General features: G+C 42.1%; 1 protein-coding gene across 5 annotated transcripts; it reads right to left on the minus strand.

Moving 5' to 3' along the window:
• Window positions 1–2,020: 2,020 nt before the first annotated feature.
• On the minus strand, window positions 2,021–97,659 carry LOC139537473 (polypeptide N-acetylgalactosaminyltransferase 10-like). Of its 5 annotated transcripts, XR_011667547.1 has the most exons (14): window positions 97,405–97,658; window positions 68,571–68,676; window positions 68,008–68,146; window positions 56,594–56,760; window positions 24,690–24,875; window positions 24,285–24,468; window positions 18,464–18,581; window positions 13,640–13,747; window positions 8,345–8,566; window positions 7,864–7,980; window positions 6,974–7,123; window positions 6,057–6,232; window positions 5,423–5,469; window positions 2,021–5,245 (listed from the first exon to the last, which is right to left on the minus strand). XR_011667547.1 is itself a non-coding variant. In XM_071338823.1 (13 exons), exons 1-12 carry the CDS (start codon window positions 97,561–97,563, stop codon window positions 6,068–6,070), a joined length of 1,821 nt encoding a protein of 606 aa, XP_071194924.1. In that variant the 5' UTR covers window positions 97,564–97,658; the 3' UTR covers window positions 2,021–5,469; window positions 6,057–6,067. The 5 variants fall into 5 exon arrangements, 3 of the variants coding, with proteins under 3 accessions (XP_071194924.1, XP_071194923.1, XP_071194925.1); XR_011667546.1 differs by having other exon boundaries at window positions 5,423–6,232; XM_071338823.1 differs by having other exon boundaries at window positions 2,021–5,469.
• Window positions 97,660–135,798: the final 38,139 nt, after the last annotated feature.

The following is a 135,798-nucleotide window of genomic DNA, read 5'->3' on the forward strand; positions in this document are numbered from 1 at the left end:
GAGAGGTAGTTAGCTAACCAGGCCAAAGACCCTTCAGAGACACCAATACTCCTTAGCCGGCCCACAAGAATGGAATGGTCTACCGTATCAAAAGCTTTGGCCAAGTCCAATTGGCCAAGAAAAAATTGCGGCACAACATTGCTTAGAATCAAGGGCAATTGTGACATCATTTAGGACCTTTAAGGTTGCAGTGACACATCCATAACCTTAGAGTAAACCAGATTGCATACCAGAGAGAATAGTATAGACATCAAGAAAACTTGGCAATAATCAACTGACTGGCTTTTACCAAAAGTGTTGGAAACAGGTCAAAATAGAAATTGGCCTATAACAATTAGGATCAGCTTGATCTCCCCTTTAAATAAAGGACACACCGTGGCTGCCTTCCAAGTAAGGGGAATCTCCCCAGAAAGGAGAGACAGGTTAAAAAGGTCAGAGATAGGCTCAGCGATGATAGGGGCTGCAACCTTAAATCAAATCAAATCAAATTTATTTTATATAGCCCTTCGTACATCAGCTAATATCTCGAAGTGCTGTACAGAAACCCAGCCTAAAACCCCAAACAGCAAGCAATGCAGGTGTAGAAACACGGTGAAAGAAAGGATCTTAACCATAAGACCCAGATATTGTTTTGGGGTCAAGTTTAAGGAGCTCCTTTAGCACCTCAGACTCAGTGACTGCCTGCAGGGAGAAACTTTTTAGTGGGGCAGGAGAAAAAGAGGGAGGAGCATCAGGGCTAGTCACATTAGAAGGGCTGGGAGATGAGGAAATGTTGGACGGGCAAGGAGGCATGGCTGAGTCAAATAGGAATCCTGACTTAATGAAGTGGTGATTAAATCAATCAATCAAATTCATTTATAAAGCCCTTTTTACATCAGCCCATGTCACAAAGTGCTGTACAGAAACCCAGCCTAAAACCTCAAACAGCAAGCAATGCAGATGTAGAAGCACAGTGGCTAGGAAAAACTCCCTAGAAAGGCCAGAACTTAGGAAGAAACCTAGAGAGGAACCAGGCTCTGAGGGGTGGCCAGTCCTCTTCTGGCTGTGCCGGGTGGAGATTATAACAGAACATGGCCAAGATGTTCAAACGTTCATTGATGACCAGCAGGGTCAGATAATAATAATCAGTGGTTGTAGAGGGTGCAACAGGGACACACTGATATCTTTCTGACAGATAAGATCTAAACCAGGCCAGAACTTGTCCGTGTAGACCAGCCATGCGCTCCTTGTCAGTAACAACACCATCAACAACATTAAGGGACATGGGCAGCTGTGAGAAGGGTTTATTCTCCATTTTCCAGAACTTCTTAGGGTTAGACCCAGAGAGAGAACTGCTCCTTAAAATAACTAACTTTGGCCTTCCGGGTAGCCTGAGTGCACTTATTTCTCATTTGCCTGAACGAAAGCCATTCAGCCGAAGAATGTGTGTGCGGAGCCTTTCGCCAAATGGAATTCTTGAGGTGGCGTAACTCTGCCAGATCACAGTCGAACCTGGGGCTGAAACTGTTTTTAATTCTAATTTTCTTTATTGGGGTGTTTGTTAACAATACCACTGAAAATATCAAAAAAGAAGGTCCAACGACTTCCTGAGATGTGGATATTCTACACGCAACAGAATGGAAGGAAGCTCACAGCCTTCAGTCTCCCAGAAGAGGACCTAGGATGGGAATCAGCCAGCGGCCCGGGAAACTCAATCTGCAGAGACACAGCGTCCAGTGAGGACAGAGACTGGTCTCAACTATAGTCAACCAATCTCAACTAAACTTGTGCATTAGTTTTGTTTATGGTTGCATTTATTGTTAGTGGTTCCAAATAATACCAACCATGGGCCACATATGGTGAATTTATTGCAGTATTATTTTACTTATCTCAATTGGAGTAAAAATATATATTTTCATGATCGGCATGTCCTTGTGTTACATAATTCTAGATGGGATTTGATTGCTACATATACAAATGACTTATTTAATTAAAGTATTCTCTCTGTTTAAGCCCCCCCCAAAAACAATACAACCCATAATTCAAATATATATTTTTTTATTTTCAGCAAAAAATATACAATTCCAGTTTAGTTGTACACGGTGTGTTAAATACCTTTACAGTCATTGTCAGTAGAAAAAAAATATTGGATATTTATGACAAAATGTACACATCAAAATTGCACAAACATGTACACAGCATTTTGTGAATGACCAACAATGGTCTTAAAGTTGCACTATGCAGGTTGCTAAAATTCTAATAGTTCGCCTAATTTCAGTATGTGTGACAAAATAAGCTAGTATAGTGTAGAATCATTGTACAATCTAAACCGCTGTGAAATATATTTTCCAAAACTAAACATGTTGTCGTTTCAGCTGTTTGAAGATGGTGTACAAAACCAAACGTAAAAGACGAAAAACAAACTTAACGGGAAGCATAGAAATAGCGCACATAGAACAGATCTACCGCTTCTTAGACTTGCTTTCAAGTACAATGATAGAAATGTGAGTTATAGATCTATGTGAATTTGGTCTGGTTGCCCAAAAAGCTACATATTGCAACTTTAAAAAAGGTCCAATGCAGCCATTTTTTATCTCAATATCAAATAATTTCTGGGTAACAATTGAGTAGCTTACCAATTTGTAAGTCGCTCTGGATAAGAGCGTCTGCTAAATGACTTAAATGTAAATGTAAATGTAATTAAAATGGTGAAAAATTGTAATAAAAAATATCTTCTAAGCAAAGAGCAATTTCCCCGAGCAAGAATTTTGCTAGGACTGTCTGGGAGTGGTCAGAGTGAGGGCCCAATTGGACTAACCTAATGTAACCTGAAAACTAGCTGTTATTGGCAGAGGTTTGAAACTCTGTTATCGATCTATTAACTTATACCGCCTGATGATGTTGCCAGGCAGGGCAAAAACCCATCCCTTCAAAACAGGCTGAAATTTCAAGCAGTCTTTCCAAACAGCTCTTACGCTAAATGGGCATGATCATTTCACAGTATTATTCCAATCTCAGTCTGGAAATATATTTAAAACACAGGAAAATCACATTTAACTGCACTGGGCATTAAGACATTAAATAAAAAATAAAAAGTATTGTCTTCACATTTTTTGCTGAATATTTAATTCAAACAAGATCATGAAAAGAAATTGCACTGTATAAAATATTTAAAACCACAATTTAAAAAAGGTTTCACCACCTCCATCCCAAGTTATAAATCATATGACAATCAAATGCCTTTTACATGTGCAATTGACAGGGTCAATGTACTGCAAATATCCTTGTTCCAAACTAAACAATAAAATGCCATGGATTTGGGGGATTCTTACCACCTTTGCAAGATGATTATATGTCCACAGGTCAAACAACCCTGTTTATATTCCCTCAGACACAAACATAACTTTACTGCATAAACTTCATTGCTTGAACATAAACATGTTTCGACCCATCATTCTAGCATCGGGAGAGCAGTGAGCACATTGGGAGTCATGGACCAACCGGTGGAGCATTTGAAAGAAAATATCAAACAATGCATCAAGAGAAAAAGCAGGACTAAATCAAAATCGGGTTTGATTTTTCACCCAATGGAAATTGTAAAATTGACCATACAGTTTTCCGCAGTCCTGGTTTGATTGAATTCCAGTCTTAGTTCTATGATGGTAATTTAAACTGTGTTAAGGATTTTACCATTTACACTTACAATATTAGTGCAAAAGATGAGACAATTAATCAGCTTAAATTACAACTCTGGTACAGATATAATAATTCTGTAAGCATAATTGTGAAATGTATTCAGCTGGAATAATTGGAAAATTAATATTTTGTCTTGGAAAAAGTTACACAACTTAGATTCGGCCATTTTTATCATAATATTTAAAAGCTTTGGTCTTCCATACATGCTGCTTACTTGCCCGGACAAAACTAAACATTTTTGGAAAGGGAAACCAATGGAAGTAACCAACTTTGGATTCCCCAGCCAGTCCTAGCTACATTTCAGTTTGATAAGGAGAAAGAACATACAGTGTTACATGACTGGGCAACAAAGATGCTTCACAACTAAAGCATCAATGTGCAGCATCTCATACTAATGTGCCACATGAATCTCGTTGAATTTCCATACATTTTCTCCACAATGCATGGGAGAATGCCGTTGTTTGAGTCTAAACTATTTGATGATTCACTTGGCCAGTCAAAATCTACAACACATACGCTACAGGCTAGTAGTGTACTCAAATTAGTTCCATCAAACAACAAAAAGCTAGTTTTTTATGCTAATTTGATTTATATTAATTTCTGAAAGGGGTAGGATGAGTTTGACTGATGAAGGGTGTGATCATTGCATCATGCATATCATATCCCGCTTTGCCTTAAGGTGACAATGTTTTGCCCTAATAACTTTTTTTGTAGCAGACAAACACCTAAGGCTAAACAAGCACCCTACCTTGGAATTATTTCAGAGAAAAAGAGGGGAACAAAAAACACACACAAAGAATGGAACATAACTACACAGCAGGCAATGTAAGCAGTCTTTCTAAACAACATCCAGGTCTAAACTGAATTGCATTTGATATACAAACAACTCATTGGCTAAGCCAAGACAAAAAACTGAAAGAAAGCAAATGCTGAGTAAGTAGTCATAACGCTACAAAATCTAAACACACAACAAGAACAGGAAATCAATACTAATCAATGCTTGAATGTCCATTATAGATCTTGACAAACTATTGGGTCTGTTGATCATAACAACAAATTGGCATGTTGGAGACATGCCATGAACATAAAGAGGGTCTTTTCAGAGAAGCTGTTAACTTTTAAAGGCAGGAGAACACATAGTGAATAGCTGAAGAGACTAGCAAAAAACTAATATTACAAATACATTACTGTTGTAGAACTCCATCCATTAAGAGCCAGTGTCACCTCAGATTGCCTCTCTCTCTCCAACATCTGTCAGTCAGTCTGAGACAGTGTAGGAGGAGGACGACTGGAATAGGGCACCAGGCCAGACCGAGTCAGACCAGGCCGTATTTACTTCTGCTCTCATCCAGCAAGGCACTACGATTTTCATTCAAGTTTATCATTGCAAGTGCTTAATGCATCTAAACCCCCCCCCCCCCCCCCGGCAAACCAGTCTAGAGTCACTCCTGATGCGTTTGAGAAGCCAGCATGGTATGTCTACTGTCTCAGTGCTGCTGACCTCCATGTGTTTCATGATGAGGTCATTCCAGAGAGTGCTGGGGTTCATCCCAGAAGGCAGCGGGAGCCTCTGTTCAGGTGATGGGACAAAAAGAAACTGATGATAGTAGTCCTTACAGTTCCCTCTATGGACAAATCAATGGCATCAAATCACAGTCCTTCGAATAGATAAGAGTGCTGCTACTAAAGTATTATTCATTCAGATCTAAAACAAAATACACATCCTAAAAGATTAGGCTTTTCTTACCCCTCTTCATTTGGACAGATGTTGCGCAACTCCACTTTCGATCAACGCTATAGAGTGGAAACCAAGAAAAAGAAAACGCTAGCCAAGTGAGCATAACAAGAAAACAAAAACAAGAATCATCACAAGGTGCTTTTCAGAGTGGTTGGGTCTGGCTGGCTTCACAGTGTGTCAGTTTGGGCTTGGCTCAGCGGGAGTCAGAGGGGGGGCTGTCAGAGCAGGGGCGGCACATGAGGGGAATGGAGGGAAAATGACTGAGCAAGAGACACACCCACGCAGGGTGATGGAGATGGACGTATGGGCAGAGTCGTCTGGGAGAGGCACAGAGAAGCAGAAATGAGATGGACCACCGCCAGAATGACCGTGCTGTGACAGACCTAATCCCCCTGACGCAGGAAGACACCATCACCGCATCGAGAGACCAGTCTTTCAACCACAGAGAGAGCCTCTCAGGCGCCAACTCTTCTCCATCGCCCAATAACTGATGCATCTAGACTGGCTTGCCCATGCTAATGCTAGCCCCTGACCCCCCTTCACTTCCTTCCACCCTTGACCCCTTTAGAGTAACAACATCCCACTTCTGTCTTAGTGAAAGAACACAGTTCCAGAGTGAGTGGTATTCAGGTTCAGTGCTGACCCCTACAGGTGTCAGTTGCTATTGCGGTTGAACGTCTCCAGGATGGTGGTGTTAGTCTTCTCAAACACCCACTGCTGGCTGGGGACGCTGGGGTCACACGTGTTCATGAACACCTTCCTCTCTGTGGGGTTGCTGTCGATACAGCTGTTACTGATGGGGTGGTATAAACTTTTATCCTACAGAGATGGAGGGAGAGAAAAGAGGAGAGACATGGTAATGATATATTTAGTTACAGTACATTTAACTGAAAATATTTTCCAAAGAGGTCATTTAATATCAAAATATTGAATAGCCTGCATGGAAAACGAGGATTTTTTTTCTTTCTAACTGGCTTTAAGAGATACTTTGGGATTTTGGCAATGAGCCCTTTATTTATTCCCCAGAGTCAGATGAACTCGTGGATACAATGTTAATGTCTATGCTTCCAGTATGAAGGACGTTAGAGGTAGTGTCGCGAGCCAATGCTAACTTGCGTTAGCTCAATGACTGGAAGTCTATGGTAACAACTAGCACGCTAGCTGTTACCATAGACTTCCAGTCATTGCACCAACTCTAGTTAGCAATTGCGCAAACGACAGTTGGCAAACTTCCTTCAAACTACACGGAAAGACATACAAATGGTATCCACAAGTTCATCTGACTCAAGGGAAGTAGATAAAGGGCCTCATTGCCAAAATACCAAAGTATCCCTTTAAAAGCTGAATGTTATTTTACTTTTTTTTTTATCTAGGAAGAAACTGCCTTAGCAAGCAGCCTGTGGCATTTTATCACAAGGAAAAGGAAATACAAAGGATCAAAAATACATCTTGAAGACTGCTGCTTGGCTGGAGCAAAGAAGTGCATCACAACCAACTCACAAACTTGTCTTTTTCATACATGAAAAAATAATGTGTGTGTGTGAGAAAGAGAGACCTTACCTTCCTGTAGCGCCACAGCTGGTTACCCTTCAAGCCGTGGCAGTCGTACAGGGTGACAGGGCTGTTGTGGGAGATGGCATCGAAGCAGACCTTTTTAGTGTGCATGGGGCCCCCCACCCGGATGTCCTCCCGCCAGCCAAACGTGAACACCTGGACAGGGCAGAGACAACCTGGATCAGATCACCTCCAAAGATGGGCCTCCACCTCTCCTCTTGGAGCCAGTGTCATTCCTGGTCCTGGAGAACCACAGAGCAAGCTTTTGTTCTAGCCCAGTAATAACACCTGATTTAATTCATTATCAAAACTCCGAGGTGTGTTAGTAATAAGCTGGAACAAAAGCCTGCACAACCTGTGAGTCTTCAGAACCAGGGTTGAAGAGAACCTTCCTTGTTCGTAAAGGGTTCGTAAAGGGGCTCCTCTGCTGTTACATTCAAAAGGCCCTGACTTGGACTGCAGCCATGCTGTTTGTCATCCCAGCTTTGAATACAAATTGCAACCATGACAGAGATTAAACAACAACAGCTCTTTAAATGACTTTAATTATACTGTCAAAGCAGTGTCAGAGCAGGCAACCTAGAAAATAATAAGAAAACATCAACGTTTGGTTATGAGCTCTGCTAAAACATATTTTGGATAACAAGGGGAATAAATGGGGCTCCATTAGAACAGTAGCGATTATAAAGTTGTGTGTGTGTAAATTAGAGTATGCACCAGCTTGTGTGTGTGTGTGTGTGTGTGCCAGTGTGTGTGTGCACGTGTAGTGCTTATGAAGGCAGAGCGCTGTCTGTACACAGTACAAAATTAAGTTCTGTATGCAAAACTACAGGAAAACTAGCGCTTTTCACGGCAGACAGATGTCTGTATTCAGTGGTGTCTACTAAGCTCCACACCTGTCCATGGCTCCACCCGGCCTCACCCCGCCCCTTCAGACATGTCTCCAGGCGGACAGGCGACCCAGACGAAAAGTGTTTGCTCTCCATGCACATGCCACTGCCTGTGTTGCGCAGCTAGAACACACACAGGGTCAGACAAACAGGTTAACAGAGAAAGACAGAAATGAACAGACATCATTCAATACTAGTCAATACTATTAACCACTGTCTAGAGCTGTCTGGATCTCTCAGAACTCTCCTCTTTAGTGAAAAAGTGATTGATGATGAGTAATGACAAAGAGGATACTGTGGCAGGAGCATGGCCTTCTGATGGCTGAAGTGACAGTGACACCCGGCTGTCATAGTCCAGACAGTCTATCTGTCTTTCTTGCTCTCTTTCCAATCTAACCTTCTCTCCATATGTCGTCTCTCACTCTTAACTTTCTCTCCTTCTAGCTGTTGGCATGCCTCTCCGAAGACACTAATAGATGTGTTGTACCTCTCCCCAGGCGGCAGCAGGGGGCTCCACAGGTGGGTAGTGCTTGGGTAGGTCCCAGGCCACCTCTGTCATGAACCACTTGAAGCTCTTACAGTTGAGGCTGTTCCTCAGGTCCTTCTGCACTGTCATGTCTCCTGCTGACAGGTGCCTGTACTCTGGCCTCCGCTGGTAGATGTACTCTGCATATTCATCCATCCATACCTCGGCCACTCGCTTCAGGTTCTGTACAGAGACCAAGGGAGAACAGAAAAAGCACTGTTGCTCCACAATGTCTATAGGGGAGGGATGGATGCAGGGTACCAGTCCTTTGGGGCCTTGTTGACTGCTAGATGGCCTCGTATCTTATAATACATACAAGGACAGTCTGAGGAGAGGTTTCGTTTTACATAACCATTACCCTTCTAATAGAAGTGGATAAAACAAACTTACGACCAGCAGAGAGTAAAGCCAATGATAACTGCTATTAGGAATCCAGACAGTCACAGCCAGACTAAGGTTTGGATGGGAGTTACAGTTAGTGAGCACATCCTCCTGCTATAGGGCATACATATACCGAGCAGCACAGAAAGCACAGCTCTAAGCCAAACTCTGTTGGCTAACTCCTCTCCAGGTGAGGAGAAGTTCACTGGCACCATCTGCTTGCATGGCGGATGGGGGTTTGGGAGGGATGGGCGAGCTGGTTAATCAGCACACCTGGAAGAATGCCAGTGGCGATGAGGAGCTGTGTGGGAGGGGGTGTGGGTGCTGTGCCTCTGGGGTGGTGCTGATGGGGGGGGGGGCGGGGTCTAGAAGAGGCAGCTGCAGGGAAGTTTTGGGGGAGGCGAGAGCAAAAAGGCGACGTGTGCACAAAAAAGAAGCAGCGCCACAGGCCAGCAATAATTCATGCCTCCTCTGTGACTCTGAATTCCACCCTTTTCTCTGAGCTCCACTTCAAAAAGGAACACAGCGAAACCAGGATGATGCTGAACACACAGAGCTGTGCTTAATTGGCACTTTCTATTTTAGGTACAATATTCACCATTTTCATTCTTTCGGCACCATGTTACAGAAAATCTATCAATATGAATGCAGGTATTATGTATGCATTTGAACCAGGGTTTCCGTTAGGAAAATATGGTGCAGGACATTTGACCGGCAGCCTTTTCATTTGACATTTGAGATATTAACCAGACCCATATGCATTGGGTGCATAAATGACAGAAAATCACATTTAGATTGTTCTTATTAATCTTAACATGCAACTTGAGGACGCAACAGGCGTGCGTCCTTCTTACCAAATTCCGATGCGCACTTTGAAGATGTTAAAATAACTGTCCACATTTACTTTTCCTCAGCCAACAAGACGAGTAACGAACAGCAAAATCACTAGCCTATGTCAATCTAATATCCCCATTGTAGAAAAGTTACCTATTCTATTGGTCAGCTTGTCATTCTGTGCGAGAAATAAATAATCTGTATGCTGTGCCGATAAATAAAAAACTGGCACCAGCTAATTGTCCAGTAGAAGAAAAAAAATCCCATTGCAAAATAATGCTTTTTAGCCTATTCATTGATTAACATACCAGTCGATGTAAATACATTTGGCAGGCCACGCTTATTGGTCTATAGGTTAATTTGCATAACGTTGTGGAATTAAATTGGCGGTGATTTAACTTTAAAAAAGTATGCAAATTAACAAATAGGCAGATAAACATGGAGAGTCAAATGTATTGACATCAACTGTTATGTCCATAAATGAATAGGCTAAAATGCATTATTTTGTAATGGGATTTTTTTCTTCTTCTCCTGGACAATTAGCCGGTGGCAGTTTTATTTATTGGCTTTTCATTATTATTATTATTTTTGACCAAAAGCTGGCTATTACCGACTAATCAGAACCCCTGATTTGAACGATTGTAGACTGAACTGGAGGCCTTTTCTAAGAAAAGGTTCTTGTGTCTTTGTTGGTGCATCTTCTTTCTGAAGAAATACATTATTAACAACTGACCCCAATCCACAGTCATTAACATTTCTCCCTCATAGACAGAACAGACATTCTTCATCTGAGAGACTATTCCCCCACGCTGGATGAATACAAGCCAAAAAGTAAGCCAACGAACAGGCCAATAGGTTTCACTTACACAGCCGACCAAGCCAAAACAGGGTTTGGTCAGGGATCAGCATACATAATGGACGGTTTCAGCTGCATTCCAAAAGGTTTCGGAAGAATGTGAAAATATACTGAACAAAAATATAAAACGCAACATGTAGAGCGTTGGTCCCATGTTTCATCAGCTGGAGGGAAAAAAAATCCCTGAAATTTTCCGTAAGCAGAAAAAGCTTATTTCACTCAAATTTTGGGCACAAATTTGTTTACATCCCTGTTAGTGAACATTTCCCCTTTGCCAAGATAATCCATCCACCTGACAGGTGTGGCATATCAAGAAGCTGATTAAACAGCATGATCATTATGCAGGTGCACCTTTTGCTGGGGACAATAAAAAAAGGCCACTTTAAAATGTGTAGTTGTGTCACACAACACAATGCCACAGATGTCTCAAGTTTTGAGGGAGCATGCAATTGGCATGCGGACTGGAGGAATGTCCACCGAGCTGTTGCCAGAGAATTGAATGTTAATTTCTCGAACATAAACTGCATCCAACGTAATTTTAGAGAATTTGGCAGTAGATTCAAGCGGCCTCACAACCACAGACCACGTGTAACCACGCCAGCCCAGGACCTCCACATCCGGTTTCGTCACCTGCTGAGGAGTATTTCTGTCTGTAATAAAGCCCTTTTGTGGGGAAAAACTACTGATTGGCTGGGCTTGGCTCCCAAGTGAGTGGGCCTGGCTGCCAAGTGGGTGGGCCTATGCCCTCCAAGGCCCACCCATGGCTGCACCCCTGCCCAGTCCATAGATTAGGGCCTAATGATTTTTTCTCTCTCAATTGAACGATTTCCTTATATGAACTGTAACTCAGTAAAATTGTTGCATGTTGCATTTATATTTTTGTTCAGTGTAGTTCTCATTCAGTGCAGAAGCATCAAAAGATATCATAGAACTTGTTTTTCAAATCTAAAGATTCCGTACTTGCAGACCTCTTAAGCTTCTTTACAGTGCATTCCTAATCAAGGTCACTTATCTAGCCTTGTGCATTTTGGGGACAAAAAACGACAGGGGGCCATATCACAAGAACAAAGCACGACAGACACCTTGGTGGAGAAAAGCAGGGAAAAACAGAAAAGCTGAGCGTTTATTATTCTGAGTCTCGTTTTTTTCTGAATGCTCAAGCTGTTAAAACACAGCGCCAGACGAGGCATGAGCATGAGGAGGTTAAATCAGTTCACCACCAGAAAGAAGAGCACTTTCTTAAATCGTTCATACCCACTGCACTGCTGACTGTGGAACACACTCAACATTCACGTCAAACTCTCCTCACCTTCCCACAGCGGGACACCTATCGATTCAGTCACAGCATTCATGATGGGTGTGATGAGTGGGTGTGGGGCTGCAATATAAAGGTGTGTGTGTGTGTGTATCATTGAGGATCCAACTACTGCAGAGAAACTCAGCAGAGGAGATGAATGCTCTCTTTACTAGACAACTCGGAGAACAAATTCTGCAATAAATGTTCCATATACAAACCTGCCAACCTTGAAGAATCTATATGAGTACCACTTCAGCGCTGCGGCGGCACTCGCGGACCACACGACGGCACGTGACACCCACACCGATCAAATAATAGGCAAATGCTCATTTTTTTTGACCCAATAATGATTTTGTCAGAAGACTGGATCTGTAGGAATAATAGGCTATAGACCAGGGTGCCCCAACTGGCGGCCCTGTGGGTGGTTTTATTTGACCCCCCCAAGTTCCCTGAGAAAAATATTTTTTTTATTACATTTTTTTACGACAAAAAAAAGCACTTGTTGGACATAAGACCGTAAAAACAGCAGAAAATTATCTCCAGGTGATTTTAATTTAGGAAATCTGTTCAAGTATTCCGACACATAATAGAGAGACACGTGATCATATACAAACGTAAACAAGGTTAGAAATAATTATGTTTTAGTCAAATATTATATCTGTTTGGGATTCTTGCGGTCAATTTACATTCTACAAATTCTTTGTATTTATGTTCCGGCCCCCCGGCTGAAACTAGTTGATGATCCCTGCTATAGACGTTTATGGGTGCTTTTCAGTAACTAACTAGAAATAAGTTTAAATGTAAAATCAGGGTTCCCCCTATGATTTTCTGACACGGTGGTGCTTATGTAGGCCTAAGGTCAGGTAGGGGGCAGGTAGTTGAAGCATTTTGCATGTTTGAAAAACCTGTAACTGCCATTTCCTGACACCTCAAGTCTTAAATTATATCAAACAATGTAGCCAACACATTTGGCCTGAATTAATTTTGAGACGGTCTCAATGACTCCTTCACATTGTCCTAAGTTAAAATATGGGTAATGCTTATTATAATAGGTGTCTTTAATAGGTGTCTTTATGTGGATAGTCTTGTGAAAATGTGAACTGGCTTCTCAATTTTGCTTGGGAAAAATTCTGAATCATTCAATTACTGGATGCAATGTAGCAGTCTACTGTATTTGGAATATAAAACTGAATTAGGCCTAAATATATGAGCTTGTTTCAGATCTCCATACCTGATCTAGTTCATCAAATCTTCCTTCTCAGTTAGGTCTACAATGAATTTAATATGCCTTGTTGTCATTGGTGAACTGACTAGGCTATTATCACATCATTAGCAGCCTACTGTTGACATACAGTAATATAAGGAGGACAGATCAAATACTGATTAATTAAATCTAACATAACTTTCTGTGAAGGACGGTATTAGCGGAAAAGCTCTCACTTCTATCCACGCACAGCGCACACTGAACTACCGCAACACTGCACGCTTCCTTGCTAGTCAATGTGCTCGCAGATATCAAAGCATGTGCCAACCACTAAATAGGCTACACATATACACACACGTTCAGGAGCAGAGATGTTGTTGGTCAGGCTATTTAACGAGTGGGGGAAAAAATGCAAGAACCGGCAGAATCCTGCACATATTAGGGCAAGTGCACATAAAAGCAGGGCAGTAAGCTTAATAAAAAAAATCTAAAAAACTTGCCTCAACTTAGCAAAGTAGCAAGATTGATATCGTACCAGCGTACATGAACCTCAAATTGCGTGCATGGTACACAAAATGCATACAGGTTAGCAGGTCTGCATGATATACTGTAGTATGTTTTTCTTTGTAAATCCTTTTCTAGAGGAGAAAAGAGGAAAAGATGGGTCTAGGAACCAACACTCACCCTAGCCAGGCTGACCCCGCCGGGGACCTTGTAGGGAACGTACTTCCTGTAGATGTGACCCACCCTGGAGCACGGGATGTCCTCCATACGCCCGCCACACATCCACACCTGTGGAGAGAGACAGCGAGAGAGGGCGGAAGAGGTAGAAGGAGAGAGGTTTAACACAGCCAGCTGTGTGGGGGTCAGGGCATCACTGCAGTGTTAGTGTGTGTATCCTGTGTCAGTGTATGCCTGTGGTGTGCAGCTGTAAACAGTATGAGGACATGAGAGGCTGACAGGTACTAGGAAAGCAGGGAGGGAGAAAGAGAGTGGTTCCAGAGGGAGGGATGGAGGGATTAGAGAAAGACCAATATGGTCTTTCTCTAATCGATGACGATTTTTGGGGTCAAGGAGGTTGATGGCCAATATTTTAGGGCGATATTCAATATCATAATATTTCAAAAACAATACATTTCACTTCGTTTTTTTACCAATCTAAGTACATAACATAATGTTAATACTTTTATTTGAATTGTAAATATCTTGATAAACTGGGTAAATTAAGATGGCATAGGCCTACACACAATACAGGTGAATGAATATTCAATAGGAGTGTGTGTATGGATTGAGTGATTGAGCTTGTTTAGGCTGATCAGTGGAGTCTATGGTGCTACAGACGACAATCTGTTTTCCTTCCATTTGGGACTTACATTAGCCTACTGATCAACAACATTTGCATAGAAGCATCACTCCAGGATGTCACGCCTGTATGGAAGGACATATAGGCACTGCTGTTTGAGAATATAAAATAACATCTTTTCAATTCAAATAGCTCCAACGTAACATGATTTGTGATCGGGTAGAAATGTATATTTTTCCAGCTGTCAGGACGCATCCCTAAACAACTCAGGTGCCAGGACAAAATTCGAAACAACTCAATTGGCTAGTTTAGACATTTGCCAAGAAATGGGCGGGTTGTAACTTGATCCTACTGCTACGATTGGATAGAGAGAGGCTGTAACTCAGCTCCCTTTTACACATCTCCCTTCATCGCTCATATCACTTGGTGCCGTTTACTGTTACTATGAGAGCTAGCTCAACGGCGATGACATTTGCTACCAAGCCATAAATGTGCATAATATCTAACAAGGAGAAGGAGGGTAGGAAAAATGTGTTGGTCAAAGCCTATGGTAAAATGTTGTTTTTGTCGTTTAAAAATAATAATAATAATAATAATAATAAGGTAAGGTCTGTGTTAAACACAGGTTTAAAGATCTTACATGTTTTGCTCTATGAGATAATCTTCATCCGCCAACATCACTTTGTGAATTTTAAAACATTTATGTAATCCAAAAAAGCACAAAGGCTTTATAATTCATAAATGTCTTGTTAAACTGACTGATATGTCACAGAACAAAACGTATAAGATCTTCTAAGCCTGTTTTAACCTTAGACCCAATTTTCAACGGTTATCCCAAAACCCTATTCTTTCCCCATAGGAATGGCTGAACGAAACCTAGGTAACTAACTAATTTATGTTTTTTAGGATTACAAGCTGGCAAGCTTTATGGCCAACATTTATTTAGGCATTTTAAAACAGTTTCTCCTTTCCCTATTACGACAATCATCTAATCCGACTTGCAAGTGTGAATTTACGGATACGATTGCAGTTGGTCAGATCAGCACACCAGTAAATAGATAACGTTACATCGCAAGTCAGATTGCTCGTTCCCGAACATGGTGCATGTGCAAAATGATAACCAGCTAATGTTAGCTAGCTATGTTGGTTATTAGCTCCTATCTGATATCTTAGCACCATGTCTATCTAGCCAGCTAGATAGCATAGTAGCTAATATAGCTAGCAAACTAACACCGCAGATGAAAGGATTAGTTATCGTAATCTTTGCTAAAAGGTAACATAGCTATCTGCTTAGCTAGCTTGCTTATTGCATGCATGTTCGGACATGTCGACATAAGCTTTATTTATTAGTGAATTAACTAAACTAATATTTGCAACAGGAGTTTGATTTTGGTCACTGTGCCAATTCATCCATTAATACTTAATACTGCACATGTCTGTTGGAGAATGAGCTAGTTTGCTGCTGCTGATTTCCCCACCTAGACATTCCTTGGCATTGTTCAGTGCTCATGGCTCAGGCGGTGAGTGGCGGCTGGCATAGTAGCAGCTTTGCTGTGTAGAGGGACTATCGGCTAAGCCGATAGAGAAGGGCCGACAGCCGATAGACTAGAAAAGTCCAATATCAGCCTGATATATCGGCTCGGATGATTATCGGTTGTTCTCTAAGAGGGATGATGGATAAAGGTAGCAGGGAGGCACAATAGCTATACAGTGACATCACTACACAGAGAACAAGACTATTATAAATGCATCATGGGCCACTTTGGACAGACATATGGCTAAGACGGAAGGAAAACCTGACAGTAGAAGACAGCATGATGCTAAAGGCAGGCCTGAAATGTCACTGTGTGAATGTGACATACTTCAGGTTGACTCTTCTGGGTTAGGTGAAAGCTTTGAGCCATGGGCCAAAACAAGTCTACTGTGAACTTTGGCCTGAAAGGGACTAGATGTTGTCGGAGGCACCATCACGTGGCAGCTCCTCATTCTGATTTGTAATCCTCCATTTGTGTGTGCCTCAAAAGTATCCTCACTTAAAAAAACTCAAGGATCCGCCCCTTTAAAAAATAAAAGTTTAGCCTAAAATAACATACCCAAATCTAACTGCCTGTAGCTCAGGACCTGAAGCAAGGATATGCATATTATTGATACCATTTGAAATGAAACACTTTAAAGTTTGTGGAAATGTGAAATTAATGTAGGAGAATATAACACAGTAGATCTGGTAAAATATAATACAAAGAAAAAAACATGCATTTTTTTGTACCATCAACTTTGAAAGGCCATAATGTATTATTCCAGCCCAGGCACAATTTAGATTTTGGCCACTAGATGGCAGTAGTGTATGTGCAAAGTTTAAGATGGATCCAATGAACCATTGCATATCTGTTCAAGATGTTGTATCAAGACTGCCCAAATGTGCCTAATTGGTTTATTAACTAAGAAAGAAAGAAAATGGAGGACAAAAGACAAGGGTAGAGAAAGAGAAACACAAAAAGGAAGAGGGCATAACAGAGTAAAAGCGAGTGGAAGAGCAAGAAAGGGAGGAAATAGTTTTTGCTGACTAAGGTTCCTTGTTAGATGGGCTACTGCCGCATGAATGTTTAATGGCGTCTGGGGCTGGGCAGGTGAGCCCTGGCGTTCACGGAGAAGGCCAACAGAGCATTAAATATACATCACAACTTGTAGAGGCATGGAAGGAGGCATGCAAGTGTACACGTGCACACACACATCACACAGACGTGAGGCTCTGGAGGCCAGGCTGAGGAGGGGATACACCTACTGACTGACCCTGGAATGAGGTCACTGGTACGACTGTGGAGCCGTGGTTAACCCACAACGGGACATTTTGGCAGAGCGGCAATGAGGAGTTACTTTTTGCGTTGAAAAACTAGTTTTAATGACTCCAACCTAAGTGTATGTAAACTTCCGACTTCAACTCTACATAATTCAGAAGATCTGGCAAACAAAAACCCTGATGTAACTTAGAAAGATTCAAAATACAACTTACTAAGACATTCACTGGATGTGTTACCAAAGTATTATCTGACAGCAATGAAGAGAATATTCTCTAGTCTCTGCCATGGTTTTATTATCCGCTTCTCTCTGAATTCCAACAGTTGAGACAGCATTACATTGGTAAAAGGCTACAGAATTATCTAAATGAAGGGCTGCTTCTAACATTCTGGACTCCTATACCCAGACCAGGGCTGAGACCTGTCAAGGGTCCAGACTGCAAATCAACCTCTAATTTGATGAGAGGATGGGTTGAGCTGCACCCTCCCCAAACTTTACCTAGGTTTTCATGTTCTAATGCAGTATTTAGCCAAGCAGAGGAGTGCCACTTCAACTTTCTGCTGACTTTTACGAACACTGGCAGTATCAGTGAGCTGAATATAAGTGAGTCTGTAAGAGCCTTATGGTTTTAAAACCACAATTTAATTATTTTGATGAGCTTTCCAAAAAACTTTAGCTCCAAAGAGGAAAGGGAGGGCCGGAGTTGGGAGACAGTGGAGACTAGTGCTTTACATGCAGCGAGAGTCCGCATAATAAATGGATATCCTATGGAATAATTCATAGTGAGGCAGAACTCTAAAGCATAATCTAATATGGTTTCTGAGTATGATGGATGTAGGAGTTCTCCGAGCAGCAGAGCGGATTTGAACCAGAATGATTGAAACATGAGGTGAAATCTGAATACCAACTTCCACCATTGCCTTAAAGCTAGTTAGTTAATGGGCTTCTGATAAAAACTTGGCAGCGGTGGCTTCAGCTTGTTGATGGTGTGACGGTTCTTCAATCGGGGTGTGCAAACCTTTGTTCCAGCCCAGCACTGACATACCTGACTCAGCGGTTAGAGCATTGGGCAAGCAACTGAAAGGTCACTGATTGGAATACCCGAGCCGACAAGGTGAAAAATGTGTCGATGTGCCCTTGAGCAAGGCACTTAACCCTAATACGCTCCAGGGGTGCTGTAGTACTGTGGCTGACCCTGTAAAACAACACATTTCACTGCACCTATCGGGCAAATTATTATCAGGCCCTTTATTATGAAGTGTTACAGTAGTACTGGGCTGGAACAAAAGCCTGAACCCCCTGTGTATCTCCAGGACTAAAGATCAAAGAACACTGCTGTAAGTCAATAAGGGCATCTTCCCAAAAAGAACTTTGCCATCTTAGTGTCCATTGTCATTGTGGCGTTTTACCTTGAAAGAGATTTCGTACTGCTCTCCTCCCCAGATCTCCAGTCCCGTGTCATATCCTCCCAACTCCCAGAACCACTTCCTGTCCACGGCAAAGAGTCCGCCAGCCATCACAGGAGACCTGATGGACAAAAGGGGGGGGAATGTGTAAGACAACACCAATACATGTCACACTCATACCCCAACATGATGACATTGTCCCTCAATCAATCACTGGCTTCAGACCAGCCAAAAGGACAGGAAGATATTCATTCTCATGAAGGATAAATCAAAAACATGTAAGTCAGTGTGGAAAGGTGTCTGCTATGGCAGGCCTGCGGTTTATAACCGTCTTTAAATCAAATCAAATCAAATCAAATTTTATTAGTCACATACACATGGTTAGCAGATGTTAATGCGAGTGTAGCGAAATGCTTGTGCTTCTAGTTCCGACAATGCAGTAATAACCAACAAGTAATCTAACCTAACAATTCCACAACTACTACCTTATACACACACACAAGTGTAAAGGGATGAAGAATATGTACATAAAGATATATGAATGAGTGGTGGTACAGAACGGCATGGCAAGATGCAGTAGATGGTATAGAGTACGGTATATACATATGAGATGAGTACTGTAGGGTATGTAAACATAAAGTGGCATAGTTTAAAGTGGCTAGTGGTACATGTATTACATAAAGATGGCAAGATGCAGTAGATGATATAGAGTACAGTATATACATATGAGATGGGTAATGTAGGGTATGTAAACATTATATTAAGTGGCATTGTTTAAAGTGGCTAGTGGTACATTTTTACATAATTTCCATCAATTCCCATTTTTAAAGTGGCTGGAGTTGAGTCAGTATGTTGGCAGCGGCCGCTAAATGTTAGTGGTGGCTGTTTAACAGTCTGATGGCCTTGAGATAGAAGCTGTTTTTCAGTCTCTCGGTCCCTGCTTTGATGCACCTGTACTGACCTCGCCTTCTGGATGATAGCGGGGTGAACAGGCAGTGGCTTGGGTGGTTGTTGTCCTTGATGATCTTTATGGCCTTCCTGTGACATCGGGTGGTGTAGGTGTCCTGGAGGGCAGGTAGTTTGCCCCCGGTGATGCGTTCTGCAGACCTCACTACCCTCTGGAGAGCCTTACGGTTGTGGGCGGAGCAGTTGCCGTACCAGGCGGTGATACAGCCCGACAGGATGCTCTCGATTGTGCATCTGTAGAAGTTTGTGAGTGCTTTTGGTGACAAGCCGAATTTCTTCAGCCTCCTGAGGTTGAAGAGGCGCTGCTGCGCCTTCTTCACAACGCTGTCTGTGTGGGTGGACCAATTCAGTTTGTCCGTGATGTGTACACCGAGGAACTTAAAACTTTCCACCTTCTCCACTACTGACCCGTCGATGTGGATAGGGGGGTGCTCCCTCTGCTGTTTCCTGAAGTCCACAATCATCTCCTTTGTTTTGTTGACGTTGAGTGTGAGGTTATTTTCCTGACACCACACTCCGAGGGCCCTCACCTCCTCCCTGTAGGCCGTCTCGTCGTTGTTGGTAATCAAGCCTACCACTGTAGTGTCATCCGCAAACTTGATGATTGAGTTGGAGGCGTGCATGGCCACGCAGTCGTGGGTGAACAGGGAGTACAGGAGAGGGCTCAGAACGCACCCTTGTGGGGCCCCAGTGTTGAGGATCAGCGGGGTGGAGATGTTGTTACCTACCCTCACCACCTGGGGGCGGCCCGTCAGGAAGTCCAGGACCCAGTTGCACAGGGCGGGGTCGAGACCCAGGGTCTCGAGCTTGATGACGAGTTTGGAGGGTACTATGGTGTTAAATGCTGAGCTGTAATCGATGAACAGCATTCTCACATGGGTATTCCTCTTGTCCAGATGGGTTAGGGCAGTGTGCAGTGTGGTTGCGATTGCGTCGTCTGTGGACCTATTGGGTCGGTAAGCAAATTGGAGTGGGTCTAGGGTGTCCGGTAGGGTGGAGGTGATATGGTCCTTGACTAGTCTCTCAAAGCACTTCATGATGACGGAAGTGAGTGCTACGGGGCGGTAGTCGTTTAGCTCAGTTACCTTAGCTTTCTTGGGAACAGGAACAATGGTGGCCCTCTTGAAGCATGTGGGAACAGCAGACTGGGATAAGGATTGATTGAATATGTCCGTAAACACACCAGCCAGCTGGTCTGCGCATGCTCTGAGGACGCGGCTGGGAATGCCGTCTGGGCCTGCAGCCTTGCGAGGGTTAACACGTTTAAATGTTTTACTCACCTCGGCTGCAGTGAAGGAGAGCCCGCAGGTTTTGGTAGGGGGCCGTGTCAGTGGCACTGTATTGTCCTCAAAGCGGGCAAAAAAGTTGTTTAGCCTGTCTGGGAGCAAGACATCCTGGTCCGCGACGGGGCTGGTTTTCTTTTTGTAATCCGTGATTGACTGTAGACCCTGCCACATACCTCTTGTGTCTGAGCTGTTGAATTGCGACTCGATTTTGTCTCTGTACTGGGACTTAGCCTGTTTGATTGCCTTGCGGAGAGAATAGCTACACTGTTTGTATTCGGTCATGCTTCCGGTCACCTTGCCCTGGTTAAAAGCAGTGGTTCGCGCTTTCAGTTTCACGCGAATGCTTATAGACTGTTTGTGCGAGTTGAAGGCTTTATTACTCAACCAGACTCATCAATTTGGGAGTTAACTGCAGGCTTACACGGGGGTTCTCTGAACACAGAAACAATTAAACCATCAACGCCACGGCCATGTAGCCATGAAATGCTTTGAAAGGCTGGTCATGGCTCACAACACCATTATCCCAGAAACCCTAGATCCACTCCAATTTGCATACCGCACCAACAGATCCACAGATGATGCAATCTCAAATTGCACTCCACACCTGGACAAAAGGAACACCTATGTGAGAATGCTATTCATTGACTACAGCTCAGCGTTCAACACCATAGTACCTTCAAAGCTCATCACTAAGCTAAGCACCCTGGGACTAAAACACCTCCCTCTGCAACCAGATCCTGGACTTCCTGACGGGCTGCCCCCAGGTGGTAAGGGTAGTTAACAACACATCCGCCATGCTGATCCTCAACACGGGGCCCTCTCAGGGGTGAATGCTCAGTCCCCTCCTGTAACCTCTGTTCACTCACTCATCTCCAACACCATCATTAAGTTTGCTGATGACACAACAGTGGTAGACCTGATCACTGACAACAATGAGACAACCTATAGGGACGAGGTCAGAGACCTGACCGTGTGGTGCCAGGATAACAACCTCTCCCTCAACGTGATTAAGACAAAGGAGATGATTGTGGACTAAAGGAAAAGGAGGACCAAGCACGCCCACATTCTCATCGACGGGGCTGTAGTGGAGCAGGTTGAGAGTTTCCTTGGCGTCCACATCACTAACAAACTAACATGGTCCAAGCACACCACACCAAGACAGTTGTGAAGAGGACACAACAAAACGTATTCCCCCTCAGGAGACTGAAAAGATTTGGCAAGGGTCCATGGGTCCAAAGACTCCAGCCACCCTAGTCATAGACTGTTCTCTCTGCTACCGGACGGCAAGTGGTACCGGAGCGCCAAGTCTAGGTCCAAGAGGCTTCTAAACAGCTTCTACCCCCAAGCCATAAGACTCCTGAACTGCTAATCAAATGGCTACCCAGACTATTTGCACCCCCCCCCACACTGCTGCTACTCTGTTATTATCTATGCATAGTCACTTTAATAACTACCTACATGTACATATTACCTCAACACCGGTGCCCCCGCACATTGACTCTGTACCGGTACCCCTTGTATATAGCCCCGCTATTGTTATTTACTGCTGCTCTTTAATTATTTGTTATTTTTTATCTCTTACTTTTTTGGGGGGGTATTTTCTTAAAACTGCATTGTTGGTTATTAAGGGCTTGTAAGTAAGAATTTTACTGTGAGGTCTACACCTGTTGTATTTGGCGCATGGGACAAATAAAATTTGATTTGAAATCTTGTTGAGAATCCCAAGGAAAAACATACTCATGTCAAAACTTGTGTGTGTGTGTCAGAGGTCAGGCGTGTGTCAGAGATGCATAGTTTGGTAAGTTTTCGTTATGTGTGTATTCAACTGGGGCCAAAATGGTAGTAATCATTTGCCCCTCCGTGATTTGATGTGCTGTCACTCTCATGACATTCAAACTTATCTGATGGGGTTCTAATAAATCAGTTGCAGAGGGGTAATTATGAACGTAGTGTGTTAATTGACGAACCAGGCAGGCAGGATTTGTTCAGAATTTGGGGGGGACCCTGAATGGCATCCTTATTACTGGAGACGTGTCCCTGACTGGAAGGTCTGTCAGAGGGAGACAATGAGACTATTAAACAGGTAGGCTACAGTCTCCACATAGACACTACAGGCTGTCATGGCAACTAGCGGCCCCCTTCAACTCTAAATTGGAGGCAGAGATGAACCCTCTCTGGATGGATATTGGAGGGGAGAAAGAAGTTAGATGTTCGAGTGACTCGTAAGAAAGCCGGGCAGGAAGATGTCTGGGTCCTAAACTTCTCCGTTAGAATGATCAATTAAGGAAACAGGGCAGACAGTGGAAGGCTGGGAGCTCAGAGCACTCCGGTGCTTCCCAATCTTCATGAAAAGTATCTAGGACGGCAAAAGCCAAGTTCCTTATTTTTTTCCTTATTTTTTTCCCCCAAGGGTAAGTGGTTTGAGTCTGGAAGTGATGGGGGGGGGGGGGATCGATAGTTACATATCGCAATACTATTTTGCAAGATATTATATTGAAACTTTGACTCCAAGTAACGATCGGGGGGAGAAAAAAAAATAATTCTGCTAGGTAGCGTTAGCTAGAGCTAGTCGGCTGTATCGGCGCCAAAACTCTGGTAATGTTCATCCTATAGCTTGTTCTCCATCTTTTTAAATAGCGAGCCAACATGTTTTAGACTTTAATTTCTATGACTGATCAAAACAAATTTTCTCATGCTCTCCCTTGTCTCTCTGCAGCAGACATATAGTGAGCAATATGTTTGGAACATCAAATTGCTATGTAATCGCATTATCGAATTGCAATACATATAGAATCGTGATAGTCGCAATACATATCGCATCGGAACTTAAGTATCGTGATATCGTATCGTGAGGTCCCTGGAAATTCCCAGCTCTAATGTCTGGTATGCTGAATTACATCTGTTTGGGGGCATTCAAATGGCAGAAGTCTTTGGCATTCAACAGCATGAACCCAGAGGCTGCGCCGCACAGATAAGGAAGGAAGGTAGCCGTGGAGACAAAGGGATGTCTTATGTAAAGCATTTATCAGAAGAGGACTGCTCAGCTGAGGTTGCTCCCTCACTGGCACCACGTCGTTTCTATTCCACCCCTCCCTCCTTCCTGCCCTCCCCTCAAATTTTCATCACACTATCCTGTGTCGCTCTGCAAGAATTAGAATTCCATTTAAATCGACCATGAATATTCAGTCACAATTTAGTTTTGCTTCAAATTGCAAAGCCGATATTCCCAATTTCATTCTATTGACCTCTGAGGGAGCGCTCACAAAAGTGTGGAGCCGAGAGAATCCTTGTGTCATCTTGCAATGAAAGGGGAGGGGAGCATATTGCCCATCAGGCCAGGAGGCATGGAGGGATTTAGAGGCTTTCACACCCAGGGGCCAGCATGGACGTTTGCCCCCTAATATGTTCTCTGTCAGTCCATCTAACCCACTTCTAATTTCATGCTACTGCACTGTCAATCACACAGAAAATGAGTCGACTCAAACTGTGTGGCATCTGGTGACTAGAAATGGGATCATTCTAAATGTGCTGATTTGTTGGGTCCTGATGTGTTGTCTGGTCACGTGACTCACTCGAAGGGTTCGCTAGAGTCATCTTTTGTCAGCTCCGAGGGGATGGGGATGCGTTTGTAGTACATCTCCCAGTCAAACGCCCCTCGCATGGCATCACCCGCCTGCGTCTCGTAGCCAAAGTTGTCGTGGTCGATCACGTCGATCATCGGACACACGATGGACTTCCTGTTGTCGGCGATACGGTCTAAGAGATAGAGCATGAGTGGGGAGAAAGAGAACCAGACAGAAAGCGGTATACGGCCTAAGTCAAACATCAGTGTTACAATGTTGCCCCCTTTGGACAAGGTAATAGGCACATTGTACAGATGAGTAATATATATTCTAGTATATTCATCTACCACAGAATGACCAGAAAGAAACTACATAGAGCACACTGCGCAATGCTTTGCTAACAGGATGACTCACCCAGCAGCGGGGGCAGCCAGTTGATGTTGGCTTCACAGTGGGAGTCCAGGAAGGTGATGACCTCTCCATTGGCAGCTGCCGCCCCCAGCAGACGGGTCCTGATGAGACCCTCCCTCTTCTTGGTACGCAGGATCCTCACCTTGGGCAGCCGCACCATGTACTCCTCCAGAGACCCCTTTAGGTGCTCTACAGGGAGAGAGACAGGAGAGAGGGGGGTTACAACACAGTCAGACGAACATGCATGCAGACACACATATGCACACACTGCATCCCTCTAGTAAGGCCTCCAGGAGCACTGAAGGAGACCCATCAATACAAAAGAACAGACATGAACACACACGCACTCAAACACACACAAATTCAGAGGATCACACAGTAGGTCTGGCACAATTAAGTGATAATCCCCAAGAAGCCGGTGTTGAGGATATATTGGCACGGGTGTTGTTAGGCCCAAGATGAAGTTGAGTTTCAATATATCCTCCAAACACCGGCTTCGAGGGCATTATAACTTTTATACAACGTGTTACCATAAGATATAAAAAAATTGAGTTGCACACTCTATATATAAACTCCCAGTAATTTATTGGGTAAATCACCAACATTTCACCCTGAAGAAGGCACAGTGATGCCGAAACGTTGGTGATTTACCCAATAAATTACCGGGAGTTTATATATAATGTGACTCCATATTTTTTTATAGCTTATATAGTTTATTCGCCGTTAGTAAGCACCTCTACATAAAATAATTATCTTTGGGTGTGTGCAAGCTCAAGTTTAGTCCCAAAACAAATCTAGGGTTGCTACCCAAGCCGGCTGGTTGTTCGATTGGTTCGGTTGCCAGAGACTCGACCCAGTCGTTCAGTCTAGAGGTCGAACAGATTAATTAGGGCCGATTTCAAGTTTTCATAACAATCGGTAATCTGCATTTTTGGACACCGATCATGGCCGATTACATTGCACTCCATGAGGAGACTGCGTGGCAGGCTGACTACCTGTTATGCAAGTGCAGCAAGGAGCCAAGGTAAGGTGCTAGCTAGCATTAAACGTATCTTATAAAAAACAATCAATCTTAACATAATCACTAGTTAACTACACATGGTTGATGATATCACCAGTTTATCTAGCTTGTCCTGCGTTGCATAAAAATCGATGCGGTGCCTGTTAATTTATCATTGAATCACAGCCTACTTTGCCAAACGGGTAATTTAACAAGCGCATTCGCGAAAAAAGCACTGTCGTTGCACCTATGTGTACCTAACCATAAACATCAACGCCTTTCTTAAAATCAATACACAAGTATATATTTTGAAACCTGCATATTTAGTTAATATTGCCTGCTAACATGAATATCTTTTAACTAGGGAAATTGTGTCACTTCTATTGCGTTCTGTGCAACAGAGTCAGGGTATAGGCAGCAGTTTGGACCACCTGGCTCGTTGCAAACTATGTGAAGACCATTTCTTCCTAACAAAGACAGCCAACTTCGCCAAACGGGGGATGATTTCACAAAAGTGCATTTGCGGAAAAATGCACAATCGTTGCACGAATGTACCTAACCATAAACATCAATGTCTTTCTTAAAATCAATACACAGAAGTATATATTTTTAAACCTGCATATTTAGTTAAAAGAAATTCATGTTAGCAGGCAATATTAAACTAGGAAAATTGTGTCACTTCTCTTGCGTTCATTGCACGCAGAGTCAGGGTATATGCAACAGTTTGGGCCGCCTGGCTCGCTGCAAACTAATTTGCCAGAATTTTACTTAATTATGACATAACATTGGTTGTGCAATGTTGTGCAATGTAACAGCAATATTTAAACTTATGGATGCCACCCGTTAGATAAAATACGGAACGGTTCTGTATTTCACTGAAAGAATAAACATTTTGTTTTCGAAATGATAGTGTCCGTATTTGACCATATTAATGACCTAAGGCTCGTATTTGTGTGTGTTATTATATTATAATTAAGTCTATGATTTGATAGAGCAGTCTGACTGAGAGGTGGCACGCAGCAGCAGGCTCGTAAGCATTCATTCAAACAGCACTTTACAGCGCTACTTATGACTTCAACCCTATCAACTCCCAAGATTAGGCTGGCAATACTAAAGTACCTATTAGAACATCCAATAGTCAAAGGTATATGAAATACAAATGGTATAGAGAGAAATAGTCCTATAATAACTACCACCTAAAACTTCCTACCTGGGAATATTGAAGACTCATGTTAAAAGGAACCACCGGTTTTCATATGTTCTCATGTTCTGAGCAAGGAACTTAAACGTTAGCTTTTTTTACATGGCACATATTGCACTTTTTACTTTCTTCTCCAACACTTTGTTTTTGCATTATTTAAACCAAATTGAACATGTTTCATTATTTATTTGAGACTACATTGATTTTATTGATGTTTTATATTAAGTTAAAATAAAGTGTTCATTGTTCATTCAGTATTGTTGTAATTGTCATTATTACAAATACATATATATAAATAAAAATTGGCCAATTAATCGGTATCGGCTTTTTTTGGTCCTCCAATAATCGGTCGACCTCTAGTTCAGTCTTTTTGTTCTGTATCTATGGACGCGACCCAGTCGTTTGTTTTAAATGTTCCGTTGCCAGCCCTTATTCCTTGCTTGCTAGCTAGCCAACTACGACTAACTTAAGTCACTTCAAAAAGTGCAGCCAGAATAACTGCGAAGTAGCTGCATTTGCATAAACTGTTTTCTAGTGACATTTATTTGGATACCTCCATAACAATGAGCTAATGAGGCGCGATTTCACTTGGCATAGAAAATATACTCACTCGTCAGGACACTTTTGTTCAGAGGAGCTAGCCAACAACACAGCTAACACAGTCACTTCAAACTGAAGCTGGAAAGACAAGCTAGCTGCACTTTGTTTAGTTTGACCTGTTTTCTATTGATAGGTCTTTGAATAAATATCCCCCAAAATTATGCTGATTCATGATTTCTCCCTGCCTCATCCTGACGCGTTCATTACTATGGAACATCTGGAGATCGAAATTTGAATATTGAAACAAATGTCAGAGACAGACAGCCTAAAAGAAATGTGAGATAATGTGTAAATGCTTTTTATAGTGGAGATCAAATGTATAATTTGCCTGGCTGGGCTGATGAGACAGTGGATTACGCAGTTAGACTGAAGAGAGTAAATAAGAATTTTAACTTCATAGATTTAAGCGGTGGTAACTTGTGGAATAGACACCGTCTGGAATGCAGTTTTAACCAATTAGCATTCAGGATGAGACCCACCCATTGTATAATTACCATATAACTGTCAGTTCTGGATAAGACCATCATGAAAGTAACATAACCATTTAAAATGGGAAACTTCACTGTTTATACAGTCCTAAAATGTTTTCAATGTCAGCAGTCAAGTTTTCAAGATATTCAAGATAAGAAGCAAACTGTCACCGACCACATCATGATGATGGAAACCCCTGGCGTAAACGTCCCCACCAGACACAAAATTGGTAGTTAGCTAGAAGGAGCCTGCTTAAGATATTTTTCAATAAGTGTATTTTGCAAGTGAATAAGTTTGCATGTGCCATGACGTTAGCTTTACAAGCTTTCAACCACTGATTGGCTGTGGCTGTAATTAACCTAGCTATCTGTGTCTGCATTGTGTCTGCCTCGGTCATGTTTCCGAGGCCATTATTTTTCATGAGCACAATTCATAGCCAGGGCATGGAGAGTAGTTTATGAGGAACGGTACCCATGAAGACATGACCATAGAAGACCTTGAAGCACTGCAGTGAGATTGCTTACAAAAGCATGTTTCTATACTTGAATATGAAGAAAAAGTGCACAGGCATAACCGACATGGATGGCTACTACAACAAACATGTGCACACACTTATCCCTCGAGACCTTATTATTTTACAGTCAATGCTTAAGACCTTTACAGCACAGAACTCGCATAGCTTCTTTTGTTGCATTCACCCTTCAGTGAGTATCTTTACTAAGGCAATTGCTGACATATTAGCAATGTTTTAAGCACAAGAGAACATATTTAATTGTGATAAAAGGTATTTAACCATTCCTTTATAGATGTAATGCATAGAGGAGAAAATAGCCTCAAGAAGAACTCTCGCATAGAAGGAAGAAAAACAAGTTATTGGTAGCTGTGTTTTTTCAATACTTTTCTCCCAATCTCAAATCTATCTTCAGAGCAGTAGCTACAACGCCTCAAAGATAAATCAATCCACTCTAATAGGAGTTTATAAATCTTCAGGCCTGACGTCAAGTTAGTTGTGACAAGTCAATAAAAAAATAAACATTATTCAGGGACACAGCCTTTATTCACTTCCTCTGACATGTCAAACAGCAAATCTTCCTGAAGAAAATGCTATGGGAAAAAACAAAGTTTCCCAATTCCCATTCCATATGCATTTCAATAAAAAATGTAAAAATATCAGGCAAGTTAAATCTAGATCTACATTCAGTTGAGAGAAAACATTCTCTATTACAATAACAAACTGGCCATTCTGACTGGATAATATAACATGACTTATATGGACTTGTTGTTCAAGGTCAGTGTGTAACAGAAATACATTAATCAAATCAAATGTATTTATAAAGCCCTTTTACAAAGCAGATGTCAAAGTGCTTATACAGAAACCGAGCCTAAAACCCCAAAGAGCAAGCAATGCAGATGTAGAAGTACGGTGGCTAGTAAAAACTAACAAGAAAAGGAAAGAACCTAGGAATAAACCTAGAGAGGAACCAGGCTCTGAGGAGTGGCCAGTCCTCTTCTGTCTGTGCCGAGTGGAGACATAATCAACATCTATATGTGCAACCGAATTAACTCAACACGGATGACATCAAATTCACATTAAGGCTCTCAAATAATGGATTAAGGCGATTGCAGGCAAATTTCCATAAAATCTCCTGCCCCCCCACCCCCCTCTTCCAGCCACAGAGGAGAGCCCCATATCCTGTCTTCATTATACTCCAGCAGGCCAGTAATTAAATCAGTCGGATTCTCCCACTCTCCAGTGTTCCCTCTCCCTCATTTCCCCTCTCTTTCACCATCCTTCTCTCAGCAGTGCCCAGACACATGACTGAGTTATTCCTTCTGACACCACAGTGAAACTTATAGGGTGAAAGCTGGAGTTGTGTGTTTTACATGAGTACATACCACATTTTTATCTATACCCTTTATTAGTTATTGGAAAACTGGATGTATGGCAGGTTCATTGCATTTAGAAGTTGTTTTGCTACAAACAATCTTAACTGGGAGGGACCTTGAGTAATTTTATTTGGTAAAGTGTCCATATAATGGTAGTTTATAGATTTTTAAGTTCACAGAGGCTGCTGATATAAAGGGTTTTCCCGGGTCCAGTTGAGTGTGAATAGAACTGTAACCACTCACTGTGCACACAGAACACTCCTCCTTTCATTAAAATGGCCTTACCCTGGGCCTTGTACAATATAAGCACAAAGCACGAGGCCCCTTTAACAGACAACCTTTTATGGGAGGACACAATGGCTGAGTTTAACAAAGGAGGGAATGAGAGAGACATCCACCGCCCACCACCAAACTCTCCGCAATCAGGTGAACAGCATTTTAACTGTCAGCACTAAAGCAAGATTCATTCAAACACGGCGGTAGCGGCGGCAGTAGAGAAAAATGATAATGCATCACATTAGGCATTTGTGTCGGCCGTCAGGGCTGGAATTGGAAGAAGGGCCCCAGAATCATATCTACTATAAAAGTAATACAATGTAATGAATTGCAGAGGATGGGAAGGCAATGCCGGGGGGACCATTTCCAACGCTGCCTGATAAATGGACAAGCCAAACAGAATAATTTCATATTGGGACCCTGTGGATCAAAAAGGAGGCTCTTCCACAAAATTACTGGGTATATAAAAAAAAAAAAATCACCTGGGCTGCTCCCCTCAGACACTAGGCAACAAGGGCCACGCATTACAAATGGGAGTCTGTCACTGGCCTCCCCTTCTTGGCAGCCACAAATTGGATTCCAAAGATCGGGGGGAAAGCAATGACCCTTTCAAAACTTTTTCTAAAACGGTTGCTGGGCTACTAAAAGTGGCTCACAAAGTGTGCTTAAACCTCTCGGTCTGATTTCTCACTGGTCCGGGGCTCGTCTTTTCGCCTGCCCAATGCTCTGGAAGGGTAGACTTGATCCAAAGTGACAGCTGGGCCAGGTTTCTCAATCTGTCGCTCTCTCATTTCTCCACCTCTCTCTTTACTTCTCACTCCATTTCTCAATCTTTCACTCTCACTTTCTCCAGCTTTCCATCTTTATCCCACCTCCCCCACTCTCTTTTTGGCAGGATGTGTTGTGGGTAGTGAGACTGTCTGCTGTCAGCTCTTTAGGGAACCTGCACTGACCAAATTAAAAACCATCTCCATGGATCGCAGTATCAAATATCAGAATCACCAAAGTCCTCAAGTTCCCATCTGTTACACAACCCCCACGATCAGCCAGTGAAACACCTGGGCGGTGGTAGAACAACACTGCAACAACAACAGATAAAGGTCCGGGAGAAAGAAAAACGCCATATGGTGGGCACAGCAACAACGTTTGAAGTCAATACTCACTTACATTTGCATTTGGTTTAGCAATGTACTAGGCTGTTAGAATATTCTAGATTGAGCTCTAGTTTGACATTGGAACAAGGACTATGAGGGAAGATGAGGGCAGGTCCCCCCATATGCACTGTCAATAAATCACAGGTTATTAATCAACCATTATGAGATTGATTTTGGCTAATTCTGACTGAAGCACACTGACAAACTTAAATTCATGCTCCCCCAGACATCATGTGATTAGACAACAAACATTTGCATTGAGGAGTGACTAAGGGAAAAGGTTACGGGGTCAAATTATGAATGGTTAATAAGTACATAAATTATCCCGAAAACTCATCCGGTTTATTCAAATTGGGAAGGAAATTAATCTGTGGAATGAGCGGCACCCTGCTCGGAAAAACATTAGACTTTATTAAATGTGGGACAGGGAATATGATTGGGGCTGTGACTTCATCGACGTGAATAATTTTACGGTACAGATGAGGCGTTTACTACCAAGCGCCTCAAATACAAATTTCTGCTTGGGGGAACATGTCACATTTCCCCAAACAGCTAATTGAATGAACACAACAACATGAGAGAAGCAAGTCACGCAAGCAGCAGCAATTATGTGGGACTCAAAACGGCAAAACATTCACAATGATTAATATTGCTAATGAAGCCTATATGGTTTTAGTGGTGTCTTTCAGCATATCAAAAGGTTGGTAATGTCAAGTCTATAAAAGGACCCCTTGAGTCATGTGCAGCTTTAGCTACAACAGAGTCACACAACCTTGATATGCCAAATGCACTCATGTTGTGAATTTAAACCAACATACCCTTTTCAAAACAACTTTACAACACACAGTGTACACAGAAGCAACGTGCAATGTGTGGGGATGACTGTTTTCCTTATGTAACAAATAGCAAGAAGGTCAAGTGCCAAAATCAGTAAACACTCTTACCCAGTAACTTAGAAGTTACCAACTTCATGACCATGAAGCATAAACTAACAAAAACAAATGTATTAGTTCCATCCAGTGAGTTACAGTGTGAAGTAACTGAGTGTTTTGATTTTAACTGCTGTGGTCTGGAGACATCTGGGAATGGGAGAGACAGGGACATTTGGGGACAAATGATCAGTAGCAGAGACAACCTCTGGTCCCACAGCCATGTTCTCCTAATGCACTTTTTTAATTCAATTAGCTTCCAATTACAGTGGAGGCAATATGGCCCAGGGAGGATCTGTCTGAGGTGGTGGATTCATTCCCAGATGCTTGGCAGCACACCAAAGACTGCAGCGGGGCCCGGAATTTATTCCTCTAGCAAAATAATCAAGTGTCCTTCTGAACTTCATCACACTCCCCTCTCCCTGGGCATGCTGCTATGATTTGCTAAGGATTTTTTTGTGTGGCCACCATTAAAAGTTATGTCTGTAAGGATGATGGGCTTGGGAGAGTATGAAAGGCTCCCTATTCTGGGATTTGGATTACCCCATGTACTGAGGGAAATACACAGGGAGTAAACAGGCAGTGGGGATATGATAAGAGATTTTACAGATGAGCATTGACTACACACAGGTGTACAATAAATCATAGAAACCAGCCTGATAAGTGATAAGTAGCGTTTCTAACAGGAATGGAGTGACAAACGTTTGCATAGGAACAGTGTGTGTTGAAGGGTAAAAATACCTCACAGAGCTAGTTAGCTCAAAGAACCTGAAGACGTCCTGGTCCCGTTACCTTTCAGTCAGCCACAACTGTTCTCTCATTCACACATTCCCAAACTCTCACACAGTCTCACAAACGACTAACAAGTCTGAGGACGTATGGCGAATTCCACAATTCTGAACCTCTGAAGCCACAAAGGAACAAAGTTGTGGCGCTCCGCTCCGAGTTCAAACCAGTTGAGATACTCAAATCCCTGTGGTTTGTTCATTTTCTAAATATTATTTCCAGCTAAGAGAAAAAATGTGTCAATGAAATATTCATGAGCCCAAACTCTGAGCAGAGGAGTGGGAAGATATGTGTTCTAGTGCATTATATCATTAATTTGTTTAGCAGAGATCTGCCTCCCTTCATCCAGGGCGACTTATCCTCCTTAGCACAATAAAAAAGAAGAGTTTCCATCCACAAACTCATTACGAAGAGTTATTTTTTTTTTTTTACTGGGGCAATTGAGGCAAAGTACTCTGCTGTAGGGGTAGGACAGCTGCTCCCCATTAAAGAGTGAACAGTGAAGCCAACATCCTTCAGGTCACCAGCGGGCTACTTTAACCATTCGGCTGGTGACCTGATTGGAGTCTCCCTCTCCCCAGAGCTGCTCCCATTAGCAGAACAGCAGGAAATGGGCCTTTTTTTTAAGGATGACAACAATGACTCCATTAAGCCATCCAACTTCTCAACAGTTATTTTGAGATGGTGGTCCTCTGTAGCTCAGTTGGTAGAGCATGGCGCCAGGATAGTGGGTTCGATTCCCGGGATCACCCATATGTAAAATGTATGCACGCAAGTGTAAGCGTCTGCTAAATGGCACATTATCATTTATATTATTTATACCATTAGATGCTAATGAGCCAGGCTCCGCAGGGAGCGGCACTAGCTCGCCCCAAAATAAACTCAAATTAAGGCAAAAAAAATTACAGCTTAATGAAAACATTCTCACATCATTGACTATAGATGGCCTGCATGAGCGCATGCATAAACACAGCAGCCCATGCTCGTGAAGAACTCGTCAAAAATACAAAAGGAGAGAAGTTATGACAAATGAGTCTCAGACAAAAGGAACAGTAATGCCATCTCCAGGTGCTGCTAAAAAGCCTTCCTTCAAATCAAATCAAATTGTCTTTGTCACATAAGCGGAATACAACAGGTGTAGTCCTTACAGTGAAATGCTTACTTATAAGCCCTTAATTAAAACCTCTCTGGGATATGTGGGACGGTAGCGTCCCACCTGGCCAACATCCAGTGAAAATGCAGAGCGCCAAATTCAAATAAATTACTATAAAAATTAAACTTTCATGAAATCACACATTCAATATACCAAATTAAAGCTACACTTGTTGTGAATCCAGCCGACGTGTCAAATTTCAAAAAGGCTTTACGGCGAAAGCAAACAATGCTATTATCTGAGGATAGCACCCCAGCAAACAATCACAGATCATCATATTTCAACCCTCCCGGCGCGACACAAAACGCAGAAATAAAGATATAATTCACGCCTTACCTTTGACGAGCTTCTTCTGTTGGCACTCCAATATGTCCCATAAACATCACAAACGGTCCCATTAGCAGAACAGCAGGAAATGGGTATATATCCAGAAAAACACCGGTTCCAACTCGCTCAACATGACTACAAAAGTTACCTGTAAGCTTTGTCCAAACATTTCAAACTACTTTCGTAATACAACTTTAGGTATTTTCTAACGTAAATATGTTTGTTTATGGCGGAATACAGCTCATTTAGTGCGGTGTTAGTTCCAACCTCGCTCTGTGGTGGTATATAGACAGCTTTGAAAAAACGGATGAAAACTCTGGGTAAATAGTGAGGTCTGCAGCTTATCATAAGATTCTCCACCTCAGGTGAGCAAAACTTTGAGACTTCCTTGGATATCGTGCACCAACTGTTGTTTACATAAATGCATAGGCCCCCTTCCCGTGTCTTACCAGAGGCTGTTGTTCTGTCTTGCCGATAGAGTGCATAACCCGACAGCTCTATGTTCTTAATGTCGTCGTTCATCCACGACTCGGTGAAGCAAAATATTACAGTTTTTAATGTCCCGTTGGTAGGATATACGTGTTTTCAGTTCGTCCCATTTATTTTCTAGCGATTGAACGTTAGCTAGCAGAACAGAGCGCAAGGGCAGATTAGCCACTCATCGCCTGGTCCTCACAAGGCAACCTGATCTTTTGCCTCGGAATCGCCGTTTCCTTCTCCAGCGAATCACGGGGATAGGGGCCTGGTCGGGTGTCAACAGTATATCCCTCGCGTCCGACTCATTGAAGAAAAACTCTTCATCTAGTTTGAGGTGAGCAATCCCAGTTCTGATGTCTAGAAGCTCTTTTCGGTCATAGGAGACGGTAGCAGCAACATTATCTACAAAACAAGTTATGAACAACGCAAGAAAACTAACAAAATAGCATGATTGGTTGAGGGCCGATAAAACACAACTTAATGAGATAAGTGGTTAACTGCTTAACTTCTTTGGGATAGAAGGCAGTATTTTCACGTCCGGATGAAAAGCGTGTCCAAAGTAAACTGCCTGCTACTCAGGCCCAGAAGCTAAGATATGCATATTATTATTAGATTTGCATAGCAAACACTCTGAAGTTTCTAAAACTGTTTGAATCATGTCTGAGTATAACATAACTTATTTGGCAGGCGAAACCCCGAGGACAAACCATTCCGAATTTTTGTTGTTGTTGAGGTCAATCTTTTCAATGGGTTTTCATTGGGAATCGAGATTTCTAAGGGACTTTCTTGCAGTTCCTATCGCTTCCACTGGATGTCAACAGTCTTTAGAAATTGGTTGAGGTTTTTCCTTTGAGAAATTAAGAAGTAGCACTGTTCAGAACAAGGGAAGAGAGAAGTGTACTCTTTGATAGAGGCGCGTGACCTGAAAAGCACGCTCCACTTTGTTTTCCTCCAGTATTGAACACAGTTAATCCAGTATCAAATTTGATCGATTATTTACGTTAAAAAATACCAAAAGTTGTTTAGGAAAGTACTTTGAAATGTTTGGACAAAGCTTACAGGTAACTTTTGAGAAATGTTGTAGTCATGTTGCGCGAGTTGGAACCGGTGTTATTCTGGATCAAACGCGCCAAATAAATTGACATTTTGGATATATATCAACGGAATTAATCGAACAAAAGGACCATTTGTGATGTTTATGGGACATATTGGCGTGCCAACAGAAGATGCTCGTCAAAGGTAAGACATGAATTATATCTTTATTTCTGCGTTTTGTGTCGCGCCTGGAGGGTTGAAATATGATTGTCTGTGTCTATTTGCTGGGGTGCTGTCCTCAGATAATAGCATCGTTTGCTTTCGCCGTAAAGCCCTTTTGAAATCTGACACGTTGGCTGGATTCACAACAAGTGTAGCTTTAATTTGGTATATTGAATGTGTGATTTCATGAAAGTTAAATTTTTATATGCTCAGAAGATGTTTGTACTGTTTGGGTCAACCTATGTATGTGAACAGACATTTTCAGTGATGAAATATAACAAGTCAAGGGACAGATCATCCCTTACTGACTCTCACCTCTCAGCAGTCCTGTGCATAGCGACGTCAGAAACTATACCTGTGCTCTTGAATTTGCAGACGTGTTGCTGTGCGTTTTGTTGCTGTGCGTTTTGTTGCCAACTTTACTTTGCTAGCTTTGCAACTTTTTTCCCTCATTCAACTTTTTCACTCCGGACGCTTTATCTGGACATGGTTCGGCAGCACCTTCAACAGCCGAAGCTAAGTAGTAACTTTAACATGATGTCTTCTAACTGCATTCGCTGTACTCATAATATACAGGAGAATGATCGCCTAACGGCGAGGATAGCTGTGCTGCAAGCCCAGCTTCAGACGCAATCGTTAGGCAAGGGTAATTTCAGTGTAGGAAAGGGTGAAACAGCGTCTGTGCCACCAGTAAGTACAGATAGTAACGTTAGTATAAATCCCCCCGCACTGTCCCCGCAGCCGGACAATTTTCTCATGGCTTCTGGAGGGAAATGCTGTTGGAATGCTCAACCGGTGTCGCTCATTCAGCCGACAGAAACTTTCAACCGGTTTTCCCCATTGAGTAGCGAGTCGGAGTCTGAGGCCGAGTCTTCTCGTCTCTACTCCTCCCGTTACGGGGTCTGAGACGCCGAAGGCTCCCACCATTAGCTCTGACAAATTGAAAACCCTAAGCATTGGCGACTCCATTACCCGCAGTATTAGACTTAAAACGAATCACCCAGCGATCATACACTGTTTACCAGGGGGCAGGGCTACCGACGTTAAGGCTAATCTGAAGATGGTGCTGGCTAAAGCTAAAACTGGCGAGTGTAGAGAGTATAGAGATATTGTTATCCACGTCGGCACCAACGATGTTAGGATGAAACAGTCAGAGGTCACCAAGCGCAACATAGCTTCAGCCTGTAAATCAGCTACAAAGATGTGTCGGCATCGAGTAATTGTCTCTGGCCCTCTCCCAGTTAGGGGGAGTGACGAGCTCTACAGCAGAGTCTCACAACTCAATCGCTGGTTGAAAACTGTTTTCTGCCCCTCCCAAAAGATAGAATTTGTAGATAATTGGCCCTCTTTCTGGGACTCACCCACAAACAGGACCAAGCCTGACCTGCTGAGGAGTGACGGACTCCATCCTAGCTGGAGGGGTGCTCTCATCTTATCTACAAACATAGATAAGGCTCTAACTCAGGGGTGTCAAACATACGGCCCGCGGGCCGGAACCGGCCCCCAAGGAGGTTCGATCAGGCCCGCAGGATAATTTGAAAGTGGAAAAAATGCATAAAAGACATGGAATTAATATTTTTTAATTCGCTGCAATTCATGGATTATCCGCTAAGGGGCGCACTCTTTCCATCAGAGTAGAAGACAAGCTGCATCACTGAGACAGACTGAAAACAGCAGACGGTATCAATGCGCCATCTGCTGCTTGTTACGACGTTGTTAATACCTTGGTCTCTACCTCTCCGCTACACCCTCATTAGCCAAAATGTCGTTATCCAAACGGAGAAAAGTAGATAAGGAGTGTAGAATTTTCAAAGAAAAATGGACCACGTCCTATTTATTTACAGAGATGCACGGAAAACCTTCGTGCTTGGTGTGTATGCAACAAGTTTCGGTATTGAAGGAATATAATATTCGACGCCACTACGAGACTCATCACAGCGAAAAATATGACGGCTTGCAAGGACAACTGAGAAGAGATAAGATTAACGAATTGCTGGCGGGTCTGAGGAAATGATTTTATATGCGTATGTGTAAGTGGTTTAAAAATTCCTTTCTTTAAAAGTCTCATTTAATCTTAAAGTGCATTACTATATTTTTCAGTACCAATTAAAGTTTTGTGCCTTTGTACAATCAGTGGGATCAGTTGCAATGCATATTTGTGAATGATAAAAGTAAATTGCACATTTGTCTAAGGAAATATGAGGTGTTTCATGAAATGTTTTGTAAAAGGATAGTTCATTAAATTTCAATATTTTCCTAATGTTCTTGTGCTTCTTTACACCAAAACAAAGGAAAGACATGATATTTTGGTTATTTATAGCAGAGTATGGTATAATTTTAATGGTCCGGCCCACTTGACATCTCCCTAGGCCGTATGTGGCCCACGATGCGAAATGAGTTTGACACCCCTGCTCTAACTCCACTAGCTCCACAATGAAATAGGGTGCAGGCCAGGCAGCAGGCTGTTAGCCAACCTGCCAGCTTAGTGGAGTCTGCCAATAGCACAGTCAGTGTAGTCAGCTCAGCCATCCCCATTGAGACTGTGTCTGTGCCTCGACCTAGGTTGGGCAAAACTAAACATGGCGGTGTTCGCCTTAGCAATCTCATTAGGATAAAGCCCTCTTCCATTCCTGCCATTATTGAAAGAGATCGTGATACCTCACATCTCAAAATAGGGTTACTTAATGTTAGATCCCTCACTTCAAAGGCAGTTATAGTCAATGAACTAATCACTGATCATAATCTTGATGTGATTGGCCTGACTGAAACATGGCTTAAGCCTGATGAATTTACTGTGTTAAATGAGGCCTCACCTCCTGGTTACACTAGTGACCATATCCCCCGTGCATCCCGCAAAGGCGGAGGTGTTGCTAACATTTACGATAGCAAATTTCAATTTATAAAAAACAAAATGACGTTTTCGTCTTTTGAGCTTCTAGTCATGAAATCTATGCAGCCTACTCAATCACTTTTTATAGCCACTGTTTATAGGCCTCCTGGGACATATACAGCGTTCCTCTCTGAGTTCCCTGAATTCCTATCAGACCTTGTAGTCATAGCAGATCATATTCAAATTATTGGTGATTTTAATATTCATATGGAGAAGTCCACAGACCCACTCCAAAAGTCTTTCGGAGCCATCATCGACTCAGTGAGTTTTGTCCAACATGTCTCTGGACCTACTCACTGCCACAGTCATACTCTGGACTTAGTTTTGTCCCATGGAATAAATGTTGTAGATCTTAATGTTTTTCCTCATAATCCTGGACTGTCGGACCACCATTTTATTACGTTTGCAATCGCAACAAATAATCTGCTCAGACCCCAACCAAGGAGCATCAAAAGTCGTGCTATAAATTCTCAGACAACACAAAAATTCCTTGATGCCCTTCCAGACTCCTTCTGCCTACCCAAGGACGTCAGAGGACAAAAATCAGTTAACCACCTAACTGAGGAACTCAATTTAACCTTGCGCAATACCCTAGATGCAGTTGCACCCCTAAAAACAAAAAACATTTGTCATAAGAAACTAGCTCCCTGGTATACAGAAAATACCCGAGCTTTGAAGCAAGCTTCCAGAAAATTGGAACGGAAATGGCGCCACACCAAACTGGAAGTCTTCCGACTAGCTTGGAAAGACAGTACCGTGCAGTACCGAAGAGCCCTCACTGCTGCTCGATCATCCTACTTTTCCAACTTAATTGAGGAAAATAAGAACAACCCAAAATTTCTTTTTGATACTGTTGCAAAGCTAACTAAAAAGCAGCATTCCCCAAGAGAGGATGGCTTTCACTTCAGCAGTAATAAATTCATGAACTTCTTTGAGGAAAAGATCATGATCATTAGAAAGCAAATTATGGACTCCTCTTTAAATCTGCGTATTCCTCCAAAGCTCAATTGTCCTGAGTCTGCACAACTCTGCCAGGACCTAGGATCAAGGGAGACACTCAAGTGTTTTAGTACTATATCTCTTGACACAATGATGAAAATAATCATGGCCTCTAAACCTTCTAGCTGCATACTGGATCCTATTCCTACTAAACTACTGAAAGAGCTGCTTCCTGTGCTTGGCCCTCATATGTTGAACATAATAAACGGCTCTCTATCCACCGGATGTGTACCAAACTCACTAAAAGTGGCAGTAATAAAGCCTCTCTTGAAAAAGCCAAACCTTGACCCGGAAAATATAAAAAACTATCGGCCTATATCGAATCTTCCATTCCTCTCAAAAATTTTAGAAAAAGCTGTTGCGCAGCAACTCACTGCCTTCCTGAAGACAAACAATGTATAGGAAATGCTTCAGTCTGGTTTTAGACCCCATCATAGCACTGAGACTGCACTTGTGAAGGTGGTAAATGACATTTTAATGGCGTCAGACCGAGGCTCTGCATCTGTCCTCGTGCTACTAGACCTTAGTGCTGCCTTTGACACCATCGATCACCACATTCTTTTGGAGAGACTGGAAACCCAAATTGGTCTACACGGACAAGTTCTGGCCTGGTTTAGATCTTACCTGTGGGAAAGATATCAGTTTGTCTCTGTGAATGGTTTGTCCTCTGACAAATCAACTGTACATTTCGGTGTTCCTCAAGGTTCCGTTTTAGGACCACTATTGTTTTCACTATATATTTTACCTCTTGGGGATGTTATTCGAAAACATAATGTTAACTTTCACTGCTATGCGGATGACACACAGCTGTACATTTCAATGAAACATGGTGAAGCCTCAAAATTGCCCTCGCTAGAAGCCTGTGTTTCAGACATAAGGAAGTGGATGGCTGCAAACTTTCTACTTTTAAACTCGGACAAAACAGAGATGCTTGTTCTAGGTCCCAAGAAACAAAGAGATCTTCTGTTAAATCTGACAATTAATCTTGATGGTTGTAAAGTCGTCTCAAATAAAACTGTGAAGGACCTCGGCGTTACTCTTGACCCTGATCTCTCTTTTGACGAACATATCAAGACTGTTTCAAGGACAGCTTTTTTCCATCTACGTAACATTGCAAAAATCAGAAATTTTCTGTCCAAAAATGATGCAGAAAAGTTGATCCATGCATTTGTTGCTTCTAGGTTAGACTACTGCAATGCTCTACTTTCCGGCTACCCGGATAAAGCACTAAATAAACTTCAGTTAGTGCTAAATACGGCTGCTAGAATCCTGACTAGAACCAAGAAATTTGATCATATTACTCCAGTGCTAGCCTCCCTACACTGGCTTCCTGTTAAGGCAAGGGCTGATTTCAAGGTTTTACTGTTAACCTATAAAGCGTTACATGGGCTTGCTCCTACCTATCTTTCCGAGTTGGTCCTGCCGTACATACCTACACGTACGCTACGGTCACAAGACGCAGGCCTCCTAATTGTCCCTAGAATTTCTAAGCAAACAGCGGGAGGCAGGGCTTTCTCCTATAGATCTCCATTTTTATGGAATAGTCTGCCTACCCATGTGAGAGACGCAGACTCGGTCTCAACCTTTAAGTCTTTACTGAAGACTTATTTACATTTACATTTATTTACATTTAAGTCATTTAGCAGACGCTCTTATCCAGAGCGATTTACAAATTGGTGCATTCACCTTATGATATCCAGTGGAACAACCACTTTACAATAGTGCATCTAACTCTTTTAAGGGGGGGGGAGGTTAGAAGGATTACTTTATCCTATCCTAGGTATTCCTTAAAGAGGTGGGGTTTCAGGTGTCTCCGGAAGGTGGTGATTGACTCCGCTGACCTGGCGTCGTGAGGGAGTTTGTTCCACCATTGGGGTGCCAGAGCAGCGAACAGTTTTGACTGGGCTGAGCGGGAACTGTACTTCCTCAGAGGTAGGGAGGCGAGCAGGCCAGAGGTGGATGAACGCAGTGCCCTTGTTTGGGTGTAGGGCCTGATCAGAGCCTGAAGGTACGGAGGTGCCGTTCCCCTCACAGCTCCGTAGGCAAGCACCATGGTCTTGTAGCGGATGCGAGCTTCAACTGGAAGCCAGTGGAGAGAGCGGAGGAGCAGGGTGACGTGAGAGAACTTGGGAAAGTTGAACACCAGACGGGCTGCGGCGTTCTGGATGAGTTGTAGGGGTTTAATGGCACAGGCAGGGAGCCCAGCCAACAGCGAGTTGCAGTAATCCAGACGGGAGATGACAAGTGCCTGGATTAGGACCTGCGCCGCTTCCTGCGTGAGGCAGGGTCGTACTCTGCGAATGTTGTAGAGCATGAACCTACAGGAACGGGTCACCGCCTTGATGTTAGTTGAGAACGACAGGGTGTTGTCCAGGATCACGCCAAGGTTCTTAGCACTCTGGGAGGAGGACACAATGGAGTTGTCAACCGTGATGGCGAGATCATGGAACGGGCAGTCCTTCCCCGGGAGGAAGAGCAGCTCCGTCTTGCCGAGGTTCAGCTTGAGGTGGTGATCCGTCATCCACACTGATATGTCTGCCAGACATGCAGAGATGCGATTCACCACCTGGTTATCAGAGGGGGGAAAGGAGAATATTAATTGTGTGTCGTCTGCATAGCAATGATGATTCTTATCTCTTCAGTAGGTCATATGATTGAGTGTAGTCTGGCCCAGGAGTGTGAAGGTGAACGGAAAGGCTCTGGAGCAACGAACCGCCCTTGCTGTCTCTGCCTGGCCGGTTCCCCTCTCTCCACTGGGATTCTCTGCCCCTAACCCTATTACAGGGGCTGAGTCACTGGCTTACTGGTGCTCTTTCATGCCGTCCCTAGGAGGGGTGCGTCACTTGAGTGGGTTGAGTTACTGACGTGATCTTCCTGTCTGGGTTGGCGCCCCCCCTTGGTTTGTGCTGTGGTGGAGATCTTTGTGGGCTATACTCGGCCTTGTCTCAGGATTGTAAGTTGGTGGTTGAAGATATCCCTCTAGTGGTGTGGGGGCTGTGCTTTGGCAGAGTGGGTGGGGTTATATCCTTCCTGTTTGGCCCTGTCCGGGGATATCATCGGATGGGGCCACAGTGTCTCCTGACCCCTCCTGTCTCAGCCTCCAGTATTTATGCTGCAGTAGTTTATGTGTCGGGGGGCTAGGGTCAGTTGGTTATACCTGGAGTACTTCTCCTATCTTATCCAGTGTCCTGTGTGAATTTAAGTATGCTCTCTCTAATTCTCTCGTTCTCTCTTTCTTTCTCTCTCTCTGAGAACCTGAGCCCTAGGACCATACGTCACGGCGAACCGGGCATGATGACTCCTTGCTGTCCCCAGTCCACCTGGCCTTGCTGCTGTTCCAGTTTCAACTGTTCTGCCTGCTGTTATGGAACCCCTACCTGTTCAACTCTTAATGATCGGCTATGAAAAGCCAACTGACTTTTATTCCTGATTATTATTTGACCATGCTTGTCATTTATGAACATTTTGAAAATCTTGGCTCTCTCTAATTCTCTCTTTCTTTCTCTCTCTCGGAGGACCGGAGCCCTAGGACCATACGTCAGGACTACCGGGCATGATGACTCCTTGCTGTCCCCAGTCCGCCTGGCCCTGCTGCTATTCCAGTTTCAACTGTTCTGCCTGCGGTTATGGAACCCCTACCTGTCCCAGACCTGCTGTTTTCAATTCTTAATGATCGGCTATGAAAAGCCAACTGACATTTATTCCTGATTATTATTTGACCATGCTTGTCATTTATGAACATTTTGAAAATCTTGGCTCTCTCTAATTCTCTCCTTCTCTCTCTTTCTCTCTCTCGGAGGACCTGAGCCCTGGGACCGTGCGTCGGGGCTGCCGGGCGTGATGGCTCCTTGCTGTCCCCAGTCCACCTGGCCTTGCTGCTATTCCAGTTTCAGCTGTTCTGCCTGCGGTTATGGAACCGCCACCTGTCCCGGACCTGCTATTTTCAACTCTTGATGATCGGCTATGAAAAGCCAACTGAAAATTATTCATGATTATTATTTGACCATGCTTGTCACTTATGAACATTTTGAACATCTTGGCATAGTTCTGTTATAATCTCCACCCAGCACAGCCAGAAGAGGACTGGCCACCCCTCATAGCCTGGTTCCTCTCTAGGTTTCTTCCTAGGTTTTGGCCTTTCTAGGGAGTTTTTCCTAGCCACCGTGCTTCTACACCTGCATTGCTTGCTGTTTGGGGTTTTAGGCTGGGTGTCTGTACAGCACTTCGAGATATTAGCTGATGTACGAAGGGCTATATAAAATAAACTTGATTTGATTTGATATACCTGACTTCACTGCTCTAGTCAATGCCCATCAGACTTCACTCCTCACACTGATTGAGTAGTTTAAATGTAATGTTGAGCGCCCTCTTTTTCTTGTGTTTTTGTGCATACCCGTTAACAAGAGTTCTGTACGTGGTGCTGAACGCACAGTGTACTTTCCCTCCATGTAGTTCATTGCATGTTTAATATTGAAAATACCTACCAAAAGGAGAACATGGATGTGGTTTATTTCTGTGCAAGTTAAAAAAGTAGCATATCTGGACGTGATTTACAGTAGATAAATCTGTCAACACAGTCATACAAATGACGTATAAACCTCTAATATGATTCTGGACCACGATGGCAAAAATATATTCTAATGTGGCCCTCCATGGAAAATACTTGTCCAGTGCTAGACTGTGTACACTGCTGTTGATTAGATAGGGAGTTTAAATGTAATATACTAATAACACAACGCAAAAGGGAATGTTCTGCACCGTCTCAGCCACAACAACCCTGCTATTACTGCTAGATAATGTCCTGAATTACATCTCACACTGAAGATTGTATCTAGCTAGGCTCCATACTTTCTTCTACCTTCAGCAAGTGAATATTTAGGAAATAATATTTTGGGTTAAAAAAAAAAATAGTTGAATCAAAATACAATAGTGCAGGGAAAACCTGTTGATATAAACTCAGCAAAAAAAGAAACGTCCTCTCACTGTCAACTGCGTTTACTTTCAGCAAACTTAACGTGTAAGTATTTGTATGAACATAACAAGATTCAACAACTGAGACATAAACTGAACAAGTTCCACAGACATGTGACTAACAGAAATGGAATAATGTGTCCCTGAACAAAGGTGGGGTCAAAATCAAAAGTAACAGTCAGTATCTGGTGTGGCCACCAGCTGCATTAAGTACTGCAGTGCATCTCCTCCTCATGGACTGCACCAGACTTGCCAGTTCTTGCTGTGAGATGTTACCCCACTCTTCCACCAAGGCACCGGCAAGTTCCCAGACATTTCTGGGGGGGGAATGGCCATAGCCCTCACCCTCCGATCCAACAGGACTCAGACGTGCTCAATGGGATTGAGATCCGGCTTCTTCGCTGGCCATGGCCGAACACTGACATTCCTGTCTTGCAGGAAATCACGCACAGAACGAGCAGTATGGCTGGTGGCATTGTCATGCTGGAGGGTCATGTCAGGATGAGTCTGCAGGAAGGGTACCACATGAGGGAGGAGGATGTCTTCCCTGTAACGCACAGCGTTGAGATTGCCTGCAATGACAACAAGCTCAGTCCGATGATGCTGTGACACACCGCCCCAGACCATGACGGACCCTCCACCTCCAAATCGATCCCGCTCCAGAGTACAGGCCTCGGTGTAACACTCATTCCTTCAACGATAAACGCGAATCCGACCATCACCCCTGGTGAGACAAAACCGTGACTCGTCAGTGAAGAGTACTTTTTGCGAGTCCTGTCTAGTCCAGCGACGGTGGGTTTGTGCCCATAGGCGACATTGTTGCTGGTGAGGACCTGCCTTACAACAGGCCTACAAGCTCTCAGTCCAGCCTCTCTCAGCCTATTGCGGACAGTCTGAGCACTGATGGAGGGATTGTGCATACCTGGTGTAACTCGGGGAGTTGTTGTTGCCATCCTGTACCTGGTGTGATGTTCAGATGTACCGATCCTGTGCAGGTGTTGTTACACGTGGTCTGCCACTGCGAGGACGATCAGCTGTCTTCCTCTAGGTCTGTCTTAGGCGTCTCACAGTACAGACATTGCAATTTATTGCCCTGGCCACATTTGCAGTCTGCATGCCTCCTTGCAGCATGCCTAAGGCACGTTCACACAGATAAGCAGGGACCCTGGGCATCTTTCTTTTGGTGTTTTTCAGAGTCAGTAGAAAGGCCTTTTTAGTGTCCTAAGTTTTCATAATTGTGACCTTAATTGCCTACCGTCTGTAAACTGTTAGTGTCTTAATGACCGTTCCACAGGTGCATGTTCATTAACTTCTTATGGCTGCAATCCCGTTAACGGGATGATATGACAACAGCCAGTGAAAGTTCAGGGCGCCAAATTCAAACAACAGAAATCTCATAATTAAAATTCCTCAAACATACATGTATCTTATACCATTTTAAAGGTAATCTTGTTGTTAATCCCAATAAAGTGTCCGATTTCAAATAGGCTTTTCAGAGAAAGCACCACAAACGATTATGTTAGGTCACCGCAAAATCACAGAAAAACACAGCTATTTTTCCAGCCAAAGACAGGAGTCACAAAAAGCAGAAATATAAATAAAATGTATCACTAACCTTTGATGATCTTCATCAGATGACACTCATAGGACTTCATTTTACACAATACATATATGTTTTGTTCGATTAAGTTCATATATATATCCAAGAACCTCAGTTTACATTGGCGCCATGTTCAGAAATGCCTCCAAAATATCCGGAGAAATTGCAGAGAGCCACGTCAAATAACATAAATACTCATCATAAACTTTGATGAAAGATACATGTTTTACATAGAATTAAAGATACACTTGTTCTTAATGCAACCACTGTGTCAGATTTCAAAAATCTTTACGGCAAAAGCACAATATTCAATAATCTGAGAACAGCGTTCAGCCACAAAAGTAAACCATACAGTTACCCGCCAAATTGTGCAGTAAACAAAACTCATAAAAAGCATCATAAATCTTCACTTACCTTTGCTGATCTTCATCGGAATGCACTCCCAGGACTCCCACTTCCACAAGAAATGTTTGTTTTGTTCGGTAATGTCCATCATTTATGTCCAAGTAGCTACTTTTGTTAGGGCGTTTAGTACACATATCCAAACGCTAGTGCAGGTCAAGGCGAACGTCGGACGAAAACTTCATAAAGTTATATTACAGGTCGAATAAACTTGTCAAACTAAGTATAGAATCAATCTTTAGGATGTTATCATAAATATTCAATAACGTTCCAACCGGAGAATTTCTTTGTGCCTATAGAAGTAATGGAACGCAAGTCGATATCATGTGGAATGCGCGTGACCAGGACCTGGCACTCTGCCAGACCACTGACTCAAACAGCTCCCATCCGGCCCCACATCACAATAGAAGCTTCATTCAACGTTCTACAGACTGTTGACATCTAGTGGAAGGCGTAGGAAGTGCAAACAGATCCATATCCTACAGTGTTTTCAATAGGTGATGAGTTGAAAATCGACCAACCTCAGATTTCTCACTTCCTGGTTGGATTTCATCTCAGGTTTTTGCCTGCCATATGAGTTATGTTATACTCACAGATATAATTCAAAGAGTTTTAGAAACTTCAGAGTGTTTTCTATCCAATACTAATATGCATATATTAGCAACTATGACTGAGGAGCAGGCCGTTTACTCTGGGCACCTCTGTGCACCTTTCATCCAAGCTACTCAATACTGCCCCTGCAGCCATAAGTTACTTGTTTATGGTTCATTGAACAAGCATGGGAAACAGTGTTTAAACCCTTTACAATGACGATCTGTGAAGTGATTTGGATTTTTACGAATTATCTTTGAAAGACGGGGTCCTGAAAAAGGGACGTTTCTTTTTTTGGCTGAGTTTATTATCCTGCTGTTCTCAGGAAGAAAGCTACAACTAGGGTAACTGGTGCTCTGGCTCAATTGACAGAAAGCAATGACAAGTGATTGAGTGTCAGTGGAGAACGAGAGAAAGAGTAAAAATAAAAGGACGACAACAGGAAGAGAGAGGTTCATGTGTCAGGGTGTGGACGGGGGGGGGGGGGTTGGTGAGGAAGGATAAGGAGACGGGGGGGGTCTGATGCATTGGAGCCATTCACTTAATTGATCCCACTGGGCCCGAGTGAGCAAGTAATTGAACGATCAATCTGCAAATGACAGGCCTCCATCACATAGCGCCGCATGGCGAGAGCAGTGGTCTCGCTGCAGTCCCAATCAAACAGGCAGAGCATCAATACAGGACTATGATTGAATCCTACTATACTGGCTCCGACGCTCGTCGAATGTGGCAGGGCTTGCAAACTATTACGGACTACAAAGGGAAACCCAGTCGCGAGCTGCCCAGTGACGTGAGCCTACCAGACTGGCTAAATGCCTTTTATGCTCGCTTCGAGGCAAGCAACACTGAAGCATGCATGAGAGCACCAGTAGTTCTGGATGACTGTGTGATTACACGCTCAGGTCAACATTAACAAGGCCGTGGGGCCAGGTGGATTAAGGACGTGTACACAGAGCTTGCGCGGAACAACTGGCAAGTGTCTTCACTGACATTTTGACCTCTCCCTGACCGAGTCTGTAATACCTACATGTTTCAAGCACACCATCATAGTCCCTCTGCCCAAGAAAGCGAATGCAACTTGCATAAATGACTACCGCCTGCCGCACTCACGTCGGTAGCCATGAAGTGCTTTGAAAGGCTGGTCATGGCTCACATTAACACCATTAACCTGGAAACCCTAGACCCACTCCAAATTGCATACCGCCCCAACAGATCCAGAGATGACGCAATCTCAAATCGCACTTCACACTGCCCTTTCCCACCTGGACAAAACCTATGTGAGAATGCTGTTCATCGACTACAGCTCAGTGTTCAACACCAGTGGATGCTGGACTTCTTGACGGGCCGCCCCCCAGGTGGTAAGGGTAGGTAACAACACATCTGCCATGCTGATCCTCAACACGGGGGCCCCTCAGGGGTGCGTGCGTGCTTAGTCCCCCCCTGTACTCCCTGTTGACCCACGACTGTGTGGCCAAGCATGACTCCAACACTATCATTAAGTTTGCTGACGACACAACGATGAGACAGCCTATAGGGAGGTGGTCAAAGACCTGGCAATGTGGTGCAAGGACAGCCTCTCCTTAAACATGAGCAAGACAAAGGAGATGATCGCGGACTACAGGAAAAGGACGGCCGAATACACCCCCATTCACATCGACGGGGCTGTAGTGTAGCGGGTTGAGAGTTAAGTTCCTTGGTGTCCACATCACCAACAAACTATCATGGTCCAAACAGGGAACGACAACACCTTTTTTCACTCTCAGCAGACTGAAAAGATTTGGCATGGGTCCCCTGATCTTCAAAAAGTTCTACAGCTGCACCATCGAGAGCATCCTGCCCGGTATCACCGCCTGGTATTGCAACTGGTCGGCAACCGACCATAAAGGGCTACAGAGGGTAGTGAGTACATCACTGGGGCCAAGCTTCCTGCCATCCAGGACCTATATGCTAGGCGATGTCAGAGGAAGGCCCAAAGAATTGTCCAAGATTCCTGACACCCAAGTCATAGACTGTTCTCCCTGCTACCGCACGGTAAGCGGTACCGGAGCGCCAAGTCACTTTATCCCTACCTACATGTACAAATTCTCACGACTAAATTGTACCCGCGCACATTGACTCGGTACCGGTACCCCCTGTTAACTTCTCTGGGATATGTGGGACGGTAGCGTCCCACTTGGCCAAAAGCCAGAAAAAATGTAGCGAGCCAAAATCAAATATATTACTATAAAAATCAATCTTTCATGAAATCACACACGAAAGACACCAAATTAAAGCTACACATGTTGTGAATCCAGCCAACATGTCTGATTTCAAAAAGGATTTACGGCAAAAGCACACCAAATGATTATGTTAGCTCAGTACATAGCCACAGAAAAACACAGCCATTTTCCCAGCAAAAGATAGTAGTCACAAAAAGCAGTAATAGAGATAAAATTAATCACTAACCTTTGATGATCTTCATCAGATGACACTCATAGGACATCATGTTACACAATACATTTATGTTTTGTTCGATAATGTGCATATTTATATCCACAAATCTCGGTTTACATTGGCGCCATGTTCAGAAATGCCTCCAAAATATCCGGAGAAATTGCAGAGAGCCACGTCAAATAACAGAAATACTCATCATAAACTTTGATGAAAGATACATGTTTTACATATAATTAAAGATACACTTGTTCTTAATGTAACCGCTGTGTCAGATTTCAAAAAAACTTTACGTAAAAAGCACACCATGCAATAATCTGGGACGGCGCTCAAACATAACAACATTTCTCCGTCATGTTGGAGTCAACAGAAATACGAAATTACATCATAAATATTCCCTTACCTTTGATTATCTTCATCAGAATGCACTCCCAGGAATCCTAGTTCCACAATAAATCATTGTTTTGTTTGATAATGTCCATTACTTATGTCTAAGTAGCTACTTTTGCTAGCATGTTTAGTGCACATGTCCAAACGCTCGCGCAAATGCAGGCGAACTCGGACAAAAACTTCAAAAAGTTATATAACAAGTCGAATAAACTGGTCAAACTAAGTAGAGAATCAATCTTCAGGATGTTGTTATCATATATATCCAATAACGTTCCAACCGGAGCATTCCTTCATGTCTGTAGACACGTTATGGAACGTAAGGCGATATCATGAGGAAAGCGCCTGACCAGGAACTGGCAATCTGCCAGACCACTGACTCATTCTCCTCCCATCCAGCCCCACAACACAGCATAAGCTTCATTCCACGTTCTACAGACTGTTGACATCTAGTGGAAGGCGTAGGAAGTGCAAACAGATCTATATCTTACAGGGAATTGAATCGGCGATGAGTTGAACATTGACCAGTCTCAGAATTCTCACTTCCTGTTTGGATTTTTTCTCAGGTTTTTGCCTGCCATATGAGTTCTGTTATACTCACAGACATCATTCAAACAGTTTTAGAACCTTCAGAGTGTTTTATATCCAATAGTAGTAATAATATGCATATATTAGCATCTGGGACAGAGTAGGAGGCAGTTCACTATGGGCAAGCAATTCATCCAAAAGTGAAAATGCTGCCCCCTATCATAAAGAAGTTAATAGCCTCATTATTGTTATTTTATTGTAAATATAGTAAATTATTTTCTTAAAACTGCATTGTTGGTTAATGGCTTGTAAGTAAGCATTTTACGGTTGCAATACCTTTTGTATTCAGCACTTTTTTATTTTCTTATTTAACTAGGCAAGTCAGTTAAGAACAAATTCTTATTCACACAGACGCCGCCCCACGTGACAAATAAACATATATTTGATGCTGTGGCACTAAAGCCCCATGTCACAGACAGGAAATGGATCCGATGTGATTTAAACAAGGGGGAGATGGAACAATCTGGACAGATTAAATCAATTAGGGGGAAATCTCCATAAAAATGGCTTGTGGGAGAAGGCCAGTGGGGGCCATCAGTCAAACAGCTGCCTGACAGCATCCCCCCATGGGACAATATAGTGTGACAGTCTGGTTGCCATGTCAACTTGGAGAAAAGCGAGGCCCACTTTTCTGACAGGAGCTGCGGGGGATGAGTTTAAAACATGTGAAATCGTGAGAGAAATGGAAACCCTTAGCGCGATCTGAGGGGCTTCGCTGATCCCTACAAAAGCAGAACATGAAGCAATATGTGACAGGGAAAAAGATCAGCTGATCAACCTCACACAGACCAATGACTGTGCACAAAGCCCTCAGTGCTGTCTGGCATCCTCCCTGTATGGCCCTGACAACCCACTAGACAACTTTCTGCATAGTCTCTGACAGGCAGAACAACTTCCTGTGCTGAGCGCTGTTCTGTCTGCTGCACCGTGAAATCACTTCTGCTCAATGACAAATGCTGCATGAAAACAGTAGGCATGGAGTTCAAGCACACAGGGCTCTAATGCCACCCTGCAGGTTGTCAGAGACCAAAGGACCTGGCTGTTTTTTTTGTTTATTAACACATTCCTGAGGTGACTGACAGCCATTCCACCGCAGTACCAGACCCCTCCTCATGTGTCCACCAAACTGGGTGTCCAGGAAGGAGAGGGGAAGGGGATGAAGAGTGAAAACAGAGCCCCTCCCTAAGGGTGGGAAGAGGAGACGGATGGAAAAAAGAGAGAGAGCAAGTGTCGCTCGCACGCTATCTGTGACTCAGACCTCACGCCTGAGCTGCTCCATGAAATTAGAGCTGCCCACAAGATAGACCTGGCAACACAAGGTGAGCGTGGGCAGAAAAGACAGAGGGAGAGAGAGCGAGACAGCAAGGTTTAACAGCCACAGAGAGAGACGGAGAAAGAAATGTTACAGAGGATGGGAGAAGCGGGCAAAGAGGGGACTGTCTGTATCTTCTATTCATGAGTTTTTGCACTCTGCACACTTATACTCAAATTGAAGATCTCGTGATGAGGCGAGGGAAACAGTTTGATACAGAGAACATACGCTGAATGGGAGTTACACTGAGAAGTCCAACAACAAAAGTAGAAAAATGCAAAATGAAGCTGTCAGAAGACAAATAGAAATGATCAAACATTGCTTGTCATACAAAAAGCTGAAAACAGTCTAGATGACGCAGCAGTTTGTTGTGTACTGCTGTAATTACATAATATGTACACGAGGATGTAATTACCATAGCTACCAGTATGTTGATGATTACAAACAAACACATACCTACCATATGTTTCATCAACAGTACTACATTGTTTAATTTCCTATAACCAGCTAAGCCAATTGTAACCAAACCTAAACAAAATGTGTATTCCTCCAAATAACATATAACAATATCTGAATTACTACAGGCTACCTAGCTACGGTAGTTCAACTGGTGTATAACTGGGGTACGACAGTTGAACTAAGCTCATGAGGCATTTATAAGTTATATTCTTCAAGAATCAAATTGGTAGATATCATGAATTTATGAGTTCAAAAATGGATGTAGCAACTGCTGATTGTCCCTTTAACTAAACCGACCGGATTAGCCTCACGGCTCCATGGTGGTGGGAGAATACCACCCTGAACTCGAACCCTGCCACCATGCAGTTTCCTTAGGCTAGCACTGAACTAAATACATTTTCTACCTGGAAAGGTAGAATTGCTACCTCTCTCGACGTAAGACCAAGAAAGCACACACTTTCTCCGGCTAGCTTTGTGCTAGCTAGATAGGCTATTAGCCCACGAAATGAACGCTCAAGACTTTCTTAGCCAATGTTGCAAGGATCAAGCTGAACTTGGCTAGCTCTCTGGAAAGCAAGCTAACCACACCAGCATTCCCAAGGAATACTATTCTCGTAGCCATGGAGCCTGCTGCCCCTGAACAGGGAGAACCGAGCAGGGCTCCTGCCCCAGCACACGTACACCTATGTCCATGCAGGGCTACAATAGCAGGAAAGGACACACATTCTTTGTAAGACTCGCTAACCCCGAGTCTTACGTGCACTGTAGAGACTTTCCCTCAACCGCACACAGACGGCGACTGCATGCTCAACTTATGCAGCCTCTCGGACAAGGAGGAAGCAGATGTCATTGACGTTCCCTTCGGGCCGAAGGAACTGTTTGGGCCGGCTATTGCACCACGCGGCAAAAGTATTGAATTTCTGCGCTGCAGACCCGGGAACTGTGGAAACCCGGTCTACCCCTCCACGGGCCAAGGCTTTGTGGCAGTGAAAGGGCAACACGCTGGAACCAGGGTTTCCCACACTGCAAAGCCCCAATGCAGCAGGCTGGGATTCCCACAGGGATTCCTAAAAGAGGCCGACGGTGGGGGAAACAGCAATTTGCTGCAGCCACGTCTAACTTACTAATTCCCCTGGAGGGGAAGAAGGGGCGCTCGACCTGGATTGATTATGGGACTGAATAGGAATCCGACCCTGGACAGCATTAGCAAAATAATTTGTTCATTTTTCCTGAGCAAATATGACTCCTCCACAGCACTGTGCCAGAAGGAGCCATACAGTACAGTGTGCGGTCAAGCAGCATTGTATGCTCTGTGCAACCCCACGTTTAAACGTCTATAGTATGTGACCTATAGCCTTTACAGTCTGTACTTTACCAAAGACACTGCACACTGCAAATCACATTATAGCCTTGAATATTCCGCTCCCCTATAACAAAGTAATGCTCAATATTCTATCTAGAGAGAAAGTGAATTCTGAAATATCCCAGGAGAAAGTTTGGGCAAGAAATTATGCAACACAGGGATAATATTTTTGTGGTATTTTACCCCCCGTTTCTCCCCAATTTCGATCTTGTCTTATCGCTGCAACTCTCCAACGGGCTTGGGAGGCGAAGGTCCAGTTATGCGTTTCCCGAAACATGACCCGCCAAAACGCACTTCTTAACACCCGCCTGTTTAACCCAGAAGCCAGCTGCACTGACCAAGGTCAGCCTGCAGGCGCCCGGCCCGCCACAAGGAGTTGCTAGAGCGGGATGAGCTAAGTCCCTCCGGCCAAACCCTCCCCTAACCCAGACGATGCTAGGCCAATTGTGCGCCGCCCTATGGGACTCCCGATCACGGCCAGTTGTGATACAGCCCGGGATCAAAGCTGGGTCTGTAGTGATGCCCCTAGCACTGTTATGCAGTGCCTTAGACAGCTGCACCACTCGGGAGGCCCTACACAGGGATTTTAACCCATATGATTAATCCCTCCCCACCGACACACAACAAATAAAAAGATAACAGTAATGTAAATTAATGCAATATTGGTTTTGAAGAATTAAACTCATAAAAACATTAAGTGAACCAGTGAGGACCCCACGTCATTCCATCTCTTTGCTCCTACCTCAAAGGCACTGAACAATTAATTCCTAAAGTGGAGATGGTCAACACATCCGTCAATGAGGCCAGGGTGGCGGTGGCAGCGGGAGCTAATTAAAGATGAATTAAACATTGTGTGATGAAGGCAGGGTGGAGGCTGAGAGGGGCTTGGAAGAGAAGAGCTCAGCTGCGGCAGTCTGAGCCTCATTAATAAATGACCACAGGATAGCCCTCTGCAAACAGCCGGCACACTAGTAAACAAATGAGTCACTTGTACACTGAGGAAGCATTTTGGTACGTTTTGTACGGTCGGATTCCTATTCAGTCCCATAAACAATAAAATGCAAATTAATTATTTAAAAATCATACAATGTGAGTTTCTGGATTTTTGTTTTAGATTCCGTCTCTCACAGTTGAAGTGTACCTATGATAAAAATTACAGACCTCTACATGCTTTGTAAGTAGGAAAACCTGCAAAATCGGCTGTGTATCAAATACTTGTTCTCCCCACTGTATGTATGTATGTATGTATGTATACTACCGTTCAAAAGTGTAGGGTCACTTAAGAATGTCCTTGTTTTTGAAAGAAAAGCAAATTTTTTGTCCATTAAAATAACATCAAATTGATCACAAAAACAGTGTAGACATTGTTAATGTTGTAAATGACTATTGTAGCTGGAAACGGCAGATTTTTAATGGAATATCTACATAGGAGTACAGAGGCCCATTATCACCAACCATCACTCCTGTGTTCCAATGGCACGTTGTGTTAGCTAACTGGCAGCTTCATCAAATAGTACCCGCAAAACACCAGTCTCAAGGTCAACAATGAAGAGGCGACTCCGGGACGATGGCCTTCTAGGAAGAGTTGCAAAGAAAAAGCCACATCTCAGACAATAAAAATAAAAGATTTAGATGGGCAAAAGAACAGACACTGGCCAGAAGACCTCTGCCTAGAAGGCCAGCATCCCGGAGTCGCCTCTTCACTGTTGACGTTGAGACTGGTGTTTTGCGGGTACTATTTAATGAAGCTGCCAGTTGAGGACTTGAGGCATCTGTTTCTCAAACTAGACACACTAATGTATTTGTTCTTGTTCAGTTGTGCACCGGGGCCTCCCACTCCTCTTTCTATTCTGGTTAGAGACAGTTTACGGTGTTCTGTGAAGGGAGTAGTACATAGCGGTTGTACGAGATCTTCAGTTTCTTGGCAATTTCTCGCATGGAATAGCCTTAATTTCTGAGAACAGGAATAGACTGACAAGTTTCAGAAGGAAGTTCTTTGTTTCTGGCCATTTTGAGCCTGTAATCAAACCCACAAATGCTGATGCTCCAGATACTCAACTCAAGAAGGACAGTTTTATTGCCTCTTTAATCAGAACAACAGTTTTCAGCTGCGCTAACATAATTGCAAAAAGGTTTTCTAATGATCAATTAGCCTTTTAAATGATAAACTTGGATTGGCTAACACAACGTGCCATTGGAACACAGGAGTGATGGTTGCCGATAATGGGCCTCTGTAGATATTCCATAAAAAAAAGCAGTTTCCAGCTACAATAGTCATTCACATTGTCTACACTTTTTTTCTGATCAATTTGATGTTATTTTAAATGAACAAAAAAAACAAAGACATTTCTAAGTGACCCTAAACTTTTGAATGGTAGTACACACGCGCGCGCGTACCTTTGTCACTGAAGTCGTCCACCAGTATGACCTCAGCGATGAGCTCAGGGGGCGAGCGGTTGAGCACGCTGTGTACTGTCCTGAGCAGGGACGACCAACCTTCGTTGTGGAATGGGATGATGATGCTGGTGTTGGGCAACTTCTCCCCATACAGCTTCTGTTTACAGCTAAACACACACACAAACAGGCAAATAAAATAATAAGCAACAAACAAACAGCAATTGCCAAAAAGCAAATAGAGTGACTACTGAGGGGCTGTAGAGCAGGGTTGGTCTTCATAAAGTGTCTGAGTATGAGGATCAGTTTTAGCTTTTAAGAGCATAGTGAATAACATTACATTGCCGGATGGGAACTAATCCTAGATCACTCATAGTGTGAGATTCTTTATGATGACAGGCCCTGGTGTTGCACAAAAGTTATCTTCTGGAGAGATCAACAATACTTTAGTATTATCATGTAGGCCTAGTATTCATGACCCACAAATATTACCGTACGCAATGATACACAGTAATGATATGATATCACAATATTAGGCTATATAATATGATTACTATATTGAAATAACCATAGCAGATAATGAAAGCGGCAGTTTCTGGTTCATTAGTAAAATGAGAGCTAGAGCAGAGCACTAGCCCAAATCAAATTTGTTGCAAAACATTGAGACAACTCAGACCAATTACGAGCACACCCACATTTCCTTGCATTGTATCGCTAGAGCAATGGAATTTAGTGGCTTCCTTCATTGGAATACTGTCACAGCGAAACAAAGACATTGAATGTATCAAGACCAGATATCCACTCGGCAATTCTGGTGGTGACAACATGACTGTCACCACGCGGGAGCGGGCCTCCAGGGCAGACAGGTCCACCGATTAGATATGGGAGAGCAGGTGTGGCCACCTCATTGGTCTAACTGACACAGAGTGATGGGCCTGACAGCCGATTGTCACAGTGGCACTTCAGTTGTCAGAAGGCCAAGCTCCTGCCTCAGCATCCTCTTCATCATCCCTCACTTTTTCATTAAAGAGGAGAGGGTACCAGGTCCCACAGACAGTGCTGCGAGAGACATAAAGCAGGAGAGAGGGTGAGAAAGAGGAACAAAGAGAACGAGAGAGTGAGATAGCTAATTGCTCCCTAATATGCGAAGGCGGTATACTGGGGTATTTGGAAATAGCCACAGGATGGTTTTTCAATACGTTTGAATTTCTTTTTTTTTGTTGAAGTTTTCAATACATTTTAATATTTGTAGCAATTGTTTTTCTAAACCCTGCAGTCAACTTGTGCAAAGCGTTAGGAGATAAAGCAGATCGCGTTCTTCATTTCACCTATCACATTATTTTACATTATGAAGCTTACTGTAGTTCCCCAGAACAGTTGAGCCAGTCACGTGTTTGTTAGTAAATAGCACAACTGGAGAAAAGGGGAGCAGGTGAGTCCAGCTGTGTATTGACAGAGGTCGTGCTCTATACTGAAAACCAGTGTTTTTGGGATGTGCAACTAGTTTTCTTTCCCCACACATTCCGCAAAAAATAGCTTCATTTTCATCAGATAAACAGAAGTGCAACGCTACTTGGCTGGCAGCCACATGAGTAAATGAGCTTACAATTTAAAAAAGCAAGGTCTTTTTTGCAAAAATGATGCATGGCCATCATATTTCTAATGTTCAGGCCTATCATAGAAAGAATGTAGCCAGCTACACTTGCTAACGTTTTGCTTTAAATTACTCTTGCATTTTACCAGAGATAAATAGGCTGGCTACACCGAGAAAATTACCAAAGAAAAATACCTACATAAGTCCGAGCACTGTGTGCTGAAACTATCATCCGAGTTTAGAAGTGCAATTTAAGTACAAAATTAGTCAGATGCCTCTTCTCTGAGCAGAATAGGCAGGCCCGTTGCCCTTGCCACTTTAGACCACACAGAAACAGGGTGTAGACATGCTGCTGGAAAGCCAGTACTGCTCTTCCTTCAGACAAGCATTCCTCAAAATGTTGTTTATTTGAACAATGTCTCTCATTCACATTCACTTGTAAATGTTTAAACTCACCAAAAAATGACATTTGGTAGCTCCTACCTACAGTGGAGAGAACAAGTATTTGATACACTGCCGATTTAGCAGGTTTTCCTACTTACAAAGCATGTAGAGGTCTGTCATTGTTATCATTGGTACACTTCAACTGTGAGAGACGGAATCTAAAACAAAAATCCAGAAAATTACATTGTATGATGTTTAAGTAATTAATTAGCATTTTATTGCATGACATAAGTATTTGATCACCTACCAACCAGTAAGAATTCCGGCTCTGACAGACCTGTTAGTGTTTCTTTAAGAAGCCCTCCTGTTCTCCACTCATTACCTGTATTAACTGCACCTGTTTGAACTCGTTACCTGTATAAAAGACACCTGTCCACACACTCAATCAAACAGACGCCAACCTCTCCACAATGGCCAAGACTAGAGAGCTGTGTAAGGACATCAGGGATAAAATTGTATACCTGCACAAGGCTGGGATGGGCTACAGGACAATAGGCAAGCAGCTTGGTGAGAAGGCAACAACTGTTGGCGCAATTATTAGAAAATGGAAGAAGTTCAAGATGACGGTCAATCACCCTCGGTCTGGGGCTCCATGCAATATCTCACCTCGTGGGGCATCACTGATCATGAGGAAGGTGAGGGATCAGCCCAGAACTACACGGCAGGACCTGGTCAATGACCTGAAGAGAGCTGGGACCACAGTCTCAAAGAAAACCATTAGAAACACACTACGCCGTCATGGATTAAAATCCTGCAGCGCACGCAAGGTCCCCCTGCTCAAGCCAGCGCATTTCCAGGCCCGTCTGAAGTTTGCCAATGACCATCTGGATGATCCAGAGGAGGAATGGGAGAAGGTCATGTGGTCTGATGAGACAGAAATAGAGCTTTTTGGTCTAAACTCCACTCGCCGTGTTTGGAGGAAGAAGAAGGATGAGTACAACCCCAAGAACACCATCCCAACTGTGAAGCATGGAGGTGGGAACATCATTCTTTGGGGATGCTTTTCTGCAAAGGGGACAGGACGACTGCACCGTATTGAGGGGAGGATGGATGGGGCCATGTATCGCGAGATCTTGGCCAACAACCTCCTTCCCTCAGTAAGAGCATTGAAGATGGGTCGTGGCTGGGTCTTCCAGCATGACAACGACCCGAAACACACAGCCAGGGCAACTAAGGAGTGGCTCCGTAAGAAGCATCTCAAGGTCCTGGAGTGGCCTAGCCAGTCTCCAGACCTGAACCCATTAGAAAATCTGGAGAGAGCTGAAAGTCCGTATTGCCCTCCGACAGCCCCGAAACCTGAAGGATCTGTAGGTCTGTATGGTCTGATTGGGGATCATATTTAGGCAGCCTTTCCCACCTGTTGTTTGTGGGATCTTGATTTTGTATTGTTGCTTTTTAGCCCTACAAAGACTTTTTCCACTTTCTTACTTTTCAGCCTTATTCTAAAAATGATTAAATTGTTTTTTCCCCCTCATCAATCCACAAACAATATCCCATAATGACTAAGCGAAAACAGGTTTATAGAATCTTTTGCAAAGGTATTCAAAATAAATAACTTATTTACATAAGTATTCAGACCCTTTGCTATGAGACTCGAAATAGAGCATCCTGTTTCTATTGATCATCCTTGAGATATTTCTACAACTTGGAGTCCACCTCTGGTAATTTCAATTGATTGGACATGATTTGGAAAGGCACACAGCTGTCTATTTAAGATCCCACAGTAAAAATACCATGTCTTAGGTCAGTTAGGATTGCCACTTTATTTTAAGAATGTGAAATGTCAGAATAATAGTAGAGAGAATGATTTACTTCAGCTTGTATTTCTTTCATCACATTCCCAGTGGGTCAGAAGTGTACATATACTAATTGAGTGTTTGGTAGCATTGCCTTTAAAGGGTTCAACTTGGGTCAAACATTTCGGGTAGCCTTCCACAAGCTTCCCACAATAAGTTGGGTGAATTCTGACCCATTCCTCCTGACAGAGCTGGTGTAACTGAGTCAGGTTTGTAGGCCTCCTTGCTCGCACACACCTTTTCAGTTCTGCCCACACATTTTCTATGGGATTGAGGTCAAGGCTTTGTGATGACCACTCCAATACCTTGACTTTGTTGTCCTTAAGCCATTTTGCCACAACTTTGGAAGTATGCTTGGGGTCATTGTTTATTTGGAAGACCAATCTGCGACCAAGCTTTAACTTCCTGACTGATGTCTTGAGATGTTGCTTCAATATATCCACATAATTGTCCTTCCTCATGATGCCATCTATTTTATGAAGTGCACCAGTCCCTCCTGCAGCAAAGCACCCCCACAACATGATGCTGCCACCCCCGTGCTTCACGGTTGGGATGATGTTCTTCAGCTTGCAAGCATCCCCCTTTTTCCTCCAAACATAACGATGGTCATAATGGCCAAACAGTTCTATTTTTGTGTCATCAGACCAGAGGACATTTCTCCAAAAAGTACGATCTTTGTCCCCATGTGCAGTTGCAAACCTTAGTCTGGCTTTTCTATGGCGGTTTTGAGACAGTGGCTTCTTCCTTGCTGGGCAGCCTTTCAGGTTATGTCGATATAGGACTCGTTTTACTATGGATATACTTTTGTACCTGTTTCCTCCAGCATCTTCACAAGGTCCTTTGCTGTTGTTCTGGGATTGATTTGCACTTTTCGCACAAAAGTACGTTCATCTCTAGGAGACAGAACGCGTCTCCTTCCTAAGCAGTCTGCGTGGTCCCATGGTGTTAATACTTCTGTACTATTGTTTGTACAGATGAACGTGGTACCTTCAGGTGTTTGGAAATTGCTCAAAAGGATGAACCAGACTTGTGGAGGTCTACAATTTTGAAGTCTTGGCTGATTTTCGGTTCAGAAATACATCAAAAAGCGTGAAGACTTCTGCCTGAAGCACATACAGTTGAAGTTGGAAGTTATACACATTAGCCAAATACATTTAAACTCAGTTTCACAATTCCTGACATTTATTTCAAGTAAAGATTCCCTGTCTTAGGTCAGTTAGGATCACCACTTTATTTTAGAACGTGAAATGTCAGAATAATAGTAGAGAGAATGATATATTTCAGCTTTTATTTCTTTCATCACAATCCCAGTGGATCAAAAGTGTACATGCACTCAATTAGTATTTGGTAGCATTGCCTTTAAATTGTTTAATTTGGGTCAAACGTTTCAGGTAACCTTCCACAAGCTTCCCACAATATATTGGGTGAATTTTGGCCCATTCCTCCTGACAGAGCTGGTGTAACTGAGTCAGGTTTGTAGGCCTCCTTGCTCGCACACTCTTTTTCAGTCGTGTCCACAAATGTTCTAGCATCTTCACAAAGCCCTATGCTGTTGTTCTGGGATTGATTTAGGAGAAATCTCTAGGAGATAGAACGCGTCTCCTTCCTGAGCAGTATGACGGCTGCATGGTCCCATGGTGTTTATACTTGCATACTATTGTTTGTACAGATGAACGTGGTACCTTCAGGCGTACAGAAATTTCTCCCAAGGATGAACCAGACTTGTGGAGGTCTACAATTTTTTTTCTGAAGTCTTGCCTGATTTTCTTTTGATTTTTCTATGATGTCAAGCAAAGAGGCACTGAGTTTGAAGGTAGGCCTTGAAATACATCCACAAGTACACCTCCAATTGAGGTATCAGAAGCTTCTAAAGACATAACATAATTTTCTGGAATTTTCCAAGCTGTTTAAAGGCACAGTCAACTTAGTGTATGTAAACTTTGTACCCACTGGAATTGTAATACAGTGAATTATAAGTGAAATAATCTGCATGTAAACAATTGTTGGAAAAATTACTTGTGTCATGCACAAAGTAGATGTCCTAACCGACTTGCCAAAGCTATAGTTTGTTATCAAGAAATGTGTGGAGTGGTTGAAAAACGAGTTAATGACTCCAACCTAAGTGTATGTAAACTTCCGACTTCAACTGTAGGTCAGCAATGGGGAGTTACTGCTTCCCACAAGAGCACAAAACATGTAAGCTACATGTCAAGCTGTCTTTGAAAAGCCAGTCAGGTAAAAAGCGTATGTCAAAAAAAAGAAAAAAAAGGAAGTGTTGTATTTTCAGACAGGTAGCCTACATTGTCTAATTCTCTGTATGGTAATAATAATACATTTTATTTTGTAAAGTGGTTTCTTGCATCATATAAACACAATGTAATGTACAGTCACCTATTTGGCCCATGGTGTTACAGACAAAGTAAAAAAGTTATGCCATGTAGGACTGCACTGAACACCACATACAGGCTACTGTAGGCTATCATAGAAATCAAAAGCTATTTCCATGTTAATATGTTATGGGGTTTGCTCCATTGGTTTTGTTGGTAGGCCTACATTATGCTCAAACAGTAGCTAATAAAACTAAGGCTACTGCTTCAGTGTTCACTGTAAATGCGCGCCGGAAGTTGCACAAAATTCTCACAACATTCAAGTTTCCAAATTTGCTCAGTGCCCCCAAAAATTGTAAGGAACATTGATCACGGCACAATGCCTCTCCCCATGTGACCTAATTGTTGTGTGCAAGTACTGAAATGCATGTGTAACTGATAGATGCACACACGGTAATATTTTTTAAATATATAGTAAATTGTAACGTTTTTTTCGTTATGTGTCGGACCCCAGTAAGACTACCTGTCGCCATTGGCATCGGCTAATAGGGATCCTAAATCAATCAAATCTGTTATTATTTTACATTATGAAGCTTACCCTAGTTCCACAGAACAGTTGAGCCAGTCCCGGATTTGTTTGTAGATACACATCAGTCAGAGCGCTGTCTGTCTGCTGATAGAATGCCTGCTAGTGAATTCTCATCTGAGTGGAGAAGTGCAACTGAAGCCCGAGATTTGTCTTAAACAGAGCATAAATTACAATAAGAAGCATTTTAAATCGGCAAGACATTTCTTATGCATTCTTTGTTTCCTGTGTGAAAAACGCAGAATTCTGTATTAACGCGACCCCTAACTTTAATTTGCTAGTTAATCTAAGTAAGTGGATTAATTAATAAGGTGACAGAGCATCATATTGTCACAGCTTTCTGCCGTGTTTGAGAAGTCAAAGCCCTTTGGATTCGTTATTTGTACAGATGCCACCATCTTGATTTCATTGCGTTTTTTCTCTTCTTCGTTCTCAGCCCATCTTCTCCTCTCAGAGCAGAACAGACTCATTGCCCTAGCGACTCCAGACATACACAGTGTGTAGCCTACACATACTGCTCCAGAGCCAGTACTGTTCTTCCTTCAAAAAAGCATACGTCAAAACTTTGTTAATTTGCACAATGTTGCTTGTTCACAGTCGCTGTAAAATGTCCAAACTCACCAAAAATGACATTTGGTAGCTCCTACCTGTATATGTATAACTTCATGAGCTGGATTGCCCATCTTTGCAATTAGTTTGTTTTCGCTTGTGCTCGATAGCATATTTAGCTAGCAACCTCTGTTGACATTCACTATTACCTGTGCTAATTTTGTTAGAAATCTGATATATATACATTGGGCGCCAATTTTTTTTTTATGTGCCCCCTCGTGTACTAAGCCGGTAATACCGTATATATCCCAGTATGAGAGGAGGACGGTATGAAAATATGGATAACGCCCAACCCTAAATCAGATTATCATCTGAAATCAAGCTACCTGATGGGACTTTTAATAAATGCAGAAAATCTAACAAAATAAACGTTCTACCACAGTGCCCATGTTATTTTTGTGAAGACCATTTGGTTCGGAGTTTGGAAAACTATTTATGCTGAACAAAAATATAAATGCAACATGTAAAGTGTTGGTCCCATGTTTCATTTGCTGAAATAAAATATTCCAGAGATTTTCCATATGCACAAAATGCTTATTTCTCTCTAATTTTGTGCACAAATTTGTTTACATCCCTGTTAGTGAGCATTTTTCCTTTGCCAAGATAATCCATCCACCTGACAGGTGTGGCAAATCAAGAAGCTGATTAAACTGCATGGTCATTACACAAGTGCACCTTGTGCTGGGGATAATTAAAGGCCACTAAAATGTGCCGTTTTGTCACAACACAATGCCACAGATTTCTCAAGTTGAGGGAGTGTGCAATTGGCATGCTGACTGCAGGAATGTCAACCAGAGTTCTTGACAGATAATTGAATGTTAATTTCTCTACCATAAGCTACCTTCATTGTTTTAAAGAATTTGGCAGTACGTCCAACCGGCCTCACAACCGCAGACCACGTGTAACTACGCCAGTCCAGGACCGCCACATCCGGCTTCTTCACCTGCAGGATCGTCTGAGACCAGCCACCTGGACAGCTGATGAAACTGATTAGTATTCCTGTATATAAAAAAGCTATTTTGTGGGAAAAATTCTGATTGGCCTGGCTCCCAAGTGAGTGGGCCTATGCCCTTGCAGGCCTACCCATGGCTGCACCACTGCCCAGTTAAGTCCATAGATTAGGACCTAATGAATTTATTTCAATTTCCAGAACTCACTCGCGCATAAGAGGGAGGCTTGCACTAACGGTACTGGCCCATGCACTGATCAAATACACGACTGGAACGCTGATTAAGATGTTTACATGTACTAATCATTTGAAAGACTGCTCATAAAACCAGCTGCTTTAATTGGCGTATGCTTACTTCAACTTTGACCTTACACCGATTAAGATAAGCAGAATAAGGTGTTTAGATGACTAATGCCATACTAGGCCTTCTGCCACAATCAGTTTAATATAAAATTATTAGTGTGCATATAAATATACTTAATAGCTTATGAGGAAAGTAGCTACATCTTCAAATATGAATGAAATACACCTTCCACTTAATGCTCACATGCATTTTGCATCATCAGGAGCATGTGAAACAACTAGAGCCGGACCCATATGGGATTTTTGGGTCCGATTCCCATTTTAAGGAGGCAAAAGTCACTGATTACCGATATATCTGCCGATATTTTGTTTTAGGGGTGGAATGAAAAAAACAGACCTTGGTTTATACAACTTTTGTGTGAAAGGATTAAACAGATATTCTGAATGATTCTTTCAACAAAATATAAAAATGTACTGAATTTAAGAACATTTTATTTGTGGTTTACAGGATTTCCACCAAAAATAAACTAGATCCTCTATATGCTAAACCACCACAAAGAGTCACTGGCCAGATTGATTTAAACTTAGTCTCAAAGCAAATCTGAAACTGCAGTTCACAAATGTGACCAGATTTAGGAAACTAGGCATATGTAGAATGTCACAACTTAACAGGAGAGCCGCTTGAATGTCAAAAATATTTTTTTATCAAAATGCATTTTTGGGCAGAAATGCCTTCTTGAACATGTGAACTTTCATGTGCCTTAACTTCTCTAGGATAGGGGGCAGCATTCGGAATTTTGGATGAAAAGCGTGCCCAAATAAACTGCTTGCTACTCAGGCCCAGAAGCTAAGATATGCATGTTATTAGTAGATTTAGATAGAAGACACTCTGAAGTTTCTAAAACTGTTTGAATCATGTCTGTGAGTATAACATAACTTATTTGGCAGGCGAAACCCCAAGGGCAAACCATTCTGATTTTTTTGGTTTGGAGGTCACTCTTTTCAATGGGTTTTCATTGGGAATCCAGATTTCTTATTGACTTTCTTGCAGTTCCTATCGCTTCCACTGGATGTCAACAGTCTTTAGAAATTGGTTGAGGTTTTTCCTTTGAGAAATGAAGAAGCAGCACTGTTCAGAACGAGGCTAGAGGGAAGTGGTGCGTTACACAGAGGCTCGCTACACATTGTTTTCCTCCGGTATTGAACACAGTATATCCCGTCTTAAATTGTATCTATTATTTACGTTAAAAAATACCTAAAGTTGTATTAGGAGGTAGTTTGAAATGTTTGGACAAAGCTTACAGGTAACTTTTGTAGTCATGTTGCGCGAGTTGGAACCGGTGTTTTTCTGGATCAAACGCGCCAAATAAATGGACATTTTGGATATATATCGACGGAATGAATCGAACAAAAGGACCATTTGTGATGTTTAAGGGACATATTGGAGTGCCAACAGAAGAAGATTGTCAAAGGTAAGGCATGAATTATATCTTTATTTCTGCGTTTTGTGTCGCGCCTGGAGGGTTGAAATATGATGGTCTGTGTTTGTTTGCTGGGGTGCTGTCCTCAGATAATAGCATCGTTTGCTTTCGCCGTAAAGCCTTTTTGAAATCTGACACGCTGGCTGGATTCACAACAAGTGTAGCTTTAATTTGATGTATTGCATGTGTGATTTCATGAAAGTTAAATTTTTATAGTAATTTATTTGAATTTGGCACTCTGCATTTTCACTGGATGTTGGCCAGTTGGGACATTAGCGTCCCACATATCCCAGAGAGGTTAATAACACACTTGTATGCCATCTGTAAATATAAATACAATTGTTAAATTACGAGCCTTGTTGGTTAAGCCACAGAAAGAGCTGGCAACCTTCCCACTAGCCATGATTGGCTGAGATAATGAGCAGGCTGGACATGCCGAGAGAGGAGTTCGGATTGGTCTGCCATAGAAGCTTGTCAGTCTGTGTTGGTAATCCTATCAAACGTGGATTTCCCAAAAAATATTGTGTAGTGGAGCTGCATACGTGTGGCTCTCCACTTTCTGGAGGATCAAGTTCTGAAAAGTTTATGCAGGCACATGTTTGCCAGGCTGTTTTGGTAACGTTAGCTTCTTAACTCATCATGAATGCAAGCCATGGCCTGAATGATAGAGCTGCGACAACTGTCTTGCTTTTTTGCAGATAGCATATTTTGGAGAACTAACTATATAAGCCCACTGTCTAAAATAATAGGCACAGACAGTAATCGTGTTATTTTTGTATCATGGACGAGTGTTCACTTTTGCGCCAGTCCGGTGTTAGCATATAAGTAGCACAGATTGCTAGCTAGGCTAACTACCTTGCTGGCTAGATAGCTAAGCTAATGTTACCTAAGTGAGAATGTGATGAAGACCGGGCTGGCTGCTTGGTGAAGTGTACTTTTGATTATTTGCATATTCAAATACACTGACTACGGCAAGCTACTCACCGTCAAACCACCATGCAGACTCTCTCTCACGTTGTTACTTAGGGCTTAATTATGTTCAATGAGCAACTCAGAGCGCCCTCTTCAAGCAACCATTGAACATTTCAAAAAATGACTGCAAATGAGCAGACGTATTTGTTTATTCTATGTGTATAATATCAATGCTTTATCTGTGGAATAAAGACAGATACAAATATTTATGTGAAAGGTTAATGTCGGCCGATAATATCTGTCAACCGATTTTTCGGGTCGGGCCCAAGAAACAACGGTGACTAAACTATACTTATCCTTTCGAAGGAATGTGGAGTTGACAAGCTGGGTAAATTAAAATAGAAACACGCACTCACTTTGGGTGCCGGATGTCTGCGACAGAGCGGTTGAGGGAGATCCTATCGCTGACATAGATGTTGAACCCATTCTCCCTGTAGGCCTGGTCCACCCGGTCAGTGTCGGTCAGAGGAAAGGGCTTACCCTGCTCCCCGTTACCTACACACACACACGCGCAGAGACACACGCGCAGAGAGAACAGAACAGACATGAGTGCAAAGATAATGTCAACTTAGGTTGAAATGCCTTGGCCCATCCATCTGTTGTCGTGTTCTAGCCAGTAATGATTTGCTTTTCTCTGACAGACAGTGAAAGTACCTGGACTTAGTGTCAGCTAAAATCCCAGTACCTGCTGAATGAACCATAAGGACATTAGAAATGTCTTGCAGTCTGTCGACCACATCAGGTTTAATGGCCTACAGTCGTTGTGCTAGAATCAAAACCTTTGAAAAGCTCATGTTCCTACAAACATATAATGCCTTGTGTGGAATCATTTGTTATTGCAGTATAGTTGTGGGCTTCAAACCTCAAACTAAAAAGGGGAGTGAGTGTGTGCGAGGGATTTCCTGAAGTTCTGTCCTACCAGAGCGAGCAGCATCTCTCCTGATTGCCTCGTAGTCGTGCCAGTCCTTCCTCCGCATGCCGTCCCGCCCCACCTGGGCATCCTTCTGGGGCCTGACGTTTACTCCCTGCAAAAACACACAGGAACAGAGGGTCAAAAATCAGGACATACACCCACACCCACACACAGAGGGAATCACACACATACAGTACAGAGGGTCAAACGCATCCACGCATGCAGCACACACACCGGGAACAGAGGGTCACATATCAGGACACCTCACTAACCAGCAACCCTTATACCAGAGCCTGTGAGGCTTGATGCTCAAGTAGCTATATTAGTAGGTCTACATCACATTGAGAGCATATTCATAAACATAACCATACAAGGAAATAAACAGTTGTCCATTACCCAACAGCTGAGAACCTTGCAAACACACAACCATTACCAATAGTCATTATGGGATTTTTTTTGCCATCAGTTATAATTAAATGTGAGAGCTGGTCCTTACGTGCTGCAATGCTGGTCAGCATTTTTTAGAGGCTTGAGAACTGTTCTTATGAGAGCAGAAGTGGAAAATGGGAATGAAGGAACACAAGTATGGAAAAACTCATTTGACTTTAACACTAGAACTGGCATAGGCCAAAGGCCACTGACATTTGATTTAGTAAATAATAATAATAATCTCAACAAAAAACGTCCTGCTCCTTCCCTGACTTTTCCTAAATGTTTGTATTTTACATTGCTCATTTGTCACAATTTTGAAAACAAGTATTTAGAGCCTTTTAACCATTTTTTTCCACACCTATTCCCAACTTAACCTACCAAGACAATGCAGTGTAGGAAGTTGGTACCCAGCCAGGCGCTAATGCGTCTCTCTCTCTCTCCTTACTGAATGAATCACAGATAGATGAATGGGCGATGAGTTTGTGTTATGCCTATTTATTAGCGTTGGTGTTCATGTTAATAACTTGACCACGCACCTTGCAGGTTGGTACCATTCTCTTACCTTTAACTTTGTAAAAAGAAGCTGTTACAGGACGGTTTTATTTACTATAACTATATCACATTTACTGTAAGGGAAACTAAAACATGCTACGGGTTGCAGTAGGCCTTTAGAATAATGCTAAACATATTCTTGACTACCAAAGTTGATGAGCGAGGGGAAACAAACTACACCAGTCAGCCTGAAACTAATTTCAGACATAAGAGTTAGCCTAAAGACAATATTAAATATCTGCTAAATGCATATAAGGGAAACACTCTGCTTCACAATGTCTCAATTCCATCTCGGTAGGGGAGGAGGGATCACAGCTGGTGTCAGGTAGGATGTCCATTGGCCACGAGGTGAGAGAGCAGTGAGGTTAGCACTGGGTCAGACTAGAGTCAATGGACCGCTCTGAAATAGACAGACACACACGGTCCTTCTTACACATAAAATCTCTAGCAGAAAAGATGAGCTAGGTACAATTCAATCCATCACTTGGGTTTAGCTATGGAAGAACTCAAGGAATTTGAGACATAGCAGTAAAAGTACAAAAAAAACTCAGTGCTGCGAAATTCACACAATGGAATGTATAACATTTCATTTCAGGCTTGTATCCCTGTGAGAATATCAATCCCAAGGCTCGCACATGCTCGTTTTCACGTACAGTGGGGAGAACAAGTATTTGATACACTGCCGATTTTGCAGGTTTTCCTACTTACAAAGCATGTAGAGGTCTGTAATTTTTATCATAGGTACACTTCAACTATGAGAGACGGAATCTAAAACAAAAATCCAGAAAATCACATTGTATGATTTTTAAGTAATTAATTTGCATTTTATTGCATGACATAAGTATTTGATACATCAGAAAAGCAGAACTTAATATTTGGTACAGAAACCTTTGTTTGCAATTACAGAGATCATACGTTTCCTGTAGTTCTTGACTAGGTTTGCACACACTGCAGCAGGGATTTTGGCCCACTCCTCCCTACAGATCTTCTCCAGATCCTTCAGGTTTCGGGGCTGTCGCTGGGCAATACGGACTTTCAGCTCCCTCCAAAGATTTTCTATTGGGTTCAGGTCTGGAGACTGGCTAGGCCACTCCAGGACCTTGAGATGCTTCTTACGGAGCCACTCCTTAGTTGCCATGGCTGTGTGCTTCGTGTCGTTGTCATGCTGGAAGACCCAGCCACGACCCATCTTCAATGCTCTTACTGAGGGAAGGAGGTTGTTGGCCAAGATCTCGCGATACATGGCCCCATCCATCCTCCCCTCAATACGGTGCAGTCGTCCTGTCCCCTTTGCAGAAAAGCATCCCCAAAGAATGATGTTTTCACCTCCATGCTTCACGGTTGGGATGGTGTTCTTGGGGTTGTACTCATACTTCTTCTTCCTCCAAACACGGCGAGTGGAGTTAGACCAAAAAGCTCTATTTTTGTCTCATCAGACCACATGACCTTCTCCCATTCCTCCTCTGGATCATCCAGATGGTCATTGGCAAACTTCAGACGGGCCTGGACATGCACTGGCTTAAGCAGGGGGACCTTGCGTGCGCTGCAGGATTTTAATCCATGACGGCGTAGTGTGTTACTAATGGTTTTCTTTGAGACTGTGGTCCCAGCTCTCTTCAGGTCATTGACCAGGTCCTGCCGTGTAGTTCTGGGCTGATCCCTCACCTTCCTCATGATCATTGATGCCCCACGAGGTGAAATCTTGCATGGAGCCCCAGACCGAGGGTGATTGACCGTCATCTTGAACTTCTTCCATTTTCTAATAATTGCGCCAACAGTTGTTTCCTTCTCACCAAGCTGCTTGCCTATTGTCCTGTAGCCCATCCCAGCCTTGTGCAGGTCTACAATTTTATCCCTGATGTCCTTACACAGCTCTCTGGTCTTGGCCATTGTGGAGAGGTTGGAATCTGTTTGATTGAGTGTGTGGACAGGTGTCTTTTATACAGGTAACGAGTTCAAACAGGTGCAGTTAATACAGGTAATGAGTGGAGAACAGGAGGGCTTCTTAAAGAAAAACTAACAGGTCTGTGAGAGCCGGAATTCTTACTGGTTGGTAGGTGATCAAATACTTATGTCATGCAATAAAATGCAAATTAATTATTTAAAAATCATACAATGTGATTTTCTGGATTTTTGTTTTAGATTCCGTCTCTCACAGTTGAAGTGTACCTATGATAAAAATGACAGACCTCTACATGCTTTGTAAGTAGGAAAACCTGCAAAATCGGCAGTGTATCAAATACTTGTTCTCCCCACTGTAGGTAGCGCACACACTTCTCTACTCCATTGAAAAACGCATGCAGTGGTTTGGCCATTAATCAAAGTCATCGTCCATGGTCTAAAAATGATCCCTTTTAGGCGGCAGACGTCACAAATTTGGATCACAACACAATAGGGAAATAATTAGCTCAATGGGAGGTTGCAATTAGTGAAACATTGTTCATGCAAATGGAAAGCCTAATTGCATGGATCTCAATGAATTACTCAAATCAGTCTGCTAAGAATATCACTGTGATGAGAAACAAACACACAAATACAACTTTTTGGTATTCGAGGTTGGGGCAGGGTACACCGTATTTGCAATGTATGTATGTAGGCTACTACTATCTAGTCTAGGCCTATTTGTCAAACCGATTATACATCAAAGGCCTACATAAAAGTTTAAACTGTTGGGCAGTGTGTGTGTGTGTGTGTGGGGGGGGGGTAATTAGTCTATAGTACTGAGTCGTAGTGCTCCTGGTTAGGTTACTTCAGAGCTGTGTACTTATCTATTTGTCAAACAGCTGACATCAATACACCTGGGGGACTGCACACTGGCCTGAGGTCACCACACCTCCACTTTCACCACAATGTCCTTTTCTACATGTTCCCTGGCCAGAGGGAGAGGCATGAGAGGCAAGGCCACTCAAACCCATTGAATGGCAGTAAACACTTAACCAGAGCTGCTAAAAGGTAGACACGCTGACAAAAGTAAGCTTCAATTGAACAATCTGGAACAAGATTATTAAAAGGTGCATGCTCTACATTGGTGTCGGATGGAGTGAGTTAGGCCAAGACAACAATGTAACACACTTTTTGAAACCTAAATATGTTGGATCTTAATTTGAGCACCATGTGGCAAGATAACTTTCCTGCAATGCAGAAAATGTAAACCTTGTAGTGTATTTTAGTTTTAAAAGGGCTACTGAAGTTTGTAATTTCCAGTTTGAAATATCAGACTTGATTTTTCCCTTAAGGAAAAATATTTCAACCAATACAAAAATGTCTGAATTCTTATCCACATTTCCTGTTGCTGGAAATGTGATGATTATTTTCCTGCTGTAACAAACTGTCTTTAATAAAGATACTACATCTGTAGTGAAAAGCTACAGTATGTACGTATATACCATTATAGATCCAATCCATCATGACATGATTTCACTGCACAGCAAATTACACAGGCCTTATGTTACAGGGTTAGGCCTACATTATGATAGATTGCTTTAATCCTTGTCAGAGGCATTGTATCAGTTTGACCACAGATCAGCTTTGTAAGCAGGTTGATAACAGTAGGCCTAGGCTACATGCAGAACAGACACTTGTTCACTGGCACAAACACCAATTGAAAACACGCAATTAAAAACAATAATAGATTTGTAGTGAAATACTTCCTTTCTCTTCAAAAGCTTTGCATGTCTCATTGTGTATGCATCTGACGGCCCTACTGCCACTGTATGTTGAGATTTACTTCCTCCTCAGACACACAGCAAGCAGAGAAAAATAATCTCTGACGGACAGGTAACCTTATTAATCACCAGCTTAGACTCACTGTCACACTTCTGTACTGAGGCAGGCACTGAGATCAAGCCTCAGTTCAAGAGAGCCGCTCTCAAAATGTCACGACGAGAGCCTTTCCCCTCTGCACTGACGAGGACCGACAAGTCGATCTGTGCTTCCTCCTCCTCCTCGGAAGCAAGATTGTGCCTCAGCATTTCCTTTTGATAAAAATTTCAGAACACGGAGTTATGATATTCCACGGAGGCTTTGCTGCTCTAACAAAACCTTTGGAAACAAGACAAGGAGCTTCGGAAAACTTTTCACTGTGTGTGTAGTGACAGATGAGAAACGATAGAGGTGGGGGGGTAGACATAAAGAGGGAGAGAGGGGTAGGGATAAACAGAGCTGGAAGGAGCGATAAGGCCAAAGAGATAATGAGAGAAAGAGAGAATGGTGGTTTGTGGCCCTCCTATATCCTCTTACTCAGTTGAAGACAGAGCTCCACTGTGGACCTCAGAAGAAAACAAACATGCCAGCAATGGTATATTGATACCCAGAAAATCTGTTGTAACTACTGAATACTAAAGTAAGGGAAATTAAGCCAAACATTACATTACCCAACAGCAGTCGGATCCACTTTTTCACATTAGAGCACATTAGCATTACTCATCCTACTATGCGTGCACTGGCCCAGACTTACTATACAAAGGCATAACAAGCATTCTTTCCACCGCTGAACATCAGCGTGAGGTCCACTACCTTCATAATCAAAACCATCAGAAGACTCCACGCAGGCAGAAACTCGTTTCAACACAGGCTCTTTTCCATTCCATCAGTATTCAAAGCACAGCACAAACACACTAATAGGGCAACGCTCAGACGTATCTCTCGTTCTGCACTCACAGTCTTTATAAGTAACGGTCCATGATGCATTTGCAATCAAGCACAAATTTGGCTAAAAGCAGAGAGGTAAAAAACATTGGCCCATTTTACCAGGCTGAGTGATCATTAATTAACTTCAATGTACCCTTTTAATGGTCTACTCATCTGATGGCTGTTCCTAGCAAATCGTATCTGTGTGTGGGGAGGAAATATTATGTATAAAGTAAAGTGTGTGTCGACTGCATCCTGTCATTAATCAGTAAATGGGAAGGCAGCAGCAGCCTATAATTTGCAACAGGCAAATAACACTTCAGGGCTGAAATAACTAGCAAAACAAAAGACTGGTCAGACATCCAGTCAGACAGACAGAACAGCTTCTTGGCATGGCTGTCAGAGGCTGCTCACTGGATGAGCATCAGAGAGCTGGTCCCAGTGACCTTAGCCAGGTCTGTAAATGGAGGGATTTGAAGATTATGGACCACCCTCTCTGAATCACAATCAAACCTCATTTCCATCCAGCTGTGGTCCATCGTTAATCTCACAAACACCAGATTATGAGTGGCACTGAGGAGGGCTGGGGTTGATATTGCGTCCTCTGCTTTGGCTCTCGTCACACAATAGAACTCAAATCTTTCAGAGTTCCAGATTTTGGATGCAAGAGACAGTCTCATACACGCACATGCAGACGCACACACTCTGGCTCTGGGTTCTCTGGTTGTCCTGCTTCTTGTGGTACGTCATCAAATGGCTACCCAGACTATTTGCATTGCCCCCCCTCCCTCTTCTACGCTGCTGCTACTCTCTGTCATTATCTATGCATAGTCACTTTAATAACTCTACCTACATGTACTTATTACATCAACACCGGTGCCCCCGCACATTGACTCTGTACCGGTGCCCCCTGTATATAGCCCCGCTACTGTTATTTTACTGCTGCGCTTTAATTATTTGTTATTTTTATCTCTTAATTTTTTTAAGGGCTTTTCTTAAAATTGCATTGTTGGTTAAGGGCTTGTAAGTAAGCGTTTCACTGTAAGGTCTACCTGTTGTATTCGGCACATGTGACAAATACAATTTGATTTGATCTGATAATGTGATGCTTGGCATGGGACTGGCATTACTGGCTCTCCTAGAGATCTCCAGATGTCTAAACAAACGCACAATCCAGAAAGATGAAGACTAAGCCTCGTCTACCCCCTCAGTTTAGCTCAACTATGAGGAATACAGAACTATGTTAACTACTTTGGGACAGGGGAGCAGTATTGAGTAGCTTGGATAAAAAGGTGCCCAGAGTAAACTGCCTGCTACTCAGTCCTAAAAGCTAGAATATGCATATAATTTGTAGATTTGGATAGAAGTTTCTAAAACTATTTGAATGATGTCTGTGAGTATAACAGAACTCATATGGCAGGCAAAAACCTGAGAAAAAATCCAACCAGGAAGTGGGAAATCTGAGGTTTGTAGTTTTTCAACTCTTTGCCTATCCAAGATACAGTGGAAATGGGGTCATATTGCACTTCCCAAGGCTTCCACTAGATGTCAACAGTCTTTAGAACCTTGTTTGATGCTTCTACTATAAAGGAGGGTGGAATGAGACGGGATTGAGTCAGAGGTCTGGCAGAGTGCCACGAGCTGGTCACGCGCATTCACATGAGAGGTAGCTTGCGTTCCATTGCATTTCTGAAGACAAAGGAATTCTCCGGTTGGAACATTATTGAAGATTTATGATAAAAACATCCTAAAGATTGATTCTATACTTATTTTGACATGTTTCTACGAACTGTAATATGACTTTTCGTCTGAACTTTCGCCTGGACCTGCCAGCGCGTCGTCAGTTTGGATTGTGTACTAAACGCGCGAACAAAAGGAGGTATTTGGACATACATGGACTTTATCGAACAAATCAAATATTTATTGTGGAACTGGGATTCCTGGGAGTGCATTCTGATGAAGATCATCAAAGGTTTATAATGGTATTTCTGACTTTGTTGACTCCACAACATGGCGGATATCTTTTTGGCTTGTTTGGGCTCTGAGCGCTGTACTCAGATTATTGCATGGTGTGCTTTTTCAATAAAGCTTTTTTGAAATCTGACACAGCTGTTGCATTAAGGAGAAGTTTATCTAAGGTTCCATGCATAACACATGTATTTATCAACATTTATGATGAGTATTTCTGTAAATTGATGTGGCTCTCTGCAAAATCACCGGATGTTTTGGAAGCAAAACATTACTGAACGTAACGCGCCAATGTAAACTGAGATCTTTGGATATAAATATGAACTTTATCGAACAAAACATACATGTATTGTGTAACATGAAGTCCTATGAGTGTCATCTGATGAAGATCATCAAAGGTTAGTGATTCATTTTATCTCTATTTCTGCTTTTTGTGACTCCTCTCAATGGCTGTGTTTTTCTGTGGCTATGTACTGACCTAACATAATCGGTTGGTGTGCTTTCGTCGTAAAGCCTTTTTGAAATCTGACACGTTGGTTGGATTCACAACAAGTGTAGCTTTAATTTTGTGTATTGCATGTGTAATTTCATGAAAGTTACATTTTTATAATAATTTATTTGAATTTGGCGCTCTGCATTTTCACTGGTGCTTCACATTTTCACGCTAGCGTCCCACATATCCCAGAGAGGTTAAGATGGAGCTCTGAAAGATGGACCACTGTAGTCCTCAATAAAATGTGTAAAGCTGCAGAAGACACCAGTTGGACTACAGACGTGGACACAACTTAATATTTCTCTTCATAGAATGCCTGTCAAACAAAGCTAGCACTCAACTCTTGTTTGATTTGTATATTCTGTCCATTCGTACCAAATGAACGCACATCTAGCAGATTTCACAAGTGAAGCATGAAAGTCTGGAGAATCTGAACAGTGTGCTTGAAATGGTTTTCATCCTGAAGAACAACACAAATGTACCAATCACTATTCAAAAACAAGTGCAAGAAATATGCCTCAGGTTTTAGGACGTCTACATCAAAATTGTGTTTGTCCTCATTTCGCAGTTGTGTATGCATGCCCCGACATTAAGCATGAGCTTAGACAATGGAATCTAAAATCAATTTAGGAATCTTGAACAGAAATGCAATCATTAACATTATGCAGAGGTTTTCAAGGCAATAATTACTTTTGTTTAGTTCGGGGCCGTGCTTGCGAGGACGATGGGCAGGTATCTGGTATAGAACGCTTGCCTATCCTTGAGTTGGAATCAAAACTATTGTGTAGGGGAAGAACCTGTATAGCATCCAAATAATTAAAACCGTCTTTGGGAGGTATGGATTAGTAAACAGAGTTCCGCAGCCAGATCCCCCAGGACTGAGAGAAAAATTGTTATTGGATTATCTTTATTTGGAAGAGAGCTCTTACTACCAGGGGCCTGATAAAAGAAGGACTGCCCATGCATTCTCTATGAGGATGGGAATCAGAGAACCGCCGGTCAATACTTGCCTTTCTGTTTCCATAGCACCTGCTGGGTGAGGGCTGAGCTCTGCTTTCCCACATGAAGACGGATCAGACGCAGCACAGTCATGCCCTCCTGAGATACAATCAGCTGCCTCCCCTCAACATTTTCACAGACACAGACTATGGCCTTACGCTATAGTCCTCTCTCAGTGTGTGGCACAGTGAACTTTCACACAAAATGAGGTCAACCGAGCTCAGCCAAGAAGAAAGTGACTGGTGTGAGACTGAGGTTGTTCCAAGCCTACATTCCATAGGCAGGGACCGACAGTGAGGCACTCAGAACCCCCCCTTTAGGTATTTTCATCCTAGCAAGGCCGCCACACAGCCCCAGCTCCCAGCAGGAGCCATCATGCAGGCCCCGCTGGGCTGTGTCTACAGAGATCCACTGCCACAGCCAGGCCTTCCACAGGCACGCTCAGTATCTTGGTTTGTCTCTCTCCCTCTCTCTGTTCCAGTCTGTAGGAAGTGGAAATGATAATAGGGGTGGGAGGGGTTGTGGCCTTCATACTCCTGAAGGCAAGTCACACTGAAATGCTTGGACACACACAGGGAGCTGGTGAGAGGGAAAGAGCTGGTGTGATCCTGCATGCCAGGCTGTACACTGACACAGAGGAAGTACAGCAGCTCCAGAGGTCAGTAGATCATATCTAGCACAACACACCTTGCAAAGAGAGCCACCACAATAGAGGATCAAGATTATCTTGATATAACACCAAATGGTTTCAGATGGGCCAAGAGCGATGGAATGAAAGGGACCCCAACTTCCCACCATTTCTACTAAAGCATCATACTGGCAAGTGGCAACTAATGGATATTCTTTCAGTGTACATTCATATAACATTCCTTTTTACAATCAAAAGACCCTCATGCAACATACAGCATACGGCATACTAAAATAATAAGGCGGGTGTGAGTTTGAGTCTTGAGGCAATGAGTCCCTCATTAACAATTTAGTCCTAAAATATCTGCTCAGTGCAACCAAGGAAAATCCCAAGAATGATATTCAAAAAGAAGACTGTTGAGCTGAATTGTCGTAAAGGTTTGGAAGGCCCTAGTCATTTGAAAACACAATATTTCCACTTTACTTATGCAGGTTCCAACTCCTAGTACCACAAACAGGTTTAACTACCTGTTTTTGACTCCCTACAGTATTTACTCTGCTTCACACTGACAGCTATGCCTGCAGTCAGTCCGGCCCATCCTGGCCCTGATCAGAATCTCTCTCCTCTCATCTCCTCCACTGCCCAGCCGACTCAATCCCAGACAGCACTGTGGGACTCAGGTTCTGTGCAAATGCTTTCCCGTTATGCTCATTTGACCACAAGCTTTGTTTCTGTACACGCATGCAGAACAATAACAGACAAGTGAACCGCACACTGCGCCAAAATACTTATTGTAAGTACACACAAAAGCATGTACTCAAAATAATGGGTAGCTAGCTACAGGGGTGCTTGCTGTTAGGTTGGGGCTGGGGCCACCCTAATAAAGGGGTGGGTTTTAAAGCAGCAAGTCTACTGTTACCAGGCTGCAGTACTGTAATATTCTGAGGTCAATTTAACCACAGGTTCAGGTTGGCAGACGCTGCAGGCAATATACACACAGCCAACCCTACCAGACAGCTGTCCCCCTTATCATCTAGTCCCCAGGATATGCTGAAATTACAATATCTGTCAACCGTCCTCGCCACCATCTCTATTATAATTGTATTTCATTTTAATTTAACTACGCAAGTCAGTTAAGAACAAATTCTTATTTTCAATGACGGCCTACCCTGGCCAAACCCTAACCTGGACGACGCTGGGCCAATTGTGCACCGCCCTATGGGACTCCCAATCACGGCCGGTTGTGATACAGCCTGGAATCGAACTAGGGTCTGTAGTGACACCTCTAGCACAGATGCAGTGCCTTAGACCGCTGCACCCTCGGGAGCCCCAAGGAGGGCACTTCCGACTGGGACAAGAGCAGAGTATGGTGAGAGAATGGTCTTACAGGATTGTCAGTCAAAAGACATATTGACCAGATATAACCTCTGAACGTTGATCCTTTGCTGACTCAAAGTCTCTTCCCGATGTCTCTTGCTGCACAATTAGGCCCATGTTTTCCCATCACCATGTGATCATTAGGCCACAGACAACTGGAAGGCCTACTCATCCTCTTGATGACTGGTCCAGACCACCATGCTGCCAGGTCAGGACAAATTACATTTCAATGTGAGAAATATGCAGTCAGTGTCTAGGGCACAGCTATAACTTACAGCTCTGCTGGATACCGCCATGATCAGAGTATTCTCTGGCACCACCCCAATCCCATCGGAGACCTGTTCAAATAAGCTCCGTCCTTATTATCATGTCTGGAGGAGGCAGCAGGGTAATAAAATCAGAGAAATATGGTAAAACATTAACTGCTGCGGCAAGGTAATACTAGCTCTAAGTGCAGTCTGTATGTTCCTACACAGAACCTACTGTGCCCCTGTCATTTCATGGCTTCCTTCCTGCACATCAGCACCAGGCTCTGTCTAAAAAGCCATTTCAGTCCACTCTCCTCCAGTCCCCTCCATTAAGGCACAAGCATCTCCCGCCGCTATCCTTGCATGCTGAATGGCAGGGACAGTAAGCAGAATTCAGTGTGCGCTCGAGTAACCCATCTCTTCTCCTTTATTCACATGGTGGGCTCCACATCGGCGATGCTGTAATGTGGAGGGACAGATGTGGCTTACGTAACACCCATGAAAATCAGTGTCTCGCTGAGGCTTAATCTTCATGACGCCCCACTCTTGATGGACCATCACAAGCCCGCCACTGCGGTGCAGGGCAGGCCATCCTACAGCTGGTCACACTGCAGAAATCAATGAGCAGTTCGCTTAAGAGGAAATCAATGGGAGGATCACTTGCCTGTGTTTGTCTCAAACGGCAAAGTGGAAAAGGAAATTACCACAGAGGTAAATCATAATAATGCATGAATGAGTTTGAATAATTTTTATGTTGAAGCACTGATTTATTTGATTACAAAAGCAGTGCTTCAAACATTTTGCCAACTTTTAACTCATCCAGCAACTGCATGAGTGAACAAGATCATACGTCGACTGTATTTTCCTCATTAACATCCATAACAACATCCATAACAATATCGCACAACCAAGCGCTGAGTAACTCCAAAAAGTTTTCTTTAATTTGCAATTAGAGAAAGTTGAGAGACTACCAGTGACATGATACTCTTCTCCTTTTTTTAATTGACCTTTATTTAACTAGGCATGTCAGATAAGAACAAATTCTTATTTACAGTGACGGCCTACTCCGGCCAAATCCCAAAGACGCTGGGCCAATTGTGCACCGCCCTATGGGACTTCCAATCACAGTCGATTGTGATACAGCCTGGAATCGGACCAGGGTCTGTAGTGACGCCTCTAAGGCTCCCGAGTGTGTTTGTGGTAATAAAAAGGTCAGGAGTTTGCACATTTCTAAAATTGGCCTCCAGTGACTGAAATATAAAATGTAAAAACAGAAATGTGTGAAATAAGAATCAGAACCCAGCTTTGCCGCCCGCCAGTAGTTTGTAGAGAAGCCGTGGTCTAGTGGAGCAAGAAATGCAGCAACTCTGACAAAGACAGCACCTCAATCTTCAAACAGCTGTTCTGAACTGCAGGTTCAGTGTCTGTGAACGTGCTTGAAGAACAGGAATGCCTCTGTTCAAATCCTTCCTCTGATATGATGTGCTAGAAGAAGACATTTTGCCTCTGATCTCGAAGTATGTGAGAAAAGTCAGAAAGACTAAATCAACCCTCTTCCCCCGTTTTCTGTGTATTTTGAAGAGGTCTTCCATTCTCATGATTCCTAAAGGATTAGGCTATCTCTAGGAGAACTGCCAATGAAAGTAACCCGAGCACAATATGGTATGGCCTATCTGTACTTTTCTGTAGCCAAGCAGTCATCTTGGTCTGTAGAAAAGCAAATCAGAAACAACCATGCGGATCAGGCCAGACTAAATTAGTAGGTCTGACTCAAGCATTTCTGCAGTATAAAAAAATGGAGCTCAAGTCTCACTGGTGAAGAGTGACTCAGAGTAGGCATACTTCAACAAGAACCAAACATCCCTAATACCAAATGGTTGAGAAAATATATTGTATCAACAGCATCGGCTGAGACATTTACTTAGTGCATTGTACAGATAGACATCAAGATTATGACTAGGGATGCTGGTGGTTCCTTGCCTGACAATAATATACGGTGCATTCGGAAAGTATTCAGACCCATTGACTTTGTCCACTTTGTTACGTTAGCCTTATTCTAAAATGGATTCAATTGTTTTTCCTTCATCAATCCACACATAATACCCCATGATGAAAAAGCAAAAACAGGTTTTTAGAAATGTTTGCAAAAGTATAAAATGAAAAACAAATACAAAAATATCACATTTACATAAGTATTCAGACCCTTTACTCAGTACTTTGTTGAAGCACCTTTGGCAGCAATTACAGCCACGAGTCTTCTTGCTTATGACACAACAAGCTTGGCACACCTGTATTTGGGGAGTGTCTCCCATTCTTCTCTGCAGATCCTCTCAAGCTCTGTCAGGTTGGACGGGGAGCGTTGCTGCACAACTATTTTCAGGTCTCTCCAGCGATTTTCGATCAAGTTCAGGTCCGGGCTCTGGCGGCACCAGTCAAGGACATTGAGACTTGTCGCTGTGTGCTTAGGGTTGTTGTCCTGTTCAAAGGTGAACCTTCGACCCAGTGTAAGGTAGGGTTGCCAAGGTTTGGAAACTTTCCGCAATTTGCCATGGGAAGTAAAGCCCGGGAATTTTGCTGGAATGTATTTTTTTTTAGCTTATAACAGTGAATCTTTTTTGTCAGACACAAGGCAATTCTAGGTTTTGTGGCATATTTTGGTTAAACTTTCCCCAATTCAATGGAATTGCAACCCTCTGTATGCACAGTGCATTCTTCCATCACATGTACAGCTGATTCTCAAGATCTTGCAAACTAATGAGATGCTATTGAGCCCACACTACTACACTGTCTGAGCCAAGAAATACACGCTTTCAGGTAAGTTTTGATTACAATACTGGGTAGGGTGAATATATTTTATATGACATACATGATTGTTTGTTAACTAGTAAATAGTAGCCTATAGCAGAACATGTTTAAATAATTTCTAACAATTTCTGCTAGTTAGTTTTTGCTACCATGTGGGTTTTAGCTTGCTTGAGCCTGCTAACTGAGGAGTGTTAATTCACCTGTTTCCATACATGTTTCATTTTAAAACATTTATCTTACAAAGGAGTTGTTTAATCTAACTGCTTAACTATTTATCTGTATATATCTGTATATATTTTTTATTTTTTTTACTCTTTGTTTCTCTCATCTTTACAGGAAAATGCCACGGGCACTATCTGATGTATGGAGACATTTCACTGCAGCTAATGATGAAGGAAAAGCTGTGTACATTTGCAAATACTGTGCCAAATCATATGTGAAGAATGAAACAAAGATGCAGAATCATCTGGCCAAGTGCATAAAGTTCCCTGGTCGCTCACAACAAGCAACCAGTGACAAAAGTCACTCTACTTCTATTTGAGGTGAAAATTATGAATCAGACACCTTATTGATAGCAACAGCTCATGGTCCTCCTGGAATCAGAAGTGTTTTTGACTCGATGAAGGAACGTAGTCAGAGAAATGCTGATGAATGTCTTGCTCAAGCTGTGTATACAACTGGTTCACCTCTGATGTTCACAGGCAATGTGTATTGGAAGAGATTTCTGAATGTTCTTCGCCCAGCATACACCCCTCCAACCAGACATGCTTTATCTACTCATTTTCTGGATGCAGAGTTCAACAGCGTTCAAGTGAAGGTCATGCAAATCATAGAGAAAGCAGACTGTATTGCAATCATCTCTGATGGGTGGTCGAATGCCAAGGAAATGGTTAGGTATGTGAAGGGTCCTCAAGTTATAGCAGCAATCTACATCACCAAGCAAAGTGAGAAGAATAAGAGCTGCCCAGCAACACCCGTTGGGGTGGGGTTGTCATCATGTTTGACAGTCTCCTGGAGGCGAAGGAGTCTCTCCAAGAAATGGCCATATCACAGTCTGCCGATATGCACATCCCCATCAAGCGGATCCTCCTGGATGATGTACAGTAGCAAGAAAAAGTATGTGAACCTTTTGGAATTACCTGGATTTCTGCATAAACTTGTCATTAAATTAGATCTTCATCCAAGTCACAACAGACAAACACAGTCTGCTTAAACTAATAACATACAAATGATAGCATTTTTCAGGTCTATATTGAATACATCACTTAAACATTCACAGTGTAGGTTGGAAAAAGTATGTGAATCCCTTGGCTAATGACTTCTCCAAAAGTTAATTGGAGTCAGAAGTCAGTTAACCTGGAGTACAATCATTGAGTGGCGGCAAGTAGCCTAGTGGTTAGAGCGTTGGACTAGTAACCGAAAGGTTGCAAGATCGAATCCCTGAGCTGACAAGGTAAAAATCTGTCGTTCTGCCCCTGAACAAGGCAGTTAACCCACTGTTCCTAGGCCGTCATTGAAAATAAGAATTTGTTTTTAACTGACTTGCCTAGTTAAATAAAGGTAAAAAAAAAAATTGAGATGAGATTGGAGATGTTGGTTAGAGCTGCCCTGCCCTAATAAAAAAACTCACAAAATGTGGGTTTGCTATTCAAAAGAAGCCTGATGTGAACTATGCCTCGAACAAAATCTAAGGAGACCCAATATTAACTTTTTAGGGCTAGGGGGCAGTATTTTCACTATGGATGAATTGTGTGGCCATAGTGAACTGCCTCCTACTCTGTCCCAGATGCTAATATATGCAGGCAAACTTCCAAACAGGAAGTGGAAATTCTGAGGCTGGTGTTTTTTCTACTCATCGTCTATTCAAATTCCAGGAAGATATGGATTTGTTCGCACTTCCTACGCCTTCCACAAGATGTCAACAGTCGGTAGAACATTGAATGAAGTGTATACTGTGATGTGGGACCGGATGGGAGGTGTTTCAGTCTGTGGTCTGGCAGATTGCCAGTTCCTGGTCACGCGCATTCCTCATGATATAGCCTTGCGTTCCATTACTTTTACAGACACGAAGGAATTCTCCGGTTGGAACGTGATTGGATATACAGTGGGGAGAACAAGTATTTGATACACTGCCGATTTTGCAGGTTTTCCTACTTACAAAGCATGTAGAGGTCTGTAATTTTTATCATAGGTACACTTCAACTGTGAGAGACGGAATCTAAAACAAAAATCCAGAAAATCACATTGTATGATTTTTAAGTAATTAATTTGCATTTTATTGCATGACATAAGTATTTGATACATCAGAAAAGCAGAACTTAATATTTGGTACAGAAACCTTTGTTTGCAATTACAGAGATCATACGTTTCCTGTAGTTCTTGACCAGGTTTGCACACACTGCAGCAGGGATTTTGGCCCACTCCTCCATACAGACTTTCTCCAGGTCCTTCAGGTTTCGGGGCTGTCGCTGGGCAATACGGACTTTCAGCTCCCTCCAAAGATATTCTATTGGGTTCAGGTCTGGAGACTGGCTAGGCCACTCCAAGACCTTGAGATGCTTCTTACAGAGCCACTCCTTAGTTGCCCTGGCTGTGTGTTTCGGGTCGTTGTCTTGCTGGAAGACCCAGCCACGACCCATCTTCAATGCTCTTACTGAGGGAAGGAGGTTGTTGGCCAAGATCTCGCGATACATGGCCCCATCCATCCTCCCCTCAATACGGTGCAGTCGTCCTGTCCCCTTTGCAGAAAAGCATCCCCAAAGAATGATGTTTCCACCTCCATGCTTCACGGTTGGGATGGTGTTCTTAGAGTTGTACTCATCCTTCTTCTTCCTCCAAACACGGCGAGTGGAGTTTAGACCAAAAAGCTCTATTTTTGTCTCATCAGACCACATGACCTTCTCCCATTCCTCCTCTGGATCATCCAGATGGTCATTGGCAAACTTCAGACGGGCCTGGACATGCGCTGGCTTGAGCAGGGGGACCTTGCGTGCGCTGCAGGATTTTAATCCATGACGGCGTAGTGTGTTACTAATGGTTTTCTTTGAGACTGTGGTCCCAGCTCTCTTCAGGTCATTGACCAGGTCCTGCCGTGTAGTTCTGGGCTGATCCCTCACCTTCCTCATGATCATTGATGCCCCACGAGGTGAGATCTTGCATGGAGCCCCAGACCGAGGGTGATTGACCGTCAACTTCAACTTCTTCCATTTTCTAATAATTGCGCCAACAGTTGTTGCCTTCTCACCAAGCTGCTTGCCTATTGTCCTGTAGCCCATCCCAGCCTTGTGCAGGTCTACAATTTTATCCCTGATGTCCTTACACAGCTCTCTGGTCTTGGCCATTGTGGAGAGGTTGGAGTCTGTTTGATTGAGTGTGTGGACAGGTGTCTTTTATACAGGTAACGAGTTCAAACAGGTGCAGTTAATACAGGTAATGAGTGGAGAACAGGAGGGCTTCTTAAAGAAAAACTAACAGGTCTGTGAGAGCCGGAATTCTTACTGGTTGGTAGGTGATCAAATACTTATGTCATGCAATAAAATGCAAATAATTTCCTTAAAAATCATACAATGTGATTTCCTGGATTTTTGTTTTAGATTCCGTCTCTCACAGTTGAAGTGTACCTATGATAAAAATTACAGACCTCTACATGCTTTGTAAGTAGGAAAACCTGCAAAATCGGCAGTGTATCAAATACTTGTTCTCCCCACTGTATATATGATAACAACATCCTGAAGATTGATTCTCTACTAAGTTTGACCAGTTTATTCGACTTGTAATATAACTTTTTGAAGCTTTCGTCGGACGTTATGCGTCACTTGCACGAGCGTTTGGATACTTGTACTAGCGCTAGCAAAAGCAGCTATTTGGACATAAATAATTGACATTATCGAACAAAACAACAATTTATTTTCGAACTAGGATTCCTGGGAATGCATTCTGATGAAGATATTCAAAGGTAAGGGAATATTTATGATGTAATTTCGTATTTCTGTTGACTCCAACATGGCGGAGAAATTTTATTTATATTTGAGCGCCATCTCAGATTATTGCATGGTGTGCTTTTTACGTAAAGTTTTTTTTTTTTTTTATCTGACACAGCGGTTGCATTAAGAACAAGTGTATCTTTAATTATATGTAAAACATGTATCTTTCATCAAAGTGTATGATGAGTATTTCTGTTATTTGACGTGGCCCTCTGCAATTTCTACGGATATTTTGGAGGCATTTCTGAACATGGCGCCAATGTAAACTAAGATTTTTGGATATAAATATGCACATTATCGAACAAAAAATACATGTATTGTGTAACATGATGTCCTATGAGAGTCATCTGATGAAGATCGTCATAGGTTAGTGATTCATTTGATCTTTATCTCTATTTCTGTTTTTGTGACTCCTATATTTGGCTGGGAAAATGGCGGTACGTTTTTTGAACTTGGTGGTGATCTAACATAATCATATGTTGTGTTTTCGCTGTAAAGCATTTTTTAAATCGGATACGATGGGTAGATTAACAAGATGATTATCTTTCATTTGCTGTATTGGACTTGTTAATGTGTGAAAGTTACATATTTCTAAAAAATATTTTTGAATTTCCCACGCTGCCTTTTCAGCGGAATGTTGTGTGGGGGGGGGGGGGGGTCCGCTAGCGGAACGTGTGTCCTAGAAAGGTTAACTTCTTGACGCTAGCGGTCAGATTTTAATTTATTTTTTTAATTTATTTTTTAAAATAACGTTCCCAAGGTAAACGGACTATTTCTCAGGTCCAGATCGTAAAATATGCATATAATTTACAGATTAGGATAGAAACACTCCAAAGTTTCCAAAACTGTCAAAATATTGTCTGAGTATAACAAAACTGATTTTGCAGGCGAAAACCTGAGGAAATCTAACCCGGAAGTGATTTTTATTTTTTTTATCTGTGTTTCATTGCACGTCTTTCTTCCATTTAAAGGGGTATCAACCAGATTCCTTTTCCAATGGCTTCCTCAGGCTGTGACCAGGCTTTAGACATAGTCAGGCTTTTATTTTGAATAATGAGCGAGATTTTTCAAAACTAGTCAGGTGTCCTTTGATTAGTTCCTGCGCGCGAGAGGGGTAGCTCTCCATTTTCTTTCTCTCTTTTATTGAATAGGTTACGGTCCGGTTGAAATATTATCGATTATGTATGTTAAAATCAACCTGACGATTGATTATAAAAAAACATTTGACATGTTTCTACGAACATTACGGATACTTTTTGGAATTTTCGTCGAACGGAACGAGGCTGTGGTTTTCTGAACATAACGCGCAACCCAAATGGCGTTTTCTTGTTATAAAAGTAATATTTATCGAACAAAAATAACATTTATTGTGTAACTGGGAGTCTCGTGAGTGCAAACATCCGAAGAGTATCAAAGGTAAGCGATTAATTTTATTGCTTTTCTGACTTTCGTGACCATGCTAATTTGGGGCTAGCTGTTCTAGCATTGATTCATACACTCACAAAAGCTTGGATTGCTTTCGCTGTAAAGCATATTTTCAAAATCTGACACGATAGGTGGATTAACAACAAGCTAATCTGTGTTTTGGTATATTTCACTTGTGATTGCATGATTATAAATATTTTTTGTAATATTTGGCGCCCTGCAATTCAGCAGTTGTTTTGGAAAATGATCCCGCTAAAGGGATCCGTAGCGCAGAGAGGTTAGGGAAATCTCTGGAACATGCTAACATCTCTGTTTACGAGTCTACCATACGTAAAACACTAAACAAGAATGGTGTTCATGGGAGGACACCATGGAAGAAGCCACTGCTGTCCAAAAAAAACATTGCTGCACGTCTGTAGTTTGCAAGAGCATCTGGATGTTCCACAGCGCTACTGGAAAAATATTCTGTGGACAGATGAAACTAAAGTTGAGTTGTTAGAAAGGAACAGCACACCAACATCAAAACCGCATCCCAACTTTAATGTATCGTGAAGGGAGTAGAGGTCGACCGATTAATCGGAAAGGCCGATTAATTTGGGCCGATTTCAAGTTTTTATAACAATCGAAATTTTTTACACCTTTATTTAACTAGGCAAGTTAGTTAAGAACACATTCTTATTTTCAATGACGGCCTAGGAATGGTGGGTTAACTGCCTTGTTCAGGGGCAGAACGACAGATTTTCACCATGTCAGCTCGGGGGATCCAATCTTGCAACCTTACAGTTAACTAGTCCAACGCAATAATGACCTGCCTCTCTCTCGTTGCACTCCACAAGGAGACTGCCTGTTACGCGAATGCAGTAAGCCAAGGTAAGTTGCTAGCTAGCATTAAACTTATCTTATAAAAAACAATCAATCATAACCACTAGTTAACTACACATGGTTGATGATATTACTAGATATTATATAGCGTGTCCTGCGTTGCATATAATCTGACTGAGCATACAAGCATACAAGTATCTAAGTATCTGACTGAGCGGTGGTAGGCAGAAGCAGGCGCGTAAACATTGATTCAAACAGCACTTTCGTGCGTTTTGCCAGCAGCTCTTCGTTGTGCATCAAGCATTGCGCTGTTTATGACTTCAAGCCTATCAACTCCCGAGATGAGGCTGGTGTAACCGAAGTGAAATGGCTAGCTAGTTAGCGCGCGCTAATAGAGTTTCAAACGGCACTTGCTCTGAGCCTTCTAGTAGTTGTTCCCCTTGCTTTGCATGGGTAACGCTGCTTCGATGGTGGCTGTTGTTTTGCTGGTTCGAGCCCAGGGAGGAGCGAGGAGAGGGACGGAAGCTATACTGTTACACTTGCAATACTAAAGTGCCTATAAGAACATCCAATAGTCAAAGGTTAATGAAATACAAATGGTATAGAGGGAAATAGTCCTATAATTTCTATAATAACTACAACATAAAACTTCTTACCTGGGAATATTGAAGACTCATGTTAAAATGAACCACCAGCTTTCATATGTTCTCATGTTCTGATCAAGGAACTGAAACGTTAGCTTTCTGACATAGCACATATTGCACTTTTACTTTCTTCTCCAACACTTTGTTTTTGCATTATTTAAACCGAATTGAACATGTTTCATTATTTACTTGAGGATAAATTGATTTTATTGATGTATTATATTAAGTAAAAATAAGTGTTCATTCAGTATTGTTGTAATTGTCATTATTACAAATGTAAAAAAAAAAAAAAAATATTGGCCGATTAATCGGTATCGGCTTTTTTGGTCCTCCAATAATCGGTATCGGCGTTGAAAAATCATAATTGGTCGACCTCTAATATAGACAGCTGTGTGCCTTTCCAAATCATGTCCAATCAATTGAATTTACCACAGGTGGACTCCATTCAAGTTGGAGAAACACCTGAAGGATGATCAATGGAAACAGGAAGCAACTGAGCTCAAGTTCAAGTCTAATAACAAAAGGTCTGAATAGTTATGTAAATAAGGTATTTGTTTTTTATTTGGCAAAAAAAATCTAAAAACCTGTTGTTTTCACTTTGTCATTATGGGGTAACATTCGTAGATTGATGACATATTTTTTATCCACTTAAGAATAAGGCTGTAACGTAACAAAATGTGGAAAAAGTAAAACGGGTCTGAATACTTTCCCAAATGCACTGTATATTATTCAGTCAATAAAAAAAACAAGTTCCATTTAAGATTCATTTATTGAAACTAATATCAACTGGTTGTAGTATATATTGGAACATAATCTTCAAAAACGTAGTAACCTCAGCAGGTCTGCTTGCTTGTAGAAACCTTATGTTAGAAAGAAAAAGGACTATGCAAAGGCATGTTAAGTAATTAAATATGAACTGAAATAAAAATTGCCACATATACAGTACCAGTCAAAAGTTTGGACACACCTACTCATTCAAGGGTTTTATTTGTACTATTTTCCACATTGTAAAATAATAGTGAAGACATCAAAACTATGAAATAACACATATGGAATCATGTAGTAACCAAAAAAAAGTGTTAAACAAATCAAGAAATATTTTATATGGGAGATTATTCAAAGTAGCCACACTTTGCCTTGATGACAACTTTGCACTCTTGGCATTCTCTCAACCAGCTTCATGAGGTAGTCACCTAGATTGAATTTCAATTAACAGGTGTGCCTTCTTAAAAGTTAATTTGTGGAATTCTTTCCTTCTTAATGCAATTGAGCAAATCAGTTGTGTGGTGACAAGGTAGGGGTGGTATACAGAAGATGGTATTTTACAAAACAGGGCTAAGTCCATATTATGGCAAGAACTCAAATAAGCAGAGAAATGACAGTCCATCATTACTTTAAGACATGAAGGTCAGTCAACCCGGAAGATTTCAAGAACTTTGAACATTTCTTCAAGTGCAGTCGCAAAAACCATCAAGCGCTATGATGAAACTGGCTCTCATGAGGACCACCACAGGAAAGGAAGACCCAGAGTTACCTCTGCTGCAGAGGATAAGTTCATTAGAGTTGACCAGCCTCAGAAATTGCAGCCCAAATAACTGCTTCACAAAATTCAAATAACAGACACATCTCAACATCAACTGTTCAGAGGAGACTGCATGAATCAGGCCTTCATGGTCAAATTGCTGTAAAGAAACCACTACTAAAGGACACCAATAATAAGAAGAGATTTGCTTGGGCCAAGAACCACAAGCAATGGTCCCGTGTGGCTCAGTTGGTAGAGCATGGCGCTTGCAACGCCAGGGTTGTGGGTTCATTCCCCACGGGGGGACCAGGATGAATATGTATGAACTTTCCAATTTGTAAGTCGCTCTGGATAAGAGCGTCTGCTAAATGACTTAAATGTAAATGTAAGCAATGGACATTAGACCGGTGTAAATCTGTCCTTTGGTCTGATGACCCCCCCACCTCCATTGTTTTGTACACGGCTGCTACTCGCTGTTTATTATCTATGCATAGTCACTTCCCCCCCTACCTATATGTACAAATTACCTCGACTAACCTGTACCCCAGCACATTGACACATTACCCCCTGAATATAGCCTGAATATAGCCTGAATATAGCCTGTAAGTCGCTCTTATCCAGAGCGACTTACAAATTGGAAAGTTCATACATATTCATCCTTGTCCCCCCGTGGGGAATAGTAGAATTATGCCATACTTTTATTTTGAAGACTAACAGTAAAGTCCACTATTGTGGCTAATCCTTATTGTGGCTAGCTTCACGTAGATGGGTCCGACCACCATTAATCAAATAAGAACTAGGGTTATTTTAGATGACGACACCTAGCTATATAGTTAGCTAGCAAACTATAGCTACTGAAACGGATGTTGTTTTGCTATGTTTTTGGGGAAGAACATTGTTTGCATCCATTTTTTTTCATGTCCAGCACTGTAGGTGCTTTAGACAACTTTACCAGCATCATAGCATACGTATCGATGAATCGTTGTGACATATGAAATACGAGTGATAGGTAATCAATGTGTAATAACTACGTAAAAAATGTATGGCCGCGTTTTATTATGTGACGTGAAGTCATATTCCGGTCCCGATTGGTCAAATAGTGTTATTTGACACGTCAAAAGGTATCTTTTTTGACACGAAAAGACACAAACGGTGTTCCATTGAAATCCTGGTTGAGAATGAAACGGCTGAACAACGAAACAGCACAGCAAGCAAGTGAAATAAATAGGTTTTGATGATGTTTACTGGTAATGGGACATACGTAAATGCCAACAAAATTACTTTTTGGTGTGCATGTGTGTGCGTATGTAACCTTTATTTAACTAGGCAAGTCAGAACAAATTCTTATTTACAATAACGGCCTACCCCGGCCAAACCCGGACGATGTTGGGCCAAATGTGCGCCGCCTTAGGGGACTCCCAATCACGGCCGGATGTGATACAGCCTGGATTCGAACCAGGGACTGTAGTGACGCCTCTTGCACTGAGATGCAGTACCTTAGTTAACACACACATGGATGCAGCAGTCTATTTAACTGTACTAGAATGCTTAAAAGCCCGCTAAAATGTTAAATATATTTGTATCGGGGTTTTTTGGCAAGGAAAATATTGGATATCGTGTCGGCCAAAAATGTCATATCGGTGCATCACTATTAGAAAACATTCGCCAAAAGCCACAAAATACACCCGAATGGATTTCTGCTAATATTACAGTCCTATTGATCAAACAACCATGAACAGGTAGGCTCTTCCTCCTTCAGTTGGCTATGCAAATAAACAACAAGATCAACAACTAATGTTAGCCAGAGCGAGATGAGAAAAAATCTAACGAGGGGAACAGTAGATAAACCCTCAAACTTTTTCAGCTTGTAGTTGGCCGTAAAAGAAATGCACTGATAAACGATGGGGAAAAGCCTGCTCTCCCTTCTGCAGCTTGCATGCTATTGCATGCTTGTCCCAACCCACGTTTTTACAAGTGAATGGGAACTTGCCTGTCCATCCATTTGATTGATACCAAATACATTTGATTAACAACTAAGAGATATGCTAACTGTGGATAACAGTCGTTCAAGTTCAGTGTAACAGTATAACTTTACGTCGTCCCCTCGCCCCGACACGGGCGCGAACCAGGGACCCTCTGCACACATCAACAACTGACACCCACGAAGCATCGTTACCCATCGCTCCACAAAAGCCACGGCCCTTGCAGAGCAAGGGGCAACCCTACTTAAGTCTCAGAGCAAGTGACGTAACTGATTGAAATGCTAGTAGCGCGTACCCGCTAACTAGCTAGCCATTTCACATCCGTTACACTCACCCCCCTTTCAACCTCCTCCTTTTCCGCAGCAACCAGTGATCCGGGTCAACAGCATCAATGTAACAGTATAACTTTAAACCGTCCCCTCGCCCCGACACGGGCGCGAACCAGGGACCCTCTGCACACATCAACAACGGTCGCCCACGAAGCATCGTTACCCATCGCTCCACAAAGGCCACGGCCCTTGCAGAGCAAGGGGCAACCCTACTTAAGTCTCAGAGCAAGTGACGTAACTGATTGAAATGCTAGTAGCGCGTACCCGCTAACTAGCTAGCCATTTCACATCCGTTACACTAGCATAGCTAGCTATTAAAGTGATTCACATTTCTTGCTAGCTACAAAGAAATGTTTTGATGAATTATATTAATCATGCATTGAACTGCATCCATCTATTCTGCCAACAATTACTTACACTACGTCATGACATTGAGTCAAATTGAACCTATTTTAAAACTTCTTATGAAGTTGGCTTTGAAGCATAAAATTGAGAATATTATATTTTTGAATGATATGATTGCAGATATGAACCAAACAAAGTAGTTAACATGCTATCAGTTTCACTTTAAACTGTCCATTTGCCAATCCCTGCCAGTAGTAACAGATAATTGAGAAACACATATTGCATGGTGTGAACTAGGGAAACAGCATCTCTGATCATAAAAGGTACGTTTTGGAATATGTTGTGGGTTTCCTTCAAGCAATTCCACGATAACAGAATTACGCTGAGACTTGTGTAAATTGTTAAAATGTGTAAATTGTTAAAAGTAGCCCTTGTGCGTTGAGTTATGCTTTTATTAAAATTTGAAATCAAATGGATTTGTTTGGCATTCATTTTAAAGTGAAAAATCTGAGTTTCAGCGTAATTCTGTGTGTGTGGAATTGCCCTTCAGTCACCGGTCAAAATGATACTGTAAATGTTGTAATTAGAGGTTGACCGATTATGATTTTTCAACGCCAATACCAATTATTGGAGGACCAAAAAAGCTGATACTGATTCATGTGCTGATTTTATATATATGTCATAATTTCAAATATATATATATATATATATATTTGAAATGATGACAATTACAACAATACTGAATGAACAATGAACACTTTTATTTTAACGTAATCTATTTAGTCTCAAATAAATAATGAAACATGCTCAATTTGGTCTAAATAATACAAAAACACAGTGTTGGAGAAGTAAAAGTGCAATATGTGCCATGTAAAAAGCTAAAGGTGAAGTTCCTTGCTCAGAACATATGAAAGCTGGTGGTTCAATATTCCCAGTTCTTCAATATTCCCGGTTCTAATATTTCTTTACTGGGAATATTGAAGGTTGCAGTTATACTATTTTTCTCTATACCATTTGTATTTCATATACCTTTGACTATTGGATGTTCTAATAGGCACTTTAGTATTGCCAGCCTAATCTCAGGAGTTGATAGGGTTGAAGTCATAACCGGCGCTGTGATCAAGCATTGCTAAGAGCTGCTGGCAAACGCAGTAAAGTTTGAATGAATGCTTACAAGCCTGCTGCTGCCTACCACCGCTCAGTCAGACTGCTCTATCAAATAATAGACTTAATTATAATATAATAAACACAGAAATACGAGCCTTTGGTCATTAATATGGTCAAATCCGGAAACTATCATTTCGAAAACAAAACGTTTATTCTTTCAGTGAAATACGGAACCGTTCCGTATTTTATCAAACGGGTAGCAACCCTAAGTCTAAATATTGCTGTTACATTGCACAACCTTTAATGTTGTCATAATTATGTAAAATTCTGGCAAATTAGTTCGCAGCGAGCCAGGCGGCCAAAACTGTTGCATATACCCTGACTCTGCGTGCAATGAACGCAAGAGAAGTGACAATTTCCCTAGTTAATATTACCTGCTAACATGAATTTCTTTTAACTAAATATACTTCTGTGTATTGATTTTAAGAAAGGCAAAAGATGTTTATGTTTAGGTACATTCGTGCAACGATTGTGCTTTTGTCACGAATGCACCTTTGTTAAATCATCACCTGTTTGGCGAGGTAGGCTGTGATTCGATGATAAATTAACAGGCACCACATTGATTATATGCAACGCAGGACAAGCTAGTTAACCTAGTAATTTCATTAACTATGTGTAGTTAACTCGTGATTGTGAAGATTGATTGTTTTTTATAAGATAAATGTAATGCTAGCTAGCAACTTACCTTGGCTCCTTGCTGCAATCGCGTAACAGGTGGTCAGCCTGCCACGCAGTTTCCTCGTGGAATTCAATGTAATCGGCCATAATCAGTGTCCAAAAATGCTGATTACTGATTGTTATGAAAACTTGAAATCGGCCCTAATTAAATCGGCCATTCCGATTAATCGGTCGACCTCTAGTTGTAATTGACTTTGAATATTCATTTTTCCCCTGTAATGTTAAAGGCCAAATTCAGTTGTTTTTATCTCATTATCAAATAATTTCTGTGTAATAATTAAGTACCTTCTGTGATTGTTTTGAATTAAAATGGTCAAAATAAACAAAAATAGCTTCTCAGCAAAGAGCAATTTCTCAAGCAAGAATTTAGCTAGAACTGTCTGGGAGTGGTCTGAGTTGGGAGGGGAAAACTGAAAACTAGCTGTTAAATCGGCAGAGATGTTTGGAACTCGTCTTTCTTATTGGTCTATTAACTAATTCAGGTGGGCCAAAACAGGCTACAATTTCAGACGGTCTTTTCAAACAGCTCTTACACTAAATGGGCATGATCATATCAGCATTTTCACAGCATTACCTCAGTGTAGAAATATATATAAAACAGGAAAATCACGTTATTGACTGCATTGGGACTTTAACACTCCCCACACAATATTGACTGTAAAAACTACCCAAGTGGCATTGTACAGTCTGGTCCCATCGTTGATGATAGTATCCAAATCAAAACAGTATCACTTCCAAATAGGAAGTTGCAATATTTCGTTTCCCAACATACACTAAGACATTTGTAATTTCAACAATAAAACACTGTAGAATGCACAGTACAATACCATACATTTATTTTACAATATTAATACAACTTTCACTTTTGCACAATATGCTGTAATATATTTCACAGTACTATGTTCCTTACTGTAACACATTACAGCATCCCTGTACATTTATAGCAGTAGGGCTGTAATATGTTTTACAGTAAGGAACATAGTAGTGTAAAATATATTACAGCATCTCTGCTGTAAAGCAAACTTACAGTATTAAGCTGGAAACTCTGGTGTAAGTATAGGCCTAAAGCTGTACGTTTACAGGGAAAAGTTGGACAGTGTAGCATTTAATTCGTTTTGCTCTGACTATAGCTACCGGTTCAATAAAGTGCAAGTTGGATGGTGAAAACAAACTGTTGTTTCACACCACAAAACTCCGAATAACCGTGCATGAATAGCCAACAGGCTAGCGCGTGTTCTAACACCCGACCAAGCAGAAATACATTTTTTAAGACCGCAGCATATTTGCGCTAGGTCAACAACCTAGTCGTTCACATAGACTTCCTGAAGTCTAGCTGTGTTACAAGTTATAACGCATTGTTCCAGACTTTGCTACGTGGCCTTTTCAACATCCACCAGCGTACAGTATCTAGCTGGCATTATCCCCCCCACATTCTTCTGAAAGTTCGACATTAGAGACAACATGCCCCATTCCCCCCCCAAAAAGGAATGTAGCTTAACTAACTAACAAACTAATGTCATTGCAAAGGAGATGACAAGCAGTGAGCCACGCAATAATGCATGAAAAGGTGATGTAGAAACTTGCTAGGCAGCAAATTGACAACGGAATAACTGCTGCCAAAAGCCTCACATGGTCGAGCTAGCGAAATGTTAAGCTAGCTAGTCAGGTACATCACACAATTGCAGATATTTTACATGCGTGCTAGCTAGGTCCATTACCAACGTGATCAGGCAGTCAGCAACACCGAGGTGATACCAATAGGTTGTTCAGTTGCAGCGCAAACCAGGCAAACGGTGCACGAACCAACCTTACCTGTATCTGAGGGATGCCACCCGGTCCCTCCACTATTTCTGGCGAGTTCTCAAAAACTCGGTCTCGGTATAATGACCACAGACCAACATTCGGCAGGAAAAGAAGAGCCGCTATAAGCAACCCTGCGAACTGCAGTAGTCGTTTTTCTTTTCGCCTCATCTCTCCAGAATAAATGTGAGAAAAACTGTCTACAATGTACTCCCAACTGCTTCCAGGCGGACAACTTTCAATCTGAACAAACCAACGATATAATGTTGAAGCTGCGGGCACTTCCGCTAGGGGGAGTGAACCAATATCGTAGTTGGGAGCACAAGGACAGACTTTTGCATTCTTTGTAGTGAGTAATGATAATAAATATTTGAATTCCAACCAGTTTACCTAATTATATTGCAACAACACAATATGTTATATTAGATCACCTACATACCTATAGAACAGTTGAAAGTTACTCTCATGGTCCCTTGGTGACAATAAAGTGGAAGTCACTCAGATTGACCAACAAAATGTACATTTGCATTTATGTAGCCACTTCAATTAAATTTATTCGTGGCAACATTAGAGGGCTAATGATAATGTAAAATATACTCTCCAAAATTAGATGTAACATTGTAATTCAAGCATTTCTATTGGTAATTGTAAATAATGTATTGAATCGTGTGGTTGTTTTTTCCTAGGCAAATGTATCATAACCAAAGTGTGTTAAAGGCCCAGTGCAGTCAATAACGTGTTTTCATGTGTTATATATATTTCCACATTAGGAGGTTGGAATAAAACTGTAAAATTGTGAAATTGGTGCTGCATCGCATTAGTGGAAACCAAGATTGTTCTTAGGGCAGGCCTGGTTGTAGCTAGATATGTTTGAGTTGCGTTGGGGACAATTTTACCTAACCCTAACCTTTTTCCTAACCTGCCAAGTTAATTCTCCTAACCTGCCAGGAAAAGTGACTTCTGCTAGTCAAAACCGGCAGACCTGACCTGATAGCAGTGTGAGTAGGCCTATCTACTAATGCAATACAGCGAAATTTATGATATTGCCCTTTTAGTGTTAAAAGACCGCCTGCAATCAAATCAAATGTATTGGTCACATACACATGGTTAGCAGATGTTAATGCGAGTGTAGCGAAATGCTTGTGCTTCTAGTTCTGACAGCCTGTTTTGGTGGGATGGAGTTTTGGCATGCCTGGTGACTGATGTCATTGGAAAGGAGGTGACAAGCAGTGAGACACGCAATAACACATGAAAAAGTAATGTAGAATCTTGTTAGGTAGCAAATTGACAATGGAAGAACTGCTGCCAAACAGCCTCACTTGTTAAGGTACCTAGTCAGGTACATCACACAATTGCAGATATTTTACATGCTAGCTAGGTCCATTACCAACGTGATCGGGCAGTCAGCAACACTGAGGTGATACCAAGAAAGAGAATTCCAAACCTCTCTGCCAATAACAGCTAGTTTTCAGTTTTCCCCTCCCCACTCAAACCACTCCTAGACAGTCATAGCCAAATTCTTGCTTGAGAAATGTATTTTGCTAAAAAAGCTATTGTTGTATCTTTTTGACAATTTTGATTGAAAAGAATCACAGTAAGGTACTTAATTGTTACCCAGAAATGATTAAATATTGAGATAACATCTGCAGTGGGCCTTTTACACACCTGGAAATGTTGTAATGAGAAGCCTAAAATGATCCTCTCATCCCTTTCATATGTGTCTTGAATGGCAGAAGACCTTAAGATGACCACAAGATGTCGCCGAATCAAAAGAGGGATATAAATTCAACATTGAACATTTTTTTTTACATAATTTGCGCTGACCTGCATTTATTAGACTGGCAAGCCATTGAGATAGAATTATCTTTCTCTTTGTAAATGTCAGAAAGCTTTTTGTCTACTCAGCATTTTTAAGATATTTCTCATATCACCAAATCAACATGCATTGTTGTACGGTATTAATTATTGAAAAGGTAATAATGATATACAATTCTAAACATTTGGCATCATGCCATCAACTGATAAAGGAAAGCTGCAGTTTGATCTAATGTGCTGTTGTGAAATTACAATCCAGGGTCCAAACAACAGGCAATTTCATATGACCGCAGTGCAGTGTCCAATGCCCAGTCAGAAAAAAATACTTTTGTAGTTATAACACAAAAATGTATTTCAAGAAACCATGGTGCCCAACTGCGGTCTTATTGTTAACTTATAGAATTGTGTCACACCAAGTGGACAAAATGTAATCAATCAGAACTATTTGGTATTATCATGAGTAGACTAGGGGACTATTGCGCTGGGGAGGGTTCTCTTGCAAAAAGGAATTACAAACTACATGGCAGGAGTACATGGCCTGAACAGATTGTAAGCTTTATTAGAAATATTTATCAAAATATTACACTTCTCTGCTATTGCCATAAAAGAGGTACATTTCTTAGTCCTTGGGTACATCTTTTGAATGTATAGTATATATGAAAATAATAGAAAGCAATGAAAACATGTTGTGGTGAAATCATATGGAAGGCTTATTGTTAACAATAAGGCCCAACATCGACCATACAGCCTGAGATTTCCAACGGTTTGACAGCTTTTATCCCTTGGTGTGACATGAAGATGGTGTCACACCAGAGAAAATAGATGTCACTCCGAGGGACATAACCCATTAATAAACTTCTATACTTTTAGACTAGTTAAAAAAAATAAAAAAATAACACTTACTTGCATTAGACCTAATTGCATCCTGTTGCAATTGTGGTTCTTTTATGTGTTTCTGAGTGCAATATTTATGTTTTCATTCTCCCAAGTCTTGTTTCTCACACTCGGCAGGTGACCATTCCCACGGTGACCTCTGAATCTGTCTCTGCCCTCTGTGGAGGGTCAATTTTTTTTTTACCTGGCCCTAGAGATGGTGCAGGCAGAAAATGGGGGCTGTCTGTGGTGCTCCCATTCCTGGTTCTCACTCCCTGCATTAGACAATCCATCCCCTTGGTTCCTCTCTCTCTCTGTCCTACCAGTTTCACTCCTCCTGACTGATCATACGTGATACACCCTGGGAGGGCCCCCATCAGCTGTGCCTCTTTTGGAGCCTGTTACCCCCCTGCTCTCCAATATGCCCGGCCGGCCTCACTCCGAGCAAGACCCATTCGACCCCTCTGTCTCAGTGGTCCTCTGATAGCGTTCCGGGGGAGGGCATGGCATGCCTAGGCAACGATGCCTGGGGCAGGCACCATCCTACTACACTCTGACATCAGAGACACACTTCGTTTCTCAAACCCTGTTGTTGGCTCTGTCGTGCTGTATGCTCAAAAAACCCACCAAGAGAACACTTCTCGAGCAGCTTGGCTATGGGCAGGTCGGGGCCTACCACTGGGTGCGCACACTTGTTCTTGGGTCTCCCCTATCAATGGAGGACTGTGCCCCTGCGCCTCGCTGTGCGCCCAGGTAAACCTCCATTTTGTGGTGGGCTACCTGCTTGATCCTGCCAGTAGCATACTCTTGTCCCAAAGATTAAGCCATGCATGTCTTAGTACACACGGTCGGTACAGTGTAACTGTGAATGGCTCATTAAATCAGTTTTGGTTCCATTGATCGCTCCAATGTTACTTAGATAACTGTGGAAATGCTAGAGCTAAGATATGCCAACAAGTGCTGACCTTCAGGGACACGTGCATTTATCAGACCCAAAACCCATATGGGGTGCTTTCAGGTGCCCCAGCCGCTTTTAGTGACCCTTCGTGGCACTGTCTGCCCTATCAACTTTCAATGGTAGTTTCTGTACCAACCATGGTGACCACGGATAACAGGGAATTAGGGTTCAATTCTGGAGAGGGAGCCTGAGAAATGGGTAGCACATCTAAGAAAGGCAGCAGGCACACAAATCTACTCGAGTCGGGGAGGTAGTGACGTAAAATAACAATACAGGACTCTTTCAAGGCCCTGTTATTGGAATGAGTACACTTCAAATCTTTTAATGAAGATCCATCACTGATGTTCAGAACTGATGTTTAGAAGCATTTTTACAGTGGTCAGAAACTTCTGAAAGTGTCATTAATTATGTTTTAAAAGTCAAATTTTACTGCCTGTGATGTATTGTCCATCAGTGTGACATAATGTGCCATGGGGTGACATAACGTCCCATGGGGTGACACCAATAAATTAAAGGTAAAAAAGTGTTGTCTTAAGCATGAGGTAGGTAACATAATAATAATACACATATAAGATAATTGCTTTTTATCTAGGTTTAGTGAAATTGCTGTTAATCTTAACCAAGTGTCTTACTATTACATTTTGGGTATCATGATTATACAAGGAAATTCTGTGTTTTTCATTTGAAATGCCAGAATATGATTACTTATTTGAAGACATAAGTAACTAAATAATGAGTTAAAAATAATTGTCTTGTCATTAAACCTTTATATCACAGGTGTCACAGTGGCTGATTAGCTGCAGGTTTTCGCTTCTCCCTTGTACTTGATTGATGAATTAAGGTCACAAAATTGTAACTTTGGAACTCCCCACATTGGAACTCCCCACACCTGGTTGTCTAGGTCTTAATTGAAAGGAAAATCCAAAAACCTGCTGACACTACGCCCACCATGGAATGAGTTTGACATCCCTGCATTATATGAACAATAATGATGTCACACCAGAGGACAAATTAAAGGCACTAATGCATGACATGCCTCATTAAATTGGATATTAACTCAACATTTATGGAGGCCATATAACATTTTGAGTTGTTTAGACATAGTTGATTACAACTATATGTTTTTTTACTTTAATTTTTGAAGAAATATATTTTTTAATGGCAACTACCCAAGTATAGAAGACAAAAGAGCACATATGTTGCTCTGTGCTGTTTTTGTATTTCCTTTGGAATCATGCAGCCCTGTGTCTTTTATAGAATGGGTTCACCGGGTTAGGAGCATTTCAACAGCACCAAATTATTGTGAATTATGGAAATGACAGCTCCCAATGGGTAGTAATCAGATTCCTGTGTTGGTTCAAGGGGGTTTTCAATTGCTGGTTCAAAGAGATTGCATATATTGATTACATGTCTTCAAACATTGAGGAAGAGTGTAACGAACGTCGTCGGGAGAAGGAGAAGAGGACCAAGGTGCAGCGTGATAAGTATTTATAATACGTTATTTTAATAAATATGAACACTCTAACAACACGACAAATGAACAGCTCTGTAAGGTGACGAAAAACACTAAACAGAAAATAATCACCCACAACTCAAAGTGGGAAAACAGGCTACCTAAATATGGTTCTCAATCAGAGACAACGATAGACAGCTGCCTCTGATTGAGAACCACACACGGCCAAACACAAAGAAATAGACAACATAGAACACCAGACATAGAATGCCCACCCAAACTCACGTCCTGACCAACCAAAATAGAGACATAAAAAGGATCTCTACGGTCAGGGCGTGACAGTACCCCCCCCCCCCAAAGGTGCGGACTCCGGCCGCAAAACCTGAACCTATAGGGGAGGGTCTGGATGGGCATTTCACCGCGGTGGCGGCTCTGGTGCGGGACGTGGACCCTCACCGCCGACCCCGGACCGGGGACCCTCGCAGCGGGCCCCGGACAGGAGGGCGACTCTGGCTGCTCCGTACAGGAGGGAGACTCTGGCTGCCCCGGACAGGAGGGAGACTCTGGCTGCCCCGGACAGGAGGGAGACTCTGGCTGCCCCGGACAGGAGGGAGACTCTGGCTGCTCCGGACAGGAGGGAGACTCTGGCTGCTCCGGACAGGAGGGAGACTCTGGCTGCTCCGGACAGGAGGGAGACTCTGGCTGCTCCTGACTGAAGCCCGTCGCTGGAGGCTCCGGACTAGAGGGAGTCGCTGGAGGCTCCGGACTAGAGGGCGATGCTGGAGGCTCCGGACTAGAAGGTGTCGCTGGAGGCTCCGGACTAGAGGGCGTCGCTGGAGGCTCCGGACTAGAGGGCGACGCTGGAGGCTCCGGACTAGCGTCCTTCGTTGGAGGCCTCGTGCCATAACTCCTCACTGGAGGTTTCGTGCCATGGATCCTCACTGGAGGCTTCGTGCCATGGATCATCACTGGAGGCTTTGTGCCATGGATCCTCACTGGAGGCTTTGTGCCATGGGTCCTCACTGGAGGCTTCGTGCCATGGATCATCACTGGAGGCTTCTTGCCATGGATCATCACTGGAGGCTTCTTGCCATGGATCATCACTGGAGGCTTCTTGCCATGGATCATCACAGGAGGCTTCGTGCCATGGATCATCACTGGAGGCTTCTTGCCATGGATCATCACTGGAGGCTTCGTGCCATGGATCATCACAGGAGGCTTCGTGCCATGGATCATCACCGGAGGCTTCTTGCCATGGATCATCACTGGAGGCTTCTTGCCATGGATCATCACTGGAGGCTTCGTGCCATGGATCACCACTGGAGGCATCTTGCCATGGATCATCACTGGAGGCTTCGTGCCATGGATCATCACTGGAATGGAGAGGCACACAGGAGGCCTGGCTCTGGGAGCAGGCACAGGACTCACCAGGCTGGGGAGACATGCAGGAGGGTTAGGGCTTAGCACAGGCACAGAACTCACCAGGCTGGGGAGACATGCAGGAGGCCTTGTCCTTGGCCGAGGCACCGGATGCACTGGACCGTGGAGGTGCACTGGCGGTCTCGAGCGCAAAGCTAGCACAACTCGTTCTGGCTGGATCCCCTCTGTAGCCCGGCAAGTGCGGGGAGTTGGAACAGGCCGCACTGGGCTGTGCTGGTGAAACGGGGACACCGTGCGTAGGGCTGGTGCAGTATACCCCGGGCCGAGGAGACGCACTGGAGACCAGATGCGCTGAACCGGCATCATCCCTCCTGGCTCGATGCTCACTCTAGCCTGGCCGATTCGAGGAGCTGCGATGTAGCGCACCGGGCTATGTGTGCGCACTGGGGACACCGTGCGCTTCACTGCATAACACGGTGCCTGCCCAGTCACTCTCTCGCCACGGTAAGCATGGGGAGTTGGCTCAGGTCTCCTACCTGAGTCCGGGGTGTGTCCCCCCCAAATTCTGGGGCTGCCTCTCGTGCCCGTTACCTCGAGCCAATTCCTCGTAGTGTCGCCGCTCCGCTCTAGCTGCCTCCAGCTCCTCTTTCCTCCCATGTCCAGGAGTCCATTTACCCACGCTGCTTGGTCCTTTGGTGGTGGGTGATTCTGTAACGAACGTCGTCGGGAGAAGGAGAAGAGGACCAAGGTGCAGCGTGGTAAATATTCATAATACGTTATTTTAATAAATATGAACACTCTAACAACACGACAAACGAACAGCTCTGTAAGGTGACGAAAAAAACTAAACAGAAAATAATCACCCACAACTCAAAGTGGGAAAACAGGCTACCTAAATATGGTTCTCAATCAGAGACAACGATAGACAGCTGCCTCTGATTGAGAACCACACACGGCCAAACACAAAGAAATAGACAACATAGAACACCAGACATAGAATGTCCACCCAAACTCACGCCCTGACCAACCAAAATAGAGACATAAAAAGGATCCCTATGGTCAGGGCGTGACAAAGAGACACACGAGTGTGCAATATTGTTTGGTTATTTATACATACTTGCTTAGAAATGTATGGTACTCAAACATGCAACATGCATGGAAACCAATTACCAATTGTTGTGCTATTGCGTATTTCATCAAGCTATGATTTGAAAATGCTTAGTGTAACCTATTATTATTAGTCCTCCTTCCTGTCCACACAGAATATGGTCTCTCCAAAAGATGGTGATTATAATGCTTCAAGATCTAACTGAAACATGTAAGTCCTCACCTTTTGATTATTTGTTCTCTCCTGAATAAAAAGAATACATGTTTTTCTCCTGATCCTACCCATTACATGACAGGTTCAGTGATTAGAGGACACCTCAAGAACACTCTGTACACTGCACAGACCAGACTGTCATGTATTTATCAGGAATCAAGGTAAGACCCAGATGCAGACTGTCGAAGTAACACAGTCTGCATCTGGGTCAACAGGGGTAGGCAAAGGTCAAGGCAGGCAGTGGTCGAAAAGCCAGGTTAAGGCAAAGGTACAGGACGACAGGCGGACTCAGGGTCAGGGCAAGGCAGGGTTCTGTAATCCAGAGGTGGAGCAAAGGTACAGGATGGCAGGCAGGCTCAGGGTCAGGGTCAGGCAGAGATGTCAGGCAGGCGGGTACAGGGTCAGGACAGGCAAAGGTCAAAACCGGGAGGACTAGCAAAAGAGAGGCTGGGAAACGATAGGCGCTGACAGGAAAAATGCTGGTAAGCTTGAATGAACAAGGTGACCTGGCAACAAACAGACAGGGAACACAGGTATAAATACACCGAAGATAATTGGGAAGATGGGCGACACCTGGAGGGGGGTGGAGACAAGCACAAGGACAGGTGAAACAGATCAGGGCGTGACGTCTGGGTTGTGATTTGTTTAGACATCTGGAGATCTCTAGGAGAGCCAGTAACGCCAGTCCCATGCCAAGCATCACATTATCAGATCAAATCATATTGTATTTGTCACATGTGCCGAATAAAACAGGTAGACCTTACAGTGAAATGCTTACTTACAAGCCCTTAACCAACAATGCAGTATTAAGAAAATCTCCCAAAAAGTAAGAGATAAGAATAACAAATAATTAAAGAGCAGCAGTAAATAACAATAGTGGGGCTATATACAGGGGGTACCGGTACAGAGTCAATGTGTCAATGTGCGGGGGGCACCAGTGTCGAGGTAATTGAGGTAATTATGTACATGTAAGTAGAGTTATTAAAGTGCCTATGCATAGATAATAACAGAGAGTAGCAGCAGCGTGGGGGGGGGGGGGGGGACTCAACCTGCTCCACTACAGTTGAGGGAGAGGTTGTTGTGTCCTGGCACCACACGGTCAGGTCTTTGACCTCCTCCCTATAGGCTGTCTCATCATTGTCGGTGATCAGGCCTACCACTGTTGTGTCATCAACAAACTTAATGATGGTGTTGGAGTCGTGCCTGAGGGAACAGGGAGTACAGGAGTGGACTGAGCACGCACCCCTGAGGGGGCCCCGTGTTGAGGATCAGCGTGGCGGATGTGTTGTTACCCACCCTTACCACCTGGGGAGGCCCGTCAGGAAGTCCAGGATCCAGTTGCAGAGGGAGGTGTTTAGTCCCAGGGTCCTTAGCTTGGTGATGAGGTTTGAGGGCACTATGGTGTTGAACGCTGAGCTGTAGTCAATGAATAGCATTCTCACGTAGGTGTTCCTTTTGTCCAGGTGTGAAAGGGCAGTGTGGAGTGCAATAGAGATTGCGTCATCTGTTGATCTGTTGGTGCGGTATGCAAATTGGAGTGGGTCTAGTGTTTCTGGGATAATGGTGTTGATGTGAGCCATGACCGCCTTTCAAAGCATGTCATGGCTACAGACGTGAGTGCTACGGGTAGGGTAGTAATTTAGACAGGTTACCTTAGTGTTCTTGGGCACAGGGACTATGGTGGTCTGCTTGAAACATGTTGGTATTACAGACTCAGACAGGGAGAAGCTGAAAATGTCAGTGAAGACACTTGCCAGTTGGTTTGCGCATTCTCGGAGTACACGTACTGGTAATCCATCTGGCCCAGCGGCCTTGTGAATGTTGACCTGTTTGAAGGTCTTACTCACATCGGCTGCGGAGAGTGTGAGTCGTCCGGAACAGCTGATGCTCTCATGCATGTTTCAGTGTTACTTGCCTCGAAGCGAGCATAGAAGTTATTTAGCTCGTCTGGTAGGCTTGTGTCACTGGGCAGCTCTTGGCTGTGCTTCTCTTTGTAGTCTGTAAGAGTTTGCAAGCCCTGCCACATCCGCATCCACATCCACATTTATCCGCTCAACGTCAGTTTAGCTAATGCTGGTTCAATTTACCTTGACTGTGTTCGGGCGTTAATCAAATGAATATGTCTCCAACAAAGCATTGGTTTGTTTACATGACCCCTGGTCACTCTCACAGGACTATCCTTTGAGATAGGAATAGTTCTGACTAATTGGTTATCAGAGGCGGCTCAATGCCTAGCCCTCACAGAATTAACACTGGTAATGGATTTTAGCGTACGCGAGTCAATCAGATGTAAATGGCCCACCACTTGGGGATAATGATGCTAACATTTCCCCTGCTTTGATGTTCAGCAAATTACCTTGATTCTCAGAGCATTGCTCAAATCCACTGTGAGCTTGTGACACGGGCAGAAGAGGGAGGGCTGCTGTATCCATGTAAATCCCCCATATTCCTGTAGTTCAAGAGTTCATCTATAATTCATGTAATAAGACATAACACAGATTGAGTTGTCACAACTCTGACTTGTGCGGTGGTGGATGTGAGTGGAATGTTTTTCCTGACAGAAATAGAAAACCGGGGAAAACATTAAACATGCTATGGCTTGAAAATAGTGAATAATCTTTGTTTAACCTGTGCTCACCCCCAAAACATGTCTGCCAGTCAAGTGCAAGTGCTATGTAGTGTGCGTAGAGGGCCACACTTGGCTGGTTTTGGATTGATTTGAGGATTTATTCAATGTGTATTTCCAATGTTAGGCAGAAGCTGGCAGAAGGCCATGTGTTATTGTGATTCTGAACGATCAGATAGAACAATGGTGGAGTTTGTTTTGCATGGCCCGGTGCCCTGGGTGGGTGAAGTTCCACTTAAGGACCAATGGAATCAGTGTTGCCAACTAATTTTCAGGGTAAGTTGCTAGAGGCAGGTTGATTTGTTGCTAAAAGTTGCTAAATGACGTTGTGATGTCATTGCGTGATAACGTAAAACTACGTCATTACATAGAATACATTATAACGTTACTCAAATTGACTGGCCATCTCGGCAAAAAATCTGATTTGACATTTGTTCAGGTACAGACTCCCACTCTTTTCTATACTTCTGGCTGTACAATTTTGATTGAGACATGTTGATTGATGTTGTAAGTTCTGTTCAAGATCAAACATTCGTGACCAACTATATTCATTGGGTTTGGCTCGTCAAACCCGTGCTACTGCTGCTGCAGTCAGCCAACAATGATTTGCAATTTGCTGAAATTGCTGCTGGCCTACTGCTGCCTGTGCACGAGCTGAGCGCCTGCTGCTGACGTCACTCACAATGCACTTTTGCAACCAATCAAGTGTGTTGTGACTGAGTGTGTGACAGAGAAAATCGTTTTTGTGTAATTTAGAGGGAAATGCATGCATTTTAGCGTTTGAGTCACTTTTCAAAAGTTGCTAAAAGTTCAAAATACATTTTTTTAAATAGCTAAATTTGTTGCTAGGTGCTGTTTGAAAACAAAGTTGCCAGGGTAGTCTGAAAAGTTGCTAAATCTAGCAACAAAATTGCTAAGTTGTTATCACTGAATGGAATGATCTAAAATGACCAAACTCCGCCCACCTGGGGCACCTGGCCATGCAAAACGAACTCCACCATTGACAAGAAGCTGCTATTTGGGGAATCATTATTGATACCATGTCTTGTTATGAGGTGTTAATATGGCAAAAATTTACTAGTTTGCTAACCAACAACTCTAACGGTATATTTGAGAGATGTGCTCATTATGCCAATGTATTTATGTTTTCATTAAACATTTGGAGACAAAATATATTTTACAAGTTATCAACAGTCTAAGCCTACCCCAAAACTGTGCACCCGGCGGTTTTGTTGCTAAACAACCAACTGTCTATAGTTTATGACATTACGTGACACATGTAAAATAAAACATAAACATTCTGTTTTCCAAAGAGTTTTTGCTTTGAAAAGCAAACTGTAAGCTAGCTAGCCTGACATTTAAACTTATAGCATTTTAAACCGCAATGGGTCGACAGTAGGGGAGAAAAGTTGAATTCAGATTATTTCAAAGATTCAAAGATTTCAAAGATTTCAAATAAATTAGGCCCTAATCTATGGATTTCACATGACTGGGAATACAGTCATGTGTTGGTCACAGATACCTTTAAAAAATGTTAGGGGCGTGGAATTGAAAACCAGTCAGTATATGGTGTGACCATCATTTGTCTCATGCACACATTTGCTTCTTGTAGAGTTGATCAGGCAGTTGATTGTGGCCTGTGGAATCTTGTCCCACTCCTCTTCAATGGTTGTGCGAAGTTGCTGGATATTGGCAGGATCTGGAACACGCTGTTGCACACGTCGATCGAGACCATCCCAAACATTCTCAATGGGTGACATGTCTGGTGAGTATGCAGGCCATGGAAGAACTGGGACATTTTCAGCTTCCAGGAATTGTGTACAGATCCTTGCGACATGGGGCCGTGCGTTATCATGCTGAAACATGAAGTGATTGCGGCGGATGAATGGCACAACAATGGGCCTCAGGGCCTCCCGAGTGGCGCAGTGGTCTAAGGCACTGCATCACAGTGCTAGCTGTGCCACTAGAGATTCTGGGTTCGAGTCCAGGCTCTGTCGCAGCCGGCCGCGACCGGGAGACCCATGGGGCGGTGCACAATTGGCCCAGCGTCGTCTGGGTTAGGGGAGGGTTTGGCCGGCAGGGATGTCCTTGTCCCATCACGCATTAGTGACTCCTGTAGCGGGCCGGGCGCAGTGCACGCTGACACGGTCGCCAGGTGTACAGTGTTTCCTCCGACACGTTGGTGTGACTGGCTTCTGGGTTAAGTGGGCATTGTGTCAAGAAGCAGTGTGTTGTGTTTGGTTTGGTTGTGTTTCGGAGGACGCACGGCTCCCGACCTTAGCATCTCCCGAGTCCATACGAGAGTTGCAGCGATGAGACAAGACTATAACTACCAATTGGATACCACGAAATTTGGGAGAAAAAGGGGTAAATAAAACCCACAAAAAAACAATGGGCCTCAGGATCTCGTATCTCTGTGTATTCAAATTGCCAACGATAAAATGCAATTGTGTTTGTTGTCCGAAGCTTATGCCTGCCTATAACATAACCCAATCGCCACCATGGGGCACTCTGTCCACAACGTTGACATCAGCAAACCACTCGTTCCCACGAGGCCATACATGTGGTCTGCGGTTGTGAGGCCGATTGGACATACTGCCAAATTCTCTAAAACGACGGTTAAACAAACATTAAATCCTCTGGCAACAGCTCTGGTAGACATTCCTGCAGTCAGCATGCCAATTGCATGCTCCCTCAAAATTTGAGATATCTGTGGCATTGTGTTATGTGACAAAACGGCACATTTTAGACTGGCCTTGTATTGTCCCCAGCACAAGGTGCACCTGTGTAATGATCATGTTGTTTAATCAGCTTCTTGATATGCCCAACTGTCAGTCAAGTGGTTGGATTATCTTGGCAAAGGAGAAATGCTCACTAACAGGGATGTAAACAATTTTTTTCACAAAAGTTTTGAGAAATAAGCTTTTTTGTGCGTGTGAAACATTTCTGGGATCTATTTCAGCTAATGAAACATGGGACTAACACTTTACATCTTGCATTTATATTTCTGTTCAGTATATATTTTCCTGAATGTAAGAAATGGCTCAATTTACCACACTCTCCCTCTTATTTACAGGCATTCACAAATATTGATGCTCATTGTTTTGTTTGTATGTGAAAATAAATATGATGTCATGTTCTACTTGAGTGAGGCATCCCAGGAGGGGAGGGGCCATAATTGCATCCTGTAGCCTCACTGCAATGCCTTGTTGTTGGTAGATGGATAAGCACTAGCATTAGTCTACTAAACTCTCTAATGTGGTACAGATGTACAGCGCATTCGGAAAATATTCAGACCCCTTGACTTTTTCCACATTTTGTTACGTTACAGCCATATTCTGAAATGGATTAAATCTTTTTTTCCTCCTTCATCATAACCCATAATGACAAAGCATAGACCATTTTTTAAAACATTTTTGCAAACGTATATGAAAGAAAACGGAAATATCACATATACAGACCCTTCACTCAGTACTTTGGTAAAGCATCTTTGGCACCAATTACAGCCTTGAGTCTTCTTGGGTATTGGCACACCTGTATTTGGGGAGTTTCTCCCATTCTGCTCTGGCTGGGCCACTCAAGGTCATTCAGACACTTGTCCCGAAGCCACTCCTGTGTTGTCTTGGCTGTGTGCTTAGAGTTGTTATCCTATTATAAGGTGAACCTTCGCCTCAGTCTGAGGTCCCGAGCGCTCTGGAGCAGGTTTACATCAAGGATCTCTCTGTACTTTGCTCCATTCATCTTTTCCTCGATCCTGACTAGTCTCCCTGTCCCTGCCGCTAAAAGACATCCCCAAAGCATAAATTCTGCCACCACCATGCTTCATAGGGATGGTGCCAGGTTTCTTCCAGACGTGACACTTGGCATTCAGCCCAAAGAGTTCAATCTTGGTTTCATCAAACCAGAGAATCTTGTTTCTCATGGTCTAAGAGTCCTCTGGGTGCCTTTTGGCAAACTCCAAGCGGGCTGTCATGTGCATTTTACTGAGGAGTGGCTTCCGTCTGGTCACTCTACCATAAAGGCCTGATTGGTGGAGTGCTGCAGAGATGGTTGTCCTTCTGGAAGGTTTTCCCATCTCCACAGAGGAACTCTGCAGCTTTGTCAGAGTGACCATTGGGCTTTTGGTTACCTCCCCGACCAAGGCCCTCTTCTCCAATTGCTCAGTTTGGCAGGGCAGCCAGCTCTATGAAGAGTCTTGATGGTTCCAAATTTCTTCCATTTAAGAATGATGGAGGCCACTGTGTTCTTGGGGACCTTCAATGCTGCAGAATTTTTTTGGTTCTTTTCCACAGATCTGTGCCTCAACACAATCCTGTTTTGGAGCTCTACGGACAATTCCTTCGACCTCGTGGCTTAGGTTTTGCTCTGACATGCACTGTCAACTGGGGGACGTTATATCGACAGATGAGTGCCTTTCCAAATCATGTCCAATCAATTGAATTTACCACAGATGGACTCCAATCAAGTTGTAGAAACATCTCAAGGATGATCAATGGAAACAGGATGCACCTGATCTCAATTTGGAGTCTCATAGCAAAGGGTCTGAATACTTATGTAAATAAGGTATTTTTCTTTTTTCTTTTTAATACATTTGCTGAAATTCCTAAAAACATGTTTTCACTTTGTCATTATGGGGTATTGTGTGTAGATTGATGAGGAACACATCAAGCCTTAAGGATAAGGCTGTAACTTATCAAAATGTGGAAAAAGGATAGGGGTCTGAATACTTTCCGAATGCACTGTAGGATCTTAATTTGATCACTCTTTTGTTGCTGACAGTTTTCCTGCATAGCAGGAAATGCAAACTTGTAGTCTATTCAAGCTACAAAAAAATGTCCATTAATTATAATCCACAAAATAATTCACACTTCCTGTTGCTGCAGGATTATTTTCCTTCTGTAGCAAACACTCAAATTAAGATCCTACAGTTAAATGTCCATACAAGGCCTCAGGCTGTCCTTATACTCTGAGAGTATTTTTATTTATTTATTTATTATTTTATTTTTTTAGGGGTGGATCAGCTTAATATTGCGGAAAGAATGTTGCTTCCAATGTAATTGTCTGCATCATTTCCAATCCCCCATATTTTTTTGGGTAAATATATATATCCATACACGCGTGCATACATATACACATATATACATACACATACCTATATAGACATACATACTTTTTTAAAGAATATACCTTTATTATTATTCCCCGCAACCCTACCACCGATCCCCCAATTGGAGTAAACTAATAAACACTTCTGCTTTTACCTTCAATTTATACATCTTATACCCATTTTACAGACACAGTCTACTTTATAATAGTTCTCTCTTGTTTGTTCTTAGTCCTTCCTCTATTTCTGTTGTCCATCCAATTTTATTTCCACTTGTAACTGTGCTATTTCACAAAAGCTCCGCACCTATACACATTTCACAGATCCCGTATGCCCTACATTGTTTATCTTGTTATTAGTCCCACCCTTCAGTTCCACTCAACCCTTCCCATCTATCTTCCAACATCATCCATTTCGGATTTTTATTTGCCATATATTTTTCAACTGTGCTGTGATGCTTCACAAAAGATTTGAACCTTCCTATTCTCATAGCTTCTACAGATTGTAAATTAAAAATAAACATTTTTGCTAAAATAATTATTATATTATTGATTGATTGACTATGGCTTTTCAAATCACCCAGTATTGCTATCTGTAGCGTTAGTTCTAGGCAAATGTTGCAATTCTTCAGCCATTCCTGGACCTGTGACCAAAAACGAGCTACATATGGACAATACCAAAATAAATGATCTAATGACTCTGCCTCCTCACAACAGAATCTGCAGAGCTGGGAAGATTGTATACCCCATATATATAACATTCTATTAGTTGCAAGAATTTTGTACAGTAATTTAAATTGAAAAATTCGAAGTTTTGAATCCGGCGTTGTTTTGCGTATCAATTCATAAACCATGTGCCATGGAATGGGTACATCGAAAATCTCTTTCCAACTATTTTGCAATTTATATGGCACAGCTGTCAGTTTTTTGGTCCTTAAATGAAATTGGTATATGTTTTTATTTATCACACTTTTCTTTAACCATTTATGTTCTTTAATACAGGGCCGACATACAAGTTCCTTACTTTTTTCCCCTTCTACTTGCCTCTTCCATTTTTGTGGTAATGCTGCAATTAATTGGTTGTAATTTTGGGTAGAGCAGACATTTCCATATGTCTGTGTTAGCTGCATGTGTGACATAACTCCACCAGTCCTATTTATGATATCATTCACAAAAATTATACCTTTTTTAAAAATTTCTTCGATAAATACAGTTTTTTTATCAATTACTATATTTGAATTTAACCACAATATTTGTTGTACTATTTGTTCCGTCCTTTCAGGTGGATTAAACTGAAATTGCAACCAACTTTCTAAGGCTTGTTTAAAAAATAAGGATATTTTGGAGATTATTTCCTTTTCAAACAACCGAAAGTGAGCAGGTGTAATCTGAATAAAGGGAAAAAGGCCCTTCTTGAACATAGGATGAGACATTTGTACCAATTTACTAGAGAACCAGTTTGGATTTAAGTATAACTTTTGTATGACTGATGCCTTTAGTGAGAGGTCTAATGCTTTAATATTTAATAATTTCTGCCCTCCGAATTCATATTCGTTATATAAATAGGCCCTTTTAATTTTATCTGGCTTGCCGTTCCAAATAAAATTGAATATTTTTTGTTCATATAATTTAAAAAGCAGGTCACTAGGTGTAGGCAAAACCATAAGCAAATAGGTAAACTGTGATATGACTAAAGAGTTAATCAGGGTGATTTTTCCACAAATAGACAGGTATTTTCCTTTCCATGGTAGCAAGATCTTATCTATTTTTGCTAACTTTCTATAAAAATTTATTGGAGTGAGATCATTTCTTTCTTTTGGGATTTTTATACCGAGTATGTCCACATCTCCGTCAGACCATTTAATTGGTAAACTACATGGCAATATAAAATGTGTATTTTTTAGTGATCCAATACGTAATATGGTACATTTATCATAATTTGGTTTTAATCCAGAGAGGATAGCAAAGGTATCTAGATCCTCTATGAGGCCCTGGAGAGACTCTAGTTGTGGTTTTAAAAGAAAACATGAATCATCAGCGTACAATGACACCTTAGTTTTTAAGCCACGGATTTCTAATCCCTTAATATTAATGTTTGATCTAATTTTAACAGCTAACATTTCGATGGCAATAATAAATAGATATGCCGATAGTGGACAACCTTGTTTTACTCCTCTAGATAGTTTAAAATATTCTGAGATGTAGCCATTATTTACTATTTTACACCTAGGGTTACTATACATAATTTTAACCCATTTTATAAGAGATTCCCCAAAATTGAAATATTCTAGGCATTTATATATAAACTCCAGTCGTACTTTATCAAAAGCCTTTTCAAAATCAGCTATGAAAACCAGGCCTGGTGTCCCCGATATTTCATAGTGTTCTATTGTTTCCAGTACTTGCCTTATATTATCTCCAATGTATCGTCCATGTAAAAAACCTGTCTGATTAGGATGAATAATATCTGACAAAACTTTTTTTATTCTATGCGCCAAGCATTTTGCTAGGATTCTTGCCTCACAACACTGAAGTGTAAGAGGTCTCCAATTTTTTAATTGGACTGGATCTTTATATATACCACTTGGGTCCTGTTTCAGTAATAACGATATCAGACCTTCTTGTTGCGTGTCTGATAATCTACCATTTATATAGGAGTGGTTAAAACAAGCTAATAATGGTCCTTTGAGTATATCAAAAAAAGTTTTGTATACTTCCACTGGTATGCCATCCAGCCCTGGAGTTTTCCCATCCTTAAAGGCCCCAATTGCATCAAGCAGTTCCTCCTCTGTAATTTGGCCTTCACGTGAGTCTTTCTGTACAGATGTTAATTTTACATTATTAATAGGAAAAAAATCCATACAATTAGTTTCAGTTAGTGGAGATGGAGGAGCCTGAAACTAAAACATATTCTTAAAGTACATTACTTCCTCTTTCAAAATATAATTTGGTGAATCATGCGTGACTCCATCATTTGTAACAAGTTTTAATACATTTTTTTTGGTAGCATTTCTATATTGAAGATTGAAAAAGAGTTTGGTGCATTTTTCCCCATATTCCATCCAGTTCGCTTTATTTTTATAATATATTACACTGGATCTTTCTTGAATAAGTTCCTCCATTTCTTTTTGTTTTTCCTCTAACTTATTCTGTACCTCTATGGTACCGTTTTTATTGCTATCTAACTGTACTGTTAGTCCTTCAATTTCCTTTGTTAATATGGACTCTTTTGATCTAAATTCCATTTGTTTTATAGATGAGTACTGAATTGCATGGCCTCTAAAGGCACACTTAAAAATGTCCCATACAATAAGGGGATCTGCTGTACCTATGTTATGTCTGAAAAAGTCAGTTATAAAATCTTCTGTCCTAGTTCTAAACAATTTATCATCTAGTAGACTTTGATTAAATTTCCAATATCCTCGCCCACGTGGAAATTCTGTAAGAGAAATATATATGCCAATTATGTGATGATCCGACCGCATTCTGTCCCCTATCAACACTTTTTAAACTTTTGGTGCCAGAGAGAATGGTATAAGAAAGTAGTCAAGACGACTAGCTTGATTCAGCCTCCGCCATGTATATCTCACTAAATCAGGGTATTTAAGTCTCCATATATCCACTAATTCCAATATATCCATGACATTCATGATTTCCTTAAGTGCCTGAGGGTGATAGTTTGTAGTGTGATTTCCTTTCCGGTCTATAGAGGTATTTAAGACCGTATTAAAATCTCCCACTATAATAATAGAGTCTAGTGTTGCTTGTAGAGTTGATAAATTATTATATATATTTTCAAAGAAGCTTGGATCATCATTATTCGGACCGTATAGGTTAACAAGCCATATTTGTTTATTGTCCAATAACATATTTAAAATAATCCATCTACCTTGAGGATCTGTTTGGACAATTTGCACATTTGGATCAAAATTATTGTTAATTAAAACCATCACCCCTTTTGAATTTCTTTGCCCATGGGAGAAATATATTTTGCCCCCTCAGTTCTTTTTCCACAAAACTTCATCTAAAACTGTTGAATGGGTTTCCTGTAAACAATAGATATTATAATCCTTCTCTTTTAGCCAGGTAAATACTGATCGTCTTTTCTTATTATCTGCTAAGCCATTACAATTGTAACTGGCTATACTTATTTCACCACTTACCATAATGAGACACACCTTTCATTCTTTTAATCAGAATATATTTTTGTAAACGTACTATTAAAAAGTAACATAATGATTGAGTGTCTATATAGTTGTACCATGATATTTGCATTTCTACTAAGTAAACCTCCAATTGGTCCCTACTATTCCACCCGCTAAAAGGCCTCATCTCGAGATGGCTTGTCATCCCAATGCCCGGCAGACCACCCTCGACCCCCTGTATCCCATAGCCCTGAACCGACTGGGATCCATTCTTTGAAAAGAGCATACAGTGCCATTTACCGAATTGAAGTAGATCAATTGCCATATGCATTTCCATTGCCCTCACCTCGATTTGTATTATATATAGCTGTGGATCATCCTCTATTGTCCCTAACATCTTTTACTTCTTCCTTCGCAACAGTTGTGGGATACACACATACACCCACACACACTCAGCCCTTACCCCCACACAACCATAAGCTCACTTTCTCAACAATTGCACCATCCCAGAGCCCAACTCAAGATGGGTCATGATTTACAAATGCACTTGCAGTTGCAGCTGCATGAGAAGGCCTGCAAGACCGCGCAAAAAATGAGCAAAAATTTAGAGATTTATTTACCATTGTCACATCCTAGATAATGGGGGTCAAATGTACACCTTATTCCTGAAACACCCACAATACGGCCACCTGTCATGACCATGTCCCCACGCATCTCCATGCAGTCCGACTTTGATTTTGTGCCGCCAGGGCCACAATAATATGAATACAATAATACTCTGAGAGTATTGTAATGGAGTCATTATCAACAGTGAAATGGCTGATCAAATGGAAGCGATGAACTTGGCCATGCAGACTGATGTATTACGTATGCTTTTGTGTGCGAAAGCTTCGTTTTAGAGCACTACTATTTGGTTCTTATTCTCTTACCAGCAGTGCAGGAAAGACTAAAAGGCTCTTGTGAGATTTTTATGAATGGAGTTATCTCCCAAGTACCTCATGTAGTGTGAAAAATTAAACATTCGTTATGTATTCTCCTGGTGTTCTCATGCATAACTTAGTAGTGACGTCGTTTTAATGTGGATAATTGGGTAATATTTGGTTGAGACGTTGATCAATGAGATTACAGCCTACAGTATATTCACCCACTCAAAAAGACAGACAAAAGTTAGTTGAATTTCCAATGTGTTATCACTATGCTTTCAACCATCTAAAAGCACAACTAATTTCCAATGAAAAAAACATTCTATGCATCATATCTTGAACATGCATGCTTTATATGATTACATGAGAAGATAGCAGTAACCTCAATGTGGCCATGGATGTGTTACTCATTTTAAGGTTGAATGTTACATTGGTTTGTAAGATAGCCTTAACTTTAGGCTATTTACTGTATTCAAAAGTTATATTGAATTGTGTTTGGTTGTCAACCTAACCAATTATCAACATTTGAAAGAGATGTATCTTCTGCTTTGATTTTTCCATCCACTGACTGTGGTTTTAATTCCAGTTTGTCTACAAATTAATAATTGATATGTTGGATTCACGTCTTCATCTCAACCAAAATCAAAGTTAAAGAATAGGACTAAATCAAATCAAACTTAACATTTTAACGCTAAATAAAGTTTGATTTAATTTAGTCCTATTCTTTAACTTAGATTTTACATAGATGTTAACTTAGATGTTTGAGATGGAGACATGAATCCCAACATATCAATTATTTGGATAAATACTTGGATAAGACTTATTGCTGCTTCCTATCTTAGTGAAAATATTCAATGTCATTATTGTTGGCTTGAGGTAATGAAATAGGACCCGCAGGGAGTTACAATTGGTATTTTTCACAAATGTTGCTTTGCTCTCATCTTGTTTGTCCTACAGTATGTTACTGTGTTTCACCATCCATTGTGGTCCACCTATCTCCAGACCTCCTAGCATCATTACACTTCGGTCTATAGCAGGGTTTGCCAAACTTTTTAACTCCGGCCCCCCATCCAGCATTGGGGAACATCCCGCGCCCCCTACATTTGCCATGTCTTATGTGTGTTCATGTGGTATTTGAGTGACTCAAACATTACAACAAAATCAATTGGCTAAAAACCTAGCTAAAAAACGTTAGCCGACATGGGCTAGTTGATCTGGACATTTATGTTATTCAAATCAAATCAAATCAAGTTTATTTTATATAGCCCTTCGTACATCAGCTAATATCTCGAAGTGCTGTACAGAAACCCAGCCTAAAAGCCCAAACAGCAAGCAATGCAGGTGTAGAAGCACGGTGGCTAGGAAAAACTCCCTAGAAAGGCCAAAACCTAGGAAGAAACCTAGAGAGGAACCAGGCTATGAGGGGTGGCCAGTCCTCTTCTGGCTGTGCCGGGTGGAGATTATAACAGAACATGGCCAAGATGTTCAAATGTTCATAAATGACCAGCATGGTCAAATAATAATCAGGAGTAAATGTCAGTTGGCTTTTCATAGCCGATCATTAAGGGTATCTCTACCGCTCCTGCGGTCTCTAGAGAGTTGAAAACAGCAGGTCTGGGACAGGTAGCACGTCCGGTGGACAGGTCAGGGTTCCATAGCCGCGGGCAGAACAGTTGAAACTGGAACAGCAGCAAGGCCAGGTGGACTGGGGACAGCAAGGAGTCATCATGCCCGGTAGTCCTGACGCATGGTCCTAGGGCTCAGGTCCTCCGAGAGAGAGAAAGAAAGAGAGAAGGAGAGAATTAGAGAGAGCATACTTAAATTCACACAGGACACCGGATAAGACAGGAGAAGTACTCCAGATATAACCAACTGACCCTAGCCCCCCGACACATAAACTACTGCAGCATAAATACTGGAGGCTGAGACAGGAGGGGTCAGGAGACACTGTGGCCCCATCCGATGATACCCCCGGACAGGGCCAAATAGGAAGGATATAACCCCACCCACTTTGCCAAAGCACAGCCCCCGCACCACTAGAGGGATATCTTCAACCACCAACTTACAATCCTGAGACAAGGCCGAGTATAGCCAATAAAGATCTCCACCACAGCACAAACCAAGGGGGGGGCGCCATATAAGTTATAAATAGCTCTCAATGACTGACATGACAAAAGTAAAACTGCTGATGCACTACATATATTTCAAATAGGACCTTGTGCATTCTACTACTACAATTTTCAGGAGTAAGTTGAAAGCCAGACTGAGTTCCTAAAAAAAATAAGTTTGGGAACCACTGGTCTATAGTAAGTGTATTGCCATTTATTACATATAGATTAACTGTAGCAGAGTTTACAAAAGCCTATCAATTCCATTCAGAATAATTTTCCCTCAGCTGAACAAAGAGACAATTTGAGAAGCATATTCCTTCAACATCTCAGTACCAGTGTAATATTGCTTTTCATTCAAATATTTTATTGTAATCCTCCAATTACGTTGCTTATTCTTGTATTGATAATAGCTCTGTCATGAGCTTGGTGAATGCATTCTCAAAGGATAATCAATGCTCCTTTATATGTTTGTACAATAGCTCTGTGGAAATACATACTTTGAGTTTTACAAGAGCATAAGAAGAGCCCATCAAGTTCCATGTTTCATTGTTCTCTGTTTCTTTCTTTTGTGACAGTTAATGATAAGGAGATTTGCCATGTCAATATACTGTACCACAAGTATTAGAGCCTTAGAAAATATATGTCAAACATCCCCAATATGGGCTGATTGAGAATTACTGAGTGTTCAGACTTGTGGCTGTGGCTCAGATAAACACACGCACACGCACACGCACACGCACACGCACACACACACACACACACACACACGGCTATATTCACTTAACACCCCTATAAATAGGAGCGAGGGGTGACATATCCCGTGCATGTCAGGAACTAAAGTGTAAATTAATGGCAAATATGTGACGTTGACAGCACCGTCTGCAGATAGCGAGCAGTGTGTGTCCTCAAGTGTAAAGTCACTGTTTTTCCTCTCTACTTCTCACAGCTGAGGTGTTGTGGTTGCTGCCTATATGCTGCCCATGTCTCACCCTGTTATGAAGCAGCATGGCAAGCCACAGCCAGCTTATCAGATCACGCTCTGGAATGAGCCTAGCTGCACACGGGATGTTGATTTGTCCATGCACATTTCGCAGGGTGTCAGAAACATGACTAGGGTGGAAATATTCCATTCTATTGTGTGACAGGGTGGATAATTGGTTGTCAATAACAATCTGTCTCCAATTTGAAAGCCTGCGTCTTGCCATGGCGTGATGTGCATTCAATGCTCACACATCCAGGAGCAATCTAAAGACATCAGGAGATAGAGCATGCAGTGAAAAGGACATTTCTAAAGGATAAGAATTCCATTTGGAAACGCAGCGCATTGGAAAATATGCTCTACGTATTTTCACTTTTGTTTGTATTTCATCATTCGTCTCGGTTTTATACTTGAAATATATCTAAATAACTGCACACTAGCTATTGAGGAGCCAAACATACAGTATAAATATGCTGTAGGAGATGGTAATGACTTTGGAAGGGGTCGTGTCCTGAGATGCCAGAAACACATGAGCGATGATGAAACCTATGAGAAGTTGAAAGTGATATTGACCAGTGAAATAATATTTGGTTGACAGATTTGTCAACAAACTAACCTGATTGCATTGCAGTGTGAGGATCCATATTCAAATTGAACAGTTTTTTGTTGTTGTCATGATCAATCTCTCTTTCTCTCTGTGTATCTCTCTCTCTCTCTGTCTTACATCAGTAGCAGTCAGAAGGATTGAGTGCCTCTTATAAATAAGCTCTGTGGGAATGTCCGCCTCCCTGAGCTTTCTAATTTTCTTTCCCTTATCACTCCTTGTTGTGTTTTTTTTAATTGCTTTAATACACTATCCCAAAACATGAATCCCTGGGTTTCCCTGGGCACCTTGCAGACTCAGCTGGCTTTTAGCAATCAGTTATTTATTTATAGCCAAAATTATATTGCATTTCACCTCAGCCCATTTCCAGAATGCTCATGAAATGTCATTCTCACTGTTCGACATATCACACCAACACATAGGGAAACATAACAGAAAAGTATGGTAAAACATAGAGGGGTACATTATAGGAAACGTTATTAGAACTTTGGCATATTTCCCAGTCGATTCAAACCCACAAATGCAAAAGTCAAACACCATTAATGTTTTAGTATTCAAAGGACCAGCAAGTTAGATTTTTATCAGCATTCCTTTTCATCTTCAAACTTGTTTTTCCTTTGAGCTGGTTGCAGGCTAAGACATTGATTTCTCCTGCAGCAATTCTTGCGCTGTAGAAAAATATATTTTCTGTCCCGTTCTATGTGCAATTAATTCGCACACAATCAATATTCTCTTCGACTCTTTAGCCATACCTCAGAGAAAGAGCAGCCTATTCAATTCCCAGCATGTTCCATTTAAGTTGGCCATTGAGATTCCTTATCGAGCTCAGCATCATTTTAGAGGGGAATGGCAATCCAAACATCTTGCCCTCCTTCGCTCGCACTTCCTCTCACCCCCCCCCCCCCCCCCCCCTCAGAATTTAATTAAAGAGTGCATATCAATATGACTAACTTTTGTCTGCCAGTGTGTGTAGGCTATCGGTGGCAGTGTGACAAGTGCACAAAAGGTATGGCAAAAGGGAATCCATACAGTGTTTGCCCGGCTGAATATAAGGCCACAGGCAACAAGACTCTAGTGAGCTGGGTGTTGTTGTAATTGGGAACATTTAGGAGCCCTAGTGAAGGTCAACATTAGTAATCCACTGTATTATACGTAAGATGCCAACTGACCTTTGGGCACTAAAGGCAAGAGTGAGTCAAACAATCTGTGCATGAGATCCTAAAAGGCAATAAACAACAACAGTAAACCAAACAATAGAGATGGGTTTAAATGAAGTTGTTGTTTTGGTTTCAAAGTTTCTTGAATGGCCAGAAACCTTAGACTGCTCTGCTGAGTCTCCTCCAGGGTCTTGTTAGTAGAACTTTGGTCAGTGAAGGATTTCAGAAACTTTGATTACAACAAATGTAATGTTTAAATAAGTAGCCTATATTACTGCGACAATGATCAATTGGTTTAAACAAATACATACTGATTTTGATTGTAAACAGAAACAAAATAATTAGCCCATATCATAGATTTTGAATTTCAACCAGTTCCCTCTTGGCATTGCTTAATGTGGCTATTCCGCAATGAATGAAAAAATTATAATATTTCTCAAATGATTTAGCATTGATTCTCTTCTGCCCGGGCATCAGCTCTAAAGCAAAATGACAGCAACATTAATCATTGCACACTGGTCATTTGCAGGGCTGAGAAAGGACAATAATGCAAGGTGTCAGTGTGTGTGTCTGGGTCTAAAAGCATAAAAACAAAGGCTGGTTAAGCCCATTGAGACAAAGCTCTCATTAAAGTCAGACTACCCGGAGGAGAATGAATGGACGGAATAAATCCTCTTTCACTGGAGAGCCTGTATCCAAGTTATCCCATGTTCATATTGGCCATAATGGAAGCAGTGCCAGATATATCCCACTATGCACAAACTGGTTGAATCAATGTTGTGTTGAAAATCATTTGTCAACGTATTGTGACGTGGAATCTACGTGGAAAATACATTGGATTTGAGAAAGGTATTTAAAACTGTTGTTTTGAGGGTGAAATTTCAACCACAGGATTGTCATCGTTGTAACCAATTTTCAACATAGACAAATATTGTATACATTTTTTGGGACTTTGTACCTTTGAAACAACGTAAAATGCTTATCATTACATATGCTATCAGAAAAAGACAACAACAAAAACAACAGAATGGGGAGCACCTCCTACTGGATGGGGAGCACCTCATAACCGCCATCGATAAAAGACAGTACTGTGCAGCCGTCTTCATCGACCTGGCCAAGGCTTTCGACTCTGTCAATCCCCGTATTCTTATCGGCAGACTCAATAGCCTTGGTTTTTCTAATGACTGCCTCGCCTGGTTCACCAACTACTTTGCAGACAGAGTTCATTGTGTCAAATCGGAGGGCATGTTGTCCGGACCTCTGGCAGTCTCTATGGGGGTACCACAGGGTTCAATTCTCGGGCCAACTCTTTTCTCTGTATATATCAATGATGTCGCTCTTTCTGCGGGCGATTCCCTGATCCACCTCTACGCAGACGACACCATTCTGTATACTTCTGGCCCTTCCTTGGACACTGTGCTAACTAACCTCCAAACGAGCTTCAATGCCATACAACACTCCTTCTGTGGCCTCCAACTGCTCTTAAACGCTAGTAAAACCAAATGCATGATTTTCAACCGTTCGCTGCCCGCACCCGCCCGCCCGACTAGCATCACCACCCTGGACGGTTCCGACCTAGAATATGTAGACAACTATAAATACCTAGGTGTCTGGTTAGACTGTAAACTCTCCTTCCAGACTCAAATTAAACATCTCCAATCCAAAATCAAATCTAGAATCGGCTTTCTATTTCGCAACAAAGCCTCCTTCACTCACGCCGCCAAACTTACCCTCGTAAAACTGACTATCCTACCGATCCTTGACTTCGGCGATGTCACCTACAAAATAGCTTCCAATACTCTACTCAGCAAACTGGATGCAGTCTATCACAGTGCCATCCGTTTTGTTACCAAATCACCTTATACCACCCACCACTGCAACCTGTATGCTCTAGTCGGCTGGCCCTCGCTACATATTCGTCGCCAGACCCACTGGCTCCAGGTCATCTATAAGTCTATGCTTGGTAAAGCTCCGCCTTATCTCAGTTCACTGGTCACGATAACAACACCCACCCGTAGCACACGTTCCAGCAGGTATATCTCACTGATCATCCCCAAAGCCAACACCTCATTTGGCCGCCTTTCCTTCCAGTTCTCTGCTGCCAGTGACTGGAACGAATTGCAAAAACCGCTGAAGTTGGAGACTTTTATTTCCCTCACCAACTTTAAACATCAGCTATCTGAGCAGCTAACCGATCGCTGCAGCTGTACATCTGTAAATAGCCCACCCAGTCTACCTACCTCATACCCATACTGTTTTTATTTAATTTACTTTTCTGCTCTTTTGCACACCAGTATCTCTAATTGCACATCATCATCTGCTCATTTATCACTCCAGTGTTAATCTGCTATATTGTAATTATTCGCTCCTATGGCCTATTTATTGCCTACCTCCTCATGCCTTTTGCACACACTGTATATAGACTTTCTTTTTTTCTGCTGTGTCATTGACTTGTTCATTGTGTTATTGGCTTGTTTATTGTTTACTCCATGTGTAACTCTGTGTTGTTGTCTGTGTCACACTGCTTTGCTTTATCTTGGCCAGGTCGCAGTTGTAAATGAGAACTTGCTCTCAACTAGCCTACCTGGTTAAATAAAGGTGAAGTAAAAAGAAAAAAATCTATCTACAGCTATTCATTTGGTCTCCCATCAAGGATTTTAGCTGAGCCCAGTTCTGTTTAGCTTTGATCTTCATCACTGACTAGTGCCAATGTGCTATCGTGAGAATGACCATTGACTGTTCTCTTAATAATTAAATATATTCACTGTTGCTAGCACAGCCATTTGAACAGAGCAAATGAAAGGTAACCATACTTTAGAAGTCATATATCATCAATGATACTATTTAGGCCTATATAGCATTTGCAAAGTCATCAACAGCTATTGTTTCAATTCAACCCAGGTAAAAAAAATTGACAATACATATAGGCTTAGGATTTCGAACTTTTGGTTGATTTCAAAGGTAATAATACATATGTTGGATTCCATTTTCCAAGTTAAAGAATATGAATAAATCAAATCGAAAAACTTTAGATTTTTGGTTGAGATGGACAGGTGAATCCAACCAACATGATATCATAGGAAAACGTCATCCTGGCACGTTTTTGAAAAAAATTCAATGTCACCGTAGCTGACGTTTTTGTCAATACATTGCAGTAAATGGGAAAGATGAGCGTCACAGGGTTGACGTTTTTCTCCTTTATTTCATCCCTCCCTCCTTCACACTCTCCCTATTTCTTTCCCCTTCTCTCACTCTCCCACCTCTCTCTCCCACCTCACCCCTCCATTTTTTTCTCCCTCCTTCTTTCTCTGCCTCCCCTCCTTTCCCCTCTCATTCTCTCTCCCTTCCTCACTCTCCCCCTTCTCTCTCTCCCTGTTCCCCCTCCATTTTCACTTCCTCCTTTCTCTCCCTCCCCTGCTGTCATCTCTCTGTCTCTGCCTCTCCCTCCTCTCTCTACCTCCTCTCTCGCACTTTTGTCTGTTTGTCTGTCTGACAGAAAGGCCGACAGACAGACAGGCAGACATGGACAGACAAAAAGACGCAGACAGACAGACAGACAGACAGGCAGGCAGCTAGGCAGACAGTTTCATGTTTCAAGTCAATATACACTGCTCAAAAAAATAAAGGGAACACTTAAACAACACAATGTAACTCCAAGTCAATCACACTTCTGTGAAATCAAACTGTCCACTTAGGAAGCAACACTGATTGACAATACATTTCACATGCTGTTGTGCAAATGGAATAGACAACAGGTGGAAATTATAGGCAATTAGCAAGACACCCCCAATAAAGGAGTGGTTCTGCAGGTGGTGACCACAGACCACTTCTCAGTTCCTATGCTTCCTGGCTGATGTTTTGGTCACTTTTGAATGCTGGCGGTGCTTTCACTCTAGTGGTAGCATGAGACGGAGTCTACAACCCACACAAGTGGCTCAGGTAGTGCAGCTCATCCAGGATGGCACATCAATGCGAGCTGTGGCAAGAAGGTTTGGTGTGTCTGTCAGCGTAGTGTCCAGAGCATGGAGGCGCTACCAGGAGACAGGCCAGTACATCAGGAGACGTGGAGGAGGCCGTAGGAGGGCAACAACCCAGCAGCAGGACCGCTACCTCCACCTTTGTGCAAGGAGGAGCACTGCCAGAGCCCTGCAAAATGACCTCCAGCAGGCCACAAATGTGCATGTGTCAGCATATGGTCTCACAAGGGGTCTGAGGATCTCATCTCTGTACCTAATGGCAGTCAGGCTACCTCTGGCGAGCACATGGAGGGCTGTGCGGCCCCACAAAGAAATGCCACCCCACACCATGACTGACCCATCGCCAAACCGGTCATGCTGGAGGATGTTGCAGGCAGCAGAACGTTCTCCACGGCGTCTCCAGACTCTGTCACGTCTGTCACATGTGTCACATTTTTTTTGAACCCCAATGAAATTCAACCTATGGCCTCCGGGGGACACTCTTTAATGTTGCCCTGAGTTTCAAGGCTTTACGTTAAGAATTTATTGTTATACAAAGGATGGAAGACTGTTTTTGTGTAACTGCAGGAGAGAATGAAGGACCATGTTGAGGATTAATTAAGACACTTCCTGTTGCTACAGGAAGCTTAACCTCAACACAGGGCATCCCATTAAGGTCACGATTTGGTTGTGTGCAAGGATGGTTACCTAGCTCAATTGCAGTCAATGGGGGCGTCATTGTTATGTGAGGGTAATGGAAGAAAGGCCTTGTTCTCTGTCGGACCAAGTTTTCATTGTGAAGAGTTAAGAGGGAGAGAGAGAGAGAGAGAGAGAGAGAGAGAGAAGAGGGGGAAAGAGAAAGAAGAGAGAGGAGGGTGCCATATCTGTGATGCCTTTCTCTGTGTCCATATTGTGATATTAATCTTCCCCCATTGAATGAAATGTATTGACATAAGCATTAACCTGTGGCACTCATCTTTTCACATTGACTGCAATTTATTGACATGAGATTGAATTGGTTGAAGCTTATCTTTTCCCATTTACTGCAATGCATTGGCATAAACGTCAACCCTGTGATACTCATCTTTTCCCATTGACTGCAATGTACTGAGAAAAAAAGTCAACCCTGTGCCACTCGTCTTTTCCCATTGACTGCAATGTATTGAGAAAAACGTCAGCTTTTATCTTTTTGCAAAAACATGCCAGGATGATATTTTCAGGCTGATAATGGGCTGATCCAACATATACATCATTTATTTGTAATTTGAATTGTGTTTTGTTGTCAATGCAACCAAATATCAGCATTTGAAGGAGATTTGATAGTTCCATCACAAAGCTCAAAATGTACATCTCCTTCAAATGTTGATATTTGGTTGCGTTGACAGCCAATCACAAATCAATATCACTTTTGCATTACAGTTAAAAGCATTTTTTTCAATTTTCTTGTAAAATGACATACCCAAATCTAACTGCCTGTAGCTCAGGACCTGAAGCAAGGATATACATATTCTTGATACCATTTGAAAGGAAACACTTTGAAGTTTGTGGAAATGTAAAATGATTGTAGGAGAATATAACACATTAGATCTGGTAAAAAAAGATAATACAAACAAAAAAACATGCGTTTTCTATTTTTTTGTTCCATCATCTTTGAAACGCAAGAGAAAGGTTATACTATAATATTGCAGTTCAGGCGCAATTTAGATTTTGGCCACTAGATGGCAGCAGGGTGTGTGCAAAGTTTCAGATTGATCCAGTGAAGCATTGCAACACTGGACAATATTTTGTATCAAGTCTGCCCAAATGTGCCGAATTGGTCAATTGATACATTTTCAAGTACATAACTATAGAGAACATACAAAAATGATATGGTAATACAAATGTAAGTTTACACACTCCCAGGAATGTCATACATGATGGATCATTAGCTTATACACTAACTTTCACACATCTAGATGCCCGGGCGGGGTGGGTGTGGAGCCAGAGACAGCAGGAGTTCAACTGTAGAACCCAGTTCATACATTTGAATATAAAAATGGATTTTATCAAACAAAACTATGCTACATTTTATCACTGGGACCCTCAGGATGACAAATTAGAGCAAGATTACTGAATATAAGTACATTATTTACCTTCAGAGGTGAATGTATCAAACCAGTTGCTGTGATAAGTGTTTTGTTTTAACAAAAATAAAAGTGAATAAAGCCAGTGAGTCAGATAAAACTATCTAAGCATTCGATATCCTTTAAATTGTGATATTTAGTTAGCTTTGTCAACCAAACACAATTCAATATAGCATAAAGTTAAGGCTAACAAACTAATATAAGCCTAACAGTGTTGATTAAACCTTGAAATGAATAACACATCCATGGCCACATTTTGAGGTTAGCCCACTGTAGCCTAACAATAAATGTCTTCTTATGTAATCATAGAAAGAGTGCATGTTCAAAATAACATGCAAAGGTCATCACAATTGCTATAATAATCTGTGCAGAATCTCGAACAGCATTGATCACTTGCACTTTATACCACGGCGTTGATGAATACTTGTTTCTGATTGGTTAGAAGGGCATTCTAGAATGGACATTAAAACCAGATAACGGGACATTTGGAAAAGATATTGGGACAGTTGGTTTAGCTTTCTATAACTTTGTAGCAAGTATGGTCTGCATGTGTAGGCGCTTACTGCGTCATGATTGCAATGTGTCCCAATATCTTTTTCAACAACCACACAAACCGAAATGTAAACGCAGGTCCAACAAGGAAAAACTTTGCTAATTACCAGGTATTTGTTTTTGCAGAGACATATTTTTTTGGAGCATCTGATGACCTAACGTGGAGAGTGATGAAGATTAATTTCTCTGGTCCCTACTGTTGCAGTCATGACGCAAGTGGCGCTATGCTGTCAAATCCTCCCACGTTTCTAGTTTGACCAGCTGTTTTCAGCAACTGGTTTATTAAATGTGGTTGTCATATTGGCAGGTTTGCTAGCAACAAACTATTTAGCCAGCTTCTAGCCTAGTGTTTGATATGCAATGTGATCTCCCTGTAATGAACAGTGTTGAGGGTCCTAACGAGAAGGCAAACTTTTCTATGCCAGGCAAAATCTGGCAATATCACCTCATTGTTATGGATGTATCCAAATGAATGTCAATATAAAACAGCTACTTAGCTGTCTGCAGAGGTTGTGACTGTGTTAGCCATAGCTAGCTGGCTAGCTAGCACACAAGGGATAAGAACATTGCCAGCGAGCATGGCAATGGAGCATAAAGAACGAATGACTGGGTCGCGTCCATAAATATCGAATTAATCGAACGAACAACTGGATCGTGTCTCTAGCAACCAAAAGATGAGAAAGTATGAATTTTCTTATACAAATAAATGCATCAATGTTTTTTTTCTTTTCTACCGGTAAACATATGCAAGGGTCGAGACTGTGTAGCTGTAACATTAGCTAGTTGGCTAGCTAGCAAGCAAAGGACAAGGACATTGCCGCTGACTATGGCAAAGGAACATAAATAAGAAAACGACTAGACATCTGTCTCAGGGACATCAGATACCACCTGGAGCTTTTCCCCTGATACATAGACATCTGTCTCAGGGGCATCAAATACCACCTGGAGCTTTTCCCCTGATACATAGACATCTGTCTCAGGGGCATCAGATACCACCTGGAGCTTTTCCCCTGATACATAGACATCTGTCTCAGGGGCATCAGATACCACCTGGAGCTTTTCCCCTGATACATAGACATCTGTCTCAGGGACATCAGATACCACCTGGAGCTTTTCCCCTGATACATAGACATCTGTCTCAGGGACATCAGATACCACCTGGAGCTTTTCCCCTGATACATAGACATCTGTCTCAGGGGCATCAGATACCACCTGGAGCTTTTCCCCTGATACATAGACATCTGTCTCAGGGGCATCAGATACCACCTGGAGCTTTTCCCCTGATACATAGACATCTGTCTCAGGGGCATCAAATACCACCTGGAGCTTTTCCCCTGATACATAGACATCTGTCTCAGGGGCATCAGATACCACCTGGAGCTTTTCCCCTGATACATAGACATCTGTCTCAGGGACATCAGATACCACCTGGAGCTTTTCCCCTGATACATAGACATCTGTCTCAGGGACATCAGATACCACCTGGAGCTTTTCCCCTGATACATAGACATCTGTCTCAGGGGCATCAGTTGTTTTCTTTGTGAGGAACATGCAGACTGTGTTTTATTTTATTGAGATGCAAACATGAGTCTCTGAGACACTTTGTCATCTGAACCATTACAGTAGTGAGTTCTTGTGTAGCTTGTTGTTTGTTATTTGCATGCATTTATCACTGTATCATCTGCATACATTGGAACTTCAGACCCTGTACAGACAGAAGGAAGATCATTAATGTACGAGCTGAACAGTATTGACCTTTGGGGAATGCAAACATTGTAGATATGAGTGGAAAAAAGTTTGTTTTGATTTTTACGCTGATGAGACAGCGCCAACTTTTGAACAATTTTAGATTTGTTAAAAATCAGGATAGTTTTTACTAAACATATCAACAGGTTGAAATGATTAGATTGCTGGAAAGGGGTTATGGGTTTGTTTATTGTTTACTGTTTGTTTATTGTAGGTGTTGATTTTACTTAATTAAACATTGTATTATCTGATGTGTTTGAGTAGGATTATTTCTTCCGGGAAGGATGGAAGTTACCTAAAGTATATATGTTAAACGAGACATGGAAGAACACGCCTACATTTTTATTAAATGCCTGGGATTAAATATCACTGATTCCTTACGCTGAGAAATGTACTACATTTGCGACAGAGGGAAAAAATAATTACATTTAGATAGTAATGATATCAGGATAATTGTATCTAAGGGTAGCGTATGTTCAATTAAGCATACATATACATTGATGTTGTAACGGCTTTCTTCTTCCTCCTCTGATGAGGATTGTAGGAAGGATTGGAAGACCAATGCGCAGCGTGGTACGTATCCATAATGACTTTTAATAAGAATAAATACAACAAAATACAAACTAACAAAGTGAAACAAAAAGGAAAACCGAAAACAGTTCTGTCTGGTGCAGACACACAAAGACTGAAAATAACCACCCACAAAACCCAACAGAAAACAGGCTACCTAAATATGGTTCCCAATCAGGGACAACGATTGACAGCTGCCTCTGATTGAGAACCATATCAGGCCAAACACAGAAACTCATAGAAAAACTAACATAGACAACCCACCCAACTCACGCCCTGACCATACTAAAACAAAAGACAAAACAAAGGAACTAAGGTCAGAACGTGACAGATGTAGATTAAAACTAATGATTAATGATTTGAGGGAGTACAGTGGAATTATTATTATTATGTTTTGTTTATAGTTAACTTTTGGGTTTCTGAATCGGTGTAGTATAATGAATGCTAACGAAGTGTTTTTTTTTCCCTGGGAAAATTGGTATTTCATTGTCTCTCTTTGAAATGTTTCCTGGGACTATAATCTTGGGGAGAGTGAGTGAGATTGAAGCCGTAAACTACCACATTGAAAAGGTCAGGAAATGTTTTGTTTGTTTTTACCTTACGGTTTGCAAATACCCACACACACAACACATTTGTGATAACTATTTGTTGGTGTTTTTAAAATACTATGTTTGATTTGTTTTTCTATTTCCTTTGGGTTTGGTGAGTTTTCCATTTGTTTTAGTGCCAAGGTATCTACCGCTTCACCCTCCCGGATCCGGGATCCTCCTCATCAAAAAAGCTGACTAGCATAGCCTAGCCTAGCGCCACAGGGATATCATATAATATAATTTCATGAAATCACAAGTCCAATACAGCAAATGAAAGATAAACATCTTGTGAATCCAGCCATCATTTCCGATTTTTAAAATGTTTTACAGCGAAAACACAATATATATTTATATTAGCTCACCACAATAGCCAAACACACAACGCCATGTTTTCACCATGTTTTCACCGCCAACATAGCTTTCACAAAACCCACAAATAGAGATACAATTAATCACTAATCTTTGAACAACTTCATCAGATGACAGTCTTATAACATCATGTTATGCAATACATTTATGTTTTGTTCGAAAATGTGCATATTTATAGGTATAAATCGTAGTTTTACATTGCAGCCACCGTCACAAATAGCACCAAAACAGCCAGAATAATTACAGAGAGCAACGTGAAATACATAAATACTCATCATAAAACATTTATGAAAAATACATGTTGTACAGCAAATGAAAGATAAACATCTTGTGAATCCACCCAATATTTCTGATTTTTAAAATGTTTTACAGCGAAAACACAATATATATTTATATTAGCTCACCACAATAGCCAAACACACAACGCCATTTATTCACCGCCAACATAGCTTTCACAAAACCCACAAATAGAGATAAAATTCACTAACCTTTGAACAACTTCATCAGATGACAGTCTTATAACATCATGTTATACAATACATTTATGTTTTGTTCGAAAATGTGCATATTTAGAGCTACAAATCGTGGTTTTACATTTGAATACGTAGCCATAATGCACCAAATTGTCCGGAGACATTTTGGACAGTCACGTAATCTAACCAAAAAACTCATCATAAACTTTACTAAAAAATACATGTTGTACAGCAAATGAAAGATACACTGGTTCTTAATGCAACCGCTGTGTTAGATAAAAAAAAACAACTTTAGTACAACATACAGCATGCAATATTGTGAGACAGCGCCCAGCAATTCTCCGCCTTGTTGGAGCCAACATAAACCACAAAAATACGAAATAACATCATAAATATTCTCTTACCTTTGATGATCTTCCATCAGAATGTAGTGCAAGGAGTCCTAGTTCCAGAATAAATCGTTGTTTTGTTTTAGAATGTCCATTTCTTCTGTCGAATTAGCAACTTTGGCTAGCCATGTGGAGTGCACATGTCCAAGAACTCTTGGCGCATGGAACGAAAAATTCAAAAATTCACAATAAACGTCGAATAAACTGGTCAAACTCGGTTGAAAATCCATCTTTATTATGTTTTTCTCATATGTATCCAATAAAGTCCGAGCCGGAGCATTTCGTAGTGTATACCTAACGCATTTCAGAAGACAATGTGGGGTACCCTGGTGCGCAGTTGAATACTGCCAATAAGGCACCTGTCACTCCAAAAGCTCTCATTCGGTCTCACATCAAGCTAGACACCCCATTCAACATTCTACTGCCTGTTGACATCTAGTGGAAGGCGTATGAAGTGCATACAGATCCATAAATATAAGGCGTTTGAATAGGCAGGTCCTGACACAGAGCCCCATTTTCAGAATTTTCACTTCCTGTTTGGAAGTTTGCTGCCAAATGAGTTCTGTTTTACTCACAGATATAATTCAAACAGTTTTAGAAACTTCAGAGTGTTTTCTATCCAATAGTAATAACAATATGCATATTGTATGATCTAGAACAGAGTACGAGGCCGTTTAATTTGGGCACGATTTTTTCCCAAAGTGAAAATAGCGCCTCCTATTAATAGGGGGTGCTGTTAGCACTTTATTTTTTTTGACATTGCCAAATTAAACTGCCTAGTAGTCAATTCTTGCTCGTACAATATGCATATTATTGTTATTATTGGATAGAAAACACTCTCTAGTTTCTATAACCGTTGGAATTATGTCTCTGAGTGGAACAGAACTCTATCTACAGCACTTTCCCTGACAGGGAGTGAGATTTCAGAAATCTTGGCCTCTGGTCCCAGGTCAGTTTTAATGTCCCTGTGAATGCTATGAGGATACAAACACTGCCTACACGTTCCTCTATATGTCAGTAAGTGGTGACAATTTGAATGGAGTCGATTGCGCAATCAGGGCCTGTATAAAACAGAAAAGACCGGAAGTAGCTTTCTTTTGGATCCTGCGCTGGACGCATGAAGGGCGTCGGACCGACCCCTTTCCAAGCCTTGGTTTAGCCAGTAATATATCGCCGGTCATGTTTTTACTTGTTATAGGTGTTAAAAACATCATAAGGTAGTTAATTTAAACCGTTTTATAGCAATTTATATCCGTTTAGTGTGATTTTGAGGCATTTATTTGTGACGCTCTTCCATGAGCTGGGCACGTTTCCTGTACATACCGAACGTTATTGGCCATTTCGACGGGACAAGAGGACATCTTTCGACCAAAAGACGATTAGACCGGAGAAAGGATACATTGCCCAAGATACTGATGGAAGAACAGCTCACAGTAAGAACTATTTATGATGATAAATCGCTGTTCTGTTGAAAAATTTTAAACGCATATATCGCCATTTTGTTATGTGTAGCTTCGCTTTGGCGGACCCGGTATTGCACAGTAAGGATAATTTTAGAAATGTAAGTCAGTGATTGCATTAAGAACTAATTTGTCTTTCGATTCCTGTCAACCCTGTATTTTTTAGTCAAGTTTATGATTAGCTATCGATTAGACTAGATCACTCTCAAAGATAGCGCCCGACATTTTCAGGCCAGTTTTGCTACTATTCTCATTGTATAACCACGTTTTTTTGTGGCTAAATATGCACATTTTCGAACAAACTCTATATGTATGTTGTAATATGATGTTACAGGAGTGTCATCGGAAGGATTCTGAGAAGGTTAGTGAAAAAATTAATATATTTTGGTGATCATAACGTTATCGCTCCCGTTGCCTTGGATTCATGCTGGGGTAACGTTTGCACATGTGGTATGCTAATATAACGATTTATTGTGTTTTCGCTGTAAAACGCTTAGAAAATCTGAAATATTGTCTGAATTCACAAGATCTGTGTCTTTCCATTGCTATGCTTTGTCTATTTTTATGAAATGTTTTATGATGAGTAAATTGGTAATACACGTTGCTCTCTGTATTTATTCTAGTCGAGTTGTGATGGTGGGTGCAATTGTAAACTATGATTTCTACCTGAAATATGCAAATTTTTCTAACAAAAACTATCCTATACAATAAATATGTTATCAGACTGTCA

This window comes from Salvelinus alpinus, chromosome 13, assembly GCF_045679555.1.
Source record: "Salvelinus alpinus chromosome 13, SLU_Salpinus.1, whole genome shotgun sequence".
Classification (NCBI taxonomy): Eukaryota; Metazoa; Chordata; class Actinopteri; order Salmoniformes; family Salmonidae; genus Salvelinus; species Salvelinus alpinus.

Bases quoted from the DNA above. Each gene is read 5' to 3' on its own strand.
- LOC139537473 (XM_071338823.1), bottom strand. From the start codon at position 97,563: ATGAGGCGAAAAGAAAAACGACTACTGCAGTTCGCAGGGTTGCTTATA. The intron at 68,677-97,404 runs GTAAGGTTGGTT...GTGTTTTTGCAG, and splicing joins GTGGCATCCCTCAGATACAG to GGAGTAAACGTCAGGCCCCA. The intron at 7,124-7,863 runs GTGTGGAGCTTA...TGCCCTGTCCAG, and splicing joins CCGGGTGGAGCCATGGACAG to GTGTTCACGTTTGGCTGGCG.